This window comes from Protopterus annectens, chromosome 3.part1 (genome assembly GCF_019279795.1).
Source record: "Protopterus annectens isolate FY-2018-M chromosome 3.part1, PAN1.0, whole genome shotgun sequence".
Classification (NCBI taxonomy): Eukaryota; Metazoa; Chordata; order Ceratodontiformes; family Protopteridae; genus Protopterus; species Protopterus annectens.
In genome coordinates, this window is record NC_056732.1 from 259,172,389 (window position 1) to 259,316,567 (window position 144,179).

A 144,179-nucleotide genomic window follows, 5' to 3' on the forward strand; every position below is an offset into this window, starting at 1 on the left:
GCTACAAAGATCATCTGGAAGACATAACCCCTTTTTTATAAGCTGTGCTATATAGAAGGACTTTTTTACCTCAGCAGACGCATTGGTTAAAATTTAGGTCACTGTCCAGATAACTTCCCAAATCCAAACAAGCCTACTCATAGGGTCTTAATGTCATTGTGGTTCTTCCCTGAGGTAGATGACTTCCCAAATAATACAGTAATGCATTTATTGACATTTATTTTCGGTCCATGATTCTGGCACCAGTTATTTTTTTGGGAGAAACCTTCCTGCTGGATGGCTATGTAATTTGGGGATTCAGTGACTGCTCCTAACTTGCAGCCATGTGCAATCTTAGTCAGCCAGAGCCCTTTGGTATTGAGTTTTACTTCAGAGAAGTAGATGCTAAATAAGAAAGGTCCCAGCACAGAACCCTAGGGGACTCTGCTGGTGACCCATCCCTTTGTGGAGGTAACCTTCCCTATTTTGTTTTATTGCATCCTATCTGTGAGCCAGGTGGTAATCCAGTGTGTAATAGGATGTGACTCCAAGTTTATTTAGCTTTTCTATAATGCCTGAGTGGGGGATTGTGTCAAAAGCTTTCACCAGGTTGAGGCATGCAGTGTGTACCCTTTTACCTTCCATTGCACTGGCAACCTTTTCAAAAAAGTCCACCAAACTGAGTAAGCATGATCTGCCCTTGACAAATCCAAACTGAAATGGGATCAGTGTTTGGAGGTTTCCTGTTTCCTAATAAGTCTTTCCATGGCTTTGCATATTAGGCTGATCAGACATTAAAGTAGATTTTATGTTACTGTCCTTTGTGAAATGCTATGGTAGTTAGATTTGTTTTCATACTTTGCATATAACTTAACTTACTTAGTTTTTAGGACATTTTTCATAATATGTAGTTCCTTGACTTGCTATGCTCTTTTTAATTAACTGAACTTCACTTGGGCACATAAAATGATTTACTTAAATTAACTTTGCTGGTTTCACATAAATCATTATTTACTTTGCTAAGGGTATTGTTGGGGTGATATCACCTTCACTGGGACTCTCTGCTAGGATACCACAATGAATATGTCAGGTTTGCTTTAGAAAATAACTCAAGTAATCTCTGTGGTATCCCCGAAGTCTCAAACAACCCATTAAACAAGTATAGTGGGTCCAGAAACAAAACAGTGTAAGAAACTTCTCTGTGTGGAAGATTTTCAATCCATATATATCTAGTTTAATATATAGTGATTAACTAGATTTATATATGGATTGAAAATGTTCCACACAGAAAGGTTTCTTTCACTGTTTTGCGTTAAAACATAACTGAGTTGGCATGGGCAACCAAACATATCTTCCAGGTATGTTTTAAAACAACTGGTAATGTCTTTAAACATGCTGTGTGCTGGACAGGAGTTGTGTACCTCCACTAACATAGCCACACCAGGTTCTTTGGATCCTAGAAGAAACATTAGGTTAATTGCCCTCAAGGGTAATTTTAAGTTTAGCTAGTAAGCAGAGGTCAGAATCAAACCCAGTACTTTGCATATATGATGTGAAGACCTTAACCATTATGCTAAGTCTACTCCCACTGAGTTCAAACCGATTGTATGTTGCAGTGTTTTTACACATGCTGATAGAATATGTTAAGGTGATCTTTTCACTTCCCCTTCCCCAGTGTTCTGCTTTCTCACCTCATTCGTCGACTTTCCAGACTGCACCCCCCCCCCCCCTTTGCAAAATCCTGGATCCGCCACTGTACAGTGTCTCTTACAGGTATCTAAGAGGAGATCTTATTCAGGTATATAAGGCATTTAGGGACAACTACCTCTGGGAATGTTTCGGGATATCAAAAAGTACTAGAGAATCATCAGATAACCTGTGTAGAAGATTCTATAGGAATGAGAAGTGTAATAATTGGTTCTCAGACAGAGTAGCTGATGCTTGGAACTGACTACCAAATTACATTAAAGCAAGCACTAGTTTAGATATTTTATAAGAACAGCCTGGGCACTTATTATAGGAACAAGTGTTTTGGTATATTGGCAAGCTAGAAGTGCATTTATGCCCATGCTTGACATATTTGTATGTATGTATGTAAAGGTGAAGCAATACACAAATTTGCAGGAGAGAATTAGAAAAGAACTATAGCTATCCAATTCTTCAACAGTGTAATATGAACATGTATATAAAAGTGGATGAGTTTGGATGTCACCACAACACAGATGGGTGACAGCATCGCAATCATGTTGTATAGCCAATTGGACTGAATCAAGTGTGTTGAGAAGACGTGCTTTATGTGGAGAGATATGTATTGGACATTTTTTTTTTTTTGTGGGATGGGTGTTCGTTTTTTTTATTTATTTATTTTTTCAGTAAGAGAGGAATGCTGTGTAAGGGACATAGGTATGACAAGGTCAGGTAAGTAGGGTAGGTGAGGAAATGGTGCAGACAAACAGGACAAACAAGACAAGAGACAGGGATGGTGAGAGACACAACAGGTTGGGGAATACCATATTTGGGGATAAGGAGACGATATCGGAGGTCCATGCCTGTCAAGCACGGGCACAGTGAGAATCTAGTCCTCACCCTCAGAACTGTCATCATTGTCCCCTTCCTCACCTTCCTGTTGGAGTGCTTGACATTTTTGTTTTCTCAGCATTCCAATAAGCATCTTTTCCATACGGCTGAGGTGTGCACCAATGGTACCTTCCATGACCTCACGCACCATGCCTGGCAACTCCTGGCAGGTGACAAAATCACCTCCCCCACCAATACTCCTGGAGGGTACCACTGCGCCAGCTGCTGGGGTAATGCTACCTGGACATTGAGGGCCCAGGTAGTGCAGGAGCTGCAGAGGCATGTGGCTGATTCAATGGATTGGGTGAACAACACCAAGGAATGGGTAATGTCTGTGATGGAATGTCTGCTGGGAAGGAGACAGCATCATCTGATATTAGCCAATGTGGCCATGCCCAATCATGCTCTCATAGCAGCAGTACTTCCACTGTTCCATCAGTGATTGTGGTGTCTACACCCAGAAGTGGTGGGCTATAGGATTGTGGTCCTGGAAGTACTTGCGAGGAGAGCTCACCCAGCAGACATCAGTCACATTTAGGCGGCAGCAGCACATCTGGCCATGGGCGGGGACATGCCAGTGCAACTCCTGGCAGAGCCTGTTCTCATGGTTGGAGGCGATGATGATGAACTGCTACCTGTACCATGAACAGATCACACCTGTCGGACATGCCAGGACATAGAGCTAGCAGAGAACTTGGCTGTGTTCTTGTAGACACTCATATACAAATTTCACCTTGAGTTCCCATACAGACAAGCACACATAACAGTTAAATGGGTCATTTGGGAGGCTTACAGCTCTTTCTGTCTCAGTGGCCATTTGATAATTTATCTACATGACGTCCTGTCTGTCTTTCTTACTCACACAGACTCACTACCTTTTGAGTCAGCCTTCTTCCTGCCCCCCCCCAAACAATACCCTGTGCAATGATGATAACTGTGGCGTATCCTTGATTTTCTAGCTTTTGGATTCAGGGATACATAAGTCTTTTGTCTGATGCTCAGGGTGCACAACTGACAGAGTACTTAGTGTGTATATATATATATATATATATATATATATATATATATATATATATATATATATATATATATATATAGGTTTACTATTAAAATCTCGAAAGTTAAAAAAACAGGTACTTAGGAGCGAAGTGTTTCACCTAAACTACACATCACCTAACGGCCCTAATCTTGAAAAACAGCTGTTAATGCCAAAAATGTCAAACACGACATTTTTGGCATTTAACAGCAATCCCACCCTTCCCGTAACTCCCTAACAAGGAAACCTACCATCCCATTTATGCAGGGGGCAAGCCCCCCCTGCACCCCCCACACCCCCCAACTATATATTCCAACTCCAAGATTGCACTACAGTGAGGAAAGGGATGTATTTCCCTTACCACACTGTACCACGATCCCTGTACATAATCGAACATTATATTTGCAAATGCACAGACCATTTGCAAATATTCCATTTGATTATGTGGCCGACACACATACGAACTATTCAAACATCTGTAGTTCGAATAGTTCATAGGCGTGCAATGCTACGCCGACTTTATAATAGTAAACCATATATATATATATATATATATATATATATATATATATATATATATATATATATATATATATATATGTGTGTGTGTGTGTGTGTGTGTGTGTGTTTGTGTCTTTGTGGTGCTCTTTTGAAAATTGTACTGCTTTCTTACAGGTTTTTGTAATGTATTAGTTGATTGAGAACACATCTATTGACATGAGTCACTGCTGTCACACATTGATGTCATTGCTGCAAAAACTAACCCACTTTCTAGTTACGTTTATTAGCAAGTAACAGTATACAATGATTTGTTGGCCGAAGGAAGAGAAGAGGGGGAAGGCATGCCCGAAGGCAGGTAAAGGCTAGGACTGTGATAGTGAGGGTCGGAACTTTGAATGTTGGCAGTATGACTGGTATAGGGAGAGAGCTAACTGATATGATGGACAGAAGGGAGGTTAGTATATTGTGTGTGCAAGACACCAGATGGAAGGGGAGCAAGGCTAGGTGTATCGGAGGCAGGTTCAAATTGTTTTATCATGGTGCAGATGGGAGGAGAAATGGCGTAGGGGTTATCCTGAAGGAACAGTATGCTAAGAGTGTTTGGAGGTGAAAAGAGTGTCAGATAGAATGATGTTTATGAAGCTGGAAATTGATGGTGTAATGATGAATGTTGTTAGTGCATATGCTCCACAAGTTGGGTGTGCGATAGATGAGAAAGAAAAATTTTGGAGTGAGTTGGATGAAGTGGTGATAAATCTACCTAAGGGTGAGAGACTAGTGATTGGAGCAGATTTCAATGGGCATGTTGGTGAAGGGAACAGAGGGGATGAGGAAGTGATGGGTAGGTATGGTGTTAAGCAAAGGAATGCAGAAGGTCAGATGGTAGTGAATTTTGCGAAAAGGATGGACATGGCTGTGGTGAATGCATATTTTAACAAGAGTGAGGAGAATATGGTGACATACAAGAGTGGAGGAAGATGCACACAGGTGGATTATATCTTATGTAGAAGGGCCAGTCTGAAGGAGATTGGAGACTGTAAAGTGGTGGCAGGGGAAAGTGTAGCTAGGCAGCATAGGATGGTGGTTTGTAGGATGACGCTGGTGATCAAGAAGAAGAGGAGGAGTGTGAGGGCAGCACCAAGTATCAAATGGTGGAAACTGAAAAAGGGTAATTGTGAGGTGGAGTTCAGGGAAGAGTTAAGACAGACACTGGGTGGCAGTGAAGAGTTACCGAATATCTGGGTAACTACAGCAGAGCTAGTAAGGGAGATTGCTAGAAAAGTGCTTGGTGTGACATCTGGAAAGAGGAAGGAGGACAAGAAGACCTGGTGGTGGAATGAAGAAGTACAGGAGAGTATACAGAGAAAGAGGTTGGCGAAGAAGAAGAAGTGGGATTGTCAGAGAGATGAAGAAAGTAGACAAGAGTATAAGGTGATGAGGTGCATGGCAAAGAGAGAGGTGGCAAAGGCTAAGGATAAGGCATATGAAGAGTTGTATGAAAGGTTGGACACTAAGGATGAAGAAAAGGACCTGTGGCTAGACAGAGGGACCGAGCTAATAAAGATGTGTGCAGCAGGTAAGGATGATAAAGGATAATGAGGGAAACGTACTCACAAGCAAGGAGAGTGTGTTGAGCAGATGGAAAGAGTACTTTGAGGGGATGATGAATGAAGAGAATGAGAGAAAGAGAAGGCTGGATGATGTGCGGATAGGGAATCATGAAGTGCAGTGGATTAGGAAGGAGGAAGTAAGGATAGCTATGAAGAGGATGAAGAATGGAAAGGCTGTTGGCCCAGATGACATACCTGTGGAAGCATGGAAGTGTTTAGGTGAAATGGCAGTGGAGTTTTTAACCAGATTGCTTAATGAAATCTTGGAAAGTGAGAGGATGCCTGAGGAATGGAGAAAAAGTGTTTTGGTACCGACTTTTAAGAATAAGGGTGATGTGCAGATCTGTAGTAACTACAGAGGGATTAAATTGATCAGTCACAGCATGAAGTTATGGGAAAGAGTAGTGGAAGCTAGGTTAAGAAGGGAGGTGATGATTAGTGATCAGCAGTATGGTTTCATGCCAAGAAAGAGCACTACAGATGCGATGTTTGCTCTAAGAGTGTTGATGGAGAAGTATAGAGAAGATCAGAAGGAGTTGCATTGTGTCTTTGTGGACTTAGAGAAAGCATATGACAGGGTGCCTACAGAGGAGTTGTGGTATTGTATGAGGAAGTCGGGAGTGTCAGAGAAGTATGTAAGAGTGGTACAGGATACGTACGAGGGTAGTGTGACAGCGGTCAGGTCTGCGGTGGGAGTGATGGATGTGTTTAAGGTGGAGTTAGGATTACATCAAGGATCAGCTCTGAGCCCTTTCTTATTTGCAATGGTGATGGACAGGTATGACAGAGAAGATCAGACAGGAGTCCCCGTGAACTATGATTTTTGCAAATGACAGTGTGATCTGTAGTGAGAGTAGGGAACAGGTGGAGGAGATCCTGGAGAGGTGGAGATATGCTCTAGAGAGAAGAGGAATGAAGGTCAGCAGGACTAAGACAGAATATATGTGTGTGTGAATGACAGGAAGGATAGAGAAATGGTGAGGATGCAGGGAGTAGAGGTGGCAAAGGTGGATGAGTTTAAATACTTGGGATCAACAGTTCAAAGTGATGGTGAGTGTGGAAGAGAGGTGAAGAAGAGAGTACAGGCAGGATGGAGTGGGTGGAGAAGAGTGTCAGGAGTGATTTGTGACAGACGAGTACCAGTAAGAGTGAAAGGGAAGGTCTACAAGAGGGTAGTGAGACCAGCTATGTTATATGGGTTGGAGACAGTGGCAGTGACAAAAAGGCAGGAGTCAGAGTTGGACGTGGCAGAGTTAAAGATGTTAAGATTTGCACTGGGTGTGACAAGGGTGGACAGGATTAGGAATAAGTATATTATAGGGTCAGCCTAGGTTGGAAGGTTTGGAGACAAAGCCAGAGAGGCAAGATTACGTTTGTTTGGACATGTGCTGAGGAGGGATGCAGAGTATATTGGGAAAAAGATGCTAAGGATGAAGCTGCCAGGTAACAGGAAAAGAGGAAGGCCTAAGATAAGGTTTATGGATGTGGTGAGAGAGGACATGCAGTTGGTTGGTATGACAGAGCAAGATGCAGAGGACAGCAAGAAATGGAAACAGATGATTCGCTGTGGCGACCCCTAATGGGAGCAGCCAAAAGAAGAAGACGTATGCAAGGAACTACCATTCATTTGTGTTCTTAGCCATATATTTTCCTATTCCAGGTTCACCACCTACCTTGATAGTCCAGGAGTTATAAGTGTTTTAATTTGGGGCTGACTCTGTGTGATGCTAGCAGTACACAGCCATTACATGGTTAAGTAAAGGTTGTGAGCCTGTGTGCCTGGCATCAATTTTACTGTATGTATATATGTACATAGGAAGACTTCATCAAATAAACAAAAAGCAATTGCAGAAAACCTTGTTAAATACTTTTTAGCATCAAACAACATGGAGGAAATTTTGTAGATTTCTGACATGAAAAAAAGCCCAAGCTAGAACTGATGAACAAGCTTACTGAAAGACTTGATCAAACAAACATTGACCCTATTTCTACATTTGGAATTTATGAAAGCTTTTATTCTAGACAAGCCATATTAAAGAGTGCTTGGGCTTTTTTTTAATGAAGTCTGCTGGTAGTAGATGAAAACGTGTATTACTTTGAAGCTTTAATGTGTTTTTTTAGTGAATAAAGTGGATTGATTTTTGCCCCTGGTTTGTGGACTGTCTTCACCGAGGTTTGCTGTTATTAGTGGAGTGTTTTGGGTGAATTTGCTCTCTCATTCCATTTATAATTTCCTTAGTATTATACATGACTTGGCATTTAATAGAGTGAAGGTATTTTCTGTTTATGTACACCTGTCTTTGTTCCACAGGTGGTGCTTTGATCTCAATGTGCATGCAGTCTATGGCACCCAGGACTTCACGGAAGTGTGATATAGGGTAGAAATCCTGTATAGTTGTAGCTCTGTCCTCAGATGTATGGGAAAAATAAAATGTATGTAGTCACTGGCATGTTGTAGTACAGCATTCAGGAATTAATGGAGGATCCTGGATGCTGATAACTGTAGCTAATATTCTATGTGCTACACATACCTTAGTTTCCACAGGTATTGGTTCCCCTCAGTTTGCCCTTGCTCTCAGTTGAGGATGATAGAGGTTGCAGGGTTCCTGTAGTGTGCCTTTATCCAACTTGTAGTGCTCTCCAGTTTCCACCTCATCCAGACCATGAAAAGTTAAATGGGATCTAAACACCCTTCTCCTTCTTGGCTGAGGTCTACTAGCAGTAGTGGCAGCATAGACTTGGGACTGCTGCACATACACATACAGAAGAGCAACAGTAGCCTCTAACATTATTTCCATATACAGTCGTTTCAGTGGCTGTATTCCAATAGGTTTAGGAATTTGTGACAAAAACCTGCAACGAGTGTATAAGATTGTGTTATAGCTTGTTGAATAGCTCCTCCATCTTGGATTGGTTGATTAGCATACAATTCAGCTGTTTATGCTGTAATTAGCATGCCACAATGTTTACAGTGTTTGTGCTACCATGCGTGCATCATGCCATGAAACACACACAGTTTTAGAAAGCCATGTAGGCTTTGTTGAATCTGCACCATAGTCTATAGTTCCTTAAATCGCATTAATTTCTAACTCTGCTCCTACCTGAGACAAAAGTGATATTAACAAACCTTTTCTTTCTTGTAGTGCTGGCTTTTGACATTGGTAACATCTCCAAGAAGGCTATTATACTGCATTTTCCTGTATTTGGCAACTACCTCCATAATTCTTCCTGATTCTTCTTATTTAGTCTCTTATCAAACAGTTAATGCACATAAGATTAAGTGTAGGTGCACCTTGTCTTTTGTGATATCTCTTACCATCAGCTGCCTGTTTTATGTCAGTTTGGGTACTGTTTCTATCTTTGTTTCATTTTCATACCCCTGGTATCCTACCCAATCCTCCTAGTAAAGGAGGACCGAAGTATCAGTACTCTATCGACCCTTTCCTGACCACATCTTTTTTCTTTTTGATTTGCTGAATCTTCTTCTCTCTTCATTCCTCTAACTTAGCCTCCTTTTCTCTTGCTATTCCTGGTCCTTCCTAGTTGTCATCTCCCTTCTTTCATCTCCTTTGTCTGTCTCCTCCTCTCCCTTGTATGTAATTTGCTTTGGGTCTGTATCACTTTGTCAAATCACTTATGATCAAACCCCTATTCGTCGAACACCTACTTATTGAAGCTGCCAATCGTTGAACAGCATTTTCAGCAAAGGTTTGCCTAGGGCAAACCAATGGTAGGCCACCCTAGCGACTGTGAACAAAATCATAAAACTTAACACCTACCCTTGTGGGGAGTTATGCTCCCCACTCCTCTCCTAACTAAATATACCAACTCTGAGGTTGCACTACAGTGAGGAAAAGGGCAAAATCAGGGTGATGGTCAACCATTGGTTTGCCCTAGGAAAACTTCTGCTGAAAACTCTGTTCAACTATTGGCAACTTCAATAAATAGGTGTTTGACGAATAGGGGGTTGATCATAAGTGATTTGACAATGTGATACAGACCCGTTTGCCTTCTCTGTAAGTTTCACTACCATTTTGTCCGTTGGTCACTCCTACCTCTATCACGTTTTTCCCATCATGCCATATTAATGCTCCTTACTTTTCTGCCCGACCCTTGATTCTGCTCCTATCCTCTATATTTATACTTCATTCTTCCTACCTGTCCTGCTTATTTTTACACTGTCATCTTAAGTTCATGTGGCACCTTTACTGCAGTGCTAGCTTCATTCTTCCATCCCTTCTTCCTGTACTACATTTTTGCCACTATCTGACCAGGTCACTGGAATCTTCTAGTCTTTATTGAGCCACAGCTTCCCACCCTACAGAATACCCTCAGCCATACTCATATACCACATCCCACCGTATGTATCTCACCTATCTATATCCTTCCCTTCGACCTTCTAACTCCCTGTGTCTTTGCTTTTTTTTTAACAGTCATATCCTTTTGGTTCTTTATGTAAATATACTTTAACCTGCTTTTTCTTATAAATCTGCCCTAGCTGATTGAATTATGTGCTGAGTAGGAATGGTAGACCCTACTGTTATGAGCTTGCTGTATTAGTAAAAGACTTGCTGTGAGTGCTTAACTGCATATATCCTCTCATTGTGGTATTACTGAAAATTGACTTTAATGCATTTGAACCTCATAGGTTCATAAGTTGTTACTCGACTAACAACCAGTAGGGCACTTGCAAGACTAGCCATGTAGCCCAGACCCATTTGTATCCTGAGTATCATGGACATCTATACGTGGAGGGTCATGTTAGTAGGGAGGTAAATAAGGGATTTGGGGGGTCTGGTGTTAAGATAATATTTTTTTTATTGACAGCATCTATCCATAAGGGATATGGAACAGACTGGGGATAAATTTATGATTTCCCATCCAACTATGTTTTTTATGGATCGGTACCCTCTTCCATAGTGCAGGGATCCTTTGGGTCACATATCTGTCTCCCCAGAACATTCTGTTTATGTCACAAGCAAAATTCAGATATCTGGATTTGTTCATAGGTTCATAGGTGTATATTAGGCTAACGACTACTAGGGCCTTTATAAGCCTAGCCATGCAGCCCAAACCAATTGCATCTCTATGTATCATGGACATTTATTAGGAGGGGTTATGTTAGTTAGGAAGTTTCTAGAGGTTGTGTGGGGCAGGGATATATTCGTTTGGGTATTACATTAGTCAACCCTTGTGAAGTTGGATAACTGTTGCAGTCCTCCATTCTCATGGTACAAACTTCTTCTGAGGCTATAGTTAAAAATTGACTCAAGTGGTCCTGATAGGTCATGTCTCAACTGTTTTGAGGCATCCTGGAATACTCTCAGGGCTCACCGAGGCTGTACTTATGGCATTAGCAAATGCTGCCAGGATATGCTCCCTGTTAATAGTTGGGGGGATATGCTAGTAGGTATTTCATGGGGGAGGCAGGAAGGGAATGAGGGATAAAATTTGAGCTGAATTTGTTAGTCAGTAAATTCATTATGTTACTCTGGTCATTGAGGTGGCAGCACCGACCACCAGTTTGGCACATTAATGTGTGCTGCCTCTGTGGTTTTCGACATAGCTGTAGAAGGCCTTGCGATTGTCTTTAGCCTGTGAGACTATCATAACCGGTCTTGTTTGACTTAATTAGTCCTCTTAGTTTTCTGTATAGATTAATTACAGAGTTTCTATCATCATGGGAGTTGCTCTTCATGATTTTAGCCATTACTTTTTCCTTTTGTTATATATCATATTAAGGATAGGATTCTACCAGTGTCTTTTTTTTTTTTTTGAGTTTGTTTTGGGCCTACTTCTAGTAGGTACAGCAGCCCCTATACAGCCATATACATGGTTGAACGGGGTCTCTATGAACAATTCTGCATAGGTTGCTGTGAACCTGGGGTTGGTATGGGCACTGAATCTTGACAGACTATCACTTAATAAGATGTAGTTTGCTTTGGAGTAGTTCCAAACGGTTACAGGGTTTGCTGGGGTTACTGAGCTGATTTTTATTTTGAAGGAGACACCTTTGTGGTTCGACCTCACCAGTGAGGATGTGACATGGGGGGCAGTCTGCAGCCCTCTCCTATATTGTTCATTACCACGTCCAGGAAGTTTGAACCCCTGGTGAGTGTGTGCAGTATCTGGTCAAGGATATCTGTGATAATAAAGTCCAGGAATCATTATGGCTGTGAGGATGAGGCAGTGTATCTTTCCCAGTCTATAGAGAGGTAGTTCTCCCATGAATAGGGCATTTGATTTAATAGTGAGTGTCTCCAGTAGATCTAGGTATGAGCAATGGAGTTCCAGGAACATACAGGGTGGCCTGTAGCTTGCTAGGATATGGTATGGGACTTTGTCTATGGTGCTTTGCAAGTGGATAAATTACAGGGCATCATCCTGTTTAACCAGCATAGAGTAATGCTTGTTGCTAATATAAATTGAGACTCCTCCATATTTTGACCCTGTCTTTGTGGCTGATGGTCTAAATATTTGGAAGGCACTGAAGCCTTGCACTGCTGGTGTACTTTCTGCAGATTTAAACCATGTCTTGATAATGGCACAGATGTTTATATTCTACATAGCGAGGAGAGCTTGTAGGATTGGGAGTTTGTTGTTTAGTTTCCTAGCATTAAGCAGTGACACCTTTAGATTTCTTTGGGTTTTATTTACTATGCTAATATGTTTGTCAATTTGGCATTGTCTATAAAAGGCCCTAAGAGGTTGGATAACATTTTAGCCAATATTTGGAAGCCTGGGGAGACAGGTGCAAACCATCCTTTGCAAAGTAATGTCCTCCCATGCTGGCGAATGTTGAAATCTCCTTGGAAAGACACCATAAACTCATTTTTTGTTTGTATTGTACCTCAACCTTGGTGAGGATAGACTGCCGCTCAATGCAAGGCACACATCTGTCTGAAACATATATTCAGAGATATCAACAATGTCTCTCTTTCTGTCTTCATGTAGTACCATAGCAAGATATTTTACAGCATTCAGTGGCTAGCCTTGCCACAGAATGTAGTCTGTGATTCATGTTCTCCTGTCTTGAAGATCCTGCACTTCACAACTGATGTCCAGTTGGTATGTATAACTCGTCCATCTATAGGCACCATCTAAAGACTATGTTGCTGCCCACAGCTCTGGGTGAGTTTTAGGTGGAAACACTCAGCATTTTTTGGAGTTACGAAGAACCCTACAGAGATGCAGGTAGAAAATGCAAACTCTATACAGGCACTGGAAGGAGGTCAGGATCAAACCTTGCACCTTGTGCAGGGCAGTTCACCATTATGACAACGCTTTCTGGTGCCTTTTTTTAATGCATATGTGCAACAGATCCATGAGGGCTGAATCTGAGGAAGCTCTGTAAGCCAGGCAAAAATTCCCTCTCAGAAGTTTGTAGGAGACTGAATACAGAACCTTTATGTGATCAGTGTAGGACAGAGTATTCATGCCCTGAAATCTTCTGGTGAAATATCTTTGTGGACATTCCAGCTGTTATAGGTGTCTGGTTAGGTACATACCAGTGAACTCATGTCATTGTACTCAATGACAGGTGTGATTTTGGCCATGAGTTTTTTTTCCTTTTATAATATACCCTTTTTAGGTGAGGATTCCACTAGCTGGGTTTGTAATTAGTGTTTTTTTTTGGGGGGGTTACTTCTGGTAAGGTACGTCCACCTCTATGCAGTCATTCACATGTTTGTATAGCATCTTGGTGAATAATTCTGCATAGGTGGCTGTGGTCTTGGAGTTAGGGGGAGCCTTGAATTTTGGGAAACTGTCATTTGATAGGGTGTAATTTGCCTTAGAGTAATACATAACTAGTGGTGCTGCGGTAGCGTTGTCGCCTCACAGCAAGACGTCGTCGCATTCGATTCTCATCTAAAGTGTCTTCTGTGTGGAGGCATGCATAAATGGGCGTGCCTTCGTTGAAGGTTGTGCATCAGGGCTAGTAACTCGGCACATAAAAATCCACTACCAAACATTAGCGGACCGGAGTTCAGCTGTGGTGACCCCTAACCGGGATAAGCCGAAAGACACAACAACAACTGGTTTAGCTGGGTTTTATGGGTTGAATTTTACTTCAAACAAGACAGTTTTGGATTCATCTTCACTAGCATGTACATGACATGGATACAATGTTCTCCCATGTTGGTGAGTACCAGGTAAAATATGTTTGGTTCTCTGATTCAAGCATGCACTATCAATTGTTCCCATTTATGTGTATGTTAATAGATTCCAGGAAGCATTGTGCCTATGAGTCTGAGGCAGTTTAAATTACCCAGTCTGAAGAGGGTTAGTGAAAGTCACAGGTGAATGATCCTGGAATTTCTTGATGTAAAAGTGCAGCAAAAGTAGCTATCAAGTACAGAGTAAACCACAAACAACTACCAAACAACTAAGTCCATGGATAATTCACCATTTTGCAAGGTGATCTGGAGGCAACACATAGTTATAAAAAGCCAAAAATAAAAACAAAAACAAAAAAAAAACAGAGAAATTATGATTTTTGCCAAAAAAATTAAATGCATGCTTTAAAAATATTAAAAACAGGCGCTATCATTGTATAAAGCAAGTGCAAGTAAAAATGCAATAAATCAAGAAAATATTCTTATCTTAGCCTGGATGACTCTGGATACAGTTGAAACATTTGAAAAGCATTGCAGAGCTCTGTGAAAGTGAGCACAGGGCCTTGCAGAGTATACTGATTTTATAGCAAACAAAAAACTTGAAAACTGACTTCTATGCCCCTGTCTAATAAATGACTACACTTTCAGCTCCCTGGAGTGATTCTCAGCACAAACAAGAGGTAGAAACCATCTACAACAAGACAGATGATCCTAGAATTTCTTAATGTAAAAGCACAGCAAAAGTAGCTTACAAGTGCAGATTAAGCAACGAACAATCACCAAACAATTGAATCCCTGTCTAATTTACCTGCAAGGTGTTCTGGCAGCAAACAGAACTAGAAAAGGGCAACAAACACAGAAATGCTGTTTTTTGCCACAAAAATTAACTTAACTGATTAAACATGTTCAGAAACAATAGCTGTCACTGTGTAAAGCAAGTTCAAGTGCAGTATATCAAGAAAATATTTTTATCTTACAGAAGAAGTGTTTGTGATAGCTAAAGCTTTCTGTCTTTTAGATGCAACCTCTTTATTTCTTCTTGATCAGCTGTTGCTATGATTCCTTAAACAGAACCCCCCTCCACACTGGTTCCTTGCTTCTGTTAGGCTATATCTTGGAGAGGTGTGTTCTTCCACTTGCCTTACTCTAATACTGCTCAGGTTTCCTGTATTACTATTAGAAAGAATTGTTTTATCAATCTGAAACCTTGTTGGGTGCACATAGACATTCTGCGCACCCTTCCTTAGCGTAGTGTTGACACTAGCTTTTTAAAGCAGCTAGGACTCCTTACAGAAGCACACATGAGTTATTTGTTTTTCTATCTTGCAAATGTGATCTCGACATCCTCCTTGCTTATTTGGGTGCTGATGGTCATATTCTTCTTCTGTTAGTTGCCAGCAAGTCATATCTGATACATGGAGCAGAAGCCTTAACAGATGTTCCTAGAAGTCTGATTTCTGTCTTAGTAAGGAGGTATATCCAAATTAGATGAGTTGAGACTTTCATACAGATTCAAAACCCAAAGAGAAATTACACAAATTTATAGACTAATCCCCAGGATTCACAAATCCTCCGTGTAACACTTAATAAGTCTTACTCGGAGGCTGTAGTTGAACGGTATGACGTCAGCGTGCCATGAATATTCATGAGGGCACGCTGACTCAACCGTAAGTCTTACACGGACCATGAAGGAAAGCATGTCCACACCCCTGCAAGAGTTAGAAAAATAAAATGAAAAAACACAAGAGCGAGCCCGCTCAAATGTCCTTGCACCCAACACCACACTCCCTGACATTGTAAACTCCCATCACAGTTATAAAAAGTAAAACATTAATTTTATTTTTTTTAAAGTCCTGAAATAGCTGTCCGTATTTGCGTGTGTGTGCGCGGGTGTGCCCATTGCTTAGCTGTAGTTAGCAATTCAGACACGGAAGCGCATAAGAAAGATTGTATATGCAAATCACACCAAACAGCAATAGTTTAATGGTAGAGCGTTCGCACAAAGAGGAGGCATTCACGGTCTGAGTCCTGCCACTCCCCTTCGTATTTATGTTTTAAATCAGTATATGAAATAATACCTGACATATATAATTAAGATATTAGTAAAAAGCAGTGAAATGGCCAATGTATCAGTGAACAAAATATATATTTTTAAAGGATCCTGATATATAATTGCCCACAGTTAAGCAGCGCTTTACCCAGTGCAATATAGGTGTCCGTAGTTAAGCAGCACTTTACCCAGTGCAATATGGGTGCCCGTAGTGCAGCAGCGCTTTACCCAGCACAATATAAGTGCCCGTAGTTCAGCAGTGCTTTACCCAGTGCAATAGAGTTGCCCAAAGTTTAAGAGTGCTTTACCCAGCACAATAGAGTTGCCCAAAGTTTAAGAACGCTTTACCCAGCGCAATAGAGGTGCCCGTAGTTTAATAGTGCTTTAACCAGCGCAATGTGTTTGCGCAGACGTGCACGCCGCTCCAACCAGGGCACCGTAGGGCACCGTGGAGCAACGTAGAGCAAAGTTGCTTAAATGCAGTCACACCCCCTAGCCTGTCTGGACAGTATTAAAATAAAACGAATAACAAGGTTCGAACCCAGGACTCTGTGCATCATAATCAAAGTACAGAACCACTAAGCTATGACAGCTTAGAAGAAAAATCCACTGTTAACATACATATACTTAGAAATGGTAGATTAACCATTACTAAGCAGGTCTGCAGTCAGCCGAGAATTTTCAAAAATGGCCAATCACAAAAAAGTGTGGGAAATGCAGCATATTTAAGCCCCATAGGCGGGAATACTCGCCATAACTGATTGTAGCTCACATCTGCAGTTAGAATGGCTGGTGCTGGAGAAGGTACATGCTTCCAAGCGCAACATTGGGGCATCGAGGAGTCGAAATACATGGTTTGGCTCCTTGTCCACCGTCATAAGTCAAGACTCCTGCAGGGCCAGTTCCAAGGACGGAGTACAATGCAGAGGCTTGGAACTGGTTAGCTCATGACCTCACCAGTGTCACAGGTGTTCCTTGGACTGGTGAGCAGGTCCGTCACCACCATGCAGACCTGAAGAGACGGAAGCAGGACCACCTGAACCAATGGATACAGGAGGCCCGTGGGATGCAAGATGCCCCACAACTGAGTAGGTAGCATATATACAGTCCTCAACAGTCAGTTACTGGCTGGCATGCATAAGTAAATCTGGCACACAAGTAGCATGTTAATTTGTTCCCCAGAAATGTGAGTGTGCTTCAAGAAATGCAGGATTCTGTACAAATTGAAGTGAAAATGTCATGTGAAAACATCCAGATATGTAGATAAAGAAATATAAATGCAATCAAGAAACATGTAGCAGTAACATCTGCATCTTGGACAGTTAGTATGTCAGATATAGGTCAGGTATATATTGAACTAGCCAAACCCATTACACAACCTAATGCATGGTGGCAAGTGTAATAATACATGTAGGGGATATACACTTGCAGTCACTAGGAATGTAGTGTAGACTAAAAGTAATTATAAGATGTTAATTGAGGTTTTTTTCTACACCCTACTGTTCATAGGTTCATAGGTTCATACTAGGCTATCTGCCCACGGGCATTTATAAGCCTAGCCAGAGTGTGTTTGACTTTCGTCACCCATTTTAAATGAATTTTGCTATGCCCTTTTTCGAGGTTAGTATATTGTGACTCTGTCTAACAGTGACACAGGAGTGATACCCAGGGTAAACCTATGATCTCCCATCCACTCATCAAGATTCCTCTTGAAGAGAGTCAATGAGGGACTCTGCCTAACCTGGACTGGGATTTTATTCCAGAGTGAAGGGAGCCTCTGGGTTATGAATCTGTCCCTCCAGCATGTCCTATTTATTTTAGTGATGAGGTTCAAGTCTCTCGAGCTCGTAGCTCAATGGGATTTGGATTTTCTGAGGTGCAGCATGTCCATTAAGTCCGGGTTAGACATGGCTTTATACGTCAGGCACAGATTGCCTCTGAGCAGGCGGTATGCCACTGAGTAGAGCTGGAGTTTCTTTAACCGGGCAACATATGCCATCTGTTTGAGCCCTTTGATCCTCTTGGTGAGGTACTTTTGGGGTCTTTCCAGTTGCTGCAGGTGTCTGGTAAGGTACATCCCAAAAGGGGCATTGTACTCAATTATGGGCCTGATGAGGGATGAGTAAAGAGGCACAATGACCTCCCCTGATCTAGATGTGAATCCCTTCATGATTAGGTGGGCTATATAAAATGTTTTTCTAACCACTTTGGCCACGTGATTTTCAAATGAGAGATTGCTATCAACTTGGGTCCCCAGGTCCCTAATTACTTCTTCCATACTTAATGGATTACCACCTATGTGGTAATTTGTGGGCACTTTGTTTTGCCAAAGGGATGACTATACACTTTTGGCATTTAGCTTGAGGCCATGGCTCTGGCACCAGTTGTCTGTTTCTATGAGGCCCTTTTGTAGGATGCTTGTGTCGGCTGGAGGGTCGATTATGGTGCCTAGTTTGCAGTCATCTGCGAACTTGGTCAGCCACAGTCCTTCCGTGTTGGCCTGTACCTCCGAAAAATATATACCGAACAAGAGAGGTCTCAGGATTGAGCCTTGTGGGATGCCACTTCTAACTGGTTTGGAGTCTGACATGTCTCCAGCAATTCTAACCATGTGGGTTCTGTCCTTGAGCCAGTTTAAAAACCCAACTAGTGGCATAGGGGTTTATATTTAAGCTGGTGAGCTTATCTATAATGCCCGAGTGGGGTATTGTATCGAAGGCTTTTGTGAGGTCCAGGTAGGTTGTGTGGACCACCTTCCCCTCGCCAATGGCCTTGGTGACTGTTTCAAAGACGTCAACCAGGTTTAAGAGGTAGGATCTGCCCTTAACAAAGCTGAACTGGGTAGGATCCAGTGTCTGTAGGTCCCCAATATCTTTATTTATGAGGTCCATGATGATCCTTTCCATAGCTTTGCAGACCAAGCTAGTCAGGCTTATGGGGCAATAGTTTCCAGGATCCATTGAGGCACCACCTTTGTGGAGAGGGACCACTGTTGCTGTACACCACTTTTTGGGTACATATCCTGTAGTAAGGCTGAGATTGAACAGTAGTTTTATGTTTGGGTTTAGCTCTTCTTGGAGTTCATGTAGGACACAGCCCGGGACACCGTCTGGTCCCATTGATGCTGTGTTTTTTGCTTTGGAGAGGGCGGATCTTACCTGTGCATCTGAGATGTCAGGGGGGGCAACACTCTGCTGGGATAGATATTTGCCCTTTTGGTGGGGAGGGGCGAGAAGTTTGCGCTGAACCTGTCAGCTTGGATGTTGTCAATGTCTGTGGGTTCGGTGTATTTTTGTCATTTTGGACTAATTCTGAGCATATCTGGGAATTCCCACCCAGGTTCCTAACATAACTAAAGAAAGCCTTGTGATTATCCTTAGTGTCCTGTGCAATTTTTCTCTCGAAGCTGGCCTTAGATGATTTTATGAGTGCCCGTAGTTTTTTGCTAACACTGATCAGAGATGCCTTCCCTTTTTGGGATTTTGCTCTATCATATAGTAGCTTCCTCCTTCTATTGTATAGTTTGTTTATGGCTGGGGTCCACCAGACAGGATGCCTGCCTTTGGAGGATTGGGTCTTGGTTTTATTTGGGATTGCATGATCTATGCATTCCTGAAGGTGTTCATAGAATGTGTTTATAAAGGATTCTGTGGTCTGGGCCATATTTTCCACAGGCCGAGGGGGCTGAAGGATTCCACCTTGGTTTTGAGGATTGTGAAATTTGCTTTAGAAGTATTTCACTGTGGTTTTCTGGAGCAGGGGTGGGGTCGGGATGTGAATATCAGTGAGATTAGTTTATGGTCTGATCTTGCAGTGAGGATACACTTCTGGTCTGGAGCATAGAGCCCCCATGTTGGTGATGATCAGGTCTAGTATGTTTTCCCATCTTGTGGGAGTGGTAACAAGTTGTTCCATAGCATTTGAGTTTATAAATTCTAGGAACCTTTGGGCTAGGGTGTTGGAGCTAGAGTAATGCTCTCAGTCTATGTTTGGGTAGTTGAAGTCGCCCAATATAATGGTGTTTGGAGAGACCTTCATATTTTCCACTGTTCTCAGGAAGGCTGAGTGGGGTTCCTGGGTTTGGGAGCATGGTCTGCAGCAGGCTATAAACTGGAAGGCAGTTTTACCCACTGTTAGTTGCACATGGATAGTCTCTGATGCTTCGTGCTGTGCCACCAACCTGGAGGTGTGGGTATCTTTGGCGAATATTGATACTCTCCCTCCTTTTGTGGTTCGGTCCAAGTTTTGGGGCCGAAAAGCATGGTATGAGGTATAACCTGGTAGTACTGGGGTGCTCTCGGGAGCCTTGAACCAGGTTTCTGAAACTGCACAGATATTGATGTTCTCCATGCTAAGGAGAGTTTCGAGTGCGTGCATCTTGAGGTTTAGACTTCTGGCATTGAGTAGCATTACTTTTAGTTTCTTATCCCTTGTGATACCTATGAGGTGGGTTTGTCTTTTGAGCCTTGCCTAAAAAAGGCACTATGGGGGTGGCAAGAGCCTTTGCCAATATCCGAAAGCCCAGTGGTGACAGGTGCAAGCCGTCCGTAGCGAAGCATCTTGGCTTGTCGAGCATGTCATCCCAGGCTGACAGGCATTGGATCCCCTTTGAATGACACCAATACTTAAGCCAATTGTTGAAATTGATCATCTTGTCTTCATATTGTGGCATCATTCTTGGTGAGGGTAAGATGCTACTCAAGGTCAGGGTCATACCGGCCTGGGCTACATGCTCAGAGAGCTCCTCTATGTCTCTTTTCATGTAGTCTAGGGAGTGCGTCTCAGGTCATTCACACCAGCATGGACAATGACTGGGTCATATTTGTACTTGCCTTGGAGTGACCTGAGTGCTTGTGTTATGTGGTGGATCCTAGCACCCGATAGGCAGCTCACGTGACCTTCTCCATGTTCAGCCTGGTGAGCGGGACGTCAGTGTGCCTGATGATAGAGTCACCTATTACAAGTGTATCAGGTGTGTTGTTTAGCCTTAAGGGCTGTGACTGCTCGGCACACTGGCTTTGTGAGCTATGTGTTGCACGTGTTTTGTTTTGGGGTAGCAGCTGCTTGGGTGTCTGCTTTGGAGGTCACTGCTGCTTAGGCAGATTTTTATTTAGAGCCTCCGAATATGTTTTTGTGTGTTTATGTGTTTGGTTTGCTATCGTGGTAGCTCTATGTGAGACTGGAATTGTAGTGAGTGTGGTTTCCTTCTCCTCCTGACTGGTTATGTGAGTACTGAGTTGAGAGAGCTTAGCCTCCAGTTTGGCTATATGGTTGCATCTCTCACATGTGTTGGAATTTGTTGGGATGTGCATAAACTAATACAGTAATGCATAAACTATGCAATGGGCATAAACTACGTAATGTGCATAAACTAAGTATGCAATTCGACACCTCAATGAGTATGTGTAATCTTAAATATTTGTTGGGACATATGTCATATTTTTCTATAAATATTTGCATTCACATCAGATGCATGTCCCCTGTTCAAACACCACAATCATGGTGGCCTGTTGCTACCAAACATCCCTGCATGCTGTTGTAATATCCACTGTCGTTCAATATATGTATGTGTTATTCTTGCTCTTCAACTGTTGGAACCTTGGTCTGTGGGATTAATGGGAATATTACTGCATGCTGTTACAACTAATCTGGAATACTGTTGTTTATGTTGTAATTAAACACATCTAATCACAGAGCACGTGTATGGGAAGAGCTGGTACCAGGCGGACCCACCTGTCCCTCCTCAGCTGGCGAAGCGAAAGTGCACACTTTTAAGCACCAGCAGGTCCTGTATGCCCAGCCCGGGCTCCCTCCTCTGTTGGTCCTGTGCCACCTTCTGGGTGGAGGCACTGCAGGGGATGGGAGCTCTGCAATCCCTGTGGCGTGGGCGAGAAGGGCCACCTGTCACCCTCTGGAAGGGTCGGGTTGTGGTGCGTAGGGAGATCCAGCATTCAGTCGCTGATCCCCTACACCCGAGCTTGAGGTGAGAGTGGCACATCTCATGGGTGAGCCTGCCCAACCAGGGCAATCGTGAGGGCACCGTGGAGCAACGTGAGAGCAAAGTTGCTTAAATGCAGTCACACCCCTAGCCTGTCTGGACAGTATTAAAATAAAACGAATAACAAGGTTCGAACCCAGGACTCTGTGCATCATAATCAAAAGTACAGAACCACTAAGCTATGACAGCTTAGAAGAAAAATCCACTGTTACACATACATATACTTAGAAATGGTAGATTAACCATTACTAAGCAGGTCTGCGAACAGTCGAGAATTTTCAAAATGGCCAATCACAAAAAGTGTGGGGAAATGCAGCATATTTAAGCCCCATAGTATGGAATACTGCGCCATAACTGATTGTAGCTCACATCTGCAGTTAGAATGGCTGGTGCTGGAGAAGGTACATGCTTCCAAGCCGCAACATTGGGGCATCGAGGAGTCGAAATACATGGTTTGGCTCCTTGTCCAATCGGGCGTCATAAGTCAAGACTCCTGCAGGGCCAGTTCCAAGGACGAGTACAATGCAGAGGCTTGGAACTGGTTAGCTCATGAGACCTCACCAGTGTCACAGGTGTTCCTTGGACTGGTGAGCAGGTCCGATCACCACCATGCAGACCTGAAGAGACGGCAAGCCAGGACCACCTGAACCAATGGATACAGGAGGCCCGTGGGATGCAAGATGCCCCACAACTGAGTAGGTAAGCATATATACAGTCCTCAACAGTCAGTTACTGGCTGGCATGCATAAGTAAATCTGGCACAACAAGTAGCATGTTAATTTGTTCCCCAGAAATGTGAGTGTGCTTCAAGAAATGCAGGATTCTGTACAAATTGAAGTGAAAATGTCATGTGAAAACATCCAGATATGTAGATAAAGAAATATAAATGCAATCAAGAAACATGTAGCAGTAACATCTGCATCTTGGACAGTTAGTATGTCAGATATAGGTCAGGTATATATTGAACTAGCCAAACCCATTACACAACCTATCGCATGGTGGCAAGTGTAATAATACATGTAGGGGATATACACTTGCAGTCACTAGGAATGTAGTGTAGACTAAAAGTAATTATAAGATGTTAATTGAGGTTTTTTTCTACACCCTACTGTTCATAGGTTCATAGGTTCATACTAGGCCTATCTGCCCACGGGCATTTATAAGCCTAGCCAGAGTGTGTTTGACTTTTCGCCACCCATTTTAAATGAATTTTGCTATGCCCTTTTCGAGGTTAGTATATTGTGACTCTGTCTAACAGTGACACAGGAGTGATACCCAGGGTAAACCTATGATCTCCCATCCACTCATCAAGATTCCTCTTGAAGAGAGTCAATGAGGACTCTGCCTAACCTGGACTGGGATTTTATTCCAGAGTGAAGGAGCCTCTGGGTTATGAATCTGTCCCTCCAGCATGTCCCATTTATTTTAGTGATGAGGTTCAAGTCTCGAGCTCAGCGCTCAATGGGATTTGGATTTTCTGAGGTGCAGCATGTCCATTAATTCGGTTAGACATGGCTTTATACCGCCAGGCACAGATTGCCTCTGAGCAGGCGTGTATGCCACTGAGTAGAGCTGGAGTTTCTTTAACCGGCAACATATGCCATCTGTTTGAGCCCCTTTGATCCTCTTGGTGAGGTACTTTTGGGGTCTTTCCAGTTGCTGCAGGTGTCTGGTAAGGTACATCCAAAGGGGCATTGTACTCAATTATGGGCCTGATGAGGGATGAGTAAAGAGGCACAATGACCTCCTGATCTAGATGTGAATCCCTTCATGATTAGGTGGGCTATATAAAAATGTTTTCTAACCACTTTGGCCCGCGTGCGGATTTTCAAATGAGAGATTGCTATCAACTTGGGTCCCCAGGTCCCTAATTACTTCTTCCATACTTAATGGATTACCACCTATGTGGTAATTTGTGGGCACTTTGTTTTTGCCAAAGGGGATGACTATACACTCCTTTTTGGCATTTTTAGCTTGGAGGCCATGGCTCTGGCACCAGTTGTCTGTTTCTATGAGGCCTCTTTTGTAGGATGCTTGTGTCGGCTGGAGGGTCGATATGGTGCTCTAGTTTGCAGTCATTCATGAACTTGGTCAGCCACAGTCCTTCCGCGGTTGGCCTGTACCTCCGAAAAATATATACCGAACAAGAGAGGTGTCTCAGGATTGAGCCTTTGTGGGATGCCACTTTCCTAACTGGTTTGGAGTCTGACATGTCTCCAGCAATTTAACCATGTGGGTTCTGTCCTTGAGCCAGTTTAAAAAACCCAACTAGTGGCATAGGGTTTATATTTAAGCTGGTGAGCTTATCTATAATGCCCGAGGTGGGTATTGTATCGAAGGCTTCTTGTGAGGTCCAGGTAGGTTGTGTGGACCACCTTCCCTCGCCAATGGCCTTGGTGACTGTTTCAAAGACGTCAACCAGGTTTAAGAGGTAGGATCTGCCCTTAACAGAAGCTGAACTGGGTAGGATCCAGTGTCTGTAGGGTCCCCAATATCTTTATTTCTATGAGGTCCATGATGATCCTTTCCATAGCTTTGCAGACCCGGGCCAAGCTAGTCAGGCTTATGGGGCAATAGTTTCCAGGATCCATTGGAGAGGCACCACCTTTGTGGGAGAGGGATCTCACTGTTGCTGTACACCACTTTTTGGGTACATATCCTGTAGTAAGGCTGAAGAGATTGAACAGTAGTTTTATATGGGGTTTGGGTTTAGCTCTTCTTGAGTTCATGTAGGACACAGCCCGGGACACCGCCTGGTCCCATTGATGCTGTAGTTTTTTGCTTTGGAGAGGGCTGGATCTTACCTGTGCATCTGAGATGTCAGGGGCAACACTCTGCTGGGATAGATATTTGCCCTTTTGGTGGGAGGGGCGAGAAGTTTGGCGCTGAACCTGTCAGCTTGGATGTTGTCAATGTCTGTGGGTTCGGTGTATTTTGTCATTTTGACTAAATTTCTGAGCATATCTGGGAATTCCCACCCAGGTTCCTAAACATAACTAAAGAAAGCCTTGTGATTATCCTGTAGTGTCCTGTGCAATTTTTCTCTCGGCTGGCCTTAGATGATTTTATGAGTGCCCGTGTGAGTTTTTTTTGCTAACACTGATCAGAGATGCCTTCCCTTTTTGGGATTTTGCTCTATCATATAGTAGCTTCCTCCTTCTATTGTATAGTTTGTTTATGGCTGGGGTCCACCAGACAGGATGCCTGCCTTTGGAGGATTGGGTCTTGGTTTTATTTGGGATTGCATGATCTATGCATTCCTGGAAGGTAAGTTCATAGAATGTGTTTATAAAGGATTCTGTGGTCTGGGCCATATTTTCCCACAGGCCCGGGCTTTGAAGGATTCCACCTTGAAAGTTTTGAGGAGTGCTAGAAATTTGCTTTAGAGAAGTATTTCACTGTGGTTTCTGGGCAGGGGGGCGGGGGTCGGATGTGAATATCCAGTGAGATTAGTTTATGGTCTCGATCTTACCAGTGAGGGGATACACTTCTGGTCTGGAGCATAGAGCCCCCATGTTGGTGATGATCAGGTCCTAGTATGGTTTTCCCCCATCTTGTGAGTGGGTAACAATGTTGTTCCAGCAGCATTTGAGTTTATAAATTCTAGGAACCTTTGGGCTAGGGTGTTGGAGCCAGGAGTAATGCTCTCAGTCTATGTTTGGGTAGTTGAAGTAAGTCTTCAATATAATGGTGTTTGGAGACCTTCATATTTCCACTGTTCTCAGGGAAGGCTGAGTGGGGTTCCTGGTTTGGGAGCATGGTCTGCAGCCAGGCTATAAACTGGAAGGCAGTTTTACCCACTGTTAGTTGCACATGGATAGTCTCTGATGCTTCTCAGGCTGTGCCACCAACCTGGAGGTGTGGGTATCTTTGGCTTAATATTGATACTCTCCCTCCTTTTTGTGGTTCGGTCCAAGTTTTGGGGCCTAAAAAGCATGGTATGAGGTATAACCTGGTAGTACTGGGGTGCTCTCGAGCCTCTGAACCAGGTTTCTGAAACTGCACAGATATTGATGTTCTCCATGCTAAGAGGAGAGCTTTCGAAAAGGCATCTTGAGGTTTAGGACTTCTGGCATTGAGTAGCATTACTTTTAGTTTCTTATCCCGTGATACCTATGAGGTGGGTTTGTCTTTGAGCCTTGCCTAAAAAGGCACTATGGGGTGGCAAGAGCCTTTGCCAATATCCTAAAGCCCAGTGGTGACAGGTGCAAGTCAGTCCGTGTGCTAAGCATCTTGGCTTGTCGAGGCATGTCATCCCAGGCTGACAGGCATTGATCCCCTTTGAATGACACCAATATTTAAGCCAATTGTTGAAATTGATCATCTTGTCTTCATATTGTGGCATCATTCTTGGTGAGGGTAAGATGCTACTCAAGGTCAGGGTCATAATTCGGCCTGGGGCTACATGCTCAGAGAGCTCTCTCTATGTCTCTTTCATGTAGTCCAGGGAGGTATGCGTCTCTCAGGTCATTCACACCAGCATGGACAATGACTGGGTCATATTTGTACTTGCCTTGGAGTGACCTGAGTGCTTGTGTTATGTGGTGGATCCTAGCACCCGGTAGGCAGCTCACCGTGACCTTCTCCTTGTTCAGCCTGGTGAGCCGGAGACGCCAGTGTGCCTGATGATAGAGTCACCTATTACAAGTGTATCAGGTGTGTTGTTTAGCCTTTTAGGGCTGTGACTGCTCGGGATCACCAAGTACTAATTCGGCTTTGTGAGCTTGGGTGTGTTGCAATGTTGTTTTGTTTTTGTAGTGGTAGCAGCTGCTTGGGTGTCTGCTTTGGAGGTCACTGCTGCCAGGGGCAGATTTTTTATTTAGAGCCTCCTAATATGTTTTTTGTGTGTTTATGTGTTTGGTTTGCTATCGTGGTAGCTCTATGTGAGACTGGAATTGTAGTGAGTGTGGTTTCCTTCTCCTCCTGACTGGTTATGTGAGTACTGAGTTGAGAGAGCTTAGCCTCCAGTTTGGCTATATGGTTGCATCTCTCACATGTGTTGGAATTTGTTGGGATGTGCATAAACTATGCAATGTGCATAAACTATGCAATGGGCATAAACTATGCAATGTGCATAAACTATGCAATTCCACACCTCAATGAGTATGTGTAATCTTAAATATTTGTTGGGACATATGTCATATTTTTCTATAAATATTTGCATTCACATTGATGCATGTCCCCTGTTCAAACACCACAATCATGGTGGCCTGTTGCTACCAAACATCCCTGCATGCTGTTGGAATATCCACTGTCGTTCAATATATGTATGTGTTATGCTTGCTGTTCAACTGTTGGAACCTTGGTGTGTGGGATTAATGGGAATATTACTGCATGCTGTTACAACTAATCTGGAATGCTGTTGTTTATGTTGTAATTAAACACATCTAATCACAGAACGTATGGGAAGGCTGGTACCAGCGGACCCACCTGTCCCTCCTCAGCTGGCGAGTGCACATGGCACCAGCAGGTCCTGTGCCCAGCCCGGGCTCCCCTCCTCTCTGTTGGTCCCAGCCACCTTCTGGTGGAGGCACTGCAGGGGATAGGGCTCAGTCCCCTGTGTAAGCTGCGGGCAGAGAAGGGCCACCTGTCACCCTTCGGAAGGGTCCGGTTGTGGTGCGTGAGGAGATCCAGCATTCAGTCGCTGATCCCCTACACCAGCTTGAGGTGAGAGTGGCACATCTCATGGGTGAGCCTGCCCATCCTATGCAGCCCCCAGCATAGCCACCCTCGGGGCTGTGAAGGTGCAGTGGTGACTGCCCATGGATGGGGATCTCAGTTCCACTGTTACCATCTGTGGGCTCATGGGCTTCCAATTTCCAAACATCCATCCCCATCAATTGTGTTCACCCACCCCATGTGTCATACACCACCCCTGTATGCGTCTTGTCTGTTTACCTCCCCAACCTTCCTCCCCAAGCATACCTACTTCCTCTACCTCACTTTCCACTCTCACTTGAAAAAAAAAAAGGCAATCTGTACCCACAAAAAAATTATGCCCATACATAGCTGCCCATTTTGCACACATGTCCACTGGACATTTTAACTGATAATTATAATTGACAGTACAACATACTTTGTTGTCCTCACCCCTCTCCCAGGGATGGAATGTTTTAAATTTCACTCCAAATTTATTGCATATGCACAGCTGTTGCTGGTAAAGAAATGGGCAGCTATGGACCTTCCCTACACTCGCCCTGCACATCCCGAGCTTGTTTACCTACTGTCTGTCCCTGTTTGTGCCCCCTTTTTCACCACTTTCCTATCTCCCCATTTTCTTTTCTTTCAAAGAAATTAGCATGGGGGTTAGCGGGAGTAAGCACTTTTAAGCAGTAGTAAGCAGTAGTAAGCAGGTTTAAGCAAGGTGCGCATGTGCGCTTAGCTGGCATCGCTAAAGCTGGCCACGCAAACCCATGCAAACCCGCTTACAACTGCTTAAAAGTGCCTTAGTCACTCTATGTCAGGGCCCTTGTTCTGCTCAGCAGCAAAAGAAAAGACCTCTGCAAGTCTCGAACCCTAGACGATTGACACAATAGACTGCATGAATTACCAGCAAGCCACAGCAGATAAACAAATAACTTGGTGCTGAAATAAATATATCATGCATTACAATGAGGGAATGTAAATGGAAATTAGGAATGGCATAACACAAATCCTGTTCTGTGGGTCTTTACCAGCAGTTGTTGTGGAATTGCATGACATGACTGTGAAAAGAGAACCAGCCATCCTAGCAGGGAATAATGTTACAGTAGCACCTTACAAACACCACACGGTATCAGACCAGGATAAACACTGGAAATGTTGAATAGGGCAGAGGCTAGACTCCCCAACTGTGACTGCTTTACAGGGATTTTCCTGATTTGTAAACAAATGTTAGCTGTGCCCCCACTGAATCACTCTGAAAAATACTAACTTTAGGCAGGGAAGTGCGTGGAATCACACGAATGAATAATGTCAATAGGTGAGAGTAGACACTGCTTGCACAATCAGAAAAGTGCTGTGTAGTTATCACGCGATGCTCTGATTCCCAAGAAAGTCTCAACTGCAATATGGCTGTAACATATTGCAGGTGTATCTCACTTATATGTACCCCTTTCACTGAGGCCATTCAAATATCCAGGGCACCTGAGAGTATCTGAGGCCTGGCAGAGGCAGAAACACACAGGCATATCAGCATTACTGCTGTTACACACTCTGCAAAATAGCTTTGGAAGGAGTTCCACAAGTATGCCCCTTATGTAGAGGTACAACACAGAAATATCACAGGATGTAGCCATGTACTGCTAGCAACCAGCTGTGACAATGCCAATGTGCCAGTGCTGAAAAGACTGGTGTGGTGCACAGACAAAGTATAATAGGCTAACCTCTAGCTACCATCTGGATATGTCCACAGGTGGCAGCTACAAGAGACAGACTACTTGCTTTGATACACTAACAGGTACACATCAACCCTGTATGTTCAGCAAGATAAACCTCACATGATAACAAAAAATGCTCTTTGCAGTTCTGCACCCTACCCAAAGGTACAAAATTATACACCTTGTGTATTCAGGCAAAACAAGGGGTGTAGGTAGGCATACTCAGTACTGAAATATGTCCAGTTGTCTTGAGCAGCCTGTGCTAATGTCAACACAAACAAACCACAAACTGTTCAGAAGTGAGTAATGTAATAATTACAGTTTAGCAGTTCACAAACACTGCATGTGCCACAGGAATACAGTGCAATAACCACATTTGCATGGCGGTTAATTGTGTAATTCAGAAAGAAAGTACATACTCCCATGTATCTTGTGTTAGCATTTGGAGGGCTGAGTACATGTCTACACTGAGAAGTGTGTACTGGAAGGAGCAACATTCAGGTTTGAGTACAACATGCATATCACTGGCTACAACCCTAGCTTCAGATAAGAGACATATACCAACCTTCTGACTGACACAACGGTGTCCAGAGCAAACAAGCATGGGCCCACGTTGGTAAGCTGAAAGGGCTATGCCTACCTAACCTAGCATTTTATAGCAGTGGGCTGCAATCACGGTGAGTACTGCAATCACCACACAGCAGGCTGCATGCAATTACTGAATGGTGGACAGCAATTGGTGCAGAGGCTGTCACATGCACATGTGCAGATACCTAGAAAAGCAGGCTGTACCTGCTGTCCATACATGCAATAATATCATTGCAGGTACAGGGAGATAGAGAGCAAGAGCGAGAGAGAGACAGAGACACAGACAGAGACACAGACAACAGAGACAGAAACAGAGACAGAGGGAGAAAACCCAAAACAAAAAACAACAAAAAAAAAAAAAACAACAAAACTGTAACAATAGACGGAGCAGGGAAATACAAAGGTAAGGTATGTAACTCATATGTATGTGCTTGCATGTAGTAGATGTTCCTGAAGAGTAGTCTCCACACTGCAAATCATCCATGTGTGGCAGCAGTACGTATCTATCTGTATCTGCACATGTGCATAGGGCAAGGGACATACTGCAATTGTTAGAGAAGGGTGGACAGATATATGTCGTTGAAGGTTGTTATGTGCATATATCTATGTAGGTCGTAGTGTGTGGCATAGAAAACAGCATGCAGTGCTGATATATGTCATGTGGTGGTTAAACGCTGTGGGACTGATTTGTCAGATCTACTGTATTACAGCAAGTGAGGCCTGCTAAAGCTACATGGGCTGAGGACACCAAAATGCATTCTGCACAACACTTTGCAATATAATCACATAACTGTACATCCCACAACTTTCGCATAAGTGATATCCCCACCATGAAAGGTGGACTGTACATGTGCCTATATGTACATCTATGTGTATAGCAATGGATGTGTACATGTATGTGTATAGATATGTATATATGTATATATATATATATATATATATGTATATATATATATATATATATATATATATACATATATATCTATATATATATATATATATATATATATATATATATATATATATCTATATCAATCATATATATATATATATATATATATATATATATATATAGCTACATATATATAGAGAGAGAGAGAGAGACGGGGTCATATGTACTGCAACATGTGTGTGGTGACCAAGGCATGGACTGTAGACAAGTGTCCATACTGCAGTGCCATTCCACCTTTCCAAAACACTGTACCCATTAACTACCACATAGGTAGAGATCTACCTAACACTGAGGGTGTGATAAGGGAACATGGGACACAGGTGGACAGTAGCCACGTCTTTGATAAAGACAGTGTCACACTAGACCTGTAATCTGTCTGTGTGGTAAGTGTTATGACAGCAGGTGTGTCATCTAGGGAAATATAAGTCAGTGCTCCCCTCTACTCATCACAATACCCTGTGTGGTATGTACCTCACATGACAACTAAAGCAGGTGGAAAGGCCACAGACATACCTCACAAAGGGTAATACTGACCGCAAACAGATGCCCTATGCAGACTGATTCACAAAACCACATCTAGACTGTATTGCATACCGGCCACACAGAGGTGACCTCTGCCGGACATACAGAGGTATGTCAGACCCATAGCTGGGTGACAACCACCATGGCAACATATCACAATCCCTCTGGGATACACGCTCTAGGGCCCTAAACCTCGTCAGCTCACTAAACAGCACATGCTGGAGGGATAGGTTCCTATCTCAGAGATATGCCATACACTGGAATAGACCACCTAGCAATAGCAAACAAGGCTCCTCATTAGCAGTTGTCATAAATACCCCTGATGATTGTTTGGCAGATTGGTAATACACCCCAGGAATCCCCTCTGTGGTTCTGGTTGACAAGGACAAGTGAAATAAAAGTACATGTGTGTCAAAGGCCAGGGTAGCATATGGCTAGGCTGCTGTAGGCCCTAGGGCCAATAGCATATTACCTACCTATGACACTATGCACTCACACATGTACTCAATGCAATACCTGCTATGTGAGGTTGAATAAGTGTAACGCTGAATGTGTGCAAGGTCTGTAAAGGTGTGATAGGTTAGTGTGAAGTTGTATCTGACATGGTAGTGTCTATCCTAGCTGTGAGGCCAGCAAAAAATGTGTATTGTACTGTTAGGCAGACATAGTAGTATGGCATACGATGTGACATAGTTCCTTGTTGACGACCGTGGTGTCTCATAGTAGGCTAAAGCAATACATGTATGCTTACTGAGTGGTACTGCTGGTGAATCCAACTCCCATATGAACTGTAGTACTACCTGAAGCTGTAGGCCTAAACAGCACAGTATGGTGTGTGTTCACATTGCTTGGAAACACTGTATTGTGTGTTTCGTGTAGTCTGCACAGAGGACATAACTCAGGCATAAGGGTTTGTAAGTAGTGGCACACAGTACTGTATGGTACACAGGTAAAGCTCATCTGTGTTGGCATACAGTGGTGTGTTGTATGTTTGTCTGATGTGTGTGTAATTATGCCTCTACCATGGCCACAATCATATGTGTGTTACAGGGTATACGTGTGTATCTAGCAACATATATACTCTGTTACAGCAGTATGCCACCTATAGTAACAACTGTGCACATATGTTAGGCAGGGCTATGGCATCAACGACTAAGGTGGATGAATGGTACTACTGTAACTGTACTTTATATTCATTGCAATGGATGACATCTTTGTTCATGCAGTGGCATGATATATACCCTTGTGGCGAGGTTGTGCATTGTGTCACAAGCAGTGTGCCGGGTACTGTTGTATAGTGGTTTGATATATAGAGTGTGCCAGGCACTGTTAGTCAGTTGTGGCCTGAGAACCAATAAGTGGTATTGAACTTGTGTATCCTCTGACAGACAAATGGATTGTATATATCTCAGTAAAGTGATATCTGTGGTTAAAGGTGTAAAGTGTGCCACAGGACTCGCTCACACATATTGTTTATATCTCTTTCAGGCAGATGGCCCACCAACGTAACCCGTCTTACACAGCAGCGGAGGAAGAGGAGATTCAGCAAAGCCTGGTGCAGCACTACACAATGCTGTTTTCCAGAAGCAGCCAGCACCAGCAGGAGAGGACTACACTGTTGCAGGATCTTGTTCATCGGGTAAATGACATAGGCATGCATAACCGGACATATGAGCAGGTACACCAACGCTGCAGTGATTTAATTAGTCATGTCCGGCGGTGTGCATCTGATATCCAAAGACAACAGCTTGCCACAGGTGGTGGGGTGGCCATTCATCCCCCCCTCAGCAGAGTGGAGGAGCTGCTCCTAAGCGTGGTGGCTCCTGGACAACAGCAGCAACTCCCACTGGCATGTGTTGTCATGGAGGCTGGAGCCACCCAGCATGTTCACATGGAGCGAGCAAGTAACATGCCCTATCTGTAGACTACAGTTAACTATATTGTTAGATTATGTCTACGTGAGATGTGTACTGTGTGTTTAGCAGTTGTGCTGCCTAGTGTTGTGCAATACTGATATTTGGAATATTATCTGTACACCTGTGACTGTTGACTGTTGTTCTACTGTAGTTTAGCATACCCACAGTAGCAATGCTACAGTTGTGGCCACTGACAAACTCTCTCATATTCTCGTAGGTCCCTCTGGTGTGACAGCAGGGCAGACGATCCATGCTGGTGAGTGTGGTATAACTGCAATGTTGGTAATGAAATGTGCATGTCATAGGTGAGGTGTAGGCCATGTACACGTAACACACCTACGCATAATGCATGCCATGCATGTTTGCTGTAAGACATTGCACAGCTCAGTAATGTCAGTAGCTGCCTCAATGACATACAATACACAGAGCATCAGACACAGTCGTGGCAACACCGTACTGCACATTGGATAGGCATAGTTGCTACAGCTGTACACAACATAACACATTTAACATATGCAGTACACAAAAACATGCTACATATGGCATTACCACACACCCGCTGTAAGGTCACACTTCAGTATCCCACATGTCATCAGCACACATGATGTACCTCAGGAGTAGAGGCCTATCATGGGGCTGTGCAACACTCTTCAACACATAACACAGTCATGTTAGGCAATGCTCCCCTATTGGGCACCTCACACACCCATGTACAACGTGGCTGTGTAATTGTGAACATAGCCACGGCACTCCAGTTCAGGTACAGCATGCTAGGTGGTGGTCTGTCACACACTAGTAGCTGTGAGTGACCAGAAGATGCATGATGATGATGGCACATGGTACTACACCCCATCCAGTTACAGTGACCACAGTACTACACATAGCAGTCATTGCTTTACACCTCAATGTTGTGTGTGCAAACATATGCACCTATACACAATATACATAGCATGTTGTGTATGTGCTTACATATGCCAGTATACACAATATGCACAGCAGTCGCCATCTGCACAAAGTGTCACATATATGTCCTGGAATGTTATTGGGTGTATAAGTCACATGACACACATTGGGTATGTGTGGTGTTTAATGTTGCAATTGCGTAGCATGCCATGTCATGGCTGGCACCGACATATCTGCAATATGTCCCACACTCACCATAACCACTGTACAATGGCCATGTCGAGCATTGGGATTCCTTCACGTCTACATGCACCACTCATCCTGTTTGTGTACATAGCATGCATGTGCTACACCTGTGCCCACTATTATCTGCAATGGACACAGACACTGTAATCAGACATGGCACTCTATGTGTCACACAGATAACACATGTAGCCATGGTATGTATACCTGTGAGTGATGGTGGATAGGACATTGCAGAGCTGATACTTGCACAGCAATGTTGTGTCCATGTACACATTGTGTTTCAGGGTGTAGCCAATCACAGAACAACTACACACATGCATCAAAGCCATGCATACTGTCATTAAATAGGGCCATCTACACTTGCACTGCATGGTCTTGAGCAACACATATTCTGCATGCTGACACATGTGAGGTGACTGTTTGCCTTGTGATACCATGTGTCACCCACCTTCACCCACTATTGAGTATGTGTTGGATTGCTGGTGTGTGTGTATGCATGTGCTGTAGTGAGTGAGTGTATTTGTGTGTGCATGTGTAGCATTGTGTTCATGTGTTCATGTGTGCATGTGTCCATGTGTGCATGTGTGCATGTGTGCTAACATCATGTACAGATTGTAAAGTGTGTTTCCTGTCTTCCTCTCACAGGTGCTGAGTTTGGGTGTGGCTGGAAAAGTGGCAGGGAACTTGAAGTCACTGCCACAAATAGTGGAGATGATGAGACATGTATTCTGACACAGGAAGATTTGACAGGGTCTGTTGTTGGTCCGCCAATCGACAGTACACAGTGTTCAACCCCATCTATGCACACACTCATACTGCCAATACAGCCCTCATCACTGTAATGGCCTTAGCTGAGGGACAGCATACAGTTGGCATTGACCAGGAGAGTGTGATACCCATGGCACTTGCATCCCCTCACAGTAGCCATAGCCGGATTCCTTGAATGGTACCACATAGGCGGATGTCCAGGGGTTCTCAGGGGAGCACCGCTGATCGTATTGCCCCTGGCAGATGTGCCCTCACAGGTCTTACAACCTCCAGTATGTTCTGGGCTGTAATGCAGGCACAGGCACGTATGGAACGGTACACCAGACAAGGACTAAGGGTGCAGAGGGCCCATTACACCGCTATCAATGACAGCATCCGTGACCTTGCCGTTGAAGAATCTGAAATTACACCAAGGTCATTGATAGATGTTGGGGGAGACATTAGATGCCATTCACAGTGTGTCTTCCATGAGCCAGGACCGTGCGGGATGGTTGAGACATCGACGCGGACGCATGCCAGCAACAGCAAAAGCTGGCAGTCATCATGGATGGCCCACAGATCACAGCCACTCCCGTAGTGGCCTGTCCATTGACAGTCCTAGTAGACCATGTGCACGTGACCCTGGCCAGTCCCAGCAGGGACATGGGTCCAGTCATCAAACCTCTGCCTCTGATGATAGTACCCAGTCAGGGTTGGTACCCGATACTGTCTGTAGCACCCCTGCCAGGCACAGGTACCATGTCCATGGCCGGAGACAGTGATCTGTACAGCCTAGCAGGTACAGTCTGTGGCTGTCCTACATCCTCCCGTATATGGCAGCCACATGGTGGAGCTGTGTGTATGCAGACACACACACATTAACCAAACAACTAGGGCTCACACATACAGACACACATTACATCAACATTGGCCCATGCTGTACTGTTGTCCCTCAGACACACACACACACACATGCACACACACACACAGACATGTCGATTGGATGGGTCTATGTCGGGCTCTCTGTGCAAACCAACAACACACCCTGTGCATATGATGACACCTGTGCCACCTCCTGTCATCTGTAACATTGATGCAGGAACAGGCTAACATGGTGCTGATGCACAGGGTGACATTATAGCAGTGTAGCAATATTAGCAAGTTGTCAACAGGAAAGTGTAATGATATCCTTGTAGGTATATCAGAGCAGGCATTATGCATCAAAGCTCTGATTGTCAATGTAGCATTGTTTACACCAGTGTTAGGTCTGAGTATGTATTGTCCACCCATGTGCCACTTGGCTGAAGTGTAAAATAAGCCGTTGCCAGCATGTGCGTTAGTGAGTGGACAGTATGTGATGTGATGTGTGCAGTAAGGATTAGCAGGTGTACATCTGTGAACATGGTGGGTGCGTACCGACTGCCAATCGCATGTACATGCATAGTGGACACATGGGTCGCGTGTGATTATACCCTGTTGTGCACATTGTTAACATCTCATAGTATCTTCGATGGCCAGTATGCATTCCTACTACAGATATGTGCTAACATAGGTACACGCGGTGTATGACATGAGTTGACACTATGCTGTGGGTGATACTGTTAATATCTGTCAATGATTTGCAGTCTGGTGGTATACACAACCTCAACAGCATGACTATAACCAATCATTAGATGATGTCCTGACAAATGATGCACAGTTGTAGGGGAACTCAGTAACAGTTGGATCCTTCCAGTACTATACTATAACAGTAACCAGTGGTATTGACCACCACCCATTCCTGGGACCACACCTGTTTGGCATATAGCCCCTATTAGATACATGCAAATACATCTAGAGATATGTCCATCCACATCTACCAAATGCATGCATTGGCCTACAATGCATTCCCTGGATGGGACGCAAAGATATCCTATACAAGGGTATCATACAGACAGATACCTGTTGTCTGATACATGCTGTATAGCAGTAAGCTCTACTCATGGCATAGTCATCCACATTTACTATACATACTATCCCGACAGTACCACATAGGTGTTAGCCCTCAACATGTATGTTGGGTACCAATGTGTACATACAGCCACGTGTTATGTCATCTGTCCCTTGGTATCCACATATCCATAGGTATTGTGGGAGTCCCTCGTGTATCATATAAGACATTAGGGGCCTGCATGCATATCCACAAGGCTGTTGTACACCTATAATGACTGTCCATTATTGCCAGTCGTTGTTGTGTATGAACATGTCTGGACATATACCCCAGGCATATACCCTCACTCACACCTACTCTGTAGTAACTGTCATGGGTGTGTGTGGCAATAGATGACCTTGGCCACAGATCACTACAGTGGCCGCCTTGTCACATACATACATATGTGACTCACAATCTGAGAAGCGAAGCTGCCACAATCTGTCAGTTGCAGGTAACAAATGTATTCATGTACTATGCAAAGTAGCTGCCTCAATGACATACAATACACAGAGCATCAGACACAGTCGTGGCAACACCGTACTGCACATTGGATAGGCATAGTTGCTACAGCTGTACACAACATAACACATTTAACATATGCAGTACACAAAAACATGCTACATATGGCATTACCACACACCCGCTGTAAGGTCACACTTCAGTATCCCACATGTCATCAGCACACATGATGTACCTCAGGAGTAGAGGCCTATCATGGGGCTGTGCAACACTCTTCAACACATAACACAGTCATGTTAGGCAATGCTCCCTATTGGGCACCTCACACACCCATGTACAACGTAGCTGTGTAATTGTGAACATAGCCACGGCACTCCAGTTCAGGTACAGCATGCTAGGTGGTGGTCTGTCACACACTAGTAGCTGTGAGTGACCACAAGATGCATGATGATGATGGCACATGGTACTACACCCCATCCAGTTACAGTGACCACAGTACTGCACATAGCAGTCATTGCTTTACACCTCAATGTTGTGTGTGTGCAAACATATGCACCTATACACAATATACATAGCATGTTGTGTATGTGCTTACATATGCCAGTATACACAATATGCACAGCAGTCGCCATCTGTACAAAGTGTCACATATATGTCCTGGAATGTTATTGGGTGTATAAGTCACATGACACACATTGGGTATGTGTGGTGTTTAATGTTGCAATTGCGTAGCATGCCATGTCGTGGCTGGCACCGACATATCTGCAATATGTCCCACACTCACCATAACCACTGTACAATGGCCATGTCGAGCATTGGGATTCCTTCATGTCTACATGCACCACTCATCCCGTTTGTGTACATAGCATGCATGTGCTACACCTGTGCCCACTATTATCTGCTATGGACACAGACACTGTAATCAGACATGACACTCTATGTGTCACACAGATAACACATGTAGCCGTGGTATGTATACCTGTGAGTGATGGTGGATAGGACATTGCAGAGCTGATAATACTTGCACAGCAATGTTGTGTCCATGTACACATTGTGTTCCAGGGTGTAGCCAATCACAGAACAACTACACACATGCATCAAAGCCATGTATACTGTCATTAAATAGGGCCATCTACACTTGCACTGCATGGTCTTGAGCAACACATATTCTGCATGCTGACACATGTGAGGTGACTGTTTGCCTTGTGATACTGTCACCCACCTTCACCCACTATTGAGTATGTGTTGGATTGCTGGTGTGTGTGTGTATACATGTGCTGTAGTGAGGAGTGTATTTGTGTGCATGTGTGCATGTGTTCATGTGTTCATGTGTGCATGTGTTCATGTGTGCATGTGTACATGTGTGCATGTGTGCTAACATCATGTACAGATTGTAAAGTGTGTTTCCTGTCTTCCTCTCACAGGTGCTGAGTTTGGGGTGGCTGAAAGTAGCAGGGAACCTGAAGTCACTGCCACAAATAGTGGAGATGATGAGACATGTATTCTGACACAGGAAGATTTGACAGGGTCTGTTGTTGGTCCACCAATCGACAGTACACAGTGTTCAACCCCATCTATGCGCACACTCATACTGCCAATACAGCCCTCATCACCAATGGCCTTAGCTGAGGGACAGCATACAGTTGGCATTGACCAGGAGAGTGTGATACCCATGGCACTTGCATCCCCTCACAGTAGCCATAGCCGGATTCCTTGAATGGTACCACATAGGCGGATGTCCAGGAGTTCTCAGGGGAGCACCGCTGATCGTATTGCCCCTGGCAGATGTGCCCTCACAGGTCTTACAACCTCCAGTATGTTCTGGGCTGTAATGCAGGCACAGGCACGTATGGAATGGTACACCAGACAGGGACTAAGGGCGCAGAGGGCCCATTACACCGCTATCAATGACAGCATCCTTGACCTTGCCGGTGCCATCTGAAATTACACCAAGGTCATTGATAGATGTTGGGGCAGACATTAGATGCCATTCACAGTGTGTCTTCCATGAGCCAGGACCATGCGGGGTGGTTGAGACATCGACGCGGACGCATGCCAGCAACAGCAAAAGCTGGCAGTCATCATGGATGGCCCACAGATCACAGCCACTCCCATAGTGGCCTGTCCATTGACAGTCCTAGTAGACCATGTGCACGTGACCCTGGCCAGTCCCAGCAGGGACATGGGTCCAGTCATCAAATCTCTGCCTCTGATGATAGTACCCAGTCAGGGTTGGTACCCGATACTGTCTGTAGCACCCCTGCCAGGCACAGGTACCATGTCCATGGCCGGAGACAGTGATCTGTACAGCCTAGCAGGTACAGTCTGTGGCTGTCCTACATCCTCCCATATATGGCAGCCACATGGTGGAGCTGTGTGTATGCAGACACACACATATTAACCAAACAACTAGGGCTCACACATACAGACACACATTACATCAACATTGGCCCATGCTGTACTGTTGTCCCTCAGACACACACACACATGCACACACACACACAGACATGTCGATTGGATGGGTCTATGTCGGGCTCTGGCAAACCAACAACACACCCTGTGCATATGATGACACCTGTGCCACCTCCTGTCATCTGTAACATTGATGCAGGAACAGGCTAACATGGTGCTGATGCACAGGGTGACATTATAGCAGTGTAGCAATATTAGCAAGTTGTCAACAGGAAAGTGTAATGATATCCTTGTAGGTATATCAGAGCAGGCATTATGCATCAAAGCTCTGATTGTCAATGTAGCATTGTTTACACCAGTGTTAGGTCTGAGTATGTATTGTCCACCCATGTGCCACTTGGCTGAAGTGTAAAATGTTGCCAGCATGTGTTAGTGAGAGGACAGTACGTGTGTGATGTGTGCAGTAAGGATTAGCAGGTGTACATCTGTGAACATGGTGGGTGCACACTGTCTGCATGTACATGCATAGTGGACACATGGGTCGTGTGACATACCCTGTTGTGCACATTGTTAACATCTCATAGTATCTTTCGATGGCCAGTATGCATTCTACTACAGATATGTACTAACATAGGTACACGTGTGTATGACATGAGTTGACACTATGCTGTGGGTGATACTGTTAATATCTGTCAATGATTTGCAGTCTGGTGGTATACACAACCTCAACAGCATGACTATAACCAATCATTAGATGATGTCCTGACAAATGATGCACAGTTGTAGGGAACTCAGTAACAGTTGGATCCTTCCAGTACTATACTATAACAGTAACCAGTGGTATTGACCACCACCCATTCCTGGGACCACACCTGTTTGGCATATAGCCCTATTAGATACATGCAAATACACTAGGGATATGTCCATCCACATCTGCAAATGCATGCATTGGCCTACAATGCATTCCCTGGATGGGACGCATATCCTATACAAGGGTATCATACAGACAGATACCTGTTGTCTGATACATGCTGTATAGCAGTAAGCCGACTATGGCATAGTCATCCACATTTACTATACATACTATCCCGACAGTACCACATAGGTGTTAGCCCTCAACATGTATGTTGGGTACCAATGTGTACATACAGCCACGTGTTATGTCATCTGTCCCTTGGTATCCACATATCCATAGGTATTGTGGAGTCCCTCGGTGTATCACATAAGACATTAGGGGCCTGCATGCATATCCACAAGGCTGTTGTACACCTATAATGACTGTCCATTATTGCCAGTCGTTGTTGTGTATGAACATGTCTGACATATACCCCAGGCATATACCCTCACTCACACTACTCTGTAGTAACTGTCATGGGTGTGTGTGGCACAGATGACCTTGGCCACAGATCACTACAGTGGCCGGCCTTGTCACATACATACATATGTGACCTACAATCTGAGAAGCAGCGTCACAATCTGTCAAAGGTAACAAATGTATTCATGTACTATGCAGGCTTCACACCTATGTACTGATTGAGGTCACATGTACACATATTTGTTTGTCATGCAGATACCTGATGTGTGCAATGCACATACTGTTTTAATCATGATATGCCGTACCATAGTAAAAGCAAAACCCACAATGCATTGACCAACTGTGTCACACACACACTATCAGCAATTGCAGGATTCAAACCCCTACTTAACTATGTTATGATACTAGAGAGATACACATTAACATGACGCGCTATATGCTTTACTGGGTGGCTTCTCTTCTCTTGCTATATTTGTAGGATGCTGACATCATCAGACTTTCCAAAGAGGAATGTACCTCTTTTAATGTGTTTTCCCAGTCTCCAAAAAGGGCATTTCTCTCGAAGGAAATCACACATGTACACATATAACCCCCTGACACACACCATTTGCAGGATTCAAACCACTGCCTAACTATGGCATGATACTAAAGAGATACGCATTAACACAGTGTGTTATATGCTTCACTTGGTGGTTTTTCTTCTCCTGCTGTATTTGTAGGATGCTGATATCATCAGACTTTCCAAAGAGGAATGTACCTCTTTTAATGTGTTTTCTCAGTCTCCAAAAAGGGCACTCCTCTCAAAGGAAATCACACACATACGCAAACACACACTGTCAGCGTTTGCAGGATTCAAACCCCTACCTAACTATGTTATGATACTAGAGAAATATGCATTTACATGGCGCTCTCTATGCTTTATTGGGTGGTTTCTTTTCTCCTGCTATATTTGTAGGATGCTGACATCATCAGACTGGACATGGTAATGTGTGTACACTTTGTTTTATGCAATTCCAGGAATGAGCCATGTGGGTTGGCAGGTGTCAACAGCTTGACCAGGACCCCATAATTCTTAGCTTGTGTGATCTATCTGTAGACACATTGACATTCCTTCATATGTCAACACATATTTATGCACACATTGTTGGTTTTGTGGATACGACATGTGTCTGGGTTGTTGATAAAGGGCTATTCAAAGTCTATGTGGGACATGTGTAGCTCTGGTCAGTGATGTATGTCCTGGGTGGCTGCCTTGCAAACAGTCTAGCATGTTTGGGAACCATGATCTGCACATGAGAATACCACAGTTGGTAGGGTTGTGAGTTTGTCAGCTTCCAATAGCTCTGTTTATGACTTCAGCCATGATGGACTCCATGGCCTTGCAAATCAGACTTCATAGGCTTACTGGACTATACTTCCCATGGTGTGTTGTGCACCAACACTTGTGGGGAGTGCCATATGTTGCTGCAACACATTCAATGGTTCCAGATCCTGTGGAGAGGTTGAGGCTCACCTGACTGTTCAGGTGCAGGGTCTATTTGTTCCTTAGTTCATGCATGACACATATTGGGAAACAATGTAATCCAATTGCTGCCATGCTTTTGGCTTTGGGGGGAGCTGTTCAGCCATTCTACATGTGATATCTCCTGGTATGATGATAGGGACTATCGTCAGTGGGAGGTGGGTATGTATATAGGGGCCTGTCTGACAGGATGTTGGCATTGTCAGTCAGGTACAGTTGGCCCTGACTCAGGACATATATATGAGTGCACATTGCTATTTATGACATAGCTGAAGGAGGTGTCATGATTCAGTCTGGACTCCTTCTCAGCTACTATTTACAAAACACCAACAAACCTGAGCACTAATCCCTGTTATACTCTTTTACACACTTAACACCCTGCTGATCCTTTGTGATCAGGCTACGGAGTATGTCATCATAATATCCTGGCATGTCCCGGGGTCGGTTTCGTGTGTACTCTCCAGTCCAGCTGGTGAATATTGTGATTTTGACACAATGTCACATCTGCTTCATGTACACAGACAACCCTCTCCTCTTCCCAACAAACTCGGATATATGTGAGAGATGCACCTATATAGATATACAGGAGGCTGAGCTCTCTCGACCCATGACTGGCACAGTCTATCAGGTGGTGAAGGTAACCACACATACCACATATCAGTCTCACATAAACCTATAGCGGCAGCAATCAAACCACATTATCACACATAAACATATTTGGAGGCTCTAAATAAACTCTGCCTAAGCAGCAGAGACCTCCAAAGCAGACACACAAACAACTGCTACCCCACTACAATACCCACATATCACGTAGTTCACAATGTCAGTGTGCCACACAGTCACTGCCCTTCAGGCTAAACAACACACCTAATACACTTGTAATAGGTGACACTTATTGTCAGACACACTGACGTCCCACTAACCAGGCAAAACAAGGGAATAGTCACTTTGAGCTGTCTGTCGGGTGCCAGGATCCGCCACATAACACATGCACTCAGGTCACTCCAAAGCAAGTACAGGACTGGCTCCATCATTGTCCATGCTGGTGCGTAAAACCTCTGACGTTCCTCCCTGGACCACATGACATGATACATAGAGGAGCTCTCTGATCATGTAGCCCAGGCCAGTATAACCCTGACCTTGTCTAGCATCTTACACTCACCAAGTATGATGTCACAGTATACAGACAAACTTATCACATTTTACAGTCAGCTAACATACTGGTGTCATTCAAAGGGGATCCAGTGTCTGTCAGCCTGGGGTGACATGCTCGACATGCCACGTAGCTTTGCTATGGACAGCTTGCACCTGTCACCCTTGGACTTTCGAATACTGGCTAAGGCTCTTGCTACCACCATAGTGCCTTTTTTAAGCAGGGCTCAAAAGACAAACCCACCTCCATAGATATTACAGAGTAAATGAAACTAAGGGTAATGCTGCTCAACACCAGATGTGTTACCCTCAAATTGTGCCCACTCAGGACTCTCCTCAGTATGGAGAATAGCGATATCTGTGCACTAACAGACACCTGGTTCAGGCTCACAAATGCACACCAGCACTACCAGGTTATGTTTCATACCATGCTTTCTGACCACAAGACTCAAAAAGGACAACACAAATAGGGGGAGTATCCATATACATCACAGATACACACACCTCCGGGTTAGTAGCACTGCATGAAGCATCACAGACCATACATATGCAACTAACATTGTGCAAAACTGCCTTTCAGTTTGTTGCCTGCTACAGACCACCCTCCCAAACTCAGGAACCACACTCGGCTTTCCTGGGAACAATGGAGAATATGAAAGTCTCCTCAGACACCATTATATTGGGTGACTTCAAATACCCAAACATTGACTGGGGATACTACTCAAGCCCCAACACCCGTGCCCAACAGTCGCTACGATTTGTAAACTCATATGCTATGGCACAACCGGTCACCACACCCACAAGAGGAGAAAACATATTGGACCTGATCATCACCAACATGGGGACTCTATGTTCCACACCAGCAATATACACCTCATTGGTAAGGTCAGAACATACATTTATCTCACTGGACATCCATATCATGTCCCCACACCCATCCTGGGTAATCTTGGTGACCTTCTCATAAGCCAACGTCTCACTTCACCAAAGCAAGGTGGTATCCTTCAGAGACCCTGGGACAGTGGTAAATATGGCTCAGTCTGCTGAATCCTTTACATACACATTCTATGGACACCTAATGGACTGCATGGATTGTGCTAATCCAAATAACAACAGGACTCACTCCTCCAATGGCAGGGGACCAGTCTGGTAGACCCCAGCCATTAGTAAGCTATACAACGACAGGAGGAAGCTACTACATGATAGAGCACAATCCCAGACAGGGAAGGCATCTGTGATCTGTACTAGCAGACAGCTACGATTACTCATGAATTTATCTAAGGGCTGCTTCTAATGGACAATTGCACCAGACACGTAGGACAATCACAAGGCCTTCTTCAGTTATGTCAGATACCTGGGTGGACACTCACTGATATGCTGTGAGTTACTGCATACTGACTAAACATACCCTGAACCCACTGACATTACCAACATCCTGGCAAACAGGTTCAGTGCAGATGTCTCCCCCCCTTCCCCCCCTAAGGAGCAACTATCCATCCCAACAGAGTGTAACCTCCCTAACATCACAAATTAACAGGTGAGTGCTGCCCCCCCCAAAGTGGACAACACAGCATCACTGACACCAGCTTCATGACAGACGTAACCCTCACATTACGTCACTGCTCAATATTGGAGTTACTACAGGATATGTACCCAAGGAATGGCATACAACAACAGTGGTCCCGCTCCACAGAGTTGGTGCCACAATGGACCACAGACAATATCGCCCTATAAGCTTAACTAGCCTGTTCTGCAAACCTATGGAGCGTATTGTCATGGGACTCATACACATAGACATCGGGAACCTACAGACACTGTGTCCTACACATTTCAGCATTGTTGTGGGCAGATCTTGCCTCTTGAACCTGTTTGTATTCTTTAAATGGTTACCAGGTCCATCAATGTAGGGACAGTTGTCCACACAGCCTACCTGGACCTTGCAAAACCCTTCAACACAATACCCCACTCGGCCATTATGCATAGGCTCACCAGCGTCAATATGGACACATATCTCACACGATGGATTGCTACCTGGATCAGGGATAGCACCCACATGGTCAGAATTGCAGATGCCATGTCTGACTATACACCAGTTACACGTGGCATCCCACAAGGCTCAGTCCTGGGACCTTTCTTGTTCAGTATATATTTGTCTGACGTACAGGCTAACATAGGGGGAATATGGCTGACCATGTTCGCAGATGACTGCAAATTGGGTGCCATAATCAACTCTCCAGCTGGCACATGCATACTCAAACAGGGTCTCACAGAGATTGATGACTGGTGCCTGAGCCATGGCCTACAGCTAAATGCCATTGGTTGCATAGTCATCCCCTTTGGGAATGACAACATGCCCACACATTACAACATAGGCAGTAATCCATTACATACGGTAGGAGTTGTCAGGGGTTTGGGGACACGACTTGTTCGTACTGTCGCCTTTGACAATCACGTTGCCAAAGTGGTTGGACAGACCTTCTATATAGCCCAGCTTATCCCATATGGTTTTACATCTAGATCGAGTGAGGTCATTGTGAACTTATACTCATTACGAACATGCTTGGTTACAATGCCACATTTGGGATGTACCTACCTGACACCTGCAGCAACTGTAATGGCCACAAAAGTTCTTCACCAAGCAGATCTAGGGACTCACATGGATGCCCTGCACAGTTTGAATAAAGTAACTCCAGCTCTACTCAGTCGCTTACCGCCTACTCGGATATGATGTGTGCCTGTTGTTTACAGAAATACCCAACCCAGAATTACTGGACATGCTCCACCTCAGGATATCTGACTCCCTTGGAGCTACACACTCCAGGGACATATACCTGAGCACAGATGTTAATAGGACATGCTGGAGGGACAGATTCTTATCCCAGAGGCTCCACTCACTCCGGATTGTAATCCCGGTTTCATATAGGCAGAGCTACCCACTGACCACCTACAGGAGACATCTTGACAACTGGATGGGTGATCATATGTTTACCCCTGGGATATCTTCTGGGTCCCTGCTAGACAGAGGCACACTAGCTTAAATGTACATGGGCTATCTTGTGTGACCTACTATTCACAGGCACAGTGTAGTAATCTGACAGGGTTGCGAAAGCCAAACACACTCTGGCTAGGCTTGTACATGCCCTAGGGCAGATAGCCTAGTATCGACCTCTGAACCTATGATAATGTTCGGGATGCACAATGTTTATTGCTGATACTGTTTGCAGGTTTTTATCATCTTTGCTTTCCCAGTTTCTATGAACAACTTAGGTATCTGCAGAACATATTTGATTATGACAGGGTTCCACTATATTATATATGTGTCTGTTGTCATATAACTGTGTGCACAGGGTGGATTGCTGGATAGTGAGAGGTTCCTGGGTTAACAAATGCAACTGCCAGATATGTGTGGCCCACTGCTGTACTCAGACATGGCCTAAGTGTGTGAGCATGCCCAGTTCAGGCTTTCCGTGTTTTGCTGCCAGACATTTGTCTCATTTATTCAAGTGTGTGAGCATGCCCAGTATGACCTTTCAGTATGTTGCTATCTGAGGTCCACTACATTTGTTGATGTGTGTGAACATGACCAATATTAACATTTATACTGTGTGTGTTGGAAGTCAGGTTCTATTTTTACTACAGGACTCACCTTTGTGTCATAACTCGACAGGAATTATGCTGTGCCTGCAGGGTTTCCATGAGATACTTTGCATAGACTTATCAACATTTCTGCATATAGGCTGACCACTGCAATACTGTCATGGTTTAGTGGTTCAGTACTATAACTATAGTGCACAGTATCCTTGGTTCAAAGCCCATCACTGCTTTATATTTTCCTACTGAGCAGACCAGACAAGGGCCAGTAGAGCAAATATGAGCATGTTGGCTTTTGTTCAGCTATGCCCTACTTAGACCAGGCTTATCCGACATTGCACGATATTCACCAACATTGCTGGACGTTGCCAATATTACTCAACATTGACCAGAGTTGTGCTAGTTGGTGTGTGCGATTTTGTTTGCATATACTACATGGTGGTAAATGCTGTTTAGCACTGCTTTATATTGCTTAACAACATGGCAATCATGCCTCAGGTGGTGCTGCAGGGCTGCCTATGTCGGATGTACATACTACACTCCCTATACATGTTTGAAAGCAGGTAGTGTCAACTTAGGCATCCTTTTTACTATATGTGCGAGTCAGAGAGAGGTATTATTTCCAGAGTTCCTACAGAGTCAGTGTATGTGCTATGCATTGCCTCTTTGCCAAGGCCAAAGCATACTGGGCAAGCCTCCTTCTGCCTACTGGGGCAGGCTCAGGTTGTTCCTCCTCTGAGTCACGCTCTGCCTGTGATGGCCTTGGCAATGATGGGGGGCTGTTTGGCCCAGGCTTATGCTGGTCCTGCTGCAGCTGTTTTTGCAGGATCATATTATGTAGTATAGCACATACCATGACAATTTGGGTACATGTAGTTGGTGAGTACTGCAAGGCTCCACCAGATGTGTCCAGGCATCGGAACCGTGACTTGAGCAGCCCAAACACATGCTCGATTACATTTTGTGTTTGTGCATGTGCCACATTATGACGTTCCTGTTCAGGTATGTGTGCGTTTCTGATGGGTGTCATCAGCCATGGCTCCAGTGCATAGCCAGCATCCCCCACTAGGTGAACATGTGGGATGTTCCCATTGGCAAATGTCTGGTACAGCTGCGTCAGATGCCAGATATGGGAATCATGGTAGCTTCCAGGGCAGCCAGCACACACATTCAGTATTATGCCCTGGGCATCACACACGACCTGGCAGTTGATGGAGGGGAAGTCCTTGCGGTTGATGTAGACCCTACCCCGCTCGCCGGCTGGTGCTTTGATGCATATGTGCGTGCAGTCTGTTGCGCCCACTACCTCAGGGTATTCCACTATTTGCTGGAAGAGACGCATATTGCTGGCCAATACCTCACGGGAATTGGGGAAATATACATGATCACCGACATGTGCTGACATGGCATCCAGGAACTGGTGGAGTACCCTGGATGCTGATGCCTGTGATATCCCCATCATATCACCAGTTTGTCTCTGGAAGGTACCTGTTGCTAATATTCTTAGGCCAACACATACCTTGGTTTCCACTGAGATGGGTTCCCCTCTGTTGGTTCTGAGTGTGAGGTGTGGCCTGCACAGCTCAACAATTTGCTGCAAGAGGTCTCTGTCCACTCTATAGCGCTCCACTATCTCCACATCATGTAGCCCGTGGTAGGATACCCTGGGCCTGTACACTTTTCTCAGTCTCCTCACTGTGGGTTGTCCAGCAGCATTTGCATTGTCACCACCCTCAGCATGTTACATATGTCGTCTTATAACAGCAATGGCAGCCCCTAACATTTCTTTGTCTCAGTAAAGCTTTTTCAGTTTTCACTTATATTAGCTTACTGCAGTGTTGCAGTGTCTCTTGTGAGAAACATAATGGACTGTTGTTTGCAGAGTTTTAAGTGCTGGGCTGGGCTGGGCTAGTGTACTGCCTGTGCAATTGCCTGATTCTGATTGTTTTCACCTGCTAGCTCTGCTAGTACTCCCTGGTAGCTTCCTACTATTTGTTGTGCTTCCTTTTTCCTTTCTGTTTCCTCGGGGGGCAGCGCCGCGCACACAAGTGCAAACACGCTCACAGCAGCTCACATGCGCACACATGCTTACATGTACTAAAACTTGCTTATTCTTGTTAAAATGCACGCACACCAGCGCAAATGCACTTACAACTCTTTAAACAGCCTTATACATGCTTACTCTGGCTTAAACGCGCGCACTCACGCTTACACGTGCGCACACTGTCTTACTCGGGTTTACAGGCGGACACCCGCGCATACCCGCACAGCAAGAAACTTTAGTATTATCCATGGCATACACCTTCAATTTCTTGCCTTTACCTAGCCTACCTGTTGGCACACCTCTTTCAATGATGTGTAACTGACAGCTGACACATGCCACTCTGCTTCAATGAGCTTCACGTCTTTCATACATACCCCACTTGTGATGTCACCTATCTTCTACTCTGTTACTCCCCTTATCCTACTCCTACACTCCTCTGACTGTGCTCATTTGCTATGTAAACTTGTGATTCACTATGCTAGCCCTCCTTTGCATAGGATTGCCTACTCATGCTTGGTTACATCTCTTAGACTGAGCTTCCCCCCTTAGCAATCTCTACTCGGTGGCCATGTTGTCTTCAGCTTGCCATTCACTTGCATTGTAAATTCATATTAGCCATAAAATCCACATTTGTGGATCTTAATTATTGATTTTCTGCTTTTTAGGGCACAGCGCGTTTGCATGGCGCTGCGCTATGCTTAAACTCCGGAGATCAGGATGAAAAAAAAAAGTTATTTTCTTTCTATTTTGCATCACTTAACATTACCAGTGGTCGTATTTTTGGCCATTGGCATGCTTCCTCCTGTAAATGAATCCTTTTTTTGGAGCTGTCACGGCTCCGTTTTGCTATTTGCAGAACCGTACTCAGTTGTCAACTGAGTACATTTCTGCAAATAACATTACTCTTACTCGGACAGGTTCGGGTTTCCTAGATCGCAAATTTACTTCATTTGCATAGCTTTCATCTGCAATTGAGGTAATTTGCATATCCCAGCCCTGTCCGTGTAGGACTAGTTTTGAGAGCTCTGTTGCATGCCCCTACCGGCTGTTCCTGGATCGCTCGGCAGACATGTTGACTGCATGGAGTCTTACTCTACTCTTAGACTCCGTGCAAGCCTTCGTGAATCTGGCCCAATGTTTTTTCACTTCGTGATGCTTTGAGATTTCAAGTCCACGTCCCAAAAAGCCCCAAAATACTTTGTATACTAAATACTTTTGCTAAGCAATACTCATTTTAACAAATGTATAATGTGGTATTTCCCCTGTGCGATCATATGCATATTTTACATATTAGCAGGACTGTGACTACAGGAATGGTTGGTAAATCTGTTCTTATCTTTGACCAAAAGGTGTGATCTTGTAGACTATAGGACATCATTTACAGCTATGTGTTTGTGACAGACTGAAGTGTGTATACATTGAAACAATAGAAAATAAGATTCAAGGGGAAAGTTGTAAGTTTTTTGACCTAGAAAATGGTTGAATGCAGATAGATGTATACATGATTGAAATTTGGAAAAAGATAGTGAAAGCTTCTTCCACTTCATCTGACAAAGTCAACAGATTATTTATGATATAATTGATTTTCACAAGGAATCTATCAAGTTTGAGACAGCTTTTGATTTTGTGTATATCTTTTAATAAAACATGAGGATAAATGCAACTTAACTCTTCTTTTATGCCAAGAAAGATATGATAGGCTTAGATAAGTGGAATATATGTAATCTCTCTTGTTATTTATGAAATATAAGAAAAAAAAACACAAAGGGGCATTTATGAGGCGATATACATCAAAATAAGAGATCTGGGGACCCAGGTAGATAGTAATCTCTCCTTTGGCAATCATATTGTCAAAGTAGATAGGAAATCCTTCTATGTAGCCCATCTAATTACTAAAGGGTTCACATCTAGAAATAAAGAGGTTATAGTGCCCCTTTACTCGTCACTCATCAGACCCATCATAGAGTACAATACCCCGTTTGGGATGTACCTCACAAGACACTTCCAACAGCTGGAAAGACCACAAAAGTACCTCACCAAGAGGATTACTGGCCTCAAACATATGTCTTATGCAGCCTGACTGGAAAAACTCCAGCTGTACTCATTGGCATATCGCTTACTCAGAGGTGATCTCTGCCTGACCTACAAAGCCATGTCCAACTCAGAATTGATGGACATGCTCCACCTAAAGAAATCCAAGTCACTGCGAGCCACTCGCTCTAGTGAGCGAAACCTCGCCACAACAACAAATAGAACATGCTGGAGGGATAGATTCCTGTGGCAGAGACTCCCCATGCTTTGGAACAAAATTCCTAACTACATTGGGCAAAGCCCCTCACTAACAGTCTTCAAAAGAAACCTTGACGAGTGGATGGGTAACAGAAAATACACCACTGGGATCACTTCATTGGCTCTTCTTGACAGAGGCTCAGTTAATTAATCAATGGGGCAATGAAAGCTGACACACTCTGGCTAGGCTTATAAATGCCCTCGGGCAGATAGCCTAGTACCTACCTATGAACCTATGGACCTATAAAGATTAACAGACAGCCCCTCATTGATGTTAAGTTTTTGTAAATTTGTTCCAATATACATTGCATACTAAAGGATCAATAAATGAATATAGACTACAGATGTAGTGTGTTGTGTGTTTATAATCAGTACTTGTTACCCAAGTGGCACAGTCAGTCAACCTATAATGCATTTTCCTGCTTTATATTGAAATCTAAGGAAAGAGGTCAACATGAACATGAATTGCAGCCCACTGCCTACCATTAGACCTTTTAGATTACTGTCTCAAATGCATGTATCATTTAGCTTAGCTTGCCATTTATATATTTGGAATAGTGTTCTTGAACCCTCAATAAAATATTTTTTAAAGTACAAATAATTCTGAGGTCTCTGACAATATTACCACATAACATATTACTCAGCAGTGCTGATTTTTACTCAGAGTAACACTTTCCAAAAATCATTTTACTAATTTTGTAGTGATTCTTAATCTGAAACATACTCTTACACTCTGAAAGTTTAGCCTCTTAGACAACCTTCCACACTGTCTAGCTAGAACTTCCACACTCTCTACATCACCCATTTAGCAACTATTCATAATATAATCTACAAAATGTCAAAACTTCCTATACTCCAAGACTAGTGGAACCTTACACACCTGCATGATCACTAAACTCCACTGTCAAATCTCTGTTAACAATAACTAAACCCCTCAAGCCTGCTGGTCTGTCCTTGTACTCAAATTATGCCTGCATAATCTGGAATTCTATCTCTACTGCCATCAGACAACAAACCAACCTACCAAGGTTCAAAACTTACTAAAACACTTCAGAAACAATTCTGTTCTTTAACCTTCCCAAGCTAGACTACCCTGGTTTTGGCACACCTTCATTACCCCTAAATACCTTAATAAAGCAAATTCTCAGTGTAAATTTCATGCGGCCTTCTATCCCTTTGCCATTCCCATCACTTCTATTGTCTCTAGACAAGTTTTCCCTCCAGCAAAATTCCAACTCTCACTCTACCTTCTATGTCTATATCAACTTCAGTGCAATTTTCTTTTTCTGTACCATATAACAAATGCATACACTATATCTGCTTTATACTCTTATCACCTACTATCAGCTTTCTACTCATATCCCCCACACCACCTCTCTTATTTCTCCTACTCATAAATGCAAAACTGTAATCTGGCAATTTACATCTCACCGTATATTCCAGTTTGCTTGGTTTTCACTGGTAATACTAGCTGTTATGGATGTTTACAGCAGTAGTGCTGTGTTAGTAGTGACACATGTAGTATTCACAGCTCTGTCATACTGGTCTTATCACTCTGTGATGGCCACATTACATTGAATTGTACTTCCTGATGTACAGTTGATATGCATATCTGTTTGCATGTAGTGTTTATCTGTTGCTTCATTTACTGCACCCAGCTATTTAAAGCTCTTTGCACCACCTATATTTAACAGTAATTTATAACCGTGCTGACTTAAGAGTGAAACTAAAGCAAAAAAACAAATAGAATGCTGCACACAGATCCATCACTCGCCAGAGTATATAGTCCAATAGTAAGTTTATTCTGGTACCTCAGCCTTTCGCCTTCTAAGGAATGATTTAACATAAAAATACACCCAATATATATCCAATGCTGACAATTAATTACACAATTATTCAATCCAATGCTGACAATTAATTACACAATTATTCAATCAGTACAATTAAGAAAAAAAAAACGCATCATTTTACATTCTACACTTGTGTACAATCAATATCTAATAGCAGCATGAACAAAAACATTCCCATAAGATTTATGTTCATATTATATAATTTAGAATATACAAACATATTAAAAATGATTTAACACCAAATCACTAATCATTACATTAAATGTGTTACAACGTTATATTACTATCAATATTCATGCCTCTAGGAGACAGCGTTCTAAAATTCAAAATCATTCTGCATTCCAACCTGTCAAGTTCATGTTTAAAACTAGCCCCGAATTTCAGATTAGGCCATGCTAACACATTAAAAAACAAGTTGTCTCCAGAGCTTCCATGCACAGATGTAAAATGGTGGCCTACAGGACTATCAGTATTGCATTTCTTACATCCCCTAGGTGCTCCATGATTCTAATCTTAACCTTTCTTTTGGCTGCTTGCCCAACATGCCATTTCGTTTGCTGGCAACCACATCCAATAATATACACGACACCTTGGGAATTACAACTGAAAGCCTCCACAGCCCTGTATAACCTGCCATTAATCTTACACCCATTTAAATTCTTAACCCTGCAGCAAACCAAACATTGACCACAAGCCTGTGTACCCCCTCTATGTGTACCGTCACAACAAACACCATCCCCACTCAATATTTCCTTCAAATTATTGTATCTCCCATAAAAGAAAGTCACATGTTTTGAAAAAAGGTGTCCCACATTTACATCCTTTGAAACTAAATCCCAATGTTCTCTAACAGTATTCTCCAACACACTTGAAAAAGGTCAATACTTTGTCACAAAGAGCAACCTCTCCCATTCCTTGTTGTCCCTCCTTGGAGAAGCCTGTGTATACAAGCTGCTTTACTTGCATTCCTTGCCTTTGTTCTCAGTATGGTGCCGATCTGCCATCAATAATTCATGAGAATACCCCATATGCTTAACTTATCATGCACCTGATTCAAAAAAAATGTTTTAAGTCCTTCCTCAGACGTATTCTGGTGAATTATTTTAAATTCACCAAAAGGTAAGGACCTGATTAAATGCGGTGGATGCATGCTACATGCGTGCAAGAAATTATTCACAGAAGTGGACTTCCTATAAGGTTTGTAGTGAATTTCAAAATTTTTATCTACGTATAATTCCACATCCGAAAAATTAATGCCAGAGAAACTCATCTGACTAGTAAACTTTAAGCCATGGGTGGTACTATTTAGACATTCCACAAATCTCACAAATTCCTGTTGCTCTCCCTTGCAAATAAAAATCATATCATCGATGTATATTTTATAGTAAATAACGTTCTGTGCAAAGTATTGAGTGGGGTACATAGACTGTTTTTCAAAATCACCCCTGTATATTACTGCAAAACTAGGGGCAAAAGCTGCCCCCATTGCTGTGCCTCTTCTGTAAGAAAAAACTGTTGTCTCACTTGAAATAATTGTGACTAAGACAAAATTCTAGAACTGACAATACTGGTGTTTTATAGTTAAGAGTGAAACTCCCAGCCGATGGAAATTATTTTGCATTTGCTGAATTCTGTGCATATATTGGTCATTAGATTTGATTTATATGGGTGAACTGTAATGGGCAGCAACTTAATTTACAGATGCTGTACTCCGTTTCAGTCACTTACTGTCTGTACTAAATATTCCAAAATGCTTGCCACTACGAGTGTGTAATCTAGACCTAAGCATGTTGTTTACTTAATCTTGCTGTACCTGTATTTTCAGTTAATGCACTATATAACTCTTCATTATCTAGCAATAATTGTTATACCTTTTCCCTTTCCCCGCTTATTGTATTATACTAACAATTTTCTTTTCCATTTATTTCAGCACAAAACCCATCTTCATAGCTGTCCTTCTTTCAGCAAGAAACGGCTGACAGAAACGACCCCAAGACCTGATGTACTTTGAGGCAGGCATTATCTATCACCCCAATTAAGAATCTCCTATAATCAGAAGTGTAGGTCCTACCTTGCTATTATACTTATTTAGTGTAAGTCACTATCAGATCACATGGTAGTGGTGCTGCGGTAGCGTTGTCACCTCACAGCAAGACGTTGTCCCGTTCGATTCTCAGCTAGAGCGTCTTCTGTGTGGAGGCATGTGTGAATGGGTGTGCCTTCGTTGAAGGTTGTGCATCAGGGCTGGTTACTCAGCACGTAAAAATCCACTACCAAACATTAGCAGGCCGGAGTTCCACTGTGGCGACCCCTAACCGGGATAAGCCGAAAGACACAACAAAAAAAGTGTAAGTCACTATCAGAGCATGCACACTACTGGATCCCCCCCCCCCCCCACATACACTATTTCAGCTTCAACAGTACCAGCAATCTCCACTGCAGAACCCTCCCTAAAGTTAGTCTTCTTATCTGATACTTCTCTTCCAGCCAGCATTCTCATTAGACTAGTTGCATTTTCAAACACCCGGCTAAACCCACAGCTACTCATCAGCCTAACCCCAACAATTTACTTGTTTTTTAGAAATGCAACTTATAGCAGGGTGGAATAAAGTAAATACTCACACTGACCTGCTCTTACACATTAAACTGACTGTCTCTCTCGCTGCTTTTACTCCACCACATCATGGTTCTACCAGCTCCATTTGCCCACCCAACCCCCATTCCCATCCCCCCACATCACCTAAATGTATTCATACTCTAACCACTCCCTCCAATGCACTCAGCCAATCTCTTACACTTCTAACCTGTTGTCCACACCCACTTCCCCTCCTACCCCTCTCAACTTCTCCCTACTATTACATCCTCTTATAATCTGGCCTTGCTCAAATTCTTTTACACTTCCTTACTTATCCTTCTACCCCATATAATATGTTTACAAGGAACACTGTAATTCCTATGCTTCCCCTAGTCTGTGTGCTCTTTCTTGCTGACACCACTACCTCCTACCACAGTCTCCATATTATGAAATACCACTCTGCAATACACCTTTTTAATGCAAACCACAACCAACCCAATTTAAACATACTCATTTCTCCAAAACTGTAAAATAATAATAACACACTTTTCTTTACTTATAAATACATCCGTACCAACCTACCACATTTTTTTCTTCACACAAATATTACAGACTATAATCCAAATTTGCACACCTCCTTCTACATTCTCTAACACAGATTACACTATGTGGACTCATTCATCCAAACCCAGGGCCCAAACCTTTAAATCCACTCACCTTCCCTGCTCCATCTCTCCCACAACTGACACAGGCACTCAAGCCCTCAGCAACTTCACAGGTAACCTCTCATATACAAAAAATAAATAAATAAATAACATCTCTGACCTATTAATAATCAGTTTCAACCTAAGAAGCATCATAAATAAACTACATGATTTCCATGCTGCTCTGGCCCTTTACTCACCTGATATTGATGTCATTACTGAGACCTGGCTAAAACGACATATAAAATATGAAGAAATCCTACCCAAAGCTTACAAAATTATCAAGACATGATAGATTTAAAAAGCACGGGGGTGACATTGTCATTTTGTTTAAAGACTCCCTTAACCTAGAACAACTCAACTACACTTCTTCAGAGCTTCCCAACTCTGAACTAATTGTCACATACCTAAAAATCAATTCCCATAAAACTATATCTATAATCCCTATGTACCTGCCCCCTGGAAATGACTTATCCAGCATAGAAAACCTGTTCTGCTGGGCATCTTCCAATTTTAACCAAGAAACTATAGTCCCAGGTGATTTCAACCTAGACTGGCTAACCTGTTCCTCTGATAGCTCCTCCACCTTTGTCAACCTCTATAACTTCACTCAAACCATTAACTCTCCCACTCGCATAGACAAACACTCCAAAAAACAATCAATATTAGAATAGATTCTAATAAATAAACTCAACCTAGGTCATCTAGCAGGCTGCCTTTCAGACACCCTAAGTGATCGTTCATTAACCTTCCTTCTTAGGAAATGGACTCACACCCCAACAATATCATATATAAGCACATCTGTAGCAAAAGGAACTTTTCCTCTCCCTTATTCAACTCACTACTTCTGCAATGCGACTGGTCACCCTTAAAATCCCTCCACTTAGATCTCGCAGATGAATACTTTAACAATACCTTCCTTGAAATTCTAAACAACTTAGCTCCACGAAAAATTCATACCAAAACTAAACAACTTCCTTGGCTAACTAGAGATACCAAAGGCCTACTCAAACAGAGAGATAGAGTCTGGTCAACCTACTAATGTACCAAAAACAAATAACCTCATTGCTTATCAAAAACTGAGAAATCAAGCCAAAAACAAATTAACCTTGACAAATAATCTTATTTCCTCACATCCCAACAAAAACACAAGAGCAGCCCACAAAAATTTTGGAAAAGAATTAAACATCTAAATCCTGGTAGAGCCACTACCCATCCCCATCCTCAACAACCACTAACAATACTGATAGCTTAGTCTCCCAGTTCAATTCGCACATCATCACATCTATTATATCCCTCATAGAAATTATAATAATTCACCCCTAACAGTTCCCAGGTCTATAGAATCTAACCTTAACTCATTCACCATCAATCCCATATAAACTAGCTACATTAAAATGCTCCCATCCAAATTAAAACCCTCATCTCCAGCTGCCGATCAGCTCCCAAATGACTTCCTTAAATTAGATGCTTCTTCCAGCTGTTATCCAGTATCTATACTAATTCACCACTCTATCTCAGAACAATATGTACCTATCATCTGGAAAATATCACAGATCATCCCCCTACATAAAGGGGGTCCCTCTAAAGACTTCTCTATCTACTGACCCATCACTATTCTCTCTCCCCCCAGACAAAATCCTCAAAATGTATATACATCAACAATGCCAAGACTAACTCCTTAACAATAACCTCCTATCCAAATCTCAGCATGGTTTTCAACCTAAACATAGTACAAATACTGCACTAATAAGTTTCACCAACACTGTTAACCTCCTCAAAAACCAAGGTCTACTCATTTCTTCTATTTTCCTTGATATGTCTAAAGTCTTTGATATGGTTTCTCATCATAAACTTCTCAATATACTTGCAACATATAACCTTAGTCTACCTTCCCTATCCTTGTTCCACAGCTATCTTACTAATAGACAACAGTCCACCAAATGGGAAAAATAACGTCTCCCTCCTTCTTACCCATCTCCGTTGAAGTTCCCCAAGTCACCATTCTCGGGCATCTTCTTTTCATCATTATCCACCAATGACCTAAAACTCAGCTATCCTCTACCATCCAATACACTGATGATTCCTCCCTTATCTGTTTTGCACCCACATTCCTTGAACTACAAGATAGAACACAAAAATCACTCCAAGACACAGGGAAACTACTTCACCGGAAACCAACTCATACTTAACCCTAAGAAAACCAAGCTTATATACTTCTCCAGTAATAAAGCAAAAAACAACTACCTCCCATGCACCATCTACTCTTCCAACTGCACTAAAATTGAACCTGCCGATCAAACAAAACTTTTAAGTGTCACAATAGACAACTGTCTAAAATTCAACAAACATGTAGCCCTAACAATCAAAAAAGTCCATATTAAACTTATCTCATGCTGTAGAGCCAAACCTTACTTAACCAACAACTCCAGACTAGCCACAGCTAGACCCTACCTACTATCCACCCTCATCTACTCTTCCCAAATTTTTACCAACCTACACGAGACCGTTCTCAACAATCTAGAGACTTGCTATAATAAAACAGCAAACTTTGCTGCAAACCTACAGCACAGAATTGCTCACAATTGAAGATCAACAGGATCAAGCTACCCAACATATTATACCTGAATCAACTAATCAAGCTACCTGACCTATTACACTTGAATCAACTAATCACTGCTCACCACATCATCCATAAATCTGACAACTGCTCAGCTGTAAAAGACCCAGTCCAAGCAAATACAAACCCTAGGGTTCTCTGATCATCCGACAAACTCCATCTAAAAGTTACTAAATCCCACAATAGCTACTGTGATTCCCTATACTCTAACAAAATTTCCAGAACCTGAATCTATTATTGAAATACATCTTAAACAATGCCAACAGATGCAAATTTAAGGTACTCCTAAAAGACCACTTTACTTATCACTGGCTATGCTTCTGCATAAGCACAGGCTAAGTTTCTTGCCTTACCAAAACTCCCTAGTCAGAGACCTCTCACCCCCCTGCTTGTCAAATCGTTCTTATATCTTATTCTCTATCCATCAATGAATTAACAATTTCCTCCCTACTAAATCAAAAAAAAAAATTAATATGATATGAACACAGAACATGCAAAAACATTATTGATACAACCATTTCCCCATGTAACTCATTGCACTGTATTTTGCTGTAATTGTATTTTTACTGCAACCGTGTTTTTCTTATTTTGCAAACATGTATTTTCACTTTATTTTGTTACTTATACTGTCATAGTATCATAAAGTTTTCTGGAGCTTTTCTGCCCGAGTCTCTGCAGATAACGGGTTCCTGGTCCAGTCAGACATTACTCTGTAATCAAATGTAAAAAAATAAAATAAATAAAAATAAAAACTAGTATGTAATGTTTATATGTAACTGATTGCAGATTTCTTTTTATAGTATCTCTATCTGCCTTTCACTTATTGTTTGTCCATGCTGTAACTTTAAGCTTTACATTTTTCTCTCTTGCATAAAATTGACTATTTTGTAACTGGAGCTTTTGGCCCTGGGTCTCTTTTAAAAAGGGACTACCACAGCCCAGTCAGATTACTACAGTCAACAAAAGCAATACATAAATAAAATAAAATAAAATAAACCTCCTCTGCCTCTATGGACAGGTTTTCTGTGATCTCACTGGCTTTGGACTAGTAAACTAGGTAGGTTTTTAAGGAAATTCTTCCACTAAGAAATAACCTGAGCCTTTATATTTTTAATGGGGCTGCACGAGAGATTATTTTCCACATAAAGTTTGGTGGCTGATTAGAACAACATTACCGAATAGGTGGTGGCACCAAACGTGTACCAACAAAAACTGTGGAAGAAAAATCAAGTGTGCAAAGGACAGATAGAAGACAATACTTATGCTGGATAAAAGAAGAAGGAAAAGGTTGTTAGTTAAGTAGGAGCTTGAACTTCTCTACAAGGTAGGAAATAGGCAGGTGAGTTGGTGCAAAGGGTCCTTATCTGTCATCAGTGCCTGATTTTATGTTCATTTATGCAGTACTACATCATGCATATATATTCCTGGTGTTTGGTAAGCTTCTTTTTAGCTGTTGGGTGTCTGTATTCTGCTTATGTTTGTTAAGATCATCTACACAATATGCAGTAATGACCACTTTGAAGGCCACTGTGTTATGGATTTTGATGTCAACTACATTAACAGTCCTTGACAAAATGGATAGGGCCGATATATTCAGTGGGGATGGAGATGATGAATCAAGAAAACCTGGATTGGGTTGAATACAACTTCCTTAAAATATCTTGTAGACTGAAGAATTAGATAACATCTTTACTTACATTTTGCATAAAAGATTGCTATGCTTAGAATTTGTTACCATATATACTGGTATGTCTGGTGTGACACTGACCATTAAAGTAATTCTTCAAGCAGCAAGGTAATAGGCTTGTGATGCCCCTGCACTGGCCCAGTAATCAAGGAGCCTCAATCCTCACCACTGGCAACAGTGGGGGTTGTACACACTGGGAGGATGACAATTATACACATGGTAAAGTGCAATTTCCCTTAAGAGCACCCAGAGACCACAGTCAGTCTGGAAATTATTTCTTTCTCCAGATCCCCAATAAGAATGCCCACTGACACAGCTATAGGGTTGAGATCTCAGCTTAGTGGTCAAGCCAAAACCTCCAGCACCTTCTCTGTCCAACCAGTGCTTCATGTCCCTGCCCAAGTAGCTGACATACACACACTTTGAGATTTGATTTATATACAAAGACACACACCCGGGAAAGGCTGGCACAGGTTTACTAGCTATGCCTCCTTCTTCCCAGACTATAAGGTAGTTATCACTGCCACCAGTCACTTTTATCAGCAACTCTAGGCCCTTAATAAAGGGTGTCCAATCCTACTGTGTAATGTTAATAATAATCCAAATGGTAGTTTTGACCAAGCGCCAAGCTATTAGGAGTGGCCTGTACAGTGTCACCAAATCCATATGCAAGGAGAGCTTAAATATGTCTCACAAGTATCAGACACAAAGATAGGCTTAAATATATGTAATAATAAATAATAAAAGAACAAGACAATACTCAGTGCATCCACACAGTAACTTCAGAGTTCAAAATCACAGAAATATTTTAAAACAGCATTGCAGGACAGTCTCAAATAACTACAGAAAACATCTAAACTAATCTTTACTCTATTCCTATCTTTATCTAAAAGAGATAATATGCCCTAAATCTTACTTACAGACAGGCAAGTGCAGATGGTGATGATGAGTGGATGTTCTTGCTAGGTCCAAGACAAAATACAATATGCTCAGTCTCTCTCTGAGAGAGTTCTTAAATTAATATCAAACATTATTGCTGGACCAACTTGGATGACATCACTCTTTGATACCTGACTTCAGTTCCCAGGCTAAACAGAAACTTAACAGAATTTCACATCTCTGTGTGAAAAATACATATCTCTCAGATCTTTGCAGATCTTGAAAGTCATAAAACAATAAAATGCTTTTACATTTGAAACCTAGTAATTACTTCTCTCCAAGACAATACAAAACATTTCTAGTTCTAGACATTATGTCTGCTACTGAACTGAAACTGAGAGATAACATCTTTTGTTTATCCCCTATCTATAAAGTAACTTAACCTCAACTATTCGTAAGTTTTTCAGGTTAATCTTCTATGTTCCAGCAGGGTATGCTGTGGTTGCATTGTTGAACCTCAGTACATAACATACAGTTCTGTATAAATCATATCAGTGTTCACAAATGACATAGAATTATTTACAAAATTCCAGATAGCTGGGCTGGCAGTGTCACAAGGCTAATAATCTCTGTTGACAGAAGGGGTAGTCAGGGGACCTACAGTAAATAAGACAAGCCTATGAAGAGTGTGGGTAGATGAGAGGCAGTCTCTGATCCTGTCCTGATGGATATTCTGCACATCTGCAAATCAAATGGCAAAAGAGTCACTCTCTCTAGGGATCTTAACCTGGCCCATGACATTAACAGAACATGCTGGAGAGTCATATATATCTCCCATAGATTGACACTACTCTGGAATAAATTTCTAATTCACATGAAACAGAGCTCCTCACTGACCCTTTTCAAGCACAACCTGGACAAATGGATAGGATATGGAAAATTCACACTGTGGGTGGCACCCATGTCCCTCATGGCCAAGGGTAGTCAGTGTTTATCAAAGACTCGCTCTGCGAATTATGTCCAACTAACCAAGGACAATAGAGGCAACTCGGGATTAACATGGCTAGGCATCTAAGGGCTCTAGAGCCGCTAGCCTAGTAACCTGCTATGAACCTATGAACCTATACAGGCATCCTTTGTAATATCAGGCCTGATCAGAACCACTAATAGCTGTATAAGTGACTTTTTTTAACAGCATGTCAGTATGTGACATCAGAAAGGGATTGTTCAGGGGATTTACTAAGTATTTGCTGCTGAGATACTGAAGCATCTTAAAATATTTTTGTAATCCGGAGAGAGATTGGTATGTTGGCTAGTGTTATAGTGAAACACAACTTCTGTGTAGAATTACATTCGATTTCAAAACTTAGAAAATCTGGAGGATATAAGCGTCAGTTATAAAGAACTATAACACATGAAAAAACAGTAAATATAATTTTTAATTTGGTTTGCCTGTTTATCACTGTTGAGAGTGGTCAGAAATCATTAAGAATGCAACAGAGATTCAAAATGTTCCATTGCAGACTTTAGTATTAACAACTGTAATCAGCTCATGAAGGAAATGAGATATTGTACAATCTGTACCATAATTATGAAAACCATCTAGCATGTAATACCAGAAAGGGTGGAGAAACCATAAGGATCTGTAGTGTAGATTTGGGCTCCTAAAGCAGAGGTGGCTAACTTCACGGCACCCATGTGACTGGAGAATAGTTGCATGACTGCTGAATCATACACCAATGTACTGCACAAATACGTACACAAATCATGGATCTCACCATACCCGATAGAACCAAGATGCTCTCCTCCAAAAAAAGGAAGCCAATCTGGTGGTCACTGCCATAAACAAAGTATACAATAGAAGGAGGAAACTGATGCAGAATAAGGTGAAGTCCCAAGACTGGAAAAACTCTCTTATCAGCCTCAACAAAAAGTTGAGATCCCTCATCAAATTCTCTAAAGCTAGCTATGAAAACAGTATTGCAGCAAATAGTAATGACAACAAGAAGGCCTTCTATAGTTATATAAAGAATCTCCATGGCAATACCTAGATTTGCTCTGAGCTACTCCTCTCTCCTCCCCAAAGGACCAATAACAATACCATTAGATTGCCAGGCAGTCAGTATTTACTGATGCACAGGTTAAAAAAGCACTGTCCAAGGCCAAGAATACAGCTTCTATGGGACCTGACAATATCCCTGGCTGCTCTGTACATGAACTACAGAGTGAACTGGCACCTCACCTGTGTGTCCTGTTCAATCACAGCCTCATCTCAGGCTTTGTCACTACTGAATGGTGCACTGCTACAGTCATCCCTCTCCACAAAAGATGAGCGACTACAGACCCTGGCAATTATCGCCCCATTAACCTAATGAGTATGATATTCAAAGCTATGGAATGCAACATTATGGACCTAATAAACAAGGATATAGGGAATCTCCAAACTCTGGATCCCACACAGTTTGGTTTTGTGAAGGGTAGATCATTCCTGCTCAACTTGGTTAACTTCTTTGAGTCAGTCACCAGAGCAGTGGATGAAGGCAAGGTGGTTCATACAGCTTACCTTGATATGGCCAAGGCCTTTGATACCATACCCCACTCAGGAATCACAGAAAAACTCACTAAGCTAGGCATCAACCCCTATATCACTAGGTGGGTTGCAAATTGGCTCACAGATAGAACTCACAGTTTGAAAGTAGCTGACTCCAAGTCAGACTGTTGACTAGTCAGAGTGGAGTCCCACAGGGTTCGGTCCTGGGTCCTCTCTTGTTTGGTATCTAGTTCTCTGAAGTCCAGGCCAACATGAAGGGATTCTGGCTGACAAAGTTTGCACATGATTGCAAGTTGGGAGCTATTATTAACTCCCCAAGTGACTTTGACATCCTACAGAATGGCCTTACTGAGACCAGCGACTGGTGTCAGAACAATAGCCTTAAGCTCAATGCCAAAAAATGTGTCGTTCCCATGAATTACCACATTAATGGTAGTCCACTGAACACAAAAGGTGTTATAAGAGATCTGGGAACACAGGTTGACAGCAACCTCTCTTTTTATCCCCACATTGCCACTGTGGTCAGAAAGTCCTTCTATGTGGCACATCTCATTACTAAGGGTTTTGCATCCAGGTAGAAAGAGGTGATTGTCTCCTTCTACTCTTCCCTCATTAGGCCAATCATTGAGTACAATGCCCCATTTGGCATGTATGTCACGAGACACCTGCAACAACTGGAGAGGTTGCAAAAGTACCTCACAAAGAGGATCCTAGGCCTTAAACACTTGTCCTATATGGACAGACTCAAAAACTCCAACTATTCTCTGTCTCATATCACCTACTTAGAGGTGATCTCTGCTTGACTTACAAAGCCATGTCTGACCCAACTCTGTTAGAAATGCTACATCTAAAGAAATCCCAATTCCTCCACATCACATGTTCCAGAGACCTCAACCTCATTACCACAATCAACAGAACATACTGGAGGGATAGGTCCATAACCCAGAGACTGCCCATGCTGTGGAATAGACTTTCCATACATGTAAAGCAGAACACCTCACTGACCCTCTTCAAGAGAAATCTTGATGAATGGATGGAAAATAGAAAATTCACCCCTGGGATAACTCCAATGGCTGTACTTGACAGAGGCACTGGGAATTAAGGTTGGGTGGCACAATGCCAGGGTAATCCTATGGCTAGGCTTGTAAAGGCCACAGAGTCATTAGCCTAGTGCACAACTATGAACCCATGAACCAGGAACCTATACTTGTCCTGGTGAAGTTAAGATTAGGAGTAACAAAGTTTTCCAGTAACAGCACTGTAGAGCATCTGAGGAAGATGGCTTGAAGTGCTTGCTTGGGCTAAAGGGAAGTCTCTGTGTTCACCAGTGGGAGTGGTTAACATTGAACTGCCTGCCTGTCCCTGGAGGAGTGTTTACTACCTAGAAGCTTTAGTTTTATTGGCCATTTTGGGTCAATTCTAAACTCCTTGGTCTGTCTCTCTTAAAACCCGGCTGCCTCGTGGTTTTGGCATCTTTTCAGGCTTGCTAGTTGTTGCTGAAGCACCTACCAAGGGGAGAAAATGCTGAGAGAAGAAAAGGAGCCACTTTTGTGATTTTAAGTATTTTCTTCTGATTTTTTGTTAAGTTTTACTGCTTTGCCACCTACTTTTTGGCATTTTCTGGCTTGCTAAAGTTTATATCTGTAACAGTAACAGTACTTGGAACACATCTAGAGCCTGTTTACTGCATTTCCTGTGTTGCACTTAATTTAAAATTGTTTTTTTCTCTAAAAACTGCATTTTACCTGATTTTTGCCTAGCACTCAAGTGTGGGGTCATTTATTGCACTGTTGTGATTATTTTGCTGCTTGTGTATCTCTGCTACCTTTAAACTACAACAAAAATAAAAAAATCTTGCTTCTTTCCCACTTTCTGAAAGTTAAGAAAGTTCATTTACAGATTTGCTGTTCTCTACTGTTTGGAAGTTTCTAGAAGGCCAGTGCTTGCTTGGGCTAAAGGGAAGTCTCTGTGTTCACCAGTGGGAGTGGTTAACACTGAACAGCCTGCCTGTCCCTGGAGGAGTGGTTACTACCTAGAAGCTGTAGTTTTATTGGCCATTTTGGGTCAATTCTAAACTCCTTGATCTCTCTTTTTGCACGGTTTTGTGCACTGAGCAGCGTCGGGCAGCACCGCCTAAACAGGTTTAAACTATTCCAGGCTCCACAAAGTCTGCTCTTCACTTTTTCCCTTAGAACTGTTCAAACTCTCAAAGTAATCACTCTATTCTCTTTCTGAAGCCCTGCACTTGCTCAGCTCTTATAAGGAAACACTAACTAACTAAAGCACTACACCCTCCTTGACTTCTTATAAGTATTAGGCTCCTGATTGGTCCTTCCTGATCAAGTGAAAAATCAGTTCCCTTCCCTAATCTGATCAGTAAAAAAACAGTTCCCTATACTAATCTGGTATGTCCAAGGGTCAGTTTCAAGGTTACTCTCCAGTCCAGCTGGTGAATCTGGGAATTTTGAGGCAATGTTACAATTGCCTCGTACACAGACAACCCTCTCCTCCTTCCAACAAACTCTAATACATGTGAGAGATGCAGTTACACAGCCAAACTGGAGGCAGAGCTCTCTCAACCCAAGACTGGCACAGTCAGTCAGGAGGAAAAGGTAACCACCCACACCACAAATCCAGTCTCACACAGACCTATTGCATCTGCATACTCAACACATAAACACACAAAAACATACTCGGAGGCTCTAAATAAAAATCTGCCTAAACAGCAAAGACCTCCTAAGCAGATATCCAAGCAACAGCCACCCCTCAACAATACCCACAAATCACATATCTCACAAAATCAGTGTGCCTCACAGTCACAGCCCTTAAGGCCAAACAACACACCAAATACACTTATTATAGGGGACTCTATTGTTCGGCACACTGACGTCCCGCTCACCAGACTGAACAAGAAGAAGGTCACTGTAAGCTGCCTGTTGGGTGCCAGGATCCACCACATAATGATAGCACTCAGGTCACTCCAAAGCAAGTACAAGCATGACTCCGTCATTGTCCATGCTGGTGTGAATGACCTGAGACGTACCTCCCTGGACTACATGAAAAGAGACATAGAGGAGTTCTCTGACTATGTAGCCCAGGCTGGTATGACCCTGACCTTGAGTAGCATCTTGCCCTCACCAAAAATTATGCCACAGTATAAAGACAAAATGATCAGTTTCAACAATTGGCTAAAGTATTGGTGTCATTCAAAGGGGATCCAGTGTCTGTCAGCCTGGGATGACATGCTCGACAAGCCACGTTGCTTCGCTAGGGATGGCTTGCACCTGTCACCCTTAGGCTTTCGTATACTGCCCAAGGCTCTTGCCACCCCCATAGTGCCTTTTTTAGGCAAGGCTCAAAGGACAAACCCACCTCCATAGACAACCCAAGGATAAAAAAACTAAAGGTAATGCTACTCAATGCCAGAAGTCTAAACCTCAAGATACACGCACTCGAGGCTCTCCTCAGTATGGAGAAAATCGATGTCTGTGCAGTAACAGAAACCTGGTTCAAGGCTCCTGAGAGCACCCCAGCACTACCAGGTTATAGCTCATACCATGCGTTTCGGCCCCAAAACTCGGACCGAAGCACAAAAGGAGGGGGAGTATCTATATTCATCAAAGATACCTACACCTCCAGGTTAGTGGCACTGCACGAAGCATCGGAAACCATCCATGTGCAACTAACAGCGGGCAAAACTGCCTTTCAGTTTGTAGCCTGCTACAGAACACCCTCCCTATTACAGGAACCCCACTTGGCATTCCAGAGAACGCTGGAGAATATGAAGGTCTCTCCAAACACTATGTTATTGGGTGACTTCAACTACCCAAACATTGACTGGGAAAACTACTCAAGCCCAAACACCCTCGCCCAACGGTTCCTTGAATTTATAAACTGTAACGCAATGGAACAACTGGTCACCACTCCCACAAGAGGGAACAACATATTGGACCTGGTCATCACCAACATGGGGACTCTATGTTCCACACCAGAGGTAAACCCCTCATTGGTAAGATCAGACCATAAACAAATTTCCCTGGACATCCATATCCCATCCCCACCCCCAGCCAAGGAAATCACTGTAAAGAATTTCTCAAAAGCCAGCTTTGCACTTCTCAAGACTGAGGTGAAATCCTTCAAAGCCCCTGGGCCAGAGGATAATACAGCCCAATCCGCATAATCCTTTACAAATGCATTCTATGAGCACCTGCAGGAATGCATGGATTGTGCTATCCCAAATAAAACCAAGACTCACTCCTTCAAAAACAGGAGACCGGTCTGGTGGACCCCGGCCATAAATAAGCTATACAACAGAAGGAGGAAGCTGCTACATGACAGAGCAAAATCCCAAAAAGGGAAGGCATCTCTGATCGGTATTAGCAAGAAACTTTGATCCCTCATAAAATCATCAAAGGCCAGTTTCAAAAGAAAAATTGCCCTAGACACTAAAGATAATCACAAGGCCTTCTTTAGTTATGTCAGGAACATGGGCAGAAACTCCCAGATATGCTCTGAATTGTTGCATAATGGTACAAAATATACCAAACCTACAGACATAGCCAACATCCTGGCAGACAGATTCAGCGCAAACTTCTCCCCCACTTCCCCCACAAAGGAGCAAATGCCTATCCCAACTGAATGTAACCTCCCTGACATCACAGATGCACAGGTGAAAGCTGCCCTCTCCAAAGCAAAAAACACAGCATCTATGGGACAGGACGGTGTCCCAGGCTGTGTCTTACATGAGCTCCAAGAAGAACTGAGCCCTCACATTAAGTCACTGTTCAAACCTAGCCTTACTACAGGATATGTACCCAAAGAATGGAGTACAGCTACAGTGGTCCCACTCCACAAAGGTGGTGCCACAATGGACCCCGGAAACTATCTCCCCATAAGCCTGACTAGTCTGGTCTGTAAAGCTATGGAGTGTATTATCATGGAACTCATAAACAAAGACATTGGGAGCCTCCAGACACTGGACCTTACCCAATTCGGCTTTGTTAAGGGCAGATCTTGCCTCTTAAACCTAGTTGATTTCTTTGAAACAGTTACCAAAGCCATAGATGAGGGCAATGTAGTCCACACAGCCTACCTGGACCTCGCAAAAGCCTCCGACACAATACCCCACTCAGGCATCATAAATAAGCTTACCAGCTTAAATATCAACCCCTATATCACAAGATGGGTTGCAAACTGGCTCAGAGATAGAACCCACATGGTCAGAATCGCAGGTGCCATGTCCGAATCCAAACCAGTTACAAGTGGCATCCCACAGGGCTCAGTTCTGGGACCTCTCTTGTTTGGTATATACTTCTCTGAGGTTCAGGCTAACATGGAGGGATTATGGCTGACAAAGTTCACAGATGACTGCAAACTGGGGGCCATAATCGAATCTCCAACTGACACAAGCATCCTCCAAAAGGGTCTCACAGAGATGGATGCTTGGTGCCAGAGCCACGGACTCAAGCTAAATGCTAAAAAGTGCATAGTCATCCCCTTTGGGAAAAACAAGGTGCCCACAAATTACCACATAGGTGGTAATCCATTAAGTATGGAAGAAGTAATTAGAGATTTGGGGACCAACGTAGATAGTAATCTCTCCTTTGATAATCACGTTGCCAAAGTGGTTAGAAAGACCTTCTATATAGCCCACCTTATCACGAAAGGTTTCGCATCTAGATCAAGAGAGGTCATTTTGCCCCTCTACTCGTCACTCATCAGGCCCATAATTGAATACAATGCCCCTTTTGGGTGTACCTTACCCGACACCTGCAGCAACTGGAGAAACCCCAAAAGTACCTCACCAAGAGGATCATGGGCTACAAACAGATGTCCTATGCAGCTTGACTAAAGAAACTCCAGCTCTATTCAGTTGCTTACTGCCTACTCAGAGGCGATCTATGCCTGACGTACAAAGCCATGTCAAACCCAGAATTAATGGACATGCTCCACCTCAAAAAATCCAAGTCCCTTAGAGCTACATGCTCCAGGGACCTAAACCTCAGCACAAAAATAAATAGGACATGCTGGAGGGACAGATTCATTTCCCAGAGGCTCCACTCACTCTGGATTAGAATCCCAATTCATGTTAGACATAGCCCCTCGCTGACCCTCTTCAAGTGAAATCTGGACGCGTGGATGGGAAATCGCAAATTCACCCCTGGGATCTCTTCTGTGTCCCTGCTAGACAGAGGCACAGTAAACTAATCTTAAAAGGGTACCTTCTGTGACTTACTTTACAGAGGCACAGTAGGCTAATCTAATAGGGAGGCGGAAGCCAAATACACTCTGGCTAGGCTTATAAATGCCCTAGGGCAGATAGCCTAGTATCTACCTATGAACCTATGAACCTATGAAGGATGGGAGAGTCAGCTTTTCCAAAGCAAAGTTAAGATCTCAGGGAGGTGGAGTAGGTTTCCTGGGAAGTCTAATGTGTAGGATGCCTTTAAGAAATTGTTTAGCCTCAAATCTACTAGCTAAAGGGTGTCAGAGGCATATATAGGCTTTCATTGAAAAGTAAGCCAAGCCACCACTGACCAAATTCACACCAATAAGATAAAACCAGGGGAATATTCACCATCAGTGGGGCCTGTTTTTTTTTTCAGACACCAGATTGAAAATCTCTTCCATTTGGCTAAATAAAATTTTCTGGTATTGATTACATTGATGCATTCCTTCAGTTAAGAGGGAGACCAGACTCCTTGTGCTTTCAGGTGGTCGAAGGTTGCTTCCCAGTCTATGTCTGAGGCTTCTGTAAAGATGTCTTGGAGAAGAACAGGGGGGGTGTAAGGGGAGTGTGGGTTGAGTGACACTTGATGAGTTTGGCTATTATATTCTCAGATAAGGGCTGTAGCCTTAGCCAGAAGAATCTTCTTAACACTGATCCAGATGCATTTGCTATGGCAGAAGCTTTTGCAGCATCATAGCTACATTTCATGGGGTGTCGTGCTACTTGAGAAGATGCATTAAGCAAAGAAGTAGCCAACGTTTTATTTTCCTAGTCAGATAAGTCTGCAATTACATGTAAAGGTTCAGACATAAGCTCTAAAGTTAATTTGATTGCGTGAACTTGGTAATTTATGGCCCTAAATGCTAGAGTGACAGAGATGTACACTTTTTTGCCTAGTCTATCCAGGATCCTGCTGTCATTATCTGATGGTAGAACGTACGGGACAGCAGTAATTTTGATGGCTTTTCTGAAGCCACAGAAATAACAGAATGATTTGCAGAATGGCATCTGAAGAGAAACTTGGAGTCCTCTGGGACCTTATAAAAGCAGTCTGACTTCTTGGGGGCAGGTGGCTGGGAATCCAGTGCCCATGAAGCTGCAGAAAAGGCATCAAAGGAAGGCAGGCAAGACAAGAGGAATAGTAGATGGGCTAGGTGATTCCACCTGTAGTAACTCATAGTATCTTTTTTGTATGTCCGATACTTGGGTGCTGTCCTATTTAAGTGGTCCCTCATTTTAGCAAGAGTCTCCCCAAAGGAAAAGTCTTCCATAGGATTCCTCTTCTGGGGAGGCATAATCCAGGAGAGATGGAATCGGTGAGATGTAATACTGGGAGAGAAAGCTGTAAAGCCTGGGAAAGGCCTAATGGGCATAAGGGCATTGAACTGGCTTTTAGTAAATTGTTGTCAGTTGTTATTAGGTTCTTTAGCTGGAGATAAATATTTTGTTTGTTTCTTTTTTCCATGGAAGTCTGCCCTATGTAGAGCAGGAGGCCCCTACGTAGGCCTACACTCTATCAGGTCAAAATCTACCTCTTCCCTTAGCGCCTTCTGAAATTATGAGCCTTGGTTCCCCTCCAGCATCCAAATGGATGCCTGCTTAGCCTGTGCAGATGTGCTTGTGCTCAGATCCAAGGTGGCCTGAATATCAGGCTCGGCTTGTGGATGCAAACTGTGAACCAGTCATGTCTCCGGGCTCTCCTTTACCTCAAGAGAAATGTTAGTTTTCAGAGGCACAGCAGAAGGTTCAGGCCTTTGTTTTTTGTCCTTCCACTTCAAACTTCACTAGCTGTTGGGCCCAGAGGATCCTTCCATAGTGCTTTTTGCTAGCAGCTTTAAGCGCTGGTTCTCTAGGTAGATAGCTAAAGAGGATAATCTACTTCTTAAGGTCTTTGGGACAAATGCCTGCAGGTTTTATGGTTGTGGTTTGGGCCTAGGTAAAACAGGCACTGGAGGTGGCTACCCTTGTGTGGAACTTGTTGACCAAACTGGCACTTGCCCCTCTTAGATGACATGAAGCCTAACCAAAGACAGTAGCAATTCATCAAAAAATTCCACAGTGGGCACTTATCTGAAATTTTAACAATCAAAAATGACTCAGAGTCAGACCGTATGTTAGAATGCAGTGTTTGGATCTGGAGGCAGAGAAGTTCTAAGGGTGGTGTGTGCATACGTCACTTTTATGGATGATATCCGATTGCATTCTATGTCCAACGTACCACATACCACACACCCTACAGTAGTAAAAGTCTTTTGTATACTGGCTGATGTGGGGGTCACCTACGGCTGGGAACTCACTCATGTAATGACTACTGTAACAAAAGAATAGAAGGATATCTGACTTTACAGTGAAGGATCCTGTCTGGGAAGTCTGTTTCAGTACTCTATGGCACATCGGGTACATCTGGAATGATAAGAAATTAATGTTCCTTATTTTGGGTAAGAGTTGGAGCCACAATCACTATTTCTTCACTTGTTGAGCAATTATTTTGTGGTACACACAGATCATTTTAAGCTGAGAATTGAGAGTTTTATCTCACAGCAAGTAAACATAGTTTCCTCTGATGAGGAAAAATGAAAATTCAGAACAGAACAACATCAGATGCAAGCTGACTATTTTTCAGTGTCCTAGCCACTTGCACCAGAGACCCTAGGTAGTGAGCACTGAGACAAATAGCATGATGTGATGAAAATGGACTAGACAAGTCAAGGGCCCATAAGTAAAAAATGAATTGTAGCATTCTAAATGTAGTTATTGAAACAACTGGAAAAAGATATATGAAGCGGAAATTGCAATGAAAGATAGAAACATTAGAACATGTGATTGCTTATAATCACTTCCAGAATTATAAATCATTTCTTGAAAGTCTGCCAATGAAACTCCCACCTGATGACTTTTGCATTCAGCGCTATAACAATCCCTTTATCTTGACTTTTCAACACCTCTTAATTTTCCTCATGAGCTCTGTTTTATTCCCTTACTGTCACCTGCACTAGCAAACCAAGATCTTCAAGTTTAACTCCTTGTTATCATACATGCTTTCACTGAAAAAAATTCAAATATTACTTATTTAAAAAGCTCATCATCTATTTGTCACTAAAATGTGGTTTAAAGGCTGTTTACAAACAGTCTACTATGGAAAAATGTTACAGAGGAAAAACAAGTCTTAATAATCTTTATCCATTTAACTTTCCAAGTTTACTAGGTGTGGATAAATATTGCAAACCATGCGTTTTCACATTTACTTTGTTTACTGGAAATAGAGACAGTTCTTGGAGTGAGTGAAACTGCACATACAATATTTTTAGTACTGAAATATGTGAATCTACATCACACCAAAGAAATAAGGGTTCAGGAAATTGTCAGATATTGTTAAAACTAGCTTGCATTTTCTCCCAGAAACACTCCATGGAAAAAATTCACTTTAACACATCAGATGTTCTTATTTTGTCTAATAATAAAATAAATGACAGTCTCTGAATGAAGTTCACTTCTCTACCCTCTTTGTGAAATTGTATAATATATTTTGCATTTTACTGTAATATATGTGCATTTTACTCTTTACAATTGGAAATGCATTGTTTCAGCTTAACATAGTCTGATTTTTGTTAAAAAGCTTACTAGAACACATTGCTGTTGCTGCTTTTAAATTGTTTAAGTGTATAACTCCACCTGTATAATATCTGTGCTGTCTCGGTCATTTCCTATTTAGTGTACAGTTGTAGGTTTACTTACTTTAATGAAGTAATGACCTTTTACTGTTAAACTTGATGCATTTTACTGTTTACAATTTGGAAATGCATTGTTTCAGCTAGACTTAGTCTGATTTTGTTAAAAAGCTTACTGGAACACATTGCTATTACTGCTTTTAAATTGTTTGTGTATAACTCCACCTGTATAATATCTATGCTGTCTCGGTCATTTCCTATTTAGTGTGCAGTTGTAGGTTTACTTACTTTAATGAAGTAATGACCTTTTACTGTTAAACTTGTTGCATTTTACTGTTTACAGTTGGGAAATGCACTGTTTCAGCTTGACAGTCTGATTTTGTTAAATAGCTTACTAGGACACATTGCTGTTACTGCTTTTAAATTGGTACTGAGTGCTCTCATGTTCGGCCGCTGTGCTGTTTCAACCTGTGTTAGTTAGATTTTACTACTTAGCTTATTTTGAGTGCCTATTCTGTTACTGTATTGTTTGGAAACTGAGTGATTTTACTATAATTTTATGTCTTGCCACCATGTTGCTCAGTTCTGTTGGCATGCATTACTAAGTAGCAACAAACAGCTGGAAAGTTTACTGGCAATGAATTACTCTGCATTCTGTGAAGAAATTAAGGTGGTAATAGACTGAATTTCATATTACTGAACAGGGTGACTTTATTATTAATTATCACTGCCTGTTCCTTAACTAATTTATTTGATTAAGTACTGCTTAGCGAAAATTTAAACTTAAAAATAAACTAAACTTAAATTGTGGTATTTTCTTGTCTATCTCTTATTTCCACTTTTTTACTTCACCTACCCCCTTTTCTGGCTTCATATTAACATCTCTCTCTTTTTTCTTACAATCCCCTAACCACATTCAAAAAAAAAAAAAAACTTGAAGCAGCTGCCTGCATTCAAGAACATAGAGAGTGGAACCCCATACAAGCCAGTAAAAGCTACTGCAAGTCCTACTTTTATCAACAAACTGTGTGCAGTGTAAGTCTATTATAATCTCTCTGTGATACTCTTACTGATTCTTCTACTGTGCACACTAGTGGAACCCCCAGTTTTGCTCCCATCTATTATAACAAATATATACAGCTTTCCAAAGCTTTGCATTTACTTTATATTCTTATATTTTATTTACCTTATATATTACATTTATTTTATATTCTTATATTTTATACTCCCGTTTATTGTAACAAATATATACAGTTTCCCAAAGCTTTGCATTTATTTTATATTCTACCTCCATGATGCTCTACTAAATCTGCTTTTGAGTTCACACAGATAAACAGACACCTTTAGGTACTGACCTGGGTAGCTGGTTGATTGTTTTTCTCATCTCACAGCTTTCTCCAGGTCCTGGTTCACAGCCTCAGCCCTTCTCTTGTTCTCCAAACATAATGTTCCCTTAAGATACCCTCAGCTCTCAGTTTAGTAAAAACTATTATCTGGTGCAAAAGGGAACTAATATAAGCTCAGGACTAAAAGTGTCTGCTGTTTGTAACATGAAAAAAGGTACAAAGGACCCCAAAAAAGGAATCCACAACAAGTGAAAAAGACAAACAGGTCCACCACAGGAAAAGAGTCACAATAAGGCTAAGACCACCGAAAAACTTGTAGGAAGCAATTTAATCCACAATTCCACGACTGAGCGCTTTCACCAGAAACCTGGTATCATCAGAGTCATAAACAATTAAAACACACCCAGCATGTTCTTATATACAATAAAAAACATCAATTAATCAATTGTTGTTCCTTAATTGGTGAAACATCCTTAAAGGTAAACTAAACAAAAACCAAAAACTTTTCTCAAAAGTGTATATATATATAACAGTTCATTGATGTAAATGAATGAAAAATATGGATATATACATAATAATAAATAAGTGTATATAAAATTCCTCATGACTTAATAACAAACATAAACCTAACTAAAAATGTAAATCACAATGTGTAAATCACAATATGTAAAATAAAATTATAGATTCATTTTATTTTACATATTGTGATTTACACATTGGGCCAGATTCAGGAAGGCTTACACGGAGTTTAAGAGTAGTGTAAGCCTCCGTGTAAGCCTCCTGATTCAGCAACAGCCCAAATCTCCGTGTAAGAGACAGCTAACACGTCTCTTACACGGAGTGGTGAAATGCTCAATACCTCATTTGCAGCTCCAAGATATGCAAATGAGGTATGTGAGCGATCCACAGCTCAAACCAGTCCGTGTAACGGACGTGTTGCAGAAATGTACTCAGCTGACAACTGAGTACATTTCTGCAAAATTAAAACGGAGCTATGTCAGCTCCAAATAAAGGGTGCATTTGTTAGTAAGCATGCCAATGGCCAAATATGTGGACATTGGCATGAAAAAGTGTTGAAAAAAAAAGTTATATAACTTTTTTTTTTTCACGGTATTTATGTGTTTAACTGTAGCGCACACCCGCAAACGGGGTGCACTACCTAAAACTGAAAACCGAAGCTTATAAGCCCACAATTGTGGGATTTATGTATTACATGAAATGTCAATGGAGGGACTTGCAGAGCAAAACAATATGGCCTCCGTTTAGTGGTTGTCAAGGGGAAGCTCCGTAAGATATGTAACTAAGCATTACTAGGCAATCCTATGTAAATGAGGGTTACAATACTGAATCACACTGCCACATAGGTAATGAGCACTTTCTGAGTAGTGTAAGAGTTAGAGAAGGGGAGGAACAGAGTAAGAGGTAGGTGACATCATGGGGGAAGGATAGAAAGAAATGTACCAGATTGGAGGGCAATGTAAGGTAAGAGATGACAGACAGACATCAGGGAGGGAGGTGTGTCCCAACAGAACACTAGGAAAGTGAAGAAATTGAGGGCATACGCTATCCCTACACTCAAAGTTTCTTGATATACGTGCATGCGCGCTGCAGCGTGTGAGGCAGGTTCTACATGTGGGAGCGTGTTGCAATCTGTTTACAATGGTTTGCGCTGGCGCACGTGTAAGGCAGTGTGCGCGCGTTTTAGCATGAATCAGCCTAGCTAACACCGTGTAAGGATGTGTGCGCTGCTAAGTGACTGTGAGCGTGTTTAAGCTGGTGTGCACATTGCTCCCCTCAGGAAACAGAGAGGAAGCAGGAAACAACCAAAATACAGGGAAACTGCCAGGGAATACTGCTGGAGTTAATTGGTGGAAACAATTGAAGCAGGCAATTACACAGGCAGACTAGAAACCCAACCCAGCACTTAAAACACAACAGAGAGCAGTGCAGGCTGTTTCTCACAAGAGATACTGCCAGAAACTAAGCTATCAGAATTGAAAACTGAAAAAAGCTGAACTCAGAGCAGAAATGCTAGGGGCTGCCATAGCTGTTATAATCAGACATAGGTGAATTGCTGAGGGTGGTGATAATGCAGATGCTGACAGACAACCCAGAGTGAGGAGAAGGAGAAGAGTATACAGGCCCAGGGTCACCTACCATGGGTTACATGAGCTGGAGATAGTAGAGCGCTATAGAGTGGACAGAGAGCTCCTGCAGCAGATTGTTGAGCTGTGCAGGCCACGCCTCACACACAGAACCAACAGAGGGGAACCCATCCCAGTGGAAACCAAGGTATGTGTTGGCCTAAGAATACTAGCAACAGGTAACTGGCGATATGATGGGGATATCACAGGCATCAGCCTCCAGGGTACTGCACCAGTTCCTGGATGCCATGTCACCACATGTCAGTGATCATATATATGTCCCTAATGACCGTGAGGTTGTGGCCAGCAATATGCGTCTCTTCCAGCAAATAGCGGGATACCCTGAGGTGCTGGGTGCAATAGACTGCACGCACATACGCATCAAGGCACCAGCCGGTGAGCGGGGTAGAGTCTACATTAACCGCAAGGGATACCCCTCCATCAACTGCCAGGTCGTGTGTGATGCCCAGGGCATAATAATGAATGTGTGTGCTGGCTGCCCTGGGAGCTACCACGATTCCCACATCTGGCATCTGACGCAGCTGTACCAATCATTTGCCAATGGGGACTTCCCACACGGACACCTAGTGGGGATGCTGGTTATGCACTTGAGCCGTGGCTGATGACACCCATCAGAAATGCACACACACCCGAACAGGAACGCCATAATGAGGCACACGCACAAACACGTAATATCATAGAGCGTGTGTTTGGGCTGCTCAAGTCACGGTTCCGTGTCTGGACACATCTGGTGGAGCTTTGCAGTACTCACTAACTACATGTACCCAAATGCTCATGTTATGTGCTATTCTACATAATATGATCCTGCGAAACAGCTGCAGCAGGACCAGCACAGGGCTGGGCCAAACATCCCCACCATTGCCAAGGCCACCACAGGCAGGGCGTGACTTGGAGGAGGAACAACCTGACCTTGTCCCAGTAGGCAGAAGGAGGCGTGCCCAGTATGCCCTGGCCTTGGCAAAGAGGCAACGATAGCACATATGCTTGGTCAGTAGGAACACTGGGACTGATACCCACTCTGACTCACTCATACAGTAACAGGGATGCCTAACATGACACAACCTGCTTCCAAACGTACAGGGAGTGTAGTATGTGCATCTGACAGAGGCAGCCCTGCAGCACCACCCGAGGCATGAATGCCATGTGTTAAGTAATGTAACACCATGTATCATATGCACACCTGAGGACCATGACTAACATCCAGCCTCACCAATCATAAACCACAAAACACAAACCCACCTCATAGCTATCACAAGGGATAGGAACCTAGATGTAATGCTACCCAATGCCAAAGGTATAAACAGCAAGATGTGTGCAGTGTAAATGCACACAGTATAGGGAATGCACATATCAGTGCTGTAATAGAAAACAGGGTCAAAGCGCACATCAGCACCCTGACACTACCAGGGTCACACCTCATACAGTGATGTACATGTGCAAAAACATGGAACAAGATACAGAATGAGGGTGACTACCAATAAATGGCATGGATAACCACACACCCCTGTTGTTACCACAACAAGAAGCAACATGCATTAGCCATGGTCAAACACCAATGGCTAAAACTGCAGACCACTGTCCTAATAGCAGGAACTGCCCCAGGCCTATGTTCACAGGTTCACAGGTTCATACTAGGCTATCTGCCCTAGGGCATTTATAAGCCTAGACCAGAGTTCCGTGGAGTCTTCCGCCCCTTCACTCTGACGGATAATTTGCCCATTATATTGCTGTGCCTCTGACAAGCAGTGATACTGAGGTTATCCCTGGGGCATACCTGCAATCTCCCATCCATTGATTAAGATCTCACTTGAACAAAGCCAGTGAGGTACTCAGCCTCACATGTACCAGGATGTTGTTCCACAGCATAGGGACTCTCTGGTTGAAGAATCTGTCCCTCCAGCACATCCTATTAATATCTGTGTTGAGGTTTAAATCTCCTGCCACTGTAGTTCTGATGGATGTAGAGGTCTTGAGGTGAAGCGTGTACATTAACTCAGGTTTGGACATGGCCTTGGATGTCAGGCACAGGTCACCTCTGAGCAGACGGTAAGTCACGGAATCAAGCTGGAATTCCTTCAGTCGGGCAGCATAAGAAATATGTTTGAGACCCTTTCTCCTCCTGTCGAGGAATTTGTGGGCCCATCCAATTGCTATAGGTGTCGGGTCATATACATGCTGAATGGGGCATTGCACTCAATCAATGGTCCGATGAGTGAAGAGTACAGGGGAACAATGACCTCCTGGATCTAGATGTGAATCCCTGCATGATGAGGTGGGCAATGTAGAAGTTCTACCTAACTACCCTGGCAACGTGAGTGTCAAACAAAGGTTACTGTCAACCTGGGTGCCCAGGTCCCTGATAACCTCCTGTGTGCTTAGAGGATTGCCACCTACATGGGAACTAGTGGTAACCTTGTTCTTCCCAAAGGGTATGGCTATGCATTGTTTAGTGTTTAATGTAAGGCCATGGCTCTGGCACTAGTTATCCGTGTCTATGACACCCTTCTGAAGGATGTCTGTGTCAGATGGGTGTCCAACTATGGTTCCCAGTTTGCAGTCATCTTCAAACTTTGTCAGCCATAATCCTGCTGTGTTTGCTTGTACTTCTGAAAAGTAGATGCTGAGCAATAGTGGGCCCAGGACTGAGCCCTGTGGGACACCACTTGTGACAGTTGTGGAGTGTGACATGGCACCAGCAAGTCTGAACCTGTCTGTTCTGTCACGTAGCCAGTTTGCAACCCATCTTGTGATGTATGGGTTCACATTTAAGCTGGTGATGTTTTCAATGATACCCGAGTGGGGTATTGTGTTGAAAGCCTTTGCCAGGTCAAGGTAGGCTGTGTGGAGTGCCTTGCCCTTGTCAATGGCCTTGGTGTCTGTTATGAAACAGTCAACGAAGTTTAAAAGGCATGATCTGCCCTCGACAAAGCCTAACTGGGTTGGATCTAATGTCTGCAAGTCCCCTATGTCCTCATCTATGACTTCCATTATGATCTTCTCCATAGCTTAGCAGACCCTGCTTGTCAAGCTGATGGGATGGTAGTTTCCGTGGTTGGTGGAGGCACCCCCATGTGAAGTGGGTCCACCATTGACATATGCCACTCCTTGGGAACATATCCTGAGTTGAGGCTAAGATCAAACAGCTTCCCTGACTGCGGGTTTAATTCTTGAGTGAGTTCATGGAGCACAAAACCAGGGACACCATCTGGTCCCATGGATGCTGCGTTCTTTCCCTTGGATAGAGCAGTTCCCACCTGAGCATTTGAGATGTTTGGGGGCTACAATCCTCTTTCATACATATCTCTCCAGTTGTGGTGGAGGGTGGGGAGAAATCTGCACTGAACCTGTCAGCCAGTATGTTGGCAATGTCTGTAGGTTCAGTGATATTTACAGCATTCTGAGCCTATTCTGAGCATATCTGGGAGTTTCCTCCCAGGTGTGTAACGATGTATAAAAGGCCTCATGGTTGTCCTGTGAGTCCTTAGTGGGTTTACTCCCAATATTCGCCTTGGATGATTTCATGGGGGACTCAGTGTTTCACCTATATTGAGCAGGGGTGTCTACCCTTCCACGGATATCGCTCTATCTTGTAGTACCTCCTTCCTTGTGTTGTAGTGCTTGTTTATGGCTGAGGTCCACCACACTGGACGCTTGCCTCTGGTACAACGAGTCTGTGTTTTGTTTGGGATTGCCTCATCCATGCAGTCCTGAAGGTGCTGGTAGAAGGCAGTTGTAAGTGATACAGTGGCTTGGGTAATGGTGTCTGCTGGCTTGGGGGCTTTGAAAGAGACCACACCAGTCATTAGAAGTGTGTAGTCGGCTTCTGAGAAGTTCTGCACTGTGGTCTTTTCTATCTGGGGTGGGAGTGGGATGTGGACTTCCACTGAGAGTAGGTTATGATCTGATCTCACCAATGATGGGTATACCTCTGGTGTTGAACATTGTGAGCCCATGTTTGTGATGATGAGATCTACTATGTTGTCTCCTCTTGTGGGGATGGTGACTAGTTCTTCCATGGCATGTGAGTGTATGAACTCTAGGAACCTGTGGGCTAGAGTGTTGGGGCTGTAGTACTGATCCCAGTCTATATTTGGATAGTTGGGATCACCCAGTGTGATGGTGTTTGCAGGTACATGTATCCCCGCCACTGTTTTCATGAAAGCTCTGTGAGGTACCTGAGTTTCAGAGGATGGCCTGTAACATGCTACAAACTGCAGAGCAGTCTTGCCTATGGTTAATTGCACCCGGATGGTGTCCAATGCATCGTGTGTTGCCACCAACCATGAGGTGAGGGTGTCCTTGATGAATATTGCTATTGCCACCCCTCATAGTGGTAATATGTGTACTGCATAGATACGAAATATTGTGCCTCTGACTTAGTAGTGACACATTATGACCACCTTACATAATTGAATAATGTGACTATGCCTCTGTCTAGTCTGTGCCCCTGTCCACATGCAGCTGTCCAGATGTCTCTTGAAGAGAGTCAGTGAGGTACTCTGTCTAACATGAACTGGGATACTCTGCTAGAGTTTGAGATGCCTCTGAGTTATGACTCTGTCCCTTCAGCATGTCCTATACATGTATGTGCTGAGGTTCAAATCTTTAGCTCCCATGTTTCTGGTGGATGTGGATTGCTTGCAGTGGAGCATGTCTACCAAATCCTGATTGGACATGGTCTTGTATGTCAGGCATAGGTCACCTGTAACGTATGTGGTATGACACTGAAAAAGCTTGTTTTTAGTTATTCTTGAAGTATATGACATGTGTTGTAGATCCCTGATCTTCATGGTAAGGTACTTGTGGGGTCTCTACAGCTGCTGCAAGTGCTGGTTGAGGTACATACCAAATGGGGCGTTGTATTCGAGCATGGGCCTAATAAGGGAGAAGTATAGTGGTACAATGACCTCCTATGGTCTGGATGGAATACCCTCCATGATAAGGTGGCCAAGATAGAAAGTCTGTCAAACAACTTTGGCAACATGGGTGTCAAATGAGATGTCACTATCTACATGTGTCCCCAGCTGTCTGATTTGTTACCTGTACTCATTGGGTTGCTGTCTATGTACAGATCTGTGGGTACTGTGTTCCTCCTAAAGGGGATGGCTACACATCAGTTGCAGACAGTTTCAGGCCATGAGTCCAGCACCAGCTATCTGTCTGTGTGACGGCAGTCTGTAGGATGTGTGTGCTGGCTGATGTATTCACTATGGTGCCCAGGTTGCAGTCATCTGTAAACTTTGTCGGCCACAACCCTCCTATGTTTGCTTTCACATCTGAAAAGTAAATACCAAATAAGAGAGGTCCCAGGACACAACCTTGTGGGACACCACTTGTGACTGGCTTTGAACCTGACAAGGCACCTGCAATGTTGACATTATGGGTTCTGTTTCTGAGCCATTTTGCAACCTATGCTGTGACATATGGTGTTATATTTCAGCTGTTGAGCTTGTCTATGATGCCTGAGTGGGGTATTGTGTCAAAGGCCTTAGCCAAGCGCAGGTAGGTTGTGTGTACTGTGTAGCCCTCATCAACGGCTCTACTGACAGTTTCAAAGTAGTCAACTTGGTGCAAAACGCAGGATCTGCCCTGTACAAAGCTGAATTGGGTGGGATCAAGGGTCTGTAGGACACCAATGTCTCTGTGTGGAAGCTCCATAATGACCCTTCACAAAGCTTTGCAGACAAGGCTGTTTAAGCTTGTGTGGTGGTAGCTGCCAGGGTCTGTGGAGGCATCTCCTTTGTGGAGTGGGACCACTGTTGCCATACGCCAGTGTTCAGGTACAGATCCTGTAGCAAGGCTAAGGTTAAATAGCATCTGCATATACAGGTTTAGCTCCATCTGTAGTTCACATAGCATGCAACTGGGGATACCATCAGGTCCCATTGATGCTGTGTACTGCCTTTGCTGACTGCGGCTCTCACATGGACATCCAGGATGACAGTGAGGTTACATACAGCTGTGATAACTATCATGTTTTGGGGGTGAGGGAGGGGGTACATTGCACTGAACTGGTCTGCCAGGGTGTCACTAATATCTGTCAGGTCCCTGGAATATAAGTTGTTGTGTACCAAATCTGAGCATATATGAGGGTTCCCACCCAGGCGCCAGACATAACTGAAGAAAGCAGTGTGGTTACCTTCATCGTCTGTGGTGATTTATGTCCCCAAGTTGAACTTGGGTGTCTTTATGTGAGAATGTAGCTTTCTACTACTGCTGATCACAGCTGCCTTACATTCTGGAGATGTAGCTCTGTCTTGCATTAGTATCCTTCATCTGTTATACAGTTCGTTTATGGCTGGGGTCCACCAGACAGGCCACTTTCCCTTGGTGGTGAGGGTCTCATTCTCATTTGTGATTGCATGGTCCATGCTTACTCGGAGATGTCCGTAGAAAGTGTCTGTGCAGGAGTCACCATTGTGTGTTGTGGTTTCCACTGGCCCAGTGGGCTTAATGGATACCATCTCAGTCCGAAGAAGTGTGAAGTCAGCTTCTGAGCTGTTTGTCACTATACCCTGGTATCATACTAGCACTGACACAGGTGTAGACAATTCCCCAGAATCCATCAAACAAAATGGACATGCAGGCTTACAGATGCCCTAGGGGGGTAGCCTAGTATGAACCCATTATGATACAGATTGTACAGGACACTACAGATAACCCCAAGGCTGTTGCAAATTATGGTAGTAAGCATGTTGTTGATTCCTGGATATGCTCCGGATCACACAGATATTACAAACAACATACCAGACACACACAGGTATGGCCAACATACATCCTGACATGTGCAGTGCAAACCCCCATAATGCCAAATACCTTCCCCAGCAGACTGCCGCCTCCTGACATTATGTCACCCTTACCACAGGGTACGCACCAAAGAGCAGTGTACAACAACAGTGGGTGTTCTCAACAAAGGTGTCTCCTGAATGGATAGTAAAAACAACCACCACAGAATCATGAGAGGTTTGGTCTGCACAGCTATGGAAAGGGCCAGCATGTACCACAGACATAATGATATTGTGGATCTATTGACACCCGACCCTACCCAGTGTGGGTTTACAAAGTGCAGACCCCACCCCTAAACATGTGTGACTCAGTTGAAACAGTACTTGAAGTCAGTGATGAGGGCAATGTGGTCCACACAGTGTAGCTGGACCTTGCAAAGCCTTCTGTACAATACCCTATGTGTTCCGTATAGATTTGCTCACCAGCTGATATATACACCCCAATGTCATGAGAGGGGTTGCAAACCAGACCAACGACAGAACTGACATGGTCAGACATGCAGCAGCCATGTCAGACTACAAACCACATATAACAGGCATCCCACAAAGCTTGGTCCTGGGACCTTCACCATCTGGTATATATGCCCCATAGGTACAGGCCAACAAGTAAGGACTGTGCTGGAACATGTTTGTAGAGGACAACAAGCCGCCTGACATATCCGATACACCAGCTGACACAAGCATCCAATAAAAGGGCCACATAGAAACAGACAACTGGTGCCATAGCCATGTCAGCATGTTAAATGGTGAAAACAGTATAGTCAGCCTCTGTGGATATCCAGTAAGTGACCACCAATTCCCACATAGGTGTCGACCCATGACATACCTAACATGTAATGCCAGAATGGGGACACAAGGTGATAGATATCCTGCATTGGACAAAATGTGGCTGTAGGGTTAACAGAAACAATCCGTATACCAACCTAATCATGAGGGTTATGACATCTAGCTAACGGAGGTCATTGTGGTTTTGCAGTTATCTTTCAGCAGCATTACAAATGACCACAACAGCGCCTGTGGGTGTACCTCAGCAGATACATTCAGCAACTGTAAAGTCCACAACAGTACCTCACCAGGAGTATCAAAGAGCTGGAACACATGTAATGTGTCGCCTGATTAAACAGAATTCAGCTCCACACACTGCCATGCTGGCCACCCAGACACAAGCTGTGCCTGATGTAGAAAGCCATGTCCAAGCTGGCAGCAATGCACATGCCGTACCTTGTACAATGTGAATGGCAGGGAGATATGCACATGAGGGACCTGAACCCCAGCACTGACATACATAGGACAAGCTGTACTGCATTATCCATAACACAGAAGCCACCCCACGCATGAGTAAACTACCAGTACAGGTTATCCATAGAGTCACTCATTGATTCTACTCAACAGGGATCCTAACGAGTGGATGGGAGATGGTAGGTATACCCTGGGTATCAATGTTGTGTCACAGGTAGACAGAGGCACAGTATACAAAACAAGACATATGTCATGTCAAACTGCACTTACGATGTGTTGATGGACAAACACACTATCCAATAAGCATTAGAAATGGCCTTGGGCACATCGGTAGTGTTTGCCAATGTACACCCATGTTGTGGAATACACTACTGATGTTGGATGAGGCCGTTGTAAGTAGTTCACATATGAACATAATGCAACATGGTCAGATAGGTTCATAGGTTCATAGGTTCATACTAGGCTATCTGCCCCAAGGCAGTTCTAAGCCTAGCCCAGAGTCTGGTTGCATACGCCACCCCTTATATGGAAACAGTACTGTGCCCATTAGTTTGATGTGCCTGTCTCCAGCAGTGACACAGTGACGATCCCCGGGCTAAACCTATGATTTCCCATCCACAGGTCAGGATACCTCTTGAACAGAGCCAGCAAGGTGCTGTGACTCACATGGACCGTGATTGTATTCCACAGCATAGGGAGTCTCCGAGTGATAAATCCACCCCTCCAACATGTCCAATGTACATCCCTGCTATGGTGTAAGTCACTTGCACTAGTGGTTCAGGTGGATCTGACGATTTTGAGGTGGAGCATGTCCATTAATCCCTGGTTGGACATGCTTGCATGTCATGCACATGTCACCTGTAAGCAGACAGTATGTGACTGAATAGAGCTGTAGCGTCTTCAATCTGGCAGCATATGACAGATGTTGGAGACCCTTTATCCTTTTGTTGGGGACATTCAGGGTCTCTCCACTTGCTGCAGATGTCAGGTGAGATACATCCAGATAAGGCAGTGTACCAGATCACCGGTCCGATAAGTGAAGAGTACAGGGGAACAATGACCCACTAGATCTGGATGTGGATCCCTTCCTGATCATGTGGACAATGTAGAAGGTCCTACTAGCCACTTTAGCAATGTGAGTGTCATCAGAACAGTGACTGTCAACCTGGGTCCCCAGGTCCATGATAACCTCCTCTGTGCTTAGAGGATTGCCACCTATATGGTAGCTTGGGGTTACCTTGCTTTCCCTGAAGGGTATGACTACACATGTTTTGCAAGTTGACTTCAGGCCATGGCTCTGGCACCAGCTATCAGTGTCCGTGAGTCCCTTCTGAAGGATATCCGTGTCTGATGCACTGTCCACTATGGCACCCAGTGTGCAGTCATCTGCAAACTTTGTCAGCCAAAGTCCTCCCATGTTGGCCTGTACTTCTGAGAAGTAGATAACAAACAATAGGGGCCAAGGACTGAGCCCTGTGTGAGACCACATGTGACTGGCCTGGTGTCTGACATAGTGCCAGCAACTCTAACCCTGTGGGTCCTGTCCGTCAGACAGTTTGCAACCTGATCTTGTGACATATGGGTGTACATTTCTGTTGGTAGGGTTTCCTACAATACCTGAGTGGGGTATTGCGTTGAAAGTGTTTTCAAGGGCAAGGTAGGCTCTATGGACTGCCTTTCCCTCATCAATGGCCTTAGTTACTGTTTTGATAATGTCAACCAAGTACAAAAGGCATGACTTGCCCTTGATCAACACAAACTGGGACAGGTACAATGTCTGCATGTCCCTCATATCTTTCTTTATGAGCTCCATTATGATCCTCTCCATAGCTTTGCAGACTACACTTGTTAAGCTTATGGGGCAGTAATTACCAGAGTCCATAGAGGCACTGCCTTTGTGCAGACGTGCACAACTGGACCCTAAAGAGGCTGTTGTGCACAGTATGGAAATGTAAATCAGTGATAGGACTAAAGCCCAGGATACTGTCCACCACAGTGAAAGTACTGAACCACTACACTATACAGTACTACAGTGCTAGGTCAGTAGGAATGGATGTTAACAATTGTATGCAAAGTATCCCATGCAAAACCTGCAGGCACAGTATAATCCCTGTTGTGTTCACAGGAAGCATCTGGACAGTAACTACACAACATGTCACAGAACACACAACCTTAAACAGGAGTTATTTTTTGGAGTTCACACTCATCCACAACTGTGATGGGCTGCATAGTTCAACATATGGAAAGCTCACACTGGGCATGCTCACACACTTTGATAAATGAGACATCATTCACACAACATGCCATGGGAAGGCTGAACTGGGCATGCTCACACACTTAGTTCAAATGTTCCTCTTAACAACTGTGAAAACACACCACAGGATGCACATTCCCCATTCCAAACAATGAAGATGTCAGCACCCTATAAGTAGATCAGTAGAAATACTATCTGCCAGTAATCCGAATAGCGCACTCTGCTAATGCGTCTGTCTCTAGTGTCATAACATAGTTAGGTAGGGGTTTGAATCCAGCAAGTGGCATGTGTGTGTGTGAATGGGGGTAAGTGTGTGTATAAGTGTGTATGAGAAGAACATCCCTTTTGCCAACTGTGGAAACACACCACAGGGAGCTCATTCCACTTTCTAAACACTGATGATGTCAGCACCCTATAAGTAGATCAACTGAAATAAAATCTCCCAGTAATGCAAATAGCGCGCTCTGCTAATACGTCCGTCTCTAGTGTCATAACATAGTTAGGTAGGGGTTTGAATCCAGCAAGTGGCATGTGTGTGTGTGAATGGGGGTAAGTGTGTGTATGAGAAGAACATCCCTTTTGGCAACTGTGGAAACACACCACAGGGAGCTCATTCCACTTTCTAAACACTGATGATGTCAGCACCCTATAAGTAGATCAACTGAAAGGAAATCTCCCAGTAATGCGAATAGCGCGCTCTGCTAATACGTTCGTCTCTAGTGTCATAACATAGTTAGGTAGGAGTTTGAATCCTGCAAAGGGAATGTATGTGTGTTAGTATGAGTGGGGTTTGTGTGTGTGCATAACGCTGTGGAGGGAAAGTGCCTTTTGCCAACTTGGAGAACACACTACAGGGTGCACATCCCTCTTCGTAAACACAGATGATGTCAGCACCCTCTAAGTACAGCATTGGAAAAGATTGCTCCTATTAATGCAAATAGCACACTCTGCTAATGTGTCTGCCTTTAGAGTCATAACACATCTAGGTAGGGGTTTGGATCTTGCAAATGGAAAGTATGCTTTTACTGTGGGTGGGGTTGGTGTGTGTGCACAATGGTGGGGTGGGATGTCTCTTTTGCCAAATGGGGCTATGCACTGCAGGGTGCACATTTCCCTTAACAAACAGTGATGTTGACAGCACCCTGTACAAACAGAACAACAACACAGAAGGTGTTGGTACCAATGATGCATGTAAGGTTACACTTCAACTAATGTCCACAAAACAAAGTAGGATAAACAAATGCTCCTTTTACTCTATCCAAACAACATGGCAACAGACAACTGCCACTACTCAGTATAGTGCTACATGCTACTGTAACATGCAGATGTACCAGAATATACCTAGATAGTGTTTTGAAGCCTGAATGTGGCAAGTGTGTGGATGTGGGATGTTACTGTGTGTGCATTTCCGTATGGAAAACATGTTTGAGATATTGGCAATATTGTTGCAGACAGCTTAGGTGCAGATATCCCCCCCCCATTCTCCTACACAAGTGGAATTAGTTATCACAGATGACTGTAACCTCCCTATCCTCTCACATGTCCAGGTGAGGGCCACCCTCAACATTGCAGGACACATAGCATCACTGTTACAGAATGGTATCCCTGGATGTGTGCTACATTCACCCCTGGAGGACATGGCACCACATTACAGACTAATACTACTCCCTGGCCATACTACAGGATGTGTACCTGAAGAGTGCCATACAGACACAGTGGTCCCACACCAATGAGGAGCAACCTCTACTGACCCTGGTATCTACTGCATCATATGCACAACTGGCCTTCTGTTCTAAGCTACGGAAGTTTCACGTATGGGCAACATGTACAGCAATATTACATATGTATATATTTCAGGACTATGCACACAAAACCTGTCTCATGGACAGAGCTATAGATAGTGAACTATGATACATTTGGAGGTGTCACAGTAAACACAGTATTAACCTGCTACTTTGCATTACCTGTGTTTGTGGCAGCTGTTGCTGTGTCAGTGGTGCTTGCTTGCTGCTTGCTGTTTGCTACTCATGGTTTTGCTGCTGGCTGTCTGTATATTTTCTCTTCTCTCTCTGTCTCTCTCTCTCTCTCTCTCTCTCTCTTTCTCATTAGGTTTGTGCAATGACTGTATTGCATGAGTGGAGTGTGGGTACTGAATACTTTTGTAGGTATCTGCATAGGTCCATGTGATGGCCCCTGCACCAATTGTAAGGCAGCATTTGCTAATTGCAAGCAGCTGGGTGTGTACTAATTGCATGTCTCACTGTGATTTCAGGACACTGCTATAAAAGGGTATGTGAGATAGGCGTTGCCCTTTCAGATTGTAGGGCGTGGACCATGCTGGTATGCTGTTGACAGTGTTCTGTGAGTGTGAAGGTTAGTACATCTCCCATGCTTCATGCTGTGTTGTAGATTCAGGTTGCTGCATTTATCTTGCCTGTTCCCTGTAGTGAGTGTGTATGCATACTGACACCTACAACTATATGTCATATGTATTGCTATATAAATATATATATATATATCTGTGTACATATACATACTTTCATATATGTACATTAGCTGACATTATTGGGTACAAGCTAACAATTAGCAGGGCTGTTTCCGTTAACACTACTCTAGTATGGGAATCCAGTAATTGGGACTATAAAAGTCTGCCTGACATGCTTTGGGTAGTAGACATACTATATTGCCTTTATCTTCATTCCTACTATTACATGTTCCACTTATTTAGCACTATATTCCTGTATGAGAGTCATGGCTTAGTGGTAGGTCATACAGACTAGTGTTACAATGGTCTTGTGGTAGGGCCTACTAGTATGCTCATATTCTGCTTTTGAGTTGAGTATAGGGCCTATCAATCACAGTGCTGGAGGCACCTTTAAGCAGTTAAAGGGCTTAGTAGGTCTCACAGGAGCCAGGCTGTGTTGCAGATTCTGGTTGCTGCATATATCTTCACTGTTTCCTGTAGTGAGTGTGTATGGCTACTGAGACCTACAACTATATTTCATATGTATTAATATATATTTATATATATGTATGTGTAGATATACATACCTTCACATATGTACATTACCTTACATTATTATGTACAAGCTAACAGGTAGCAGGGCTGTTTCTGCTCACACTGAACTAGTATGGGAATCCAGTCATTTGGCCATTAAAACTCTACCAAACATGCTTTGGATAGTACATCTCCTATATTACCTTTATACTGATTCCTACTATTACATGTTATATTTATTTTAGCAGTGTGTTCTTCCAAAGCAGGCATGGCTTAGTGGTAGGTCAAACAGACTAATGTTACCTAGGTCCTGGTTTTGAGACTGACAGTGGGAATTTTTTACTTTGCAAACTTTCCAACTGAGTACAGGACCTGTCAATCAAAGTGCTGAGGCCACCTGTAAGCAGTTAGAAGGGTAAGTAGGTCACACAGGGGTCAGGCTGTGTTGCAGATTCAGGTTGCTGCAATTATGTTAACTTTTTCCTGTAGTGAGTGTGTATGGCTACTGAGACCTACGATTATATTTCATATGTATTAATATATATTTATATATATGTATGTGTAGATATACATACCTTCACATATGTACATTACCTTACATTATTATGTACAAGCTAACAGGTAGCAGTGCTGTTTCTGTTCACACTGAACTAGTATGGGAATCCAGTAATTTGGCCATTACAACTCTCCCTGACATGCTTTGGATAGTACATCTCCTATATTGCCTTTATACTGATTCCTACTATTACATGTTATATTTATTTTAGCACTGTGTTCTTGTAAAGCAGGCATGGCTTAGTGGTAGGTCATACAGACTAATGTTACCAAGGTCCTGGGTTCGAGACTGACAGTGGGAATTTATTTTTCTTAGCAAACTTTCAAACTGAGTACAGGACCTGTCAATCAAAGTGCCATAAAGGCACTTTTAAGCACTTTAAACCAGGTCTGCGCTCGTTTGCTGAGCTCACGCATGCAAGACTGGCGGTGAGCTCCGCTAACACAAGCACACCGCTATTTTCTTTGAAAGAAAAGAAAAAGGGGTGACAGGAAAGTGGTGAAAAGGGGTCACAAAGAGGGTAAGACAGTAGGGAAAGAAGCGTGGGATTTGCAGAAAGGGTGTAGGTAAGGCCCATAGATGCCCATGTCTTTTGCAGCAACAGCTGTATATTTCTATGTATTTTGGTGAGACATTTGAAACCTTCCACCTCTGAGAGAGGTGTCAGGACAACATTAATATTTGTTGTACAGCCAATTTTAATTAACAGTTTAGATGTCCAGCGGACATGTGTGCGACATGGACAGCTATGTATGGGGCGTAATTTTTTTGTGGTACAGAGTGCCCCCTTTTTTTTTTTTACAGGTGAGAGTGGTATGACAGGTGAAGGAAGTCGGTAAAGCTGGGGAGGTAGGTTGGGTAGGTTAACAGACAAGACAGACAAGACGCATACAGGGACGGTGTATGACACACATGGGGGGTTACACAATTGACGGGGACGGAGGTTGGGATATCCGAGATGCACGAGCCCACAGATGGCAACAGTGGAACTGATATCCCCACCCATAGGCAGTTGCCACTGTTCCTTCACAGCCCAGGACGGGGCTGTGTAGGCGGGGCAACGGCCGGGGCCGTTAGCTGTGCCACACGAGCCTCAAGCTGGCGTAGGGGTCCAAGAACAGTGTCTTGGATCTCCCTACACACCACAGACCGGACACCGCGGAGGGTGAGTGGACGAACCCGTCCGGCCACACTTGCAGAGGGGGGACGGGCCCCATCCCCTGCAGCGCTTCCACCCGAAGGTGGCACAGGGCCACCGGAGGGGGGTCCGGCCTGGGCACTAGTGCCAGGTGCAGTCGCCAGCTGAGGTGGGAGAGGTGGGTCCACTGGGACCTGCCTTCCCAAGCGTTCTAGGTTTGTGAGTAGTTATGTTAGTTTGGGTTAGTGGCATTTTATTCCATTCAGATTAGTTGTAACAGCATGCATTGGTATTCCCATCAAACAAACACCCTGATATGAACACCATTGAACAAGGGGCATATCAATATCACATGCATTATTTGAACAGCAAAACACAGTCAAACGATATGCAGGGTTGATTAATGGCAACAGGCCATCAGATTTGCAGGTATGAACAGGGCACATGCACGAACAGACATGCATATATGTTTGAAACGGACAAATGTCCATGATTAATGAAATGTTCACATACCATTATTTAGTGGATGTTGTTATATGGAATTATAGGGTTGGGTGGGGATAGAAAGTGATGACACATTCATATGTTACACATTGATTCACATTTCTCATAGGTACACAATTAAGTTGAGGCTGATGTTTCAAAATAATCTTTATTTGACTGTCATGCTACACCTGTTACACATACATCACTATCCTACTTATTTTGAATTTGATCAGATACATCATCCTGCTACACTTTGATGACAGGACAGGGGACAACTATGGCTGTTTAGTCTGTCAGATAATCATTCATTCTATCTGCAAATTGTTTACTGTTATCACCATATACAGATTTTGACCTAGACATTCCAGATTCAGACACACTGAAATCAGTTTGGGATGTTAATTTGTACTTCCCACATGCATTTAGTTCTGTAGAAACACACTGAGGCTTATATATTCAGGGGTTATTACTACTTTATTTATTCATACATGAGCCTTTCTGTCACTCTCACACATTCTGCAACTTCACAGTTCAGGTTGGTACTTCTAGGCTTTGTTCACATATTAGACCTGTGGTGATTCAAACACTTTCCAACAGCCTCACTTCTGTCATGATTCAGCATTTCAACAGGGGATATATCTCACATGTGACTACCTCAGATTCTGAAGCTGTACTCTTGAGACTACTGCAGGTTACAGTATATTTAATTAATGATGGACATCTGTATTACAGCACTGTTTAATTCTATCAATTATATTTCCAGTTACACTTGCATACTGATGAACTTGTTGCAGCCATACCTGCAGACTTTCAATTCCTGCTTGCACATTATATTACTTTTAATCAATACACTGCACTGTTCTGATACATGGTACATAATAATATTTATTTACAAGTACTGGGTGGGGTTACTAACCTGCATGGTGGCGCAGCACCAGCCTTCTGGCGTGCATCTCACGATTCGCAGAGCGGACACCTGCAGCTGTAATACAAAGGGAATAATATTGGACTACACATCTCCATGGTATCAGCTGGTTGAAATCCTTACATACATGAGTAAAATGTGACTTACTCAGTAGTGGGGCGTTGGGCATTTGCCGGGCCTCCTGGATCCAACGGTTCAATTGGTCCTGCTTGCGTCTCTTCAGGTCCGCATGGTGGTGACGGACCTGCTCACCAGTGCGTGGAATGCCAGTAGCACTGGTCAGATCACGAGCCAACTGGTCCCACGCCTCTGCCCTATATGCTCCCCATGAGACCTGGCCCTGCATGAGTTGGGCCTCGTGATTATGGACAAGGAGCCAGACCATGTATCTGGACTCCTCAACGCCCCAACGCTGTGCTCGAAAGCAACGTCCCTCACCTACTCCACTCATGCTGACTGCAACTCTGTTCTACAATCAGTTATGCTGTGTATTCCCGCCTATGGGGCTTATATATGCCGCTTTTCCCGCACATTTCTCTGATTGGCCGTTTTGGAATTGTATCTACTTCACTGAAAATGCTTTCTCATGCTCCATTCTGGGCTTTATCCCATATATATGCTATTTCTGCATTTCTAGGTATTGCTGTCATGGCTTGGTGGTTTAGTTCCTTGACTCTAGTGCATGGTATCCTGGGTTCGAATCTGGCAACTGATTTTTGCTTTTCCTGACAGAAATGAGTTGAGGACCTGTCAATCAAACATGCCAAAAGCACTTTTAAGCACTTTAAACCTGTTCTGCTTCTTTTGCTGAGGTAACGCATGCGCACTGGCAGTTAGCTTGTGGGAGCGGCGCGCAAACGGTGTGCGCTGGGATAAATCCTAATTGGCTACTGACACACATGTTAAGCTAATTGCACACAGTTTCAGTCTGTCTAACTGCAGCTTGGCAACGGGCACGCAGTTTGCAGCTTTTGAAACACTACTCAGCTACGGGCACTCTGTCTCACAGCAGCTTAGCTATCAGTACATTTCTGACTATTTTTATTATTATGTTACTTCAAAATATATTCTCTATTTCATTCCATTTTACAAAAGGGAATACATTTACATTTGTACAATACTGTCAGGGGGCTTTTTAGTGCTTATTTACAAAAAAAAAAAGGTTGTTGTAGGGGCTCGAACCCTGCCTGCCTACTCTTAGGCCAGCAACTCCACCGCTAAGCTATTATTTCTTGGCTTACTTTGCATATTTAGTTCTTATATCCTTTTCCACTGACTGCTGACTGTGATTGCGCTAGTAGCACACCCGCGCACACAGTAGCAAACATTTACGGGGTTTAACAAAAAAAAAAAGGTTTTAATTTAATTTTATGACATCTCTTCACTTTATACCCTGATGGCCAGTCGGGGCATGTGTTGTATAGTGTGTTTATTCACATTTTCATGGCCTTTCTCGTGGCTGTTTACTTTCAGCCATTCTAGTCTTCCTGGGGCGTGTCCACTTGCAGAGCTTAGCCTACAGACACGCCCCCTACTCTCTTACACGGACCGTGTAAGAGTTACTAGTGTGATTCAGCATGCCTCATGCACTTCATGCATATGCATGACATGCTGACATCACACAGTTTAACTGCAGCCTCCGTGTAAGAGTTATAACTCTTACACGGAGGCTTCCTGAATCTGGCCCATTGTGATTTACATTTTTAGTTAGGTTTATGTTTGTTATTAAGACATGAGGAATTTTATATACACTTATTTATTATTATGTATATATACATATTTTTCATTCATTTACATCAATGAACTGTTATATATATATGCACTTTTGAGAAAAGTTTTTGGTTTTTGTTTAGTTTACCTTTAAAGATGTTTCACCAATTAAGGAACGACAATTGATTAATTGATGTTTTTTATTGTATATAAGAACATGCTGGGTGTGTTTTAATTGTTTATGACTCTGATGATACCAGGTTTCTGGTGAAAGCGCTCAGTCGTGGAATTGTGGATTAAATTGCTTCCTACAAGTTTTTCGGTGGTCTTAGCCTTATTGTGACTCTTTTCCTGTGGTGGACCTGTTTGTCTTTTTCAGCTGTTTGTAACATATTCTCCCCCAAAACTTGTGATACCAGTAAGGCAGCATATAACTTACCTGCAAACTACCATAATTTCAGTCTACCTGATTTTTTTTCTTGATTCACGCGTCTCTTTCAGCTGGGCTAACCAGCTCTCTTCACCCTTGCTACACTTGGGCTCACTCTGTTCCCCTACCCTACCCTACTCCCATTCCCACACACGCTCTCTTTCATTACATTTATGCTCTCTACACCACACACCCTCTCTTTCATTACATTTATGCTCTCTACACCACACCCCTTCCTTTTCCTTCACCCAGTGAGCCACTCTAATTAATTAACACCTTTTCTCCTTGACAACCACTCCTTCTGTACTCTCCTGCGCTATAGCCTCATTACCCTTGGCTTAAACCACACATCTTCAACTTAGAAAGGTTACCTCCAGGCTACAATATCTTTTGCTCAGATAGAACTAATAAGTGAGGGGGTGGTTATCATCTACTTTGAACTACTAAACCTGTCCCCTCTCTTCATCTCTGCTCCATCATTCTCACCTGCAGAAATCCTTATCATTAACTGTCACCTAAACTCAAAAAAAAAATTGCCATAGTCTCTATATACATTCCTCCCAACAATAATATTCCAGTCCTAGAGAACTTTCTCTCCTGGCTCACGCAACATGTCCCCTATGAAACCATCATACCTGGAGACGTTAACATAGACTGGCCTAAACTGCCCCCCTCATCCCCTATCCATAGTCTCAACCTCCATGGATTTCACCAACAAATTTCTACCCCAACTAGAACTAAAAAAAATCCCCTTCTGGACCTATGCTTTACTGGATTCTTACCTCAGCTCCCAACCATTAGCATAACCCTGGCATACTTCCAAACTCTTTAAGTGATCACTCCCCAACATGTATTCCTAGATTCACCCAAAATTTTTCCAAGGACCACACTTACAGAATATGCCAGAACCTCACCCACTTTGACCCAGACACTTTTAGCTCTAAACTATCTGGCATCAATTGGTCCTTCCTTTACCACCTCCCTCTCAATGAGGCTGTAAAGTCCTTCAATAATATTTTCCTTAACACTCTTGATTCTATTGCCCCTTCTAGAAAAATCAGAATTAAATGCAACTATGCCCCCCTGGCTTACAAAACAAACTAGAATGATCATGCACAAAAGAGATAGCACCTGGAAATCCTGGGTTAAAAATAAATCCCCTCCCTTACTTCAGACATACAAAGAGCTCAGAAACCAGATCAAAAACTAGTCCTCAAAGATGATTGTTTATTTTTCTTCCAACCAACGCAGTCCTCACAAAACTCCTCCCAAAATTCTGGACCTTCATCATCAACCTGTTCCACCCAGGTAAACCCATTACTTTCAACCCCTTTCCACACAACACTGCCACTGAAACTGCCACACTCCTCAACAACTATGTCATAGAAACTATCCAAAAGCTTACACAAAATAGTACATCTCACCCAACCTCTCTATCACCTCTTAACAAAACTCTTCCCAATACATTTTCATTCCAACCATTCCCAATTACCACTATTAAATCTCTTCTAAACTTAATCCTTGCTCCCCCTCTGCTGACCAGCTACCCTCCAACTTCCTAAAAATAGCTGCACAATCCATTGCCTACCTTATCACTATATTTATTAATCATTCCATCTCTGAGGCCCTTGTCCCAGATATCTGGAAATCATTTATACAATTCCTCTTCACAAAGGCGGCAACTCTACTGATCCCTCGAACTTTAGACCCATTCCTATCCTGTCCCCCCTTTCTAAAATTGTGGAAAAGTGCATCCATGCTCAATCACCTTCTTAACAACAATCTCCTTACTCCTATCCAACATGGTTTTAGACCCCACCATAGCATACCCACTGCATTACTCTCCTTTACTCAAACTATAGCTGAAGTACGTGACGATAACTTGCTCATCTCCTATCTATTTCTTGATCTTTCAAAGGCCTTTGATACTGTCTCTCACTCTATCTTCCTTACTAAACTTTCTGAACTACATCTCTCTTCCTCATCCATCAACTGGTTCTCTAGCTATCTCTCCAGCAAGCAGCAATCTATCTGCTGGCAAAATGTCCTCTGTCCATTCCTCCCTGTAAATACTGGAGTTCCCAAGGATGAATTCTAAGCCCCCTTCTATTCAACATATTCACTAACAAACTTCACTCTGCTACTAATATGTCTACACTTCTACAATATGCTGATGACTCCACCCTTACCACCTCTGCCCACAACATCCTTGAACCCCTAGCTCTCACTTAACAAACCTTCACCTCTTTTGGAACCTGGCTCTCTGATGACCAATTAATACTAAATCCAAAAAAAAACTAAACTCCTCTTCTTCTCTAAAACACTCGCCCAGCACAAACCCTCTTTCCTTATCACCTCTCTTAGTAACACCATCATGAAACCCAAACCCCATACCAAACTACTTGGAGTAATTATTGATGATGAACTAAAATTTGATACTCATATCCAACAATGGATAAAAAAGACCCAACAAAAACTCAGACTTCCCTATCATAACCAGAAATTTCTGTCATCTTCTTCCAAACCTTCCCTCACTCAGTCCATTCTTCTACCCTGCATTCTCTATGTTGCCCCTGTCCTTACTAATGTTCAAACTTTACTTATCACTAAACTACAGCAAACCTATCACAAAATAGCCAGGTTTGCCTCTAATCTCCCTTATAAATCCCATCACTATCTCGTCCTTAAATCACTCCAATGGCCAGAATTCTCTAAACATCTACTTCTACCCTGACTTCACATTACACACTCTATCCTGAATGACCCCTCTTACTGCCCTTCCATCCCCAACCTATTCTTTTACTACAACCCCCATCGTCACCTTTATACTTCCAATAATCTAAGCACCCATGACATCTGTAAACCCAATAAAAATATAGGAAAGTCCCTCTACAAATACTCTGTTGCACATGCCTGGAACTCACTCCCTCTAAACATAAGAAGCATTCATCAAAAACACCTGGTCAAAAAAGAACTCACATATTTTTTTTCAGAGTACATGGTCCAGGCCTTGTCTAACCCCCACTTGATCCAGCCTCTTATCTTCTCAACTTTAACTCCTTTTCCTTATTCTCCTCTTTACTTCCTTGTACTTGCCTCATATACCTTTACACCTCCCTCTCCCCTCACTTCCATAGCATATATATTCATATATATATTTAATTTAAAAAAAACAAATTTGATTGAATGGTTTATATATTTGTATGTACTTCATATGTGATATTCTCTAGACCTGTTAATTATTTAACCTACTGTATGTACAATAATTCTCTAACTGTTGATTTTCTTATTACGTTTCATGGTGGTTTTAATTTTTTACTCTTATTTTTATTTTTAATTTTATTTTTATTGTAAAAAAATATGTAATACTTCTGGAGCTTTTCTTCTCGGGTCTCTGTTGCAAATGGGCCCCTGGCTCAGTTGGACTAACTTGGTTAACAAATGTCAATCAATCAATCAATCAATCAATCAATCGATCAATCAAGCAATAAATAAATGAATAAATAAAATATATTTTGTACAGAGCAATTTACATTAAATCATTAACACCCCAAAGAGCTGAGTATGGTTTTTCATCCACTTTATGTATTAATAAATCATATTGTATTTCTTCCCATTTTTAAGTAATTAAAAAGGAGTGTTTGGTATACACCATAAGACAGCTGTGCATATTCTGTATGTAGATACAAAACAAAAAGGCGAAAGGAGCAAAGCAGTCCAGAGATAAATCACACGCCTTTTTGTTTTGTATCTACGGAGTTTTGCCATATTCTGTATGTATCCAAGTATACACTGGAATGTTAGACTACACATTTTCACTTGATTGTGCCAGTATTAATGGTAGGGATGCATGTGTAAGCAGTCCCAAGTTTAGTACTTTACCTGCACGGATGTCTGGTCCTGGGCAGATCTGAAAGCACTGAGTGGTGAAAGAAAATGAAAATTAAGGACATTGTCCAAGCTTAAAGGGATATAATGCATCCAAGTTACTCTCATTCTGTAAGGGGACAGGGAGAGTTAAGGTGGTCATATTGGCAGTCATCAGTACTTTTTATATGGCTAGCGTTACTGATCTGTAGGCTATCTGGATATCCCCATTAACTCATCCATTCCTTTTCTTTGCCTGTTTAAACTTGCCTTGAAATAACTCTTTCTTCAAATGCCCCCCCCCCCCCAAAAGAGGAGATTGATCTATAGATACAGCAATGCAGGGTATAGCCAAATGGGGAAGAGTCATGTTGACTACTGGTGGATCTATATTGCAATGCATGCTGTTTTCTGATGTGCCTGCTTACCTCATGTCACCTCTACTCAGTCAGTTTTGGGACTTAGGATAAATTGCCTCACATTTAGAAAAAATTAAATTCTGTCCACTCAGAATAATTGTGAAGTGGCAGATTCTTATGACCGGCACATGTAAATAGCAATCATCAGTTGTATTCCAGGGATGCTGCAGCAAAGCTGTGCCTGTTCCTATGGCTCGACCCTTCTGTTTCCCTTGGCAAACCCTTTGGAGCACCTGAGTGAGATGCAACTTTGCATGGCCCTCCCCACGCTGATCACCATACCTATCAACTGTAAAGATTTTCCCAGAATGTCTAGATTTTTGCCTCATATTTTTAGTCCATTTTTCATAAAATTGTGGACTTCTGTCAAATTAGTGGCAAGTCATTAAAGACTGAAGTTACAAAATAATGAAAGACAGTTGAGTTTCAGACTTTATACCCATCAGAAAATTCATGCTAATGCAAAACCTGTTATTCTATCAACTTTCTAAGTTTGTAAGAGCAATATTCAAAAAGTTTCCCTAGTTTTAGGCCTTTGTCCCACTTTTATTTATGGCTTTGTCCAGATTTCTTTCTATAAGAGGTTGAGATGTATGCGGATCACCCTGCCCTCCTACTCTTTCACTGGCCCAGTACATTCATCAATAATGCTTGTCCTTTAACACTTATAGTACTTCACATGAATCCTCTTCTTTCAGCAAAGATTTGATTTTGTTTGGTTGAGGAGGTTTACAACTAGTGGCCAACCATCTGTGGATGCATTTTGCCTTGTTTGCCTAACGCCCTAACCTCTGTTGGCCAGTCAGAATGCTTGGACAGTCGCACTCCTCTGCTGCCTGGCAAGCTGAAATGTTGTGTCTTGCAGTTTGGGGTTGAACTGTCTAGCCAATACCTGGCCTGTACCAGAAGGTGCTTGAAAAACAGTAACTAGCCACTGCAATCCTGATATTCAGCCAGTCTGTCAGATATCTTTTAAACAGGCTTTTCCAGTATGAAGCTGACACTTCATTTGTAACTTGATCCTAGGATGCTGGCAGGACAAATTATACCCAGAATCCATGTCACCAGAATGGTTTGAAATCAACAATTTTTTAATGATGCTGCGGTAAAACACCTTTCTAGAGTGCCTTAGGTTTCATGAATTGAGAATCATCCTCAGGACCGGAGACAGTTTTTGGATTTGATATGTTGCTTCTTGCCCTGCAACACAATGTACCACTATATCTGCATATACGTATATATATATATATATATATATATATATATATATATATATATATAGTATATGTGTATGTGTTTGTTTGTGTGTGTGTGTGTGTGTGTGTGTGTGTGTGCGTGTGGTGTGTGCGTGTGTGTGTGTGTGTGTGTGAGTGTGTGTGAGTGTGTTTGTATAGCTGTGGTTATCAAGTACCACTCATCTTTTTTCTTTGTGGAGCTTTTCTCCCCGGGCTCTGAAAAAAAAAACTTTTTTTCTCAGTCAACCCCCCCCCACAAACAAAAATAAAAATAAAATAAAATCTACTCTAAAGTTTGCTGCATTTAACTGAGTTACACAAAAATGACTTTCCTTCCACTGTGGGAGTTAACAGGAGTGGAACTGTAATGCAGATATTCAGTGAATGCTTTGTACTTGTGGATGAGGGACAAATCAGTAGCCCAAAATGTTTAAGAAGACCCAACTCTTTCATCAAACTAATGAAACAGATAGCATCAAAGGGGAAGGTGTGATCTACTTGAATGTGACTCTGGTAAGGAGTTATGAATTAGAGAAAGAAAGAAACAAGAAATGATGGCAGCTGTTGGTGCAGTGGTCTGATGGATAAGGTATTGATCAGTGAGATTGATGGAGCAAATGCAAGTGACAGAGAGCTAGGCATTATTTCATACAAACAGATGTGTGTCTTATTGGGCTGTTACATAAAAGTATTGCAGGAGAACTTGCAAATGTAAAGAAGGCTTTCAGAGTAGCAGAATGCTCTGTAACTTTCTTACTTCTGCTGTCTCGCCCATTGGTGCAATTAAGGTACTTGGTACTATACAGTTTGATTAATCACCAAAACAGTGATGCATAGCATAATGTAAGGCTTTACAAAACATTGGATTGTAACTGAGGGGGTCAAAGCGTAGTATGGCATTGCTGTCTACATCTGTTCAGATGGAAAATCAGGCTTCTGGGTAAAATATTTTTAGACATCTTCCTGGAGGATGGCTGCTGTAAGAATAAAACCATGTGGGTTTAGCCATCTTATGTTCCTTTTTTATCTAGCTTGATTTTTCTTCAGCTAACATGTTCTTCCCTGTGAGCTTGTTCTGCTTGCAAAGGTACCTGCTTTGATAAGTGAGGCATGTAACCAACATTATCAAGTACTTTCTTCAGGTATTCTCAGTGTCTTAAATAATTTTACATATAAACAATAAAGAGGAACTGAATCTTCCCAACTGTTCATAGAAACACTACAGATTTAGGATTTGGTCCACATTACAACTTCAAAGTTCAAAGAGTCAGCTATCAGACTCTGAAAGCTAGAAGCTACTTATTGCTCATGAATTGAAAATGTCATCACAGACTTTTCAAGATACTGTCTGAAGGCAGTGCATTCAGAAATGGATTTCCTTGCCACACACCTCAACTGTCAGTTCTAAACCTTTTGTTCTCTCATTCCTCTCCAGAAATTATAGAAGATAGATGTCTTCTGCCTTCCTGTGACTTAGACATTAACTTATGCTTTCATACCATTTCTTCTCACTTCTGGAGTTACTGCTGAATGAAAAGTAGGACAAGGGAGTATCATCTTAATAGCTCCAAAATGGCTGACAAAATCAGATTTTTCTCTTTTAATCACCCAGTCCATTCTTGAGCCATGGCCTTTGCCTCTGCCTTGCAGAAACAACAATCAAAGAGCTTACATTTCAGTGGAGAACTCTTATTCTTTAATCCCATTTTTGAAATGGCTTTTAAAATATTTTATGTAGTGTGGCATTACAGGCAAGGAGGCCAGAGATTTACCCCATAAGTATGATAAATAACAAGGAGTGGAATTCAAATGGCACAAGGATTGGGATACAGGGGAAAAAAGCAGAAGTAGCACTTATGGGGGCTCAAACAGTGTAAGGATGCAAATTTTGTGTTAAGGCCACAATCATCAGCTTTCACAGAATGAGGAACAGGCTTGTAGAAGTACAATCACATGAATAAGGGCAAATTGTTAAACAATACTCAGTGAAGGACAGAAAAGAGGGAATAATGTCTGCACTATCAAACTCCGTGACAGTTCTAGGCTATATGGCACATATATAAAGCAGTTCTTGTGAGGTGGAAGGGGGAGTACAAAAGTAGGCTATGAGATAAGAGAGCATTTGTGTGAGATTATCTCCTTAACAGTATATTTAAATAATAAGATCAGTGTGCAGAAATATGCACACATACACACACACACACACACACACACACACACACACACACACACACACACACACACACACACACACACACATATATATATATATATATATATATATATATATATTTTTTTTTTTTCCTATCAAATAATTGACAGTCATATACGCCAATGTTCACTTCTGTGATGGATTTAATTGACCGCTTGTATATTAATGTGTTTATATGATCGACAAGAAAATGCAGACTCATTGCATTTGAAGATAAAGTCGAATGTCGAACATGTATACTACCCGTGACTCCCTGGTTAAAAGATTGCACAGTGTAAACAATGTTTTTTTATTTATTTTTTCCATACTGCTATCGTGATTTTGGTGTTATGTTTTTCCAATTAATTTAACCCGTAACTTCCTGGTTGAATAACTGTGCAATGTAAACTGCACTTAGGGTAATGTGTTTGCAATAAATATAACATATAATGCCCTGATTGACACACTATTTTGTTTGCATTTCTAAATTGTCGACATTTGAAACGTCCTAGACATGCTGTTCGCACGTATGACTTTTGATAAATCCACTGTCGTGTAAGTGACTTTTTCTGATTTGCTAGTAAACCATATATATATATATATATATATATATATATATATATATATATATATATACTAAGAACAAACTTCGTGACACAAAAGCATTCAAAAAGAATTAAAAGGAAACACCAACTCTTGTATTAGTTAGCTCTTTCGTCTTCATTAATATCAAGACTTCTTCAGAATGACATGTTTCATTAATGCATTCATTAATATATATATATATATATATATATATATATATATATATATATATATATATATATATATATATATATATATGATCTAGGATGTTTGCTCAACTGAGCAAACCTCCGAATCCATAAAACCCGAACACACTTTAACAAAAGCGCTTTTATCGAAAAAGCACTTTTGTTAAAGCATGTGACAAAAAAACAAAACAAAAAAAAAAACACTATATTTACATTTTAGAAGGGGGGCTTAGCCCCCCTGCACCCCCCACACTACCCCCTACTTTAATATTCTCCCTCTGAGACTGCACTACAGTGGAGAAAAGGAAATTTCCCTTACCCGCACCATAGTACAGCCTCGGCAACAGTCATAATTACGCAAAAGTGCTTCTTCGGTGAAAAGCACTTTCCCGTAAGTATGCCCGGCCGTTTGGATTTTGGTCATTTGCTCAGTCGAGCTAACGTCCTAAATCCATATACATATATATATATATATATATATATATATATATATATATATATATATATATATATATATATATATATATATATATATATATATATAAAGACCCACAGCAGGTAAGAAGTCCAAGATAAAACTGAGTGAGAACTTGCCCTGCAATAATATTCCTTTTGTCTTGCCTGAAAATTGTTTGGTGTGGTGGGTATCTCACAGAGCCGTATTTTTGTTCATCATGAGGATCACAGCAGCTGGAATATGAATCTGAGAGCAGCTTTCATAGGTCAGTGCATTAATCTGGTGTAAAGCTACTTAAAGCTACTGCCACACAGGTAGACACCACAATAGTGATAGTCATAAATATAACACACATATATATATATATATATATATATATATATATATATATATATATATATATATATATAAATATATATGTGTGTGTGTGTGTGTGTGTATGGCCATGAATATGCATATAGCTAGGAGTGGCTAGGAAGAAAGTTCTTAAATGAGGCAGAGTGATAGAGCCAACAGGCAACAAAGAGCAACTAATTTCTGATATTGTGCTGCATTCTGTTAAACTCATAAAAAAACACAAATCAGAGAAATAGCAGAATGCATGACCTGTCACTCATACTGGCAAGTTGCTATTGCATGCACAAAAAGAAAACCAGTATGTGGCGGTAAGAAGCAGGAAAAAAGGGACACAAGTCAGACACCTTATAGCTTCATTTAAAGGGATAGAAATGGGATGTGCAAGAAAGCAAGAAAAGAGGCAGAGCAAGCATAGGTACACACTTCAAGAATACTGTAAGATATAGCATGTGGGGGAAGGTATTTATATCTATCCATTGATCTCTCTATTTATAGACCTACTGTGTATAGCTGATCCACGGAAATGTTGATGTGCTTAACGTCAACGCGTCAACAAAAACACATTAAAAATCTACAGTGCATACTCAGAGGTTAATCCTTCGAACATGAAATAAAACTAACTCAAAAAACAAACCACACTGGTGGAATCCTAATCTAACAGCTTACACAAGAAAAGGAAAAAAGTCATTGCAAAATCAAGAAAGTTAACTCCCATAACTCTCTCATCAAACTAAACAGGAAAGTAAGAGGACTAATTAAGTCCAAGAAAGTCAGTTTTGAGGTCAAGATAGCCTCCCAGGCTAAAGACAACCACAAGGCCTTCTGCAGCTATGTCTGAAACCTCAAAGGCAGCACACAGCAATGCTATGAACTGGTGGTTAATGTTATCATGTTTACTGAACCAAGCAATATAACAAACCTGCTGGCTAACAAATTCTGCTCACTCACTCCCAGACACCCCAAGGCAATACATACAGACATAACCTTCCCAAACTATTAACAGAGAGCAGGTTCCGGTGCTTACTAAGGCTAAAAACACACCTTCAGTGGTTCCTGACACTATCCCAGGATGACTCCTGAATAGCCTAAAACCCAACCTATCACGGCCACTGGAGTCACTATTTAACTGCAATCTCAAAACAGTCTTTGCGCTATGAGAATGGAGGACTGCAATGGTCACCCCCCTGCAGAGGTTGGATCATCAACAGACCCTGCAAACTGCAGACCTATTAGTGTAACTAGTCTTATATGCAAAGCAATAGAATGAATTATCAGGGAAATGATTAACAAAGCATATTAATGAGGCATGTTACACCTAAGTGAGGTTTCACACCTCGTGACAGTATTGCTGGTCATGAAACCTTGTAAATCAACATGGATATTGAGTCCATGTAAAAGAAAGCACAGATGGTCTGCTCCATCCTCAATGAACAGTGCACATCACATCATGCAGACCATTCCTCCCAACCTCTTAGGGCAAGACATCTGGACAAAGCCATAAATAATGGATAGGAAAAGGCCCTGAAATATGTTTGCTTTTTAAATATTGCTCTTACAAACTTAAACAATTGATGGAACAATGAGGTTTGCAGAATGCAGCTCTTCTGTCCCCCCCCCCAAGGAATAGTACACATTGTAAATCATGCAGATGTCGCAACCACTTAGGGAAAAATATCTGAACAAAATAATAAATACTGGTGTGACAAAGGGCCAGCAATAGAGGCGATGTTTAAATACTGCCCTTACAACCTTAAAATGTTAATAGAATAACAGGTTTTGCAGTTGCATGAATGTTCCGAAGGGTATGAAATCTGAATCTCAAATGTCTGTCATTATTTTCTGAATTCAATCCCCAATGATTTGCCAGTGATTTGCCAAAACCCACAAATTTTATGAGAAACAGACCAAAAATATGAAGCACAAATCTGGACATTCTGTGAAAATCTGTAGAATTAAGAGCTATGACAGCCATAGCTTCCCCTCGTTCAAATGTATATGTAGATATGTCATTCTGCATTTATTAATTTCATATATTTTATTGTTTTCATTTCTCTAGCTCTCTTTTTTTTTTGCACATTTGCATGATACTTAGCTCGTTTGCACGACTGTCCCCCCATGTATCAGACATTACCTAGACAGCCAAAAACAGAAACCGGGTGCATTAAATTAAGTCACAGGACATTGCGCAAACCCAGTAAGCAAGGCTGCACTGAGCTAACACCATCAAGTTAACAATGAATACTAATATAGGGGATGCCGTGTAACTGATCCTGTGGTAAAATGTGATAAGTCTAGGTCTAGAGTGCAAATGGTCCTGGGTTTTAGTACAGGGCAAGCAAACTTTTCTTTTACTGTGTTGACATTGCAAATTATACAAATGAAGTGTTACATAGGCAAGTGTTTTCTCATCCTTCTTCTGGCTACAGCTGTAAGTTTAGGACTACTGTACACATGATCCTGGGTTCTAAAACTGCACATGCCATGCACTTTTAATGTTGTTCTATGTCACTTCATATTTACTCTCACTCATAACCCCTGACATGTAGCTGATATTAACATTTACATGCATGGGGGCTGAGACACTAATATTGTGTCAGTTATGTTTACCTAATCATTGTTATGGGTATTGTGCATATATTATGAAAAGTATGACTGCTGGTGTAACGTGTACTATGTTGATGCAAGTATACTTCTGCAATGATCTCGCACATTTAGAAAGTTGATAAAATGATGGGTTTTGCATTAGTATGAATTTTCTGAAGGATGTGGAGACTTATACTCAAATATTTGTCATTATTTAATGACTTCAATCCTCAGCTATTTGCCAGAAAGGTACAGATTGTAGGAGGAACACACCAAAAATATGAGGCAAAAATCTGGAGATTCTACAAAAATCTGTACAGTTGAGAGGTATCCCATTTGAATAACAGAGCTACATAAGTGGCTGTATATCAAATATATTTGGAATTGCATTTTCTTTTTTTTTTTTTATTGACCACTCTTGTATGCCAATTGCCATCCCGCACCCTGGCTTATCGTGTTTGTGCCTTGGTAAGCATCAGGCAGAATTTTCAAATGTAGCAAAAAACAGACAGTGTGTACTCTCAGTAAGTGCAATATGTGCATTTGGCAGGAAAACACATATTTAAAGTGGAATTGGCTGGAAATGCTTATTAGGCATTGAGTTTGATCTTTAAGAGACATGGCTGGTGTTGGAGAGAGTGCGCACTACCATGAGCAGCGCTGGGGTGTTTAAGACTCCAAAGTTTTTATTGAGCTTCTAGTTAAGAAGCATGATCCACACCTATTGCAGTGGGACTACTCAGGTTTTCAGTATAAATCAGAGGCCTAGACTAGTTTGAGTAGGCCTTTGACCAGTGTGACAGGAATCCCACGCACTGGTGATCAGTGCCACCATCATTATGATGACTTCCATAGGAGGAAGAGGGATACCTTTGATCAGTGTATCAGGGAATGTAGAGCAGGGTACACTCTACAGATGTGTAAGTATAAAATGCATTGACCAGTTGTAAAAGTTATAGCTGAATATAGTCAAGACTGGTATTCATAATGGCATTCTGTTTTGTTTTGATGTTCAACAGCTGCCAAAGAAAGGGCCTCACATGTGAGGTCTCATGGAGTGTGCTTGGCAAGGATGAGGGCAGCATGTGGTATGTATCCATATATAAAGTACTGTTATTGTAGCTTTAACTGCTAAAGATGGATTTCTTGTTATTTTAGACTGTTGTATATAATTGGGCATGCATATCTCAACTATAAAAAAATTATGCATGGCATACTCTGTAGCACAAAGCAAATATTTCACATTCTAAAATAACAGTGAGTAGGCATGTATAGATTGTAAAAGGACAGTATGCATATAGTACTCTGTAGTTCAAAAGAAAAGTGCAGTATTACAGTAGTCAGGGTTTGTGGATTCAAAGACCACACTTCTCTAATATACAATATTATGTACAATAGTGTTATGTTGTCATCAGTATATACACAATACTGTTAGCTAATCATCATTATAGCAAGTTACTTTCAGACCTCAATACCTCTGGTATGACTGGCCTGCTGTCAAGGATAAGCATGCATAAGTGTAATATATACACACATGAATGAATGCTAGCTGCAATCTGATCAGTACTACAGTGTCCAGCTGTTAGTAACTAGGTAGTCTGCAAAGTAATAAAGAAATCTCTTAGAAGCTGGTACTATTAAAAGTAAAATGTAACAGAACAGAGTGAAAAATTGTATAAAGCATTTGTATATTAACTATGAAGTTAGTAATGTTTTCCTTTTTTTCCTCTCACTCCACCCCTTTTCTTCTTTTTTATTGTTTAATTTGTTTTTATTTTGTTGTTAGTATGTATCATTTTGTATTTTTGTTTTAATTTATTATTTCTAATTTTGTTTGCATTTGTTCTTATATAATTTGTTTTTCTTATTTTTGTTATTAACATGTTTAATTTTTGTTGTACTTTGTTTACCTATTTATTTTTTATGTGTCTAATTTTTTATTTACATTAATTTCTTTATTTTTTGTTTTATAATTGCATGCTCATGATTTTTTTTATTACTACAGTAGGGCAGGGTAGGCAGGTCCCCTGTGATCTTCCTACTCTCACTCCAACAGCTACAGCACCGAGGCCCAGTACATCTGGGCTACAGCCAGGCAGCACCCCCTCTGCTCTACTCTGCACTACTTGGGCCCTCAGGTAGTTCTTTCCCAGTGGATAGGACTGTGGTCCCCTCTGGGACCAGTAGTAGAAGGGGTGCATTTATCACCAGGAATGAGTTGCCAGGTATGATGTGTAGGATTGTCCACTGCACAGTGGACGCATGCCTATGTCAGATGCAGCACTTGCTCTCCATCCTGGTACAGAGTAGCCATCATAGACACACACCTCAGGTACTGCAGCCACCACTGCAGTGAGGGCACAGTGGTGACAGTCCACTGGGTGAGGACTTGACTTCCACTGTCACCCATCATGACATTCATGAGACCTTGATTTCCCCACCCTCACCCCAACAATGGTATTAACCCCCTCTTGTGACCTTCACCATCCATGTTTCTTGTCTTGTATGTCCTGTCTCTCAGCAATTGCTACCTCACCTTGCCTGCCCTAGACATGCCTATGTCCCTTCCCCAACATTCCTCTCTCACCAAGGAAAAGGGCACCTGCCTCCCCCCAAAAAAATCATCCCATATATAGCTCTCCATTTTACACGTCTACTTGACACACTTGATTTAGTCTAATTGGCTCTGCAAAATGATTATGTTGTTGTCATTTCTGTTTCTGTTGGTGACAGTCCAAATTCAACTAATATTGTATACAGCTAATCAGTTTTTACTGTTGAAGAAATGGATAGCTATGATTCTTTCCTGCGCTCTTCTTGAACATTCCTGCCCTCCTTTCACTTTGTTTTTTCCCCCCTGCTAGCTTCCCATTTCACCACTTTCCTATCTTCCCAATTTCTTTTCTTTAAAGAATCATTGCATGATGGTGTATGATGTGTCCCATCGCAAGCAATGGTAAAAGGCAATAGCATCAGTAAATTTATGTAAAATCAGTATAAAATTCATGCCTACTCTGCATTTTGAACTCAGTACCATCTGCCTCCAACAACAATGCATTAATCCATCCAGACACACAGTCTGTTCCTTTGCATGTGTATTTTATACAATCAATATTAACTGTCACATGTTATGGTCATATTTACCCTTCTACTCCCCAGTGCTTGCTCCTTATATCATCAATGCCATATTTTCAACACTGACTGTGTATGAAGCATCATTGCATGATAGACGTTAATATTTTACAACGCTTTAGTGTGCAATTCCCATTTATTTTTTATAAAGCATGCATGTGCCATACTGTGCATCAGGCAGCATCACTAAGCAAGGCAAATAACAAATGTTAGTAAATAACAGACATGAAAATAGTAGGGAATAGTATTGGCTACAATTTTATTTGTCACCAGTCCTATGTGGCTAATGAAAGGAACTTATCACTGGCTGCAGTCAATTACTACCTGCAGTCAAAGATTCAGTTAAGTAGCAGGTGTATGCAGCAGCAGTGATATCTGCAAATTTCTACTCAGTGTGTAAAATACACCTGCTACTTAACTGACTCTGTAGCACCATCTGTTAATGCATCAATCCAACCTTACTTTGGTTCAGATGGTACTGGGTTCGAATACAAGTGTATGTAACAATTTACATACTTTTAAGTATAATTAATAATTTAATAAATAATTAAAGATATATTATAAATTGGGATACTCATAAATCTGTGTCATTATTTTTGTGGGACATGGTAGTGGTTTCCAATACAGGTTTATGTAATAGTTGTAATTTCTTTTCCTGTAAGTGCACATTGTTGTGTGATGTGCACCACCGTGCACCATCACACACCATTGCACACAGAGTCTCTAAACAAAAGAAATTGAGAATACAGGATAGTGGTGAAATGAGGAGCAAGCAGGGGGAAAACAAAGTGAAAAGAGGATGAGAATGTGCAGGAAGGGTGTAGGAAAGAACCATCGCTATCCATTTCTGCAACAGCAAAACCTTATAATATATAATGACTATTAGCTGAATTTGGATTGCCCCCCCCCCCAGATAGAGAGGTGACCACACTTTAATCATGTTGTATAGCTAACTGGACCAAATCAAGCATGTCATGAAAGGTATGAAATGGAGAGCTATGTATGGGGCAATATTTGTTTTGGGACAAGTGCCCCTTTTTCCTTTTTGACAGAGAGAGAGGAATGCTATGGTAGGGACCTAGCTATGTGTGGGTAAGGTAAGGTGGGTAGGTGAGGAAGCAATGGCAGATAGACAGGACATACAAGATGAGATACAGGGATTGTACGGGACACAAGAGGGGGTGAAACCCATGGCTGGGGAGGGGATGGGACATCATGAGCCCATGGACATCAAGTTTGGAGACAGTGAGAATCGAATTCTCACCCAGTGGACTGTCATCACCATCACCTCACTGGACTGATGGCTGCAGTATCTGACGTCTGTCTGTCTCCACCCAGAGTAGGCGTGCACCAGCTGTGTGGCGCACACTCCTATGCATCAACCCTGACAGTTCACTGCAAATGATAAAATCACCACCTCTGCCACTACTCCCAGAAGGAACTACTGGCCTATCCTGTGGGGCAGAACTACCTGAGGGCCAAGGTAGTACAGGGGCAGCAGAGGAGGTGCTACTAAGGTATTTTCCTGATGTACTTGGATGTGGTACCACAGCCGAAGGAGTGGGTGCAGATGGCTCTCTTGACACAGACCTACCCCACTGTGCTGTGCTGTGGAAGAAAAGGAAGAAAAAGAACATAAGAGGTTGGTAGAGAGAAAAAAAGGGAGAACATTAGCAACATCATACGTGACATACAAAACAATGATACAATTCTTTCACTCAGTTATGTTACCTTTACTATAAACAGTACAAACTGTTAAAAACTTTTCATAATGTGTTTGAATACCCAGTTGATAACAGATGCACACTATAGTACAGATTTCAGACAGCAATCTTTGATGAGCGCATATATTGCCCATATGCAGGCTCCACTTCTACTAATTATGTTTTGTAACAGGCCATTTCTGCCACTGCTCGAGAGGTCTGCAGTTACAGTGCAATAATCATGAAAACATAACAGCACTTGTTCATTTGGTAATTGTGGTGTTTGAACCCACAACTACTGACTACTCTCTACAACCACAGTGTACTGTGTTCCCATAGAGTACTGCATGCATACTTTCCTTTTACAGTTGCAAGATATATGCTGTAGTTCATAGTACTGTATTCACATCCGTCAAACCTTTATAGCAATAAATGTGGACAAAGTCATATGTAATAGGGGGCCTAAGTCCAAAAATAGGGATGACTCTTATTTACTTGCTCTTACAAACCTATTAAGCTGATACAGTAACATGTTTTGCACTTGCATGAGTTTTCTGAAGGGTCTGGGGTCTGGGGTCTGAATCTCACATGTCTGACATTAGTTAGTGACATCACTTCTCAACCCTTATGTAATTATGTGACTGCAAACCACAATCATATCTATAACTATACAAAGGCATTTTGAGGAAATCTGTACAGTTGACAGGTATTACTGCAGTACATACCAACTAAGCCCATACCTCACAACCTCTTACAGCCACAAATATGGACCAAGCAATAAATACTGGGGGTACAAAGGTGCACAAATGGCAACACATTTTACATATTCTTCTACAAACCTAGAAAAATGATACAACGTTTTGCAGTAACACAGATGTTCTGAAAGTTATGAAGTATGAGACACAAATGTAATTTTATGACTGCAGTCTTCAATGCTTTGGCTAAGATTTGCCAGTTAAACACAATTTATGAGAAGCAAACCAAAATTATGAGGCAACAATGTGAACATTCTGCAAAACCCACACAGGTGAGAGGTATTACAAAGCAGTATTTAACTTTTAATGCTACAATAACAGCACTGTTGGGATGCATACATACCAGGTGCTGCTCACATCCTTGCCAATTGACTTTCATGGGCTCTTACATTCAGATCATGATCTGCCTCAGCTGTGGAAAAAACAGAACAGAACAGAATACCATTATGAATACCAAGCCTGACTATATGCAGCTTTAAACTATCACAAGTAATGTCTGAAAGTCATACTTACACATCTGTGGGGTGCCACCAGTCTGACATTCCACAATCCAATGGTTGAGGGTATTCCTCCTTCTCATCCTGAGGTCTTAGTAGTGGTTCCTACACTGTTCACCAGTGCGGGGGATACATACCAGTAGCACTGATCAGAGCGTGGACCAGACTATTCCATGCCTCTGTCCTTGATTGTGAGCCATGATCATGCCTCTGCAGGAGCTGGGGCCTATGGTTATTCACCAGGAGTCTAACAAACACTCTGGACTCCTGATTACCTCATGTTTGAGCACTAACTCTCAAACCCTCACCAGAAACACCTCCCATATCTGTGACAGAGCAAGTCTAATGTAGAATGATATTTTCCTGCCAATTGCACGTATTCATGTTTACTCAGAGGGTCGACATTCTGATTTGGCAACATTTGAAAAAACTGCATGTTGCTTACAGTCGCACAAACAGGGTGCAAAGGGCTCAGTGTGTTTGTGCGATGGTAAGCGATGCCGAAGTTTGGTAACTAATGCAATTTCTATGTTATTTGAGATACTGGCAATTCTGTGACTGTGTTGGTCCAATGGGAAGGGCATGCCAAGCCACATAGCAGGAATATATTTGCCTGAACATAGTACACATTATATCCACACATACTTTTGCGATTAACTAGACAATATATGGATTAATAAATAATTACATAACTGACATAATGTTACTGTGTCAGAACTAAGTCATATATATATATTATAAGCTCAACTAGCTCACCTGGTATAAGTGAGAGTGACTAAAATGTGAATTGGTAGAACATTAAAATTGAATGACATACACTGTATTCAAACCTTGTACCATATGGATATTAGTCCTATACTGACAGCTATTGCACCATGAAAGTTAAGAAATTCTTTCTCTGTGTGTCAGTTCATTGCTAAACACTGCAGTGTCATGACAGTAAAACAAAGACTGCACAACTTGTCCTCGAACACAAGACCATCTAGACTTTGGACCTAGACTTAACACCTGCTGCCACAGAGTAAGCTACATAACATTCTCTAACTTAGTATTCATTGCTAAATTCTCACTGTTAACTACAGAGCAATGGTGCTTAGCAGGTCTGCATGATGCACAACTAAATTACTAGAAAACATCCAGTTTCTAATTTTGGCTGTCTGGGTCCTGTCTGCTTCCTGGGTGGTTCAGTCGTCCATTTTGCACAATGTTGCTCTACATACAAAACTGTTTAGGATAGCCAAACATATTCATGCTTAGGGGCGCATGGTGCAAACAATGCGCCCCCAAGCATGTGCCCTTAAGCATGCTTAGGGGCGCATAGTGTAAACAATGTACCCCACAATTTGCCTCCCTTCACCCACGAAAGTAAGATAGAAGGTGAAAGAAAAAAAGTAGAAATGCAGTTTTTTACTACACAGGAGTTACGTTTGCAGAGGTCTGGATTTCCAGTCTCACTCCAATGCACCTTCAGAAAACAGGATGGGTGCCTTATCCCTGTTGACCACACACACAGCTTGGCAGCAAACGACTTTAAGTTATCCAAGAGACAACACTCTTGCACAATGTATTTTAACTGATATCAAGCTATCAGCTGTTATTTATACATGTATTATATGAAATAGATTTGGATGTACTGTACTTAGTGATCACACAACCTGTTAGAACTATTGCTTGAAATTATACCAATCTATGTTGCTTGGCCATTCAGCAGTTGTCTGCATGCAGTGTGGAAGTCAGTCCACCTCATTTACCTTACATTCTGTGTGTATATTAACTGGGAATAGTATCATATGCAGTTGTTAGCAAATGAAGGGGCTGGATGGCAGAAACAACCATACACTGCTCTTTTGGTGGTGGGAGCAAAGGTGAATTCCTGTTATGGCACATGCAAGGGTACACTGTTCTTATGAGGGGGTGAGCCAAACTGAGGTGACATTATGGTACAACAATGCATTGATTACCAGTACTTTGGAGAGTTATGAATGTGTGAATCTTGCATGGCTGAAGACCACTACTTTCTAATGGACACATATTAGTGAAATAACTCTCTGCTCTCACATGTTAATTGACTTTCTGTACACCTCTCACACCTTTTACATGCTTATTGTACCATGTGATGAGATATAAGTACATGCCATGATAGTATTATGCATTACAGTACATGTTCAGGACTTACCTTGTAAATGCTGTGTCTCTACTCCACACTTTGTGAAATTCTTAGGAAAAACCAGCATGGAGGCTGCATGGATGCTTTATAGCTTATTGAATAGCCTCATAAAATTGGTTGATTAGCTTGCAGTTCATCTGCTTATGCAGTAATTAGCATCTCTGGATCACAAGCTAGGACAGATGCAATCCATTAAAATGTACTCACTTATAAAAAGGCAAATATGTTACTTGCTAAACTGATGCTGAGGAGAGTTAGTACATTGTTAAACTCACTAAGACAACTGTATTTCTTCACAGTATTTCTCTACAGAGGAGTATTGCACTCCAGCAGGTATGTTCCCATTTTGTTATCTACATAATCCATATGCTGGGATGTAGTTAAGAATAAATGTGAAGTAATGGCTTTCACACTTTAATCTGTATGCATTACTTAGAAGTGTAATGATGACATGGCCTTGGTTGTCAAGCATTTCACAGGTACACAGTACTGAGAATACCTGAATTGGGAATGCTTTGTTATGAATATGTACACGTTACATGGACACGTCCTTTGATAGCACTTTTAGGATCTCAAAGATGTTTTGTTAGCACAATGAGTTTAGCCAGTCATTTTGTTTGGTGGGAACAAAAATGAGTTAGTGCTAGGGCACTCACTAGACTGCACTGTTATTTTGGGAGGGTGAGTATATTGTACTTACTGCTATGGCACAAACAAGGATATGTTTCTCTTGTTAGTCTGCCTGTTTTGTATCCTCCATCTTATTTTTAGAAATATGCAGACTCTTTCATGTTTATCCAGGGGGAATACTGACAGCTTTCCTTTACTGCTTTATTGGTAAACAGTTAAGGTGTATTTATGTGATTCTCATGTATTATCATTCTTTTGTCTTGTAGAACACAATATGTATGCTTGTCATAGGCCCCTATTTACAGATACAGAGAATAATCTGATAATTGATGTCTTAAGGCAACATGTTGCTGTGCCTACTGTCTAGGGAATGGGTCAATATGGCTGAGCATACAGACCTCTGGGATGAATTAGTGGCCACCATAATACTGTTGGGTGACACAATCGCACATATGAGCAGGTGCAGCACAGAGCAACAGACATGGTAACTGCTGCACATAGGCATGCAGCTGCAGTGGCATGTGATCATCCAGTCACAAATGGAAGCCCTGCTGCAGAACCCCCTGTCACTGCCACTGAAGAATTCCTGGCAAACATTGCCACCCAGGACAGCTCCCAGCAATCCATGGCTCATTATGTTCTGGATGTCGGTGTAACTCCTGCATCCCAAGAGGAGCTTCCAAGTAAGTTTCTTTAGATGATAATTAGAATACTGTGGCATAGTGCACTAACTTCAATAATGCGTATGTCTGTGTCAGCTGTTTGTCGGGTGAGTGGATTTAGGATTTCTACAGTTAGAAGCTTAATTTGAAGTTGTCAGCCACATTCTTGTTGACATTTGAGGTATTGCAGATATAGAGTTGTAAATGTATTACTCCCTTATTACTGTTAAATGTGATGCTATTGCCATTACCTCTTGCTTAACTTATTTCAGGATCATCAGGAATACAGACACAGGTCTCCTCCAGAGATGGTAAGCCTAATACATTTTTGTCCATACTGTAGATAAATTCCAAGATATCTCATAAAGTGTCCTCTCAGGCCTGTTGTATGTATTGCTGTACTGTCTGTAATAGTGACAGCTGTGTACTTTTTTAGCATATAGTGTAGCACAGTAGTGCAGGCATTAATGTATTCCTTTGTTTCTCCCTTTTTAATACAGGTGAGCATGACAGTGGGAGTGTGGGTACTCTGACACCTGATCTCAGTGTCTCCACAGACACTGATGATGGTGGTGGCCAAACTGAAACACAGCTGTGGGGTGCAGAGGTTGAATCTGGCACAGAGGTTGACATCCAGTGACCCCCTTCATTTTCTCTGTACATAGCCAGTAAGCTTACACGTACCCAGTCCACTGAGGCCAGAGATATTGGATAGGTCGAGGATGAGGACAGTGATCAGGGGAGTGTGGCTAGTGTAGCTTAAGTGCCTGATGAATCTGTTCATAGCCAGAGTTTTGGTGAAGTGTCATGCAGGAGGGTTGATAGGAATGGTCGGAGAAGGTCCGTTTTCTCTCATCCTCCTCTTGGTGCAGGTGTATCTGCCTGTGTCACTCAATGGATGTTTAGGGCCATCATGGAGGCACAGGCCCATTCTAAAAGGAGCTCCAGATAAATGCTCAGGGTTGTAGATGTGGCACAGTCTGACATCCGTGATTGCCTTTACCATGTAGCCAATTCAGTGGATCAGTTGAATGACACATTGGAACTTGGAGTGTCTGTGACAGAATGAGGGGTTTATACCATGGACTGCACAGTGTCTGTGATGACACATCTGCTGGGAGGGGGGTCGTCATCCATGTGGGCGTAGGTCTGCCACACAATCTGCTGCTAGCCAACATGGCCATGTCCCATCATGGTCCTGTAGTGGCAGTACTTTCCTTGCACAATCAGAGAGTGTGCTGTATACACTCAGACATGGCAGGCCATTGGGTCATGGACCTGAGCATACTCATGAAGGGAGCATGTCCACCAGAGAACAGTCACAGTCAGCTGTAGTTGCACTGCATCTGACATTGAGCCTGGAGGTGCCAGTGCATTTCCTGGCAGAGCCAGGTCTTGTGGGTGGGAGGTGACAATGATGAACTGACAACTCTACCATGCACAGCTCATACCTGTCCAACAAACCAGGATGTAGAGCTAACACTTAGCTTGGTTGTGTTCATGCACACCGTCACACACCATTTTCACATGGAGGACCCCTACAGACACACACACAACAGTTACATGGCTCAGCCTGCCTGCTTCCCCATTCTTACACACACACACACACACACACACACACACACACACACACACACACACACACACGCACACACACACACACACACACACACACACACACACACACACACACACACACAAAACAACCTTTTTTGTTTGCCTAGGCCTCCTACCCCCACAACACCCTGTGCAAGTGATGCTAACTGTGCCATATCCCCAATTTCCCTCTTTTGCATTTAGGGAAACTAAAGCTTTCTGCCTGATGCACAGGGTGCTTAGCTACATTACTGCGTAGTATATCCACATTTATGTTGTTTAAATAATAATTGTACCTGTGAAATATATTTGCCTTGCCAAGTTGTACAATGGATAGCATCATCATTTCACTTCTTTATAGTGCATTCTCTTGTAAGGGTTGTGAAGTCAACAACTGCAATGTGTCTCATTACTTTCTAACTGTTCTTTTTAATGATTATCCAGTACGAACATATGGTGCACATTATAGATCAGGCCATCACATTCAGATCACCAGATTGCATGACACCAATGTAGTGTAATCTCATCAGAACAGTACACTATCATGCTCTCTGTTGCATGTAGCTCACCAGAAACATGCATCTGCAGGACAACCCACCATTTTTTTCTCATCAAACTAACACAGAGCCTACAAACCATGCCATGATGTATGTGCACAGATTAAAACACGTCACTTTAATCTATCTTGTATTGCATGATGTGATGTCTGTCTGACATCTAGGCCACTGTCTACTTATGCCCTAGTGAGATACATGCATATACAGTACTCTGATATAGCTGATGACATCAGCATTGTCTGCTGAGATATGGGAATAACAGTGTCCCACCTGCTGGAGTAAAATGCTGTCTGTAATATTAAATTACAGCTGACTCACACACACACACACACACACACACACACACACACACACACACACACACACACACACACACACACACACACACACACACACACACACAGACACACACAGTTTACTGCAGTGAAAACAGAACCCCTACCTATCTAAGGTACACAGACTACAGATCACTGAAATTAACACATTTGCCACAGCACAAGTCTGACTTGCATTGTGTCTTACAGCCCTTTATAGATGATGACATCAGCAATGTCTGTTCAGAAGAATATAACAGTGCACCACAAGTTACAGCTGCCTCACACCCCCCACACACACAGTTGACTGCAGTGAAAATAGAACCCCTATCTAAGTACACAGACTACAGAACTCAATATTTTATGCAAGCGCCACAGCACAAGGCTGACTTGGAATGTGTCAGACAACACAGTTTATAGCTGATGATATCAGCAGTGTCTGTTCAGGAGAATATAAAAGTGTCTCACCTGCTGGTGTAAAATGATGTCTGTAATATCAAGTTACACCTGACTCACACACAGAGACACACACACACAGTTGACTGCAGTGGGAATAAAACCCCTACTTATCTATTTGGATAGACTATGGAATGCAGTACTTAATGCACAGACCACAGAAATGTCTGACTTACACAGGACTGCAGGTGGACTTATAGTAGGTGACATTAGCAGGCCCTGTGGGGGACTTGGGAGGCTGGTATGGAATGACTGTGTAGGGATGAGAAGCTATCAGATAAATGGACAACTATACCATTGGAGAGGTAGCTGTGGGATACCACTTATACTCTGCTACTTAGAGTCATGCACACCCAGCTGACTGCAGTGAGTTTATAACCTCTACCTATCTGAGTGCACAGAATACAGAACACAGTACTTAATGAACACACCATGGAACAAGTCTGACTTACACAGGAGTGCAAGTGGACTTATAGTAGATGACATCAGCAGATCCAGTGGGAGACGACAGCTTGGGAGGCCATTATCAAATGACTGTGTAGGGATGAGCAGCTATCCAAAAAATGACAAGCTGTGCCATTGAAGAAGTAACTACAGGATAGCACTTCTATTCTGCTGACTAGACACACACACACACACACACACACACACACACACACACACACACACACACACACACACACACACACACACACACACACACACACACACACACACACACACACACACAGTCAACTGAAGTGAGAACAGAACTCCTACCTAAGTGCAATGACTACAGAACACACACCTTAATGCACATGCCACAGCACATGGCTGACTTATACAGGAGTGCATGTGAACTTATAGTAGATAACATCAGCCGGCCATGTGAGGAACAACAGCTTGGGAGGCCTGCATAGACACATATGGTTATAGCATCATATGAGGCTAATAGCCTAATAACACAAGGCTGCCTTGAAGCCTAGCTGTATAACAACACAAGTATCTTTAGTGAGCATATTTGGATGTTTGAGTTTAGCAGAGCAAGGTTGTAAGCACCACCAAATGGCACTGTCCATGACAGAGCACACAACATTATAAACTACACTTTATTGTATGGTAGATCTATGTGTGGAAAAAATGAACTGAGACCCCAGGGTTGTAATGCTTGTGGCTGTGTGGCCAACACATGGACTGAAGTCAGACAACATCACATATACATTTCCCTAGCACATTGGGCCATACCTCTCAACTTTATATAGCAAGGAATCTGGACAAAGCCATACATATTGGGTTCAAAAAGGACCAAACATAGGGACACATTTTACATACTGCTCTTACAAACGTATGCAGTTGATAGAATAACATGTTTTGCATTAATGTGAATTGTCTGAAGGGTAGGAGTTTTGAAATTCAAATGTCTGTCATTGTTTTCTGGCTTAAGTAGTTAAGTATTTTCAAATTATTAGCCAGAAAACAAACTTTTTATGAGGAGCAGGGCAAATCTGTGATGTCAAAATCAGGACATTCTACAAACATCTAAACAGTTCAAAGCTGTGCACTGGGCAGCATATTTGCTCTATGGTTAACTAAGTCTACGCGCATGTGAGATATAGTTGTTTGCGTGTAGGTAAGCAGTGTGCAAAAGTCAGCCACATTGCTAATGTTTAACAGTTACTCCACACTGGGTTCTTGTGCTGGCCAAAAACATTTATTGAATGCATCCTGTTTCTCTGTCTGCCTGTCTGATTCCTAGGTGGCCCAGTATTCACAATGCTTTGCTTCACAGAAGACACATAAGCACAGTCAAACCTGCAATCATTTGTTTGCTCTATGTGGTGCATCACAAAAACAGTGGAATAAAAAAAAGTAGGAAAATAAATGGAAATTGAGACATACGTGAGCTGAGCAAAAGCAAGGTATGACATACACACTACAAAATGATACTACATATCAGATATTTCTACATAGTTTAGGATATGAACTCTCACACTACTGCAGATTCAGAAAACGTCCTCTTTGCCACACAAACAGCTTTACAGCATAGACGTGACGTTCATTGTTCACCCAAACAAATGCATCAGAATGTACATTACTATGAGATCTTCAGTTGTGACTTGTAATTTTAACCGTCTTTATTATTTATGGATGTAGTGCACTTACTGATCACACAACCTGTTAAGATTCTGTTTTCAAATATACAGCTCTGTCTTACTTGTCTGTCTTTCTTGGTACTTCAGCAGTTATCTGAGCAGTGCAGTGGGACATTCAAGTGTGTGAGGCATACAATATCCTTGGCCTTAAAATGTGTGTAGATATTAACTGGAAGTTATATGATATGCATTGGCCAGCAAGTGAAGGCCAGGTTGTATGGCACAAACAGCCATATACTGTTCATTTGGGGGGGGGCATTGCTGAGTTACTGTTAAGGCACAAGCAAGGGTACACTGCTTTTGTTGGGGGGGACTCACTTACTGTTATGTCACAAACAAGCATAGCCTGTAGTTTTGTGGGTAAGCAAAGTTGTTACTGCTATGGCACAAACAAGGGTATGATGCTCTTGTTACTCTCCTTGTTCTGCTTCCTGCCTGTTGTTTGATCTTGGGAAAGGTTGTGAAGTCAGAAACTGCAATGTGTATCAGTACTGCCTAACTTCTTTCTTTGCGGTTTTTCCAGTACAAAGGTATGGTGTGAAAATAAGGCCATGTAGTGAGCATTAGTATACTTCAGATGTAGTACTATATGAATCTTTGATCCCTGAGGCCTAGTTCTTACTAATGGACACATATGAGTAAAGTAAAGGTCTCTCTCTGCTGTTACATATTAAAGTACATTTTGTACAAATCCATGGCACTATTTACTTAATTACTGTTCCAACCTACTAAGTACTGGGATATGCCATAATATCATTCAAAAACTATTCTCTGGGTTCAGGACTTACCTTGCAAATGCAGCAGTGGACAGTTTGAGTTCAGGGCTGACATCTGTTTGATGCAAAGAGTATACAGCCAGTACATGGTGAGGTACAGGTTGTGAATGTTGCCTGGCATCAATTTTACAATGTGTGTGTGAGTAGGAGAAAAGTATTAAGCACCTCGGAGGTCAGTGAATGTGCTATGAGTTGTCTTTTAGCCAAAGCAAGGGCATACTGAGCATGCCTACATCTGCCTGCAGGCACAGTAGCTGGTGGTTCCTCCTCTGAGCCCTCCTCTGACTGTGGCTGTGGTGACTTAGGCATTGGTGGTGCCCTTTCCCCTAGCTGATCCTGATGCAGCTGTTTCCGCAAGATCAGATTATGTAGCATGGCACATACTGTATAGACCTATGCACATGTGTCTGTATTATACTCCAGGGCTACACCAGATGTATCTAAGCACTGGAACTGTGACTTCAACAGCCCAAACACAAGCTCTATGATGCTTCTAGATTGGGTGTGCACCTGATTATGGCATTCTTCCGTGGGTGTGTGTGTGGACGTCTGATGGGTGTCATCATTCACAGTTCCAGTGCATAGCCAGCATTCCCCAGTAAATGGCCCTGTGGGATATTCCCCCTAGCAAACATCTGATACAGCTGTGATGTGTGCCAGATATGGGAGTCATGATAACTGCTAGGGCTGGCAGCACACACATTCAAGATTATTCCCTGGGCATTGCACACAACTTGGCAGTTGATGGAGTGGTATCCCTTGTGATTAATATAGATTCTACCTTGCTCACCAGGTGGTAACTTGATGTGTACATGACTGCAATCTATGCCACCCAGTACTTCAGGGCAGTGTGTTACAGGGTAGAACTGTTGCATATTGCTAGCCCTCTTCTCAGAACTATGGGGAAAAGATATGTGCTCATTGGCATGTATGAGCATAGTATCCAGGAATTGGTGAAGGATCCTGGATGCTGATGTCTGTGACGCACTCATCATGTTCCCAGTTCATCTTAGAAAAGTACTTGTAGCTAATATTTTAAGGGCTACACATACCTTAGTTTCCACTGGGATGGGTTCTCCTGAATTAGTTCTGGCTGTGAGATGAGGATGGCAGAGCTCACAGAGTTCTTGTAAGGTGTCCCTGTCCAGCCCATTGTACTCTACAATCTCCAGGTCATGTAGTGTCTGATAAATTACCTGGGCCTGAACACTTTTCTCCTTCTCAGCCTAGGCCTACTGCCATCAGCACTAGCATCATTGCCTTCTGCCTCCAGCACAAGCAGATGTAGACTGGAAGCTATTTAACATTTGTTATGGTTGATCAGTGTTTATTAATTTATTTTTGTCTGGGGGAGATAGTGATAAATCTGCAAATTTTATTGGAAAGAATTTGAACTTTTTTGTTCAGTTTTGAAGCAGTGGCAATAAGTGGTAGGCAAAATTCAAATTGTGACAGAAGGCTGCCTTCTGTAAAGATAGAGAATGGCATCATGAGGCTGCTATCTCTTTTGCCACTGAAAATTATGCGTTGACAAAGAAATGCAGCAAGAATTAATCTTCATATGTCTCATTTTGCCTTCAGTAATAAGCCTTTGGATTAAGGTCATGATGGAACATAGACAGAGGTCATACTTTCTGATAAGAAAAAACAAACAAAAAAAAAAACACTGGTCGTGACATTGTTAGTGAAGTTACCCGGTACAGAACATTATAAATTGATAGTTAGGTGAGATGCAAGCAAATATATGTGGGGAAGCACTAAAGATCAGAGAGCATCAGTAAACTTATAACAGTAGACGTTTGAATAATCACTACTGAAGTAATCTAAGCTATATGGGTTATATCCTGCCAAGGATGTAACAGCCAGCCAGCTTTTAAAGCTTCAGGCCACCTTCCATGCACCAAAACTATTAGGCAGCTCAAACTGAGCTGGTGAAAACACTGGTTTGGATGCCAAACCCTTCAGAGTTTTTCATGGCAACTGAGGGAGGGAGGCTAAGCCCTGAGAGGCATTGCAAGGAACAACAAAGAAACACAGATGTCCACACCCTGACATCAAAAAACACCAAAAACAAGGAGCAAGCTACTGCAGCATTCAAAGGTCAACTGTTATGGTAGGTGTACTCACACAATTGTAGTATGTTCATCATATTGACTGCTGTTGCAGTAGCCCAAGTTGTATGTTGAGATCACCATAGGTTAGAACAACTGAGTGGCGGAAGGGGAAGGGTCCAGGAGCCCTGGCAAATGGTCCTAGCAAAGCCTGACCTAGACCCAGTGAAGGACTCCAACTTGTAGTGCTTTGTAAAGTATGCACAGAGGACATAGTTGCTGCTTCTCAACACAGTACCAATAGCCACAGCCCTAGAGCTAGAATTTGCAGAGTCATATACACACTTTATATGATGAGTAGTGAACTGAGAAATGGGAGAAACTAAACACATAAAGCAGATATTTCCTCACAGGACAGAACTGCAGATAAAACTTTCTTCATACTTTCACAATTAGTCAGAATAAACTTCAGCATATGAGCCTGGCAATTCAAAATTTTAAAAATTGAAGTTGTAGAAACATACACTTTCCCCCAAATTTATGAATCATTTTGCCATCCTTGTCCAAAGGGAAAGAATTATAATTAATAAAATGCTTGATAGCAGCTGTATTAACGAAATCTATAGCTGCTGGACTGATATGGATGATAATATAAAAACTCAAAAGACTGAGGAGCTTTGTACATTCTATCTGTTTTTTAGGTGCAGTAAAGTGGTAGTCAGGGAACCCACAAGCTGTGACGAACACACAGTCAAGTGATGACAGCTCTGGGGGAATGAGTGAAAGCTATAGGAATTCCACTTCTAAAAACTCATAGTACTTTTTGAAAGACTGAGAAATCTCACTGTTCTTCTACTGAAATCACTGGCACATTCTGGAAATAGTTTCAGAACAATAGACTCCCTCACAGTGAGATTTAGATGCCATGCTCTCCTCTGGGTCTGAATCAGAAATCTGAGGAGAAAAACCCATATCTGCCTCATCACATTCCTCTACAGATTCAATTTCTTGAATCTCTTCAAGAAAGGAGAGATCCCATTTTTTTACCAGTCTAGAAACCACCTTATAAGATGGGTCAATAGCCTGTACAAGTCTGTGAGCCAGACCTAATGAACTCTTCTTGTTCAGTAGAAAATAAATGTTTAGTTTTCTGTTTCTTTTTGATTGGAAAGTTGAAGCAAATAGATTTATTCATGGCAGCAGCACTTTACCCAGGGATGTACATACAATTCTGGTTAAGCAGTGACACTTTCCCAGTCCCTTCTCCCAAGACCAAAGAGTGGCTCTCCCTTAGCCACTGAGGGGATCCCAACAGCTTAAAAGGATGTGAGTAACCCCTGGTCCAAAGTCGGTGTGTGGGCAACATCGGAGGGATCTGGTGAAAAAGATGAGTGGTCTGAGGAACCAGCGTTGACCACACCATGGTCATCCACCTGTGACTGAAGCTAATTGATAGCATACTCGGTGGTGAAGGCCGTTAACTTTTTGTTTTTGTGGCTAGGAAAAGAACTGAACATGGGTCCAATAGTTTGCTCCATGGTCATTTTAAAAATGGCATTTCTTTGTTGGGGAAACTAAGCAGCACAAGCTGGTAAAATATAAAAAAAAATTAAAATTAGCGTTTTCACAGTTAAAGCACAGTAAATAAATCACTGTAGTACACTTTATCAGCCCCCCAAAAAATATATACACAGGTTCTCCATATAAAAACATTTTGGAAAGTATAAAATAACAGACATAAGTGCGTTCCCATTCAAAAGTAAAATAAAGTCACATGACAGTCAATAAAACAGATATTCCTAGCCTAAAAATGCAATCCTAAATAAGAAATTGAATTAAAACAATAAAAATAGAATGTGGAAATTTTTTCCCCAAAATAAACTTAGTGCTCTTCTGCAGGTTTTTGAGGATTAACAGTCATGTGCTGTTCCATTACTGAGCAGATGTCTTTCGCAGCAAGAAAGCTCTTAAGGGCTTAGTACCCAAACCTGTATTTTAGCTAAGTCAGCTTGAGCTACCTATTGGTTTGGGTATGGTTGGTGCCCTGTAGCTTTGGAAACTGGATGGGTATTTTATCCATGGCAGGAAATAACCTATGTAGCCTAGGCTACTGCAGCAGTGATCAATATGATGAACATGTTTTTCCTTTGTCCAGTTGTAAGACAGATAAGTATTGCTGATCAAAGACTCTGCCAGAGTGTTCTGTTGACTGTGATATAAAGTAACTGAGCAAATAGCTACATCTCCACATTGCCTACTAGAAGTGTGAGATCCAGTTCTGTGAGCCCTGGAATTTAAAAAAAAAAAAAAACTGTAATTCAGATGCAAAAACAGAAAGTTGGAACATGTGGTTGTACTTAGCATATTTACACGGAGGTCTCTATTTCCTTCACATTCTGGCATAAAGTGTTTGTGCCCCCCCACACCCACTGCTAACTCTGAGATTGCTGTATCTTATTGCAGGGAGAGTACTTCACAACACAGTAGGCCTGTGCATATTATACATCCTTCCACGTTCACACTTTTATATTTGCTGTATGTCTGAACTTCAACAGATGTCCCCATCCTTGACGCTTATTCTCAAATTATCGTTGTTGTTCCAGAAGGAGGTCAAGAATGGGTGCCACCTTCATTTCACATTTCTAATGTGTCACCTCCCAGTAGTGCTGTATGTAAATGTTAGCATTGTCCATAGATCCAACACCTTCTCGAAGGCTCAGTGCTAGTTCCATAATCATACTCTCTCTGAAATCCTTTAATGGTTCTTCAGAGTAGGAGATCACAGCCTGAGGTCTCTGGTTTTGAAAGTACCCCCTACCCCCCATACAGGTGTGAGGAATCTGTTTGGAGCTTCACCCACATCTCTCTACTCAGATCATGTTTTTGTTCCCTTAGACTGGAAGTAGTGACTAATACAGCCAAGCTTTAGGGTCTTTGGAAAAGTATCGAGTGCTTTGCATTGGCTCTTACAGACTTTTTCTACATATCTGGAAAACATTTTGTGAAAAGTGTTTGTTGAAATGTGAACAAATAGCTAAGATAATGTAGCTTAAAAATGAAAAGTGGAATTTTATGAGTGTCAGTTCTTGTGTCAACTACCTCTCCTATCCTTCTTACCTCAGCTAACCAGAGTACCACATTTCTTGCCTTGCAAAGGTCAGCTAATTAGTGATAATAGACATTGAATGGATCAGTCGGTGTGGTGTGCTACCAAAAGTATTTCCTCATTTGTCTTCTAGCTTCTGTTATGTGTGCAGCAGTTTCATAGAAAATAATGTTAGAGAATGTATTTATAAATCCAGAGTATACACAACTCTGTTTTTGGAAATGTGTGCAATAAAATACCCAATCTGAAATGCATTCGTGTAGTATCAAGAAAGCTGTCTTATTTGATACTGTGTTTTTTGGCTTGGTGTCTATCTATTTGTTTGTTTATTTGTTTATTTAGTTATTTGACGTTTACACACCAGGTAAGTGAAGTGATCAGAGGACCCTTTTCAGCTACAACCTGGGCCATGTAGGCAAGAATGATAAACATAGCATAAATCAATCAAGCAGACATTGAAACAGAAACAATTATAGAATAACACAATTCAAATTGACAGAAAGACAATAATGAAACAGAGCATGAGTAATTGTACAGCTTTGAATAAGTGTTATTCCTTTGTTTATTTTATACATTTGTTTAGTGGGTAAACCCACTGCATACAAGTCTTCCTTTATAGGGGTGAACTGGGAGCACTGTCTGAGTAAATGACATGCTCAGAGTCATATAGCAGACAAATGGAGTTTTAAGGAAGGTAATCCTGTATACCTGATTGCAAGAAGCAGCTGCTGCATTTTTTAATTTAGGGGATTTAAAATTGAACATGGAACAATAAGTTTCACTGTTCACACATTTTGAAGCTTTAGCAACATATTCACTGTTAGATCACAATGTTATCAATGTAGAGTCCAGCAGCTGGGTTACTCATATATTATTTAGGGTTCCTTTTGAGATTCTAAGGTCGGGAACTATGATTCTCAGAACAGCAAGATTATACATGTAAATATCTGAAATGCGTAGTAAGTACAAAGCTGCTCTACTTGGAAAGGTTCCACTTACGGCAAAGTACAGTGATCTCAAAGTTAGTACTTAATGTTATTACAACAAATTTCAACATTTGCTGTATTTCCTATACAGTCACAGTTTATAATTTAAAGATGAAGGACTCACAATTTTGGGTCCCTCACTTCTGATAGGGAGCCATTGTGAGGTGTGAAATGTTCTATAATTTGAAACATTACTTTTACTTTAAATAGGTATGTTGGCCACGGTGGTGCAGTGGTTAGCATTGTTGCCTCACAGCAAGAGGTTCTCCAGGTCAATTCTTGGCTGGAGTGCTTTCTGTGTGGAGTCTGCATGCCCTCCCTGCATTTGATTGAACTTTAAAAGACATGCAGGTAGGTGCGTGAGTGTGTGTGTGTGCCTTCTCTGAAAGTTGGGTGCTGGGCTGGCAACTTGACACCGTAAAAATCCACTGCCAATCATAAGTGTACTGGTAATCCACTGTGGTGACCCCTAACAGGGAAAAGCCGAAAGTCTTCTTTTACTTTAAGTGCATGCTGCGATTGTGAGGTGTGAAACATGTTCTGTAATTTGAAACATTACTTTCACTTTAAATAGGTGTATGCTGCCATTGTGAAGGATGAAACTTGTTTTGTAATTTGAAACATTGCTTTCACTTTAAATAGCCGTGTGCTGCTCTTCCCGTGTAATACTGACCACAATGGCTTAAGTGTATGTGTGTGTGTGTGTGTGTGTGTGTGTGTGTGTGTGTGTGTGTGTGTGTGTGTGTGTGTGTGTGTGTGTGTGTGTGTGCTACCAACATATGCTGTTAATGAATATCATCCCATATCTGTGTGTTTGTATGTGTGTGTGTGTGTGTGTGTGTGTGTGTGTGTGTGTGTGTGTGTGTGTGTGTGTGTGTGTGTGTGAGTGTATGCATGTGTGCATGTATTTGTGCATGTGTGTCTGTCTGTATGTGTGCATGTGTATGTATTTTTTGTGGGGAGGATCTTCAAGGTGAGACATAATTATATGTGGAGAACAGACCAGCTAATTATCAAGTGTATGCATTTGCTGCAGCTGTTTAAGCTGTCTGAATTACACAACAGTTCTTCATACTCATGACATCTATGCAGATATGGAACTATGAGGGGCCTAGCCACTGCTCATGGTCTTCTTCTTCTTTTTATTTTGGCTGTTCCCATTAGTGGTCAACAGCAAATCCTCAGTTTCCATTTCTTCCTGTCCTCTGCATCTTGTTCTGTCACACCAACCACCTGCATGTCCTCTCTCATCACATCCATAAACCTTATCTTAGGCCTTCCTCTTTTTCTCTTACCTGGCAGCTCCATCCTTATCATCCTTTTCCCAATATACCCTGCATCCCTCTTCAGCACATGCCCTAACCAATGCAATCTCGCCTCTCTGGCTTTGTCTCTAAACTGTCCAAACTGGGCTGACCCTCTAATATACGTATTTCTAATCCTGTCCACCCTCATCACACAATGGTGATGACTTTGTAATATCTGTTTCTACCCTAATGCCCTTTTCTTACTAGAAGTCTGCTTGATTTGCATGTTGGTCATGCTGGCATGTGATCTTGTGACTGTCCCTCTTGCTGAACCACCTGCTGGTCATCGCTGAGCCATTTGCCAGACAGAAGACTAGAATGTCACCTCCTTCTTTATTTCTGTTATTCCACCCATACGGATCCAGGCAGTCCTTATATCCTGTTCTGTCTCAATAGGAGCATTCAGCTCCCCATTATCAATACCAACTTGACTTGTTTTATCTAGTAGTTTCTGCGACTGGTACATGAATGCACTCTTTTCTTTGCTATCACTAACCCTGCTATGGGTTAGGTTATGAATTCTGCCATATCTTTACACTGATGTATGGTTGCAATGAGTCTATCACTAATTCTGATGACATCTCTCACTGTCTTCAGAACTCTCCTTACCACAGTCCCCACACCATTTCTAGTCTGCTTATCATGGTTGTGATAATCATATTCACAATAGTACAATCTGCATGAATCATTGTATATACTCACTACTAATTTCAATGCAGTTCTGATTTAGTTAAATGTGTCTATTTTGTACTGAGACTTGATATTGTTTGTCATGCCAAACCACATAACAGCTGAGACACACACTCCACAAATGTCTTCCAATTCATATTTGAGGGAATGTAGACATGGTTTTCAGCTGATCCCACTACAACCACAGAAATGGAAGTTGCAGAAAAATATTTCCAGCTATAAGCATACTTTGCAGGCATTAGAGCAGCAGCCGTTATGAAATACCACATATTTTTGTATACTGTCACAGTGTGCCTCACTGAAATTGTAGAAAACTCTTTCATGCTTCAGTACACATTAAAACTAAATATCTTTGGCCTACCTAGGAGCAAAATGCATACTTCACTATACAGAAGCAGGCACCCCCCCCCGTCCACAAACAATATAACCAAGATCTGGCTTAGTACATTATTTCTTCATTATTGATTTGTAATCAGATGCACACAAACTCTTTAACTGTTATTTGTCTACATTTAGTCTAATCCCACAGTAAACCAATACAGAGCTGCTATATTATAAATTCATGCCATTTTAATAGTTATGTCACATGTTACTGAGTCTTTATTTGGTTATATTATATTGTACTTATTTTACTGCCTGCACTTTAACAAAGTTGTTTTTGTGTTTAAATTACCTGTTTAACTGTTGTAGGCTACACACTCAAGTGTGATAGACATTTCTGTGCATTTAAAGTGTTTTTTATTGTATCTGCTTTATTTTCTGAAAAAAACAAAACAAAGAAAACAAAAAATATACTTGTTTTCCTGCCTTTCTAAGATAGTATAGTCCAGTTTACAGGTTAGTGTTGAATTCAGGGCTGTGTTACAAGTTTCTGTGTTTGCCCATACCTTACTTGGATAGAAGGACATTTCACTGTTCACTGTGAGAGAGGGAGCATTGAGCAGCCTATCTGTCCCTGGAGGAGTAGTTTCAGCCCAGAAATTAGTAGTTTATTGGCCATTTTGGGCTAATTTCTATCTCTTTCATTTCCCTGCTATAAAACCCGCATTTGCGATGTTTTTGCGCTAGTATACAGCTCAGCAAGCTCCTGCCTGGAGCCCTGCAGAGTTTTACAGCAGCAGAGACACAAGAGAGACTTTGGAGTGATTAAGTATCATTTTTCTGCATTTACTTGCTGCCTTTAGCAAATTCTGCCTAAAACACCGATTTTCTAGAGTTTCTGTGACTTAAAAAGCTTGCTTCAGCTACATATCATACTTATTTTACTGCCTGCACTTTAACAAAGTTGTTTTTGTGTTTAAATTACCTGTTTAACTGTTGTAGGCTAGACACTCAAGTGTGATAGCCATTTCTGTGCATTTAAAGTGTTTTTTTGATTGTATCTGCTTTATTTTCTGAAAAACAAACAAACAAAAAAAAAAAAGTACTCGTTTTCCCACCTTTCTAAGCTAGTATAGTCCAGTTTTCAGGTTAGTGCTTAATTCAGGGCTGTGTTACAAGTTTCTGTGTTTGCCCATACCTTACTTGGATAGAAGGAAGTTTCACTGTTCACTGTGAGAGAGGGAGCTTTGAGCAGCCTATCTGTCCCTGGAGGAGTGGTTTCAGCCCAGAAATTAGTAGTTTATTGGCCATTTTAGGCTAATTTTTATCTCTTTCATTTCCCTGCTATAAAACCCACATTTGAGTGGTTTTGCCCACCAGGCAGTGCTGGTTAGCTAGGGTATAACTATTCCTGGCTCCACAAAGTCTACTGTTCAATTTTTCCCTTGGAACTAGACAAACTTTCAACTTAAGCAATCAAACCATTCGCTTCTCATCCTGGCACTTGCTCAAAACTCATAGCAAGCACTAATAAACCTTAGCACCAGACCCCCCCCCTATACTGTAGAGAAGAACAAGGTTCTCTATTCGACTTTACCAGCCAATCAGTAAAACAGTTCACTGTACCTATCCAGGCATGTCCAAAGGGCAGTTTCAGGTGTACTCTCCAGTCCAGCTGGTGAATCTGGGCATTTTGAGGCAATGTTACAAGTGCCTCATGTACACAGACAAACTTCTCCTCTTTCCACCAAACACTAATATCTGTGAGAGATGCAATTATACAGCCAAACTGGAGGATAAGCTCTCTCAACCCATGACTGGACCAGGCAGTCAAGAAGAGAAGTAAATTACTTGCATCACACCACCAGCCTCACATAGACCTATGAAACCAGCACAGGCAAATAACACACATAAATACATGAAAACATACTCGGAGGCTCTAAATAAAAATCTGCAAAAGCAACAGAGACCTCCAAAGCAGACATCCAAGCAACCTGCACCCCCAACACAAACCATGAAACACATACTTCACAAAGCCAGTGTGCCATGCAATCACAGCCCTTAAGGAAAAATAACATACCCAACATACTAGTAATAGGTGACTGTATAGTCAGACACATTGAAGCCCCACTCACTAGGCTGAACAAGGAGAAGGTTACTGTTAGCTGCCTGTCGGGTGCCAGGATCCACCACATAACACAAGCACTCAGGTCACTCCAGAACAAGTACAAATATGACTATGTCATTGTCCATGTTGGTGTGAATGACCTGAGCCGTACCCTGGACTACATGAAAAGAGACATGGAGGAGCTCTCTGATCACATAGCCCAGGCCGGTATGACCCTGACCCTGAGTAGCATCCTGACCTCACCAAGAATGATACCATGGTATAGAGACAAAATTATCAATTTCAACAATTGGCTAAGCTTCTGGTGTTATTCGAAGGGGATCCAGTGTCTGTCAGTCTGGGATGACATGCTTGACAAGCCACGCTGCTTCGCTAGAGATGGCTTGCACCTGTCACCCTTAGGCTTTCGAATACTGGCTAAGGCTCTTGCCACCCCCATAGTGCCTTTTTAGGCAAGGCTCAAAAGACAAATCCACTGCCGTAAATAGCACAAGTAGCAAAAAACTGAGGGTAATGCTACTCAATGCCAGAAGTCTAAACCTCAAAATGCATGCACTCGAGGCACTCCTCAGTATGGAGAAAATCGATATATGTGCCATAACAGAAACCTGGTTTAAGGCTCCAGAGAGCACCCCAGCACTATCAGGCTACAATTCACACCATACATTGTGGCCACAAAACTCAGACCGAAATGCAAAAGGCGGGGGAGTATCTATATTCATCAAGGATACCCACACCTCCAGGTTAGTGGCACAGCACGATGCTTCAGAGATCATGCACGTGCAACTAACAATGGGCAAAACTGCTATTCAAATTATAGCTTGCTACAGATCACCCACCATGTCCCAGGACCTTTACTCTGCATTTCTGGAAACACTGGGAAACATAAAGGTCCTACCAAACACCCTGATATTTGGTGATTTCAATTACCCAAATATTAACTGGCAAAACTACTCAAGTACAAACTCTCTTGCCCAACATTTCCTAGAATTTATAAGCTCAAATGTCCTGGATCAACTGGTCAACACCTCCACCAGAGGTGACAACATATTAAACCTGGTCATCACCAACATGGGCAACCTGTGTTCCACACCAGAGGTCAACCCCTCACTGGTTAGATCTGACCATAAACTAATCACTCTGGATATCCACATTCTGCCACCATCCCCAGTCAAAGAAACAACAGTGAAAAACTTTTCAAAAGCAAACTTCACGTTACTTAACACCAAGGTGGGAAGTTTCAAAGCCCCCATGCTAAAGGATAACGCTGTCCAAGCTGCAAAATCCTTTACTAATGCACTCTACAGGCACCTACAAGAATGCATGGATCATGCTATCCCAAACAAAACCAAGACTCACTCCTCCAAGAAAAGGAAACCAGTCTGGTTGACCCGTGCCATAAACAAGCTATACAATAGAAACTAGTACAGAAAAGAGTAAAATCCCAAGAAGGGAAGTCATCCCTGATTAGTATCAGCAAGAAACTACATTCTCTCATAAAATCATCCAAGGCTAGCTTCGAAAGAAAAATTGCCATGGACTCCAAAGATAACCACAAGGCATTCTTTAGCTATGTCAAAACTCTAAGTGGCAATTCTCAGATCTGTTCGGAGTTAGTGCAGAATGGCAAAAAATACACTGAACCAACTGATATAGCCAACATCCTGGCAGACAGGTTCAGTGCAAGCTTCACCCCTCTCTCACCTCCAAAAGGGCCCATAACTATACCAGAAGAATGTAGTGCCCCTAAATTCACAGACTATCAGGTTAAAACAGCCCTCTCCAAAGCCAAAAACACAGCATCAATGGGACCAGACGGTGTTCCAGGCTGTGTCCTACATGAGCTCAAAGATGAACCAACCACTCACCTAAACACACTGTTTAAACTCAGCCTCTCCACAGGCTATGTGCCCACAGAAACGGTTATTCCACTCCACAAAGGTGGAGCCACAACGGACCCTGGAAACTATCACCCTATAAGCCTGACTAGCTTGGTCTGCAAAGCTATGGAGCGTATAATCATGGATCTCATCAACAGAGACATTGGGAACCTCCAAACACTGGACCCTACCCAGTTCAGCTTTGTTAAAGGCAGATCATGCCCCCTAAACTTGGTGGACTTCTTTGAGACAGTTACCAAGGCTATAGACTAGGGAAAGGTGGTCCACACAGCCTACGTAGACCTGGGAAAGGCCTTCGACACCACTCCCCACTCAGGTATTATAGACAAGCTCACCAGCCTGAACTTAAACCCCTACATCACAAGATGGGTTGCCAACTGGCTCAAAGACAGAACCCACATGGTAAGAGTTGCGGGAGCTAGGTCTGCCTCTAAACCAGTTACAAGTGGCGTTCCCCAGAGCTCAGTCCTAGGACCGCTCCTGCTCAGCATATACTTCTGAGAGGTACAGGCAAGTACAGGAGGACTATGGCTGACCAAGTTCACAGACAACTGCAAACTAGGGGCTATAATTGACTCTCCGGCTGACACAGACATCCTCCAAAAGGGTCTCACTGAAACAGATACCTGGTGTCAAAAACCATGGTCTCAAGCTAAATGCCAAAAAGTGTATAGTCATCCCCTTTGCAAAAAACAAAGTACCCACAAACTACCACATAGGTGGTAGCCCCCTAAATACGGAAGACATAATAAGGGATCTGGGAACCCAAGTAGATAGTAACCTCTCCTTTGATAATCACATTGCCAAAGTGGTTAGAAAATCCTTCTATGTAGCCCATCTAATCACAAAAGGGTTTGCATCCAGATTGAAAGAGGTCATTGGGCCCCTCTATGCATCACTCATCAGACCCATCATAGAGTACAATGCCCCATTTGGGATGTACCTTACAAGACACCTGCAACAACTGGAAAGACCAAAGAAGTACATCACCAAGAGGATCACTGGCCTCAAGCAGATGCCCTATGCAGCTTGACTGAAGAAACTCTAGCTGTACTCGGTTGCATACCACCTACTCAGAGGTGATCCCTCCCTGACGTACAAGGCCATGTCCAACCCGGAACTGATGGACATGCCCCACCTAAAGAAAACCATATCCCCTCGAGCCACACGCTCCAGGGATCTAAACCTCACCACAACAATAAATAGGACATGCTGGAGGGATAGATTCCTGTCCCAGAGACTTCCCATGTTCTGGAACAAGATTCCAATCTACATTAGGCAGAGCTCTTCGCTAACCCTCTTCAAGAGAAACCTTGATGAGTGGATGGGAAACAGAAAGTTTACCCCAGGGATCAAATCAACGGCTCTACTGGACAGAGGCACAGGGAAATAATCAAAGGGGGCGGCGAAAGTCAACACATTCCGGCTAGGCTTATAAATGCTTTCAGACAGATAGCCTAGTACCTACCTATGAACCTATGAACCTATACAATTATAGCATCTGATGATTCCCTAGAAGTCACAACATTTCTAGATGCTCTAAGGTGCATTTTAGGAGTTTGTTTTATCCTTTTGATTCAATGATTCCATGAACAAAAGTCTTGACTAAGGAAATAAATTCAGTCATGCTCTTCAACTGTGTTTCTTCCTTTAAATACACTTCAGATGATCCGAGGTGCATTTTGTGATACTCCAAACAAAATTCATGACTAAGGGAAAAAATTCAGTCTTATTTTTTTGAAGTTGTGTTTGAAAAAAATATTAGTTCACAATAAACTGAGAAGACAACAGATGCTTGTAAGGATGCATAAATCCCTTCAGGAAATAATGCCTGCCTCCCTAATCTCTTAAAAAAAAAAAAAAACTTATTTCAAATACCTGCTGTCAAACATATGTATAGCATGCCTCCACACCCATATCCCTAAAAGACAGCCGCTTTCTGTTTACCACTCTGATATAAGACTGGGACAAACTTGAAAGAACAAATAAAACACAGTAACATATTTCAACTGGCTACTGACAGACATATATAGCCCCATGACTCCTTTCCTCAAGAAATTACCATCTATATATGTATCCAGTGTATGAATACCAGGGAAGTAAAAAAAAAAAGATAATCATAGAACTATATTCTAATGTGTTGGCAATGTCAGCATTAAGGATATAGTTTACGGGAAATAAGTTGCTTGAACAAACTTTTGGCAATAATGGTCCACAGTTCACATTAGAATTTAAAATGTTTATGAGGCACATTGATTTCATGCACATTATGTCTGACTGTTCCACCCTTCCCCAATTGACTTAGCTGAAATGTTTACAGAAATGTTCAAAAGGCTATGTAACCTATGAGCCCTTGTGGTTAAGCCCCTGCAGCATATAATAGATAATTTTCTTATTAAAATGGTAAACAGCCAAACAACAGTTCATCTACAATGCTGCTCCTAAACCAAAATGAGCACACTGGAATATGCTTAAATAAGAGATAAAGAAATGCAGAACACAATGTCAGCATATATGAATAAAAAGGTTGCTTGGAAATGTACAATGACTGCTGGTCAACTGCTACAACACTGGCAAATGGTAACTCTACCAGATTCTTTCAATACTGAGGCCTCTAATGCATGCATTTGATGTGAAGCATGACTCCAGGAGAAGAAATTTAGACAAGTTATGAAGTCCTCCACAGCCAGGTAATCTAGAACTAGCTGCTAGAAATTTGTGTTTTAAAGAAACAGCTGCAAAGCAAGATGATACCATGGAAGTGATGACTATATGCATTTTAAGCCTTAGTGGGATTATGGATTACTAAAGATGTACCACAAGATGGATATCTAACCAAACCCTCATCTGAAAAAATGATGGATGGCAAAATGCAACTAATCAATACTACATCCCAAGACAGATTAAATATGATATATTTGACCAGAGCTACAATCATTACACATCTCAGAGTGACAAAGAAGCTGGTATATGACATACCACTCAACCTCTTAGCAAAAGAAATCTGGATAAAGCCCAAAATAATGAGGGGAGGGGGCAAAGGCCCAAAAATAGGGACAGATTTTAAATATTGCTCTTACAGACTTAGAAGGTTGCTTGAATAACATAATATGTGTTAGCATGCAGTTTTCTGAAGGATATGTAGTCTGAAGTGAAATATATGTCCTTATTTAGTTTGGATTTATTGACTTCAATCCGCAGTGATTTTCTTGAAAACCACAGATTTTATGAAGAACAGACCAAAAACATGACATTCTGCAAAAATCTGGATAGTTGAAAGGTACGCTGGTACACACCCCTAAAAGGCCTTTCCCAGGCCACTGTTTCCAGTCTAGCATTGCCTCAGAGATGCCATCCTCAGTGTCAGAGCAGCCCTTTAAGAATGAGGGGAGTATATGTAATTAAGAAAAGTCTAGTGTTATTGAATGAATATCAAAAAGTGCAACTCATAGTATGTGATGCATTGATAAAATATAGACAGTTCAAATGAAAAATCCCTGGGTTCATGGATGATACTTCAGTGACAGCAATGGAAACCCAGCTATATAATATGCATACGTACGACTATATATGCATACATAGTATGAAACCATAGGTCTAGTGAAAGTATTGCATCTCTTTCTTATTTGCTAAGTTAGAAAGTAAACAAGGGGGTTTAATACATGGTGAGGCATATTTACAGATGTGCGCTTGACTTTTGTTTAGCAATGCCATTATATTCGTGCAGGACTACATAAATAACATATGTACAGAAACTCTGACACAACATATTTATTAGGTATTAGTAATTATAATGTGAAAGTAGTGAAAATGCTCTTTATATTCCAATTATCATAATGAATATATTTTTTAACATTTTCAGTGTATTTTATCTCCTTTTTCAATCGGGCGGAAGCTACATTGTGCACAGTATTTCATATGTGATCTGACCAGTGAGCTAATTAGCTATATAATTGACTTTCTTCTTTTTGAATCGGTATACCCCTGGATATCTTCTAGTATATATATATATATATATATATATATATATATATATATATACGATCACTACTAAATCCCGAATACTTACAATACTGAAGACCAGAATCCCAACACCAGATACCCGAAAGATGAGAAGACCGGAAGATCAGAAGTGCAAATTTAAAATCCCGAACACTACACTAAACGTACACCACACACATACAGATAAACACACCTTCACGCAAAACACAAACACACACACCTACACTAAATAAAAGCAGGGGGGCAAGCACCCCTGCACCCCCCATGTGGGGGGCTGCACCCCCCCTACATAAATATTCTAACTCCAAGGTCACATTATACAGTGAAACACATGAAAACACCAACACACACCTGCATTCCCCTCAAACACACACACACATCACAGTTACAACACACACTTACACACACACACACACACACACACACACACACACACACACACACACACACACACACACACACACACACACACACACTAAAGCCCCTAACCAACACAATCAAACATAGATACTTACCTGACCTTCCACCTATTCATTCACAAACTGCAACACCAGAAGAACTACTTCAACATCTCTGCACTTCGCGATTTTGAAATTCAGGCTTCTGGTCTTCCAGTCTTCTCGTCTATCGGATATCTGGTCTCAGGATTCCGGTCTTCGTTATTGTAAGTATTGGGATTTAGTAGTGATCCCATATATATATATATATATATATATATATATATATATATATATATATATATATATATAAATACATATGTAAGTGTGTGTGTGTGTGTGTGTGTGTGTGTGTGTATGTGTCTGTGTGTGTGTATTATTCTCATCATAGCCTCCTCAGTCTGGACATGTCTGGACATTAGGACTTACAGATACATCTAATGCGCAATGGTTTATCCCCCACCATGAAGTACTGATTATTGCAGTTTCTGGTTTCTTTGTACAAAACCTTATACTTTATAGCACAATGCCTCAGATGGCACTTCTTTGCCCATTCAGCTAGCCTTCTTTAGGACTCTTTCCTCATTTAATGTGGTTCTGACTCTTTTAGTGTGCTTTCGGAACAATCTGACTATGCTCTCAGTTCCTCAGGTGGTATCCAGCATGAAAACCCCAAAGAATACTTAACCTAGGACTGACCATGTGTGGGATTTCATTGACCATTGTGTTATCTGCCTATAAAGTCCTCTTCACCACCATACTTTTACTTTGTTTCACTTTGTCATTTTTTTCAGACAGCCACTTTTTGAGTCACCTGACTCACTTTCCTTCTCCTTCATATCTCCCAATTTCCAATTAGATATTTGTGGAAAAAAATGGAGGTTTTGCTAAAGTCAGGATATACCATGTACATAACATTTCTCATGTCGTGGTCCAGTGGCACCTATTCATTGAGCCAGGTAAGAATGCATTGACAGGGTCTGTTACCTGTGAACATACACCATCCATTAGCTTTTCCTTCTTGGGTTTACCTGCTACACTGTAACTACATGGATCTTTTTTTTTTTTTGATTTTGAAATGGAACCATTCTTATCACCTTTCACTCATCTGGCATGTCCTCAATGTGTATCCCATTTTAATTCATTCTGGGAAACACCATCTCTTTGTTCCCACTTTTTATTATGTTACTACTGATGTAAGATTTTTCTACGGTACCGTATCATATTATCATGTTTTCATTTTGCTTAAGAAATATCTGCCATCAAATGAACTACAATTTGATATGTAGTAATGTGGTATGTCCATGTGCTCTGTCATTTTCATTTATTCCTAATTGCCTAGGCCATGGTTGAAAAAGTTAATAAATAATAAATAAATATAAATATGTCATGTTACCCAGTCACCTTCTACTAGCTCATGTGCAAATTCATTGACTGTTACAATTAAAGTCTTCCTGGGTAATTTATTGATTTAGTTATTTATTGATATTTGAATACTGGCAAAGTCCAACTGGGGTGGATCCCATTTTCAGTGGAGGCCTGGGGGAGACAAACTTCAAAGTGTTACAAAACGTTTTAAGAACAATAATTTAACAGTCATTAAAAGTAATACAAAAAATGCGTACGGTTTAAATAATGATACCACATTAGATATAATCTGAAAACATTGGTTAAGTATAGATATAGGTTATCTGACAATGATTTAATAGTTAGAGAAATTTTTTCCAGTTTGTATAGAAATTAAAGGTATGTTAGTATAATACAAACAAGAACTGCACTATGATGTGAGAGAAAGGCAGGCTTATAGTATATTTAGAAAGAAAGCCGAGGTAGAGAAATTGATAGAAGTAAGGAAGTGAGTGAAGCAAGGAGAGTAAGGAGATGTATGACATGAATAGGTGTTTGCTCACATTTAAGGATATAGTTTATCCTGGTGTTGAGCAAGTACAGAGCCAGCTTTTGGCTAGGAAGTCTTTCAGAGTGGTTTTGAAGGATGGGAAGGAGGGTATTGACCCGACAGATGGAGATAAGGAGTTCCAGGACTTAGCAACATGGCACATGTGCGGACAATGTCCAGCAGATTTGATAGGTTTGTGGATACACAGGAGTTTTTGGTCACTGGCTCATAATGAAGGACTAGAAACATAGTTGTATGGAATGTTATTTAGTGCTGGACAAGCAGATGGAGTCTGAATAATTTTATATGTGGTAAGTAGCTTTGTATGTTAGTTGATGGGGTAATTCTAACCAATTTAGGCTTTTTAGAGCTATAAATTTGTGGGTTCTGAAAGGGATATTTGCTGCAAATTTAACAACTTTGTTACAGTATTGTTCAAATTTAAATTTTTGTGATGCCTGAAGGTTAGTAAGGATGGAAGCACCATAAAGAAGTATATGGCAGAGATAAATAGTGTAGCATTAGTTGTGTTGGTGATAAAAGTTTTAGCTCTATAAAGCATCTCTAGTTTTTGATGAGTTTTTCTAATGCAATTTTGTATATGCAGGTTGAATTTAAGATTATCACCCACTATTATCCCTAATAATTTGATATGAGAAGTGACTTCAACGGTTGTATTATCAAGAGAGATGACGTTACATTTTGTTTTTTTCATGGGAGAGGGATTTTTGGAAAATAGTAGTAATTTTTTTTTATTTTTAGTGTTGAGCATGAATTGTGAGTGGCAAAGCCATGTTTCAGTTGCTGTTAAAGCTTCCAGAGTAATTTATTTGGAGATGTGCTATGTTGTCAGATGTGCAAATTAGTGTAGAGACATCTGTGTACTGCATTAAGGAGACCTGTTGTGTGGATGTGTGGAGGGTGCTGTTGAGAATGTTAAAGAGGAGGAGACTAAGGACAGAGGCTTGTAGTACACTGGTAGTGACTGAGAGGTATGGAGAGGACTAATACCTATTGAGGTCTATATTATATCCTCGAAGAGGTGTTCCATTGAACACCTTTTCATCGCCCCTTAAAACGCAAACTGTCATAACAGTGAATGGTCACATCAGCGATTTATTTCCTTGGGAAAGAAATCACTTGGCCATCCTTGTTAGTTTGCTGTTTTCCCCACTTTAGTGCAATCTCGAAGTTGGTATATTTAGTTAGGGTGGTGTTGGGGGCACAGCCCCCCACATTGGGGGTGTGTGGGGGCAAAGCCCCCCATTTTGTAATGTTTATAGTGATGTGTTCTTTTTAAGGCAAGCGATTTCTTTCCCCAGGGAAAGAAATTCCTGATGTGGCCATTCGCTGTTATGACAGTTTACGTTTTAAGGGTCGATAAAAAGGCATTCGATGGAATGCCTCTTTGAGCATATAATATAGACCCGCCCATTGGATAGG